This window comes from Lygodium microphyllum, chromosome 24 (genome assembly GCF_053477565.2).
Source record: "Lygodium microphyllum isolate KBCC chromosome 24, Lygodium_microphyllum_v1.1.10, whole genome shotgun sequence".
NCBI classification, from domain to species: Eukaryota; Viridiplantae; Streptophyta; class Polypodiopsida; order Schizaeales; family Lygodiaceae; genus Lygodium; species Lygodium microphyllum.
In genome coordinates this window covers 58,487,105-58,631,283 of record NC_141158.1, presented here as the reverse complement: position 1 = coordinate 58,631,283, position 144,179 = coordinate 58,487,105, and the positions used below count along the sequence as shown (strand labels likewise).

General features: G+C 41.9%; 1 protein-coding gene across 4 annotated transcripts; it reads right to left on the bottom strand.

Annotated features, from left to right (window-relative positions):
- Nucleotides 1–27,462: 27,462 nt before the first annotated feature.
- Nucleotides 27,463–139,989, bottom strand: LOC148015134 (Protein kinase superfamily protein). Of its 4 annotated transcripts, none has more exons than XM_087665570.1 (14): nt 139,480–139,989; nt 116,329–116,392; nt 115,656–115,884; nt 115,528–115,569; nt 115,318–115,389; nt 115,002–115,137; nt 114,733–114,890; nt 114,514–114,616; nt 96,965–97,182; nt 96,700–96,861; nt 68,181–68,333; nt 58,799–59,059; nt 28,581–28,925; nt 27,463–28,192 (listed from the first exon to the last, which is right to left on the bottom strand). In XM_087665570.1, exons 1-14 carry the CDS (start codon nt 139,556–139,558, stop codon nt 27,953–27,955), a joined length of 2,262 nt encoding a protein of 753 aa, XP_087521696.1. In that variant the 5' UTR covers nt 139,559–139,989; the 3' UTR covers nt 27,463–27,952. The 4 variants fall into 4 exon arrangements, with proteins under 4 accessions (XP_087521696.1, XP_087521695.1, XP_087521697.1 ...); XM_087665569.1 differs by having other exon boundaries at nt 27,464–28,192; nt 28,557–28,925; XM_087665571.1 differs by lacking the exon at nt 116,329–116,392 and having other exon boundaries at nt 27,464–28,192; nt 28,557–28,925.
- Nucleotides 139,990–144,179: the final 4,190 nt, after the last annotated feature.

The window sequence follows — 144,179 nt, the reverse complement described above, 5'->3', positions numbered from 1 at the left end:
TGTAAGAAAGCCGTCTTGACATCCATCTGGTATAAATCCAAGTCAAGCTGAGCAACCAAAGCCAAGACTAAGCGCAGGGTGGTCATCTTAACCACAGGAGAAAAGATCTCATCAAAGTCCACACCGTGCTCCTGCTTAAAACCCTTTGCTACCAATCTAGCCTTGTATGCTGGCTTGGAGTGTCCAAGGGTACTTTTCAGCTTGTACACCTACTTGCATGGCAAAGCCTTCTTGCTCGTAGGCAAAGAAACCAAATCCCAAGTGTCATTCTTATGCAGGGAGTCTATCTTAGACTGCCATAGCCCTCTACCAAGAGTGACTGTCACCCCTATGCATAGCATAATCATAAGTGAAAGGCACTCCTACATCTATAACCAAGACATAATGCATCGAGGGCTGAAATCTATCAGGTGGATGTTTGTCTCTAGTAGACCATCTCACGGCAGGCTCTACTGCCTGCTCAGCTGCCTGTCCAATGCCCTGACCATGAGCATCTGCTACAGCTATGGGCTGTCCAACTGGCTGTGCAGGAGCTCTCGGCTCCTCTTGAAATATGACCTTGCGAATCTCAACAACTCTCTCAGGCTGCCTATGCATCTTGTCTTCATGGAAGACTACATCATGAATGCGGATGACTTTCCGCGCCTGCGGATCCTAGAGATGGTAACCCATCTCGCCTGCAACCCCATAACCAAGGAAAATGCATTTGACACTCTTAGGATCCAGCTTACTTCTCTTGTCCCTGGGTACATGGCAAAATGCCTCACATCCAAAGACACGGAGATGTGCATAAGAGGGAGGTTTTCCAATCCATACCTCCTCTGCAACCTGGAAATCCAAACCACTAGAGGGTGATCTATTTATGACATGCACAGTTGTACTCACTGCCTCAGCCCAAAAGCTCTGCGGTAGGCGTGGCATACTACGGACACGCTCCCGGATGGTTCTATTCATCCGCTCAGCCAAACCATTTTGGGGAGGGGGTGTAGGGGGCAGTCAACTGACGCTTAATACCCCTCTCATCACATAACTGCTCAAAAGCACGTGAGACGTACTCAACCCCATTATCTATCCTTAGGCATTTTAGCCTACACCCAGACTAGTTCTCAACCAATGCAAGCCATCTCTGAAACACAGCCAAGACATCGGATTTCAACTTAATGGGATAAACCCAAACTTTCCATGAAAAATCATATATGAATGTAACAAAATACTTTGCACCACCCATAGACAAGGCATGGGTCCACAGACATCCGAATGTACCAATGCCAAGGACTCACTCATGCTTGGCCTACCAGACTTCTTATGCGTAGACCTAGTTTACCTACCATAAAGACAATGCTCACATGAATCAAAACATGCATAATCAAGGGGCGGTAAGTACTGCAAACCAGAAAGCATTTTCATTCCCTTCAAAGACATATGGCCCAAACGAGCATGCCAAAGAGATACATGTGGGATAAAACCCATAGACAAAACTTGATCAAGGGAAGAAGCGGATATAATCAAGGGATAGAGGCTGACAGCCTTGGCACCTCTCGTAATCACAAGTCTGCCACGAGTGATCTTCCATGCAGAGTCTCCATAACATACATGATATCCTGCATCATCAAGCTGTCCAACTGACATGAGACTGCGTGTCAAAGAAGGTACATGACGTACATCCTGCATAACAAAACTATTGCTAGAAGGAAACTACAGCCTAACATCACCAATGCCCACAATATCAAGAGAGTTGTCATCACCCAAGCGCACAAAACCCGAAACAGTACGGTATGAATGAAACCACTCTCGGCAAGGTGTCACATGAAAGGACGCACCTGAGTCCAAGAGCCAACATTGTGCATACATAGAGTGTATCTCTGTCATCTGCGAAGCACTAGAAGAAGCTGCTAGGATATAATCATCATCATCAATATCCTTAGGCTGCATAACATTGATCTCTTCAATTTTAACATTGGACTTTGCAGGCACTATGCTGCGATCAGAAGACTTATCCTACACTTTGTCTTTCCCCTTATCTTTGCGCCTTTCATTGCGTAGTTCATGGCATTGTGGCCTAATATGGCCCTTTTTCCCACAATGGTGACAAGTAACATCTGCATTCCTGCCATGGGATTTGCTATGTGACTTTCCACGAGACTTGGACCGAGATTTCTGAGAATCCCCTCCATGGCCACTACCACTAACATGCTTTCCATATCCATCATTCCTGCCTCTAACTGTCATAGCATGCAACACACGAGAAGCATCCAAATTCTTACGGTTAACCTCTTCGTGTAGAAGAGCACTCTCAATATCAGATAATTTCAAGGTAGCAGTAGAGGCACATAATGCAGTGCGGAATACATCCCATGACTCATTAAGAGTACCAAGCAAGAAAAGAGAAGTGACATCCTCTGCAAAAGTGATGTCCTGCGAAGTCAAGTTCTTGAGTATAGCATGGAACTAGCTCAAGTGAGCAGACATAGTCACATTCTCCTTCATGCACAGATCCATAAGCTGCTTCAGCCAATACATCTGACTCGCTGGACTTTTCTTGTCATAGAGATTCTTGATCTTATCCCACAACTACCATGCACTCTGTTCTTCCTCAAAGACATTGTAATGAACCTGTTCTGTGAGAGACAATACAATAGTGGACTTGCATAGCTCATCAAGCTACAAATTGAGGATCAGGCATATTGGTTAGAGTGGTTGATACATTATCATAGGCAGGAGGCAGACTTTTTAACAAGACACCAATACAAACATCTTCATCCATTTTTAGCTTTATCCCTACAAGTTGGGTTAGGAGACTTTCCATGTAATTTAGATGGGATGCCAGGGATGTATGAGGCTTCATATCAAGTCAGAAAAATTCAATCAATAGACCATACTTAGACTACTTTGACTGTGCACCAAATAAAGTATCCAATTTGTCCCAAGTGTCATGGGACGTGTCACATGCATCCACATGATGGATGTAGCTGTCATCCAATTCCAGCTTAATGATGGCTTGTGCCTTGTCATCATTTGTCTGCCAAGTAATTGCAAGGTCTGCATCTCGAGGTTTCTTTTCTTTACCATTTGTGATGGCCCAGAGACCCTTCTTCATCAGGATGAGCTTGATGCGGGTTTGCCAGGTGTGAAACCCGACTCCCTTGAACCGAGCATTTGGAGAGTCTTTTCCCATGTTGGATGGTTGGAGCAGCAGCAAATCAGCTCCAAGATTCTCAGATTTTACAAGTGAAAGAGCAGATTACAATGTGTCAAGAGACACAAGTAATGGTAGTGTGAAAACACACTATGTAGAGACTTGATGTTGAGCTTGAATCTTCCTTGCCCGGGGTCATCGATCCTTCTTCAATCTTCTCAGGTCCTTCCCCTCCTTGATTTGGTGCTAGGACAGTAGATCAGAGTGGCGGTGGGTTATTCCAGGTGGCATGAGAGAGAAAATGATGAGATTTTTGAGCTTTGATGAAACTGGCTATGGCTGACAATTTAGGGTTTCAGACAGGGGCCTGGTTTTTTGCAGATTGCAGGAGCTATAGTTCATCATTTTGAAAACTTTTTTTATAGAAATGAAGCTTACTTTAAGCTCTTCCAAAGCCCTATCCTGCTCGTCAAGATCGCAGCATGTACAGCGCGCGCAGAGCGGACGAACTGATCAGGTGCAGATTTTATCAGCAGCCACGAATTTTGACAATGCCATGTTGGTTGATCAACAATGTGGACGATTTTTGTGCCAGGAGGGAGCGCCCTAAGTAGAGGAAGATATGTCTAGAAGAGAATTCATGAAGATATGCTCTACAGAGAGAGATATGAAGGCTCCATGGAGGGTATATCCTGCAAGTCACAGTTGAAGACTATGGCAATGACTGAGAATTTTCACAATGCTGAGGGAAGCTTTGTGAGTGGGGAAACACTTTTCCAAAAGGAAGCTCCAAGAGATTTGACCTGTGGAGTGAGATATAAGTGACTCAATCTGATAGGGTGCTGCTGGCTATGGCTGCCATGGAAGCTCAAGTTAAGGTAGAGTTGGGAGATGAAGTCATGGGATGAAACTGAGCTGACCAGAGATTAATATGAGCTGAGAGAGAGCAAAGGAGAGCTAAGCCAAAGTGAGCCATGCCCGACTGGGCTCTGATACCATGTTGAGAAACACGGATCTAGAGCATGGCTATGGTGGTTCAAAGACAAGAAGAAGACTCATGTAGACATAGACTCAAACACTGTCTGTCACACAAGTGAATTAGGTTTTAAGATTGAGACTTGAACTCATAAACACAATCTTGTGTGTGGACAATGACACTGACACTTTACTGGAAAGAAAAGAGTATTGTCATTGCATTAAGAAAAGGAAGCAAGTACAATGCTTTATAGGAAAGTAGGGAACTGCAGGCACCACTGTGCATATGGGATAGGTAAGCCTACATGTCCCTGGCCCTGAAGCTCCATACAAAGAGGCTGTTCGTGAGTATGATTGCTGAATCTCAACATTCATGAGCCTAACCAATGAAAAATATCCTTAATTTTTTTAATTTAGAAACTATAAAACCTTTTGGGGATACATGAAGAAGGAAGAATATTGGGCTGAGACCAGCAATCCTAAAAGATGCCTTGATGCAAGAAAATCCCATTGCCAAAGAAATTACTCAAAATGGTCAAACCACCTTGTGAATAGCACCCTCAGCGAAGTTATTATATGTATATCCTCTACATCACATGCATTCAATGCCTATTTATAAATATCCTTATGTGTGAAATTTTCTTGACTAAAACATAACCCTTTTCTATTCATTTGTAAATAACTCCTTTATATTACACCCTTATATATGTAATATATATATATATGGTATTTTAAAATTACCTTTTTTTGAACCCATGTGATGCACACATGTGTTCATGAGTAACTCCACCAAGATAGCACCTATGGAAGGAACTATCCAAACCATGGAGCTAATATGGACAATGCCAAAGAAAATGATTGAGCTAATGTCATTATTCAAGGAATGAATGGATTAGGAAATAGAAAATGCTAGCATTGTGGAAGGATTGGACATCTAAAAGCTCGTTCTTTGAATCATCCTCAAAACCCTAATTTGAGAGTTGAAAGAGCCAATGGAAATGGCAACAACAACAATGGCCATGGATATTGGAAGAGTGGCTAGATATCAAGTAAAACACAACAATAGATCAACTCAAAGAATGTACCCTAGGTGAAGAAATTGAAAGATGAACCATATATGCTATTGTTGAGAATAAAAGAATGGAGAGTTAATCCTTTGTTATTAAAATTCTAGCAACTTATAAGGATAAGTCATATGAGCTCCTCCACTATAACCTACGTTCAACTCAAAATAATAATAAAAAGATAAGTCATTCAAAATTTTGATTAATTGGGAAAAGAATCATTCTTTTCTTACACTAAATATGGTTAGAATATTGTACCTAGAATCCATGGAAAAACAAAGAAGTTGGTAGCATTGTTGGCTAGTAGGAAAGACATTACCTCTACTGAAACTATAGGGAAAATATAATTCACACTAGACAGCCAAGTAACTAAAGCCAAACTTTGAATTCTACCTTTGAGATGCTATGATTGTATTTTGGGAATGGATTGGCTTAAGAAGAAAAAAGCTCAAATTCTATGGGTTGAAGAGGAGGTAACCTTCTAAGACTTGGAAGGAAACAATGTGAAGACACATGGAAAAGTTGGGAGACCAACTAGTAAGGCAAGCAAACTCTACAAAGGATTGAGAAAAGGGAAACAAATATATATTATCCAATTAAATAAGGTCAAAAACTAAATGATGCACATTATCTTCTACATCACATGCGTTCAATGCCTATTTATAAATATCCTTATGTGTGAAATTTTCCTAACTAAAACATAATCCTTTTCTATTCATCTGTAAATAACTCCTTTATATTACACCCTTATATATATATATATATATATATAATGTATAAAAATGGTATTTTTAAATTACCTTTTTTTGAACTCATGTGATGCACACATATATTCATGAGTAACTTCCCCAAGATAGCACCTATGGAAGGAACTATCCGAACCATGGAGCTAATATGGACAATGCCAAAGAAAATGATTGAGCTATTGTCATTATTCAAGGAATAAATGGGATAGGCAATAGAAAATGCTACCATTGTGGAAGGATTGAACATCTAAAAGCTAGTTCTTTGAATCATCCTCAAAACCCTAATTTGAGAGTTGAAAGAGCCAATGGAAATGGCAACAACAACAATGGCCATGGATATGGAAGAGTGGCTAGAGATCATGTAAAACACAACAATAGATCAACTCAGAGAATGTACCCTAGGTGAAGAAATTGAAAGATGATCCATATATGCTATCATTGAGAATAAAAGAACGGAGAGTTAATCCTTTGTTATTAAAATTCTAGCAACTTATAAGGTTAAGTCATATGAGCTCCTCCACTATAACCTATGTTCAACTCGAAAAAAATTTAAAAATTTTCCTTTCTTACACTAAATATGGTAAGATATTGTACCTAGAATCCATGGAAAAACAAAGAAGTTGGTAGCATTGTTGGCTAGTAGGAAAGACATTACCTCTACTGAAACTATAGGGAAAATATAATTCACACTAGACAGCCAAGTAACTAAAGCCAAACTTTGAATTCTACCTTTGGGATGTTATGATTGTATTTTGGGAATGGATTAGCTTAAGAAGAAAAAAGCTCAAATTCTATGGGTTGAAGAGGAGGTAACCTTCTAAGACTTGGAAGAAAACATTGTGAAGACACATGGAAAAGCTGGGAGACCATAAATAAGGTCAAAAACTAAATAATGCACATTATCTTCCTAGATCAATAACTTTTAAGAAATCTTTCTAGAAGAGCTAACTCAACTATCCTTGAACCAAGAATTTGATCAAAAATAGAGCTTATTTTCTGGAGTTAATCCAATGTCCAAAAGACCATACATAATATCCATATTTAAAGCCATTAAGCTTAAGTAATAGGTGTGGCAATTGATTGAGCAAGATTCATCCTCCCAAGCAATTCGTATTGGGGTGTATATATTCTTTTCTAAATCAAGAAAGATAGATCTCTGAGACTCTACATTGACTTTGGAGAGCAAAATCAAATAATAGTTAAGAACAAGTATCCTATACCTAGGATAATTGAACTACTAGGCCAACTAAATGGACCAATGGTCCTCTCAAAGATAGATTTGTAATCCGATATTACCAAATCTGAATCAAGAAAGATATCCGAAGGGCTACCTTTAGCACTAGATATGGTCATTACAACTTCTTAGTCATGCCATTTGGATTGACAAATGCCCTGATAACATTCAACCAATTGATGCAAAATATATTTCAACCAATACTTAGATGATTTTGTGCTAGTATTCTTCGATGATATAGTGATATACTCCAAAGCATTGAAGAATTATGAAAATCATCTAAAGCTTGTATTACAAACTCTTCATGAAAATCATCTCTATATCAAGAAAAAAAATGTATATTCTTCACCAATAACATTGGATATGTAGGATATGTATCTCTATCAATGACATCACAATAAACCTTGTAAATGTAAAGGACGTTCTAGTTTTGCTAATACCTAAATCAGTCCCCAAGAAAATTTGAGGATTCTTGAGACTAACAAGATGGTATCAAATCTTCATCAAGGATTATTTCCTCATAGCAATACCCCTACCTAATCTCTTGAAGAAAAAAACTTTGACCATAATATGGATAATTGAATACCAAGAGAGCATTGATAATCTCAAGGAAGCTCTAACTATTGCCATGTACTAAAACTCCCCAACTTTACAAACCATTCAAAGCAATTACTGATGCAAGTGGGCTGGCAATCGGCGGAGCACTTGTAAAAAAAAGGAAGACCAATAGCCTTAAAACTATGGAGACACTATCTATTGGAAAGAATTATGTAGTCATGATCTTGAGTTATTCATAGTAATCTATGCGTTAAAACTATGGAGACACTATCTATTGGGAAGAAGGTTCACTTTGGTGAGACTTCATAAGAGTCTTAAGTTGATCTTCACCCAAGCTAACCTAAACATGAGGTAGAAAAGATTAATAGAAACATTGTAAGAGTTTGATTTTTTAGATCAAATATCATCCAAGCAAGGATAATGCCATGGTAGATGCCTTCAGCTAAAAAGACTTCCTCAATAATATTGTTGAGATACAATTCCTAAGAATCATTGTATCATGAGCAGTGGTCGGGAATAAACCCCTCACACAACCGAGGACACATGAGGGGACAAGGAGCGCTAGTACACATTGTGGCTTGGTGGTAAACCTAAAATTTTTCCACTTTAAACAGCATTATCATTTCTAGCAACCTTCAAGGAAGACAAAATCTATCCCAACACCTCCACTCAAACACCCACATCTTCGATACATATGTCGCAATAAACAAGTTTGTCATACTATAAAGTCTCCAAAAAAAAACACTTGGAGATCATCATCTGTTTTACGTCATTCAATTCTGAAAAAATAAAACTCCAAAATTGGTACTTTGATGAATTAAATAATCTACTTCTAAATAAATCTCATAGCGGAAATGACATAATGTTGTCTCGGCTACAAATATTTTATAATTAAATTTAAAATTTTTAAAAAAAATAGTACCATCCTGCTGCTTATATATATATATATATATATATATATATATATATATATATAAACCTACATCATGGGATTAGACTCAATAGGAGCAGTGTGTTACGATATTTAATTTCCATAAACATGAGATGTTGTTAGCTTACTTTGTGGATTCTCATTATTCTTTTACATCCCCTACATAATAATGACTTGTTGCACATATATGTGTGTAGCATTGATCACATTACATTAGAAAAATATATCAGAATTAGTGTTTTTTGTGTTTTTCGTGAGTTGAGTATTAGTATCTAAAGTAATGAAAATGCAATGACTTTTATACTTACCATTGGAGTCTTTGGAAGAAGCCTTTGCACTTTACTTTGATAAAGCATGCAAGAGAAAACAGGGGAAGGAAAAACTAGCTATGGTGGTTTTCAACCCAATTGGACATAAGGTAATGGAAAGAGGAGTTTCCATAGAAGGGGTGAGATGAAACAATAAGGCAAAGTATCCAACTCTATGTAAGGGATAAGATACCATATGGAACTCACCAATTTACCTCCTATTATAGGCTCTATCTAAGGCTAATGCACACTCTCATGTATACCATATCAAACTCGCCATTTTACCTCCTTATTGTATTCCATCAGTTAAGGCTCCTTGACGGCTCCACAACTTGAGCAATGCTTCTCAAGCACACTCCATATCCATGGTTGTGATCACTCCAAGCTTGCGCATGAAGGAGAAGAAATGGGGAAAAGAATAAGAAAGTAGAAAATCTCCACACAATAGTGCCTCACTCTCTCTCTCTCTCTCTCTCTCTCTCTCTCTCTCTCTCTCTCTCTCTCTCTCTCTCTCTCTCTCTCTCTCTCTCTCTCTCTCTCTCTCTCTCCCTCTCGCTCTCCCTCTCTTTCACACTCTCCATACAAGCAAGAAGGTGGAGGCAAGCAAGAAGAAAACTCTCTTAAGATTGCATACCACAACAATAAGCTTATGTATTCAATTTTCTATTGTTATATAAGGATAAATTGGGCATCCTACCCCTCTTTTTGGTCCAATACTGGACCTCATTTTATTTATGCATGCTTTCTTGGTTTTATTGGTCTATTCTAGTCTTAAGAGAATCGAAGCTCCATGCCTGTAGCACCTTATATCCATCACACTTGCATAAATGCTCATAGCACACCGAGTGGGTCCTCAAGTGTGGGACACTACAAAATGTGAGGAGAAGTTGTGCAAGTAGTTGCATGTAGTGAAAATCATTGGATCGGGGCAATTTGAAAAATCTAAAGCAAAAGTTCTCTTAAAAGAAGAATAGTTCTCCTATTGCCATTAATCTAGGATCTTGGTCCTTATGCTCTTTCCACCAGTTTCATTGTTTTCCTTGTCATGTACCTGCTCTAATTATTTCTTGCATGGCATCAAAAGTGATACCTTCCTGAGTCCCTACGAAAAATAGAAGATAAATTTCACAAGTGAATATTGGGACTCTTGTTGTTCTAGTGCAAAGATCTCATTATTCTAACTGATAGGGTTGGGTTCCCACTTTTGTGGAAAATGCACATCAAGAAATCCTTGTGGTGAGGCAACAAATTTCATATTAATTCTTTTCACATTTTCCTTTCTTCTTTTCTTGGCATTTGTCATCACTTCAAAGGGAGTACGTTTAGCTTTAACACTTGCACCTTGAACGCTTGCAATGTGTTTTTGCTTGTGTGGCATTATCTCTACAGTACCCACTAGACCCCTTTCTTCCACTATAAACAATGGAAGTGAGGACATCGGATCTCTAATTATTGTTGGAATCATTCAACTACTAGGATGCCAACCACTGTGAGCTCACTGTGAGTCTTCCATTGAGATCCCATTTTTTATTAGCAATGGAACATAACCCTCCTTTGCAATATTGTATTCTAATTTAGGTATAATCAATTCCAAGCTCCCTTCGAGTGCTCTCCTAGTGAGATGTAGCTTGCTTTTAAGATTATGAATCAAATCCAATTCATTTTTTTTAATACTTTAACAAGAGTGCTAATAAAGGTATGCCACTTAATTTGCACCATCCCTTCTACTATCTTAGCCGTCCTTTCCTTTCATAAGTTCCATCATTTATATTCTAAGCTAAGTTCCTAGCCAAGTAAAGCATGGTGTTTGAATTCATGCCTTCCAATGTTCATACAACTCCTTCAAGGCTCAACTCAACTCTATATTTTATATTGTATTTCATAACCTAGTTTCTTTTGAAGTAGCTCATATTTGTGTGATACCCTAGCTACTTCATTAGCTAGCTCTATAACTTTTTGATTTTTGTGCTTAGTATCTTCTTTGAATTTTCTTAATTCTTCAAGATTTATCTCTAGTTTTTCTTTTAGTTGTGTTACTGTGTTCATCTCTCCTTTTAGTCAAGCTTTATCCCTAATTGCACTTGCATATTTTCTCTCCATCTGTGCTCTATTTTTCCATTCTACTTCACATTGTTCTTGCAACTTTTTACACTTCCTTCCTATGTCTTCTCTGGTCTTAAGCACTACACCATGGAATTCCTATGCATGACTCTATGTGAATAGAGATATAATGGTTGATAATCCTTCAATCCTAGGTGTCTTAGGCACTTTTTTCTCAAAATTTGCATCTGTGATTATTGGTCTTTTAGTACACATGGCCTCCTTTGATCTTACTTGGGAGAGAGCTCATTTGGGGAGATTGAGGCCACTTTTTGGCCCTATAAGAAATTGAGGAGAGAGAAAGTGTGATGCAATTTATTAAAAACATTATTGAAAAAAAATTGCAATCTCGAGGAATGTTTTCCCTTTTGTACATTGGTACTTTCATTGTCTATCATTCATTGACAATGAACTTCGAAGGCCTCGCATGCACTTGTCACCTTCAATGCCTCAATGTTGCTTAGAAACTTTTGTTCAGGCTTAAATGACTCTCTCAAAATATTCCCTCTTCATTTTTTGCTTTTCATTTTGGGGAATTATGAACCACATCCAACTGCAAGCTTGAATCACTTCTCGGTAACTTGATTGCAATCATGGATAATAATAAATGTCCATACTACCTCCATATTGATCTAGATGATGAGTATGTACCTATTCACAAAAGAAACAAGAATACCATATTAGAAAATTTGGAAATTTTTCAAGTTCCAATTTTAAGTAAGTGATAAATATTTAACCACATGGCTAAATCTTGATCCATATTTGAAAGTTGGATTTGGGAAGGTAGCTTATATAGCATTTAGGGTAGACTCCACGTTCAAGTAAGACAACAAGATTTGACCATGTGATTAAATAATATAGTGTATTGAAATTTTAGTGCATGGAAATTTTAGAATTCCCTAATATACTGTTCACGGTGTTTAGTAACACACCAAGTGCATTGAAAGCAATAAGAGTAGAGGATAAACATAATATTGATTTATAGATTGATGGCAAGTTGTATCCTATGGATCCTACAACAAGAAGCACCTCTCCATTCTCTATGTTCCTCATTGCTAAGGTTTGTTGGAGATGGTCATCAACAAGGGATTCTAACCTATAATCACAATTTAGTAGGCTATTCAAACATTTTGAAGCTGGAGAACCAATGGTTATGCCAAGCAATAGATACAATGAGGAAACAATTAGAGGACGGCCAAGGAAAAATAAGAAGTCTCAAAACCCAACTACGTGTAGGTAGATAGAAGGAAATGATGCTCAATTTGCATGAAAGGCAAAGAAGTATGAAGAGTATTGAGACACTTGAGCTTGGAAGTGGAGGTCATATGAGAATAATAACATTAATACAATAAGAGTTTATCACTCACCCTAAACTAATTGTACTCTTCTACTTCAAGAGCATCAAGTTCAAAGCAAGCGCTCATTGTGTAAATGCATTATGAATCCATGCTCATATGTGTGTAGTCATTGTTGTTGTAACCAACAAGGCCATTGTCCATCCAAAAAAAGCAACGAGAAATGTGGAGAACATTGCAAGCCTATGACAATATCATTCCTCCCAAAGTTGTACAAAACATGTTGGCCAAGAAGAGGTTTAGGAAGGCCAAGAAACAATGTATTGAAAAGTTCCTATAAAGGTCTTGCCTAGAGAAATATGACATCCAAAGCACCCTAGACAAAGTGGAAATTAGTAGACAAGGCTACACTCAACTCTTCAAAGTTATGCAAGAGACCATGAAGAAGAAAAGGGTCAAGGGATCTTTGCTTTCAAAGCTATCTTGAATTCAGCAAACAAGATGCAATATCAACCAAACAGTCTTGGAAGTCCTTGGTGAGAATAGCTATCCTAGAAAGAAGAGAGTGCTAAATTACGAGAGTTGTAACATCATATTCTTTGGCATGAAGGCTTTTCAAAGAGCTATAATTAGATTTTATAGGCTAGAGCATACAATAGGAATTGGGATTGCCATTTTTTCTATCAAATTGGATGAAACTAAGATTCTGAAGGGTAAGAAAATGAAGAGATTTTATATCACCCTAATTAATAGGGCTCTTAACCTACAGGTAATGAGGGTGATGAAGGCATGGAGGGCTTATTGCACTTTAGCATGCAAGCATAGCAAGACATTTGGTGACTAAAGTGTATGTATAATGTATCAAGAGGTGCTACTTCTAAGAGTCATTGCATTTACAAAGGAGTACAATGCTTTCAATTGAAATAAGGTGCCTAATAAACATACCAAATATCTAAACTTTCAAACCATTCTAGATATCCCTTTAACAAACATCCATGTGTGAACATTACATGTCTTATATAGAATAGTAGAGAAATTTATGTATCTCTACATTGCATTTGCATGGAAATTGCAACCCCAAAAGGCCAAAGATGATGCTTTTAGGGCTATTGAGAAGGTTCTATTAGACATTCGTCTCCACAAGGCAATGTTGTGATCAAGGGAAATCCTCAGAGAAAAATGAAAATAGTGTTTCTAGAAAACCCTCAATAGGTGGAGTGAATGCCATAAGATTTTTGGCCTTTCATGTTAAGCCCAAAAAAAAGAAACTAAACAAATGGTTCTTCTCACATTCCCTACAATCAATGGAAAGCACTACACAATGAAATCAAATACCACAAGGATGATGGAAGGACAAACATCAGGAAGGCTACTGAAGTCTGGGAGGCATTAGACACATTGTTCATATATTATGATAAAGCACCTTGGTCTAAGGAGAATCCACCAGCATTTAAGAAGGTCCTCGACAAATTCAAAACCTCCATGAGGGATACCTTGGAAGTAGATAATCTCATGCTTATGCAGTACACAACTTTATATTTGGTTTCTATGCCTTGAACTTAATGTTTAGCCCTTAACTAACCCCATCATTTTTTCTTATGAACATCATATTATTTATAGTCACAGTTCATGGTTTGTGCAAAAATATGGGAGTTTATTGATTTGGTCCACCCAAGGAATGGAAAACTCTCATTACCAAGCAAGGATCAAGTACTTAAGACATACAAGACATCGTGATAGTGAACAAAAGGAAAACAACCTATTGAAATTTTTCCAATGGTTTTACAATGTAATTTTGGCGCAAAATGAGGACAAAAGAAACACAAAGGATGTGTAAAAACTTGAACGTAACTTTTGTATTACAAATATTGAAAAAAAAGGATAATAAGTATACAATAACTCATGTGTGTATGAATAGTTTTCATAATGAATAGCCTTCATGGAGACACAAGGCCAAAGATGGGGCTCAAAGATTGGATAATCAAAGCTTTTTATTCTTGGTTACATGGGCTCAAAGAGGATGGTTTAATCTTCTTTGCCAACATTTCATTGTCTTCATCATCCTCATCCTCTGAGGTTGGCAAATGTATAACTTGTGTTGGCAGTGTTGGAGGCAATGACTCCACAAGAGTCCTGCCTTTCATTTGCTACAAAATTCTCTTTTTGAGTAAGGATCAAATTGCACATGTCCTTGACCCCTATTGCAATGGCAAGAGTATCATATGATATGTAGTAAGGGCCCTTAAAGATTTATCTCCATGCTTGATACCAAATACCCACAATGCAAATTGTTTCTTGATCAAATTATTGACTTTGCATCATTAGAAGGGTACAGTCTCCACAAAACCTAGTAGTACCTTCAATACAAAAAGGGGGAGCCTTGCATTGTTTGGAGATTACTCATTGTGAAAAATTATAATCTATACTGATGAACATAATGTTCATCATTTACTCAAATCAAAGCAATCTTTCTCTACAATACATTGCAAGACATATTATTTGCATATATGTATGTACCTTTGTATAATTCAATTTTCCAATGTATTATGACGGAGCCACGTCTTTTTTGTGCCTTGTTGACTTGGAGTTCTTGGCAGCCAATGTCCTTGACCACATCTTTTTTGTGCCCTATTGACTTGGAGTCGCTAGTAGCCATTGTCCTTGAGCCCCCTACTCAAGTAAGGAAGTCATCACTATATAGCAAGACCTAGTTGCAAAAATGTGTTATTAGAAAAGAAAACCAAGAACTATCATTGACTAAGAACAACGAGATCATAACTAAATATTGATTGATTTTCATTCCTTTTTAAAAAAATGTGGCGTCCATAATAGGATTGTGCTACTCCCATCCTCATACATTGTTGATGCCCTATACTTTTTCATGTTGGATATGCTAAGTATTTCAATTATTGCAACTCTTTCTTCTTGAATATGCAATTGTTGTCGCTCATAAGCCTTGGCCTCCACTTCAATGGTTTTGAGGATCTATTCACCCATAACAAACTTTGCATCTTTGACTGCAAAATCAACCAAGAGATGCAAATCTATCTTGTACACTATCCACCCTAAGTCTGTCTCATTAAATTGCAGAGGGTCACCACCAAGCAATATGGGGGCTCTTCACAACTAGGACGTGCCTCCCTCACTTAGTGGTAACCTATGTGGGCTTCACCACACATGAGGTTTACTATCAGGTGATAGTGGTGTCTACACAAGTGGGAGGGGCCTTTGTCACTTAATGGTGATGGGAGGGGCCTCACTTGCTTGATGGTGCCCCATGCGGGCTTCACCACACATGAGGGTCACCATCAAGAAATATGAAGACCCTCCACAAGTAGGGGGGGTCTCCTTCGCCTAGTGGTGTCCCATGTGGGCTTCATCACACATGAGGATCACGACCAAGTGATATAGTTACCCTCCATAACTAGGAGGGGCCTCCCTCACTTGGTGGTGACCTTCCCTTGCTTCTTGTGACCCATGCAAGATTCACAGCACATGAGGCTCACCACCAAGCAATATGGGATATCTCTATAACTGGGAGGGGCCTCTCTCGCTTTGTGGTGACTCATGGAGGCCTCACTACACACAAGGGTCACCACGAAATGATATGGGGCTCTCTACAAGGTGAAAAAGGAGCCTCCCTCCCTATGAAGAGGATGCAATGGCAGTGGAGAAGGAGAAGAGGAAGATGCGTGAGAGAAGAGCACACACAATGTAGGTGCTGTCCAACTGAATTGACAGCCTTATTGCACTATCATATTATATATGAATAAATAATGGGTGGTCATAGTATACACGGGTAGGCCCAGAGGCCTTTTACCCCAACAATCTCCCACTAAAAGGCCAATGTGTCTGGGGAGTGAAAACAAAGAAAAAAAAAGGTGAGGAATCATAACATCTCATCCAATGCCCAATCAGAAAGCGAGCTGTGCAAGAAGTATCGAAAACCTCTGTAGAAGAAGAGTCAAGCATCCTTGAGTCCATGACATCCAAGAGATAAGTGATCCTGCAGCTCCATACAACAAAGCAATCCAAGAATGCTTCTCATGAAGCAAGCACAACTCATCAGTGCACGGCTCTAAAGCATAAGAGTCGCGCATAGCATCGACGTGGCGCATATAAGACAACGGAGAGCATTCAAACTCTCCAGAGTCAATCACTGAAAGAGGGCCAACATCCCGGATACTCGTCCAACGGGGTCTCAAGACTACATGTGGCCTTAGCGAAGCTGAAGACTAACATATGGCTGGCTGTCTAGCCTGCAAAACTACAAGAAAACGGCTCTCTCATGAGACTGCAACAAGGGGTCTAGCAACTGACCACCAACATCCTGACCCTGACTACTATGCATAGCTATGTCATCTGGGCCAATAAGTGCCTCATTTTTAGCATAAACAACTTGCTATAATGGCACTGTAGCTACTGTAAAATCAGTCTCATAAAGCGTACTGAATGCTCATCAAGAGGGCTAAGAGGTGTCTGGGTCTCATAGAAGACAGCATGACGGCTGCGTATGACCTGCTGGGTATCCAAATCCCATAATCTTTAGGCCTTAAAGTCACCATCTCCATAACCAAGGAGGATACATCTACGTGACATAGGCTCATGTGGCATACGTACAGATGCTTGGCAACCAAACATCCTCAAGTAATCATAGGAGGGCTACATGCCACTCCATGCCTCGTGGGGTGTAATACCATCCAAGGTCAAGCACGGCGTCCTGTTAACCAAATAGACTGTTGTCATAAGGGCCTCAGTCCAAAATCCATAAGACAACCCAGCTGTGGTAAGCATAGAAGCAACCTTTGCTTGTAAGGTCAAACACATGCCATACTACTGACAAGAGGTCTGAAAGCTAGGAGAGAGAGCATGACTCTCATAATCCATTTGCAAGCACCTAGACCTACTACCAGCAGAACCTATAAACCTGTCAAGCATAACTGCAACATCCTCAATCTGCACCAAGGAAAAAGCCCAAACACGATGGGTAGCATGATCAACAAAGGTCACAAAGTACGATGCTCCACCAAGTGACCGGGAAGGCATAGGTCCCATATACTGCACAATCGACAAGATCTAGAGGAGCATGCCTCATACAATCGCCATAAGCCAAGGGGGCTCTACAAAGACCAAGAGTACAATCAGGGCAAGCATCAAGATCTGTAAGTGACATAGGAGGCAACAATGAGTCTGAACGAGACAAGATCTCCATCTCTCTGTGGTGCATATGGCCTAGGCGATAATGCCATAGCAATGCATGTGGTATCCGAATAACTGCAACCATAGAATCTCCCACATGAGAGACATGCACTAGGTAATGAGAACCAACTCGAGAACATCTGGCCAAAACCAAGCAACCATGACAGATCTTCCATGACCTATCCTGAAGAGAAATAGAGTAACCTGCATCATGCAACTGACTGACAGAAATCAGGCTCTTACTGAGCATGGGAACACGTAGAACATCCCTGAGCATAAGAGAAGTCCCATTAGGCAAATCTAGGTATATGTTCCCTGTACCAACAATAGCATAAGTCTGCTAAAGGCCCAGATCAATACATCCATCAACCTCCCTATAAGAAGAGAACCATGCTCTATGAGGGGTAACATGACAAGATGCCATAGAGTCGAAAAGCCAATCAAAGACATGGGCCTGATCATTGAGCAAGTAAGCTGTAGGGAAACTAGATGACAGGAGGACATGCTCAACTGCATCATCATGGGTAACTGCATGTACCTCACCACTAGAAAGAGTGGTAATACCTGCTGCATCGCTGACTCTCTGCTCATGTCGAGTTCGTCTCTGTCTCTGCTGCTCTCTAATCCGTCTAAAGCATTTTCTTTGAACATGCCCAAGCTTCCCATAATGGAAGCAAACAACATCTGAAGTAGAAGAACTCGTAGAAGATGACAAGGAATCCAAGTCATAATGAATAGGGCTATCCATAGCATCCACGGAGCTTAAGCAGTCAAGGGTTGTCCCAACATAGGGAAGCTGCTCATAAAGACAATCATCTGCTAGTACATCAATGGTAGAAGCATGTTGTAAATGCTCATGAAACCTCAATGGATGGGAGGACATAAAGGCATCAATCAAGGATGCAAAAGCTCCCACATGAAGAAGAGTCGTAGCCAACTGCATGACATAACCAACCACAGTACAGTAAAGCATAAGACATCTATCATAAGAGCATATGATATTTAGCCATGAAATCAACCCATAACCATATGGATACGCATAGCTCTACAGTACATCATGCCACCAAGGAACATCCAAGTCAAGTAAAGACCAACAAGTGGCAAAGCATCCTGCAAGAGTCAAGCTCTAGGTGAAGCCCAAACATCTATACAACAACATCCAAATAAGTGGCTCTGTAAGGTATACAACAGTAGACCATGCGCATAGACGGGTAAGCATACATAGCATCTGCTCTCTAACATGGACGGGCAACAGGGACCCAACTAGCATAGAAGCTAGACAACAGAGGAGCAAGAAAGCCATAACTGTAAATCCCAAGCACTATCCAAGTCCACTGATTAGTAAGTATCCCACATATCAAATGCAAACTAGCAATCACAGCTCAATAGGCAACTGCCAAAACAATGGAGCAGTTCACTGCTCAATACCTGTAAGTGCATCCAAGTAATAGCCAAGATCCATAATCAGAGCATCAAATCCCATATAGCATCCAAGGTCGTAACAGAAAAAGACAATTCAATGTCCAACTACTCAAGGGAATACTCAAATGAGTGTCGAGACAAGCTCAAACAACTGCCATCCACAGCCAAAGCATAAAGCATTCACCAAGACATCATAACCCGTACTGGGTAGCCTAGGCATAAACCATGTCATAGATGAAATGCCAGCTGCAAAGAAGTGACAGTCAAACGCAAACCAAGCTCTAATCTCAGCTTAAAAGCATTCCGATGCATAAACAGACATGTGGCATAGTCCAAATACATCATGACATCATTCTGAGTAGCCGAGAGCACCCCGTGACCAATAGGCATAACCCAACTGTAGCATAAATAGCTTCAACCCTGAAGTTTCTAGCAACATATAACCTCTATAAACTAAGCAAATTAGTGCTCAATCCAAGCTCAAATCCATAGGCAAACCATAGGCATACATTCCCTTATGTATAGGCACCAACCGGGCATAATCGGGCATCAAATGCCAAGACCTGTAAGCATAGTCTACTGTCCCACGTGTCAACAATGGGGCCCAAAGGGGGCACAAATGGGGGCCAAAGAAGGCCTACACCAAGCCTCAGCAAGCCTTGATAGGCTGGAAGCAAGATCCAGGTGAAGGAAGCTCCAAGAGGTATAAGCTATGGCTGCCCACAACCTATGAAAACCCTGGTGAGCTAAAAACTGAGTGAGAATGAAGACCTCATACCTCGTGTGGAAGGCCGGGATGAGCTCTTGAAGACCCGCTCTGATATCAGTTGAAGGGGATGCAATGGCAGTGGAGAAGGAGAAGAGGAAGATGCGGGAGAGAAGAGCACACACAATGTAGGTGATGTCCAACTAAACTGACAGCCTTATTGCACTATCATATTATATATGAATAAAGAATGGGCGGTCATAGTACACACAGGTAGGCTTAGAGGCCTTTTACCCCAACACCCTAGTGGTGACCTATGTAGACTTCACCACACATGAGAGTCACCATCAAGTGATGCGAGGACCCTCCATAAGTGGGCGAGACTTCCCTTGCTTAGTCGTGACCCATGTGGGCTTCAATGCATGGGTCAAGTACGAGAGTCACAACCAAGTGATGTGAGCACCCTTTGTAACTAGGAGGCCCTCTCAACTAGATATAGCCTTGCACAAGTAGGAGGGCCTTCATCACTTGGTTGTGAGGCATGTAGGCTTCATTGCATATGAGAGTCATTTCCAAACTATTAAGAGGGATTGCCACTTGTGGGAGGGGCCTCCCTAGCTTTGTAATGGCCAACCTACATTAGGGTCCCCAAAGAGCGATATGATGACTCTCCACTAGAGACATGTCTTACATGGTGATGACCCATCAAGGATTTACATTTGAGGGTCACAAACAAGCCTACCCTAAACTACAGTCGAGGACATTCCCTTTGTAGAAATCTACACATCCCTTTAATGAGCATCTAGATGTATGAAGTTGCTATTCAATTTGGTTAGCTACATTGTCACATGGCATCTTGCACAAAGAGTTGCTTGATCTACTATGCATCTATCATAACAGCAAGAATGCAAGGGTGAAACAAGAGCCAAATGAGAGCCTATGCAAGAGAGAGCAAGAGAGCTGACGTGATTGAAGGAGATCGAGAGAGCATGAGTGTAATACGAGAGGGTGTCCTATTGAAGTTTTGAACCTTTAACCCATCGTGTGAATTATAACTTCAAATGGAGTGATATGACTATTTCTATTGCTTCAGGCCATCAACCCCAAATCCAACAAACTAGTCTCGAGAATACTAGTATTAGTGCAAGTAATGTGCCCCCCTATGGAAGATGATTAGATGGATGCATGGTAGAATAATAATTTTAGAATAACATAAGTCATTAAGGGTCTGGTATTATAAGTAGCTAGATATGTATTTGTTTAAAATCCTTCCAAAGATGTCCCCAATCCACATATCATCCCATCTCGTGCTATGTATCAAGAGACTAAAACATATCCAAAACAAGAGAATTTTGTATTGTATCACTCCAAATATCTATGAGGCAATATATAATAGTATACCTTTGACCTTCTAACTCAATTTTTCTCATTTTTGGACCTTATTCTTATTGGCATAAATCTAGTTAATGGATAACCCTATTCTATATGGAACTAAATCGATAAGTCCACATTTATTTTTCTATGATTGTATTTCATGTTTCATATGAGAAAAGTAATATTCTCATCACTCAAGTATTTGAGCCTTCAAAAAAAAAAAACTAGAAAACTTCACGTACATCACTAGCAAACACCCTCTTTTCCTAAAGATGCCAAGACCTTTAACACACACTTCAAGAATTGTCAAATCAATGTAGTAGATAGATTGTTCCTTTTAGTACATCGGTGACTAGTGTATAGTTGAGTGTTAAGTAACATATATGCAATTGTTCACTAGCATGCTAGCATGCATTTGACTATTTATATATAGGTATATTGATTAGAATGATAACCTACAAGTGATTGTTAACTAATATACAAGTGTCAATTATCATATAACTAGGTTTTTAGGATCGTAGTCTATGATGGTGTTTGTATGGATCTTGATAACCATGCTAAGATTCATTTTTACATAATCCTATAAGGGAGTGCAAATTCTCTACAAGTGTGTGTAATATGTCTAGTGGAAGAAGTTGCTACCACCATTGGATGGATTAAGCCTTAAAGTGTTCTAGATGGTGACAAAGAAGTAATTGCTTGTACTGAAAACATTTGTAATCAAAATCATTCTGTGAATGTTTGGCTAGGGCTCATGTACCAACTTGTACATATATATAAGCTTATGTATTTGATTTTGATTCTTACATTTCCTTAAAAAGTCGTTTGCTGAAAATGTAGTGTCTTAAAAATGAGGTGTTTTATTTAAAAGGTGTAGTTTATTAAAATAGTTTATTTTGGTGCAATGTACTTTCTATTTGAATAAGAATTTAGGTTATCTAAGACTTAACGTGCTTATCTCAAAATAGGATTTGTTTGGTGATCAAAATGTATTCAATGATAAGGAGCCCCGCCTAGGCTCTAGAGGAGCGCTAGACCCGTTGCCCAACATTGCCATCCAAACACCTCAACACAACACGGGACACCCCAACGCGACACGGAACACGACACGGATCATAACATGCTCACGGGTTTGCACAAGGGCCCATCTTGAGGGCGGCACGTCATATTCATAGCCAAAAAATATGTACAAGGTAGCCGGGGCACAGCAAGGGACTTTGTCACGGGTGGTGGGTGGAGCTATCAACGTGCTACGACACGACACCAACCACGTGGGTGAGGGAGCTACAAGAGGTCAAGTACTTGCAAATCATTAGAATCTTTGCCTTGAGAGATTTGGAATTATAGAAATGCTATGGTTTTTAGTAGATGTAGAGTCATTTTGGGGGTTTTGCCATCTACCACCCAAAAGGGTCCTCTACGAAGCGATGGTAGTGATGAAAAGCCAAAAGGCCAATACATTTAGTTTATTAGCTAAATTTCTTAGAAAAGCAATGTAATTTTTTCTATATGAGAATATAGAGCCCTTTTCACCTAGGGCTTTAAGTGGCTATAGAGAAATGACAGAGTGCAAAGGAACCTTCGTGGTGTGACAACATTTTCAGTTCAATCTCATAGATGGAAAATCAGATGTGTAGAACACAACCATATTTGGACCCACCATAATTTTAGGTAAGATTGGCCTACCACCCAAAGTAATGAGGCACAAAAGTGACCAATCACAAGTCATGATTTTTCCATGTGTGTTCAATTTCATATCCTTAAATAGACTCCACTATTACCACTTTACCCATCAAGACATTTGAGAAGGGTTTGAAGAAAAATAATGTTTTAGTCAAAAGAATGGGGATCCCTAAGTGTCCTCCCCCCCCCCCCCCCGTCACGAGTGGCCCTGCAGGTACTTCCTCAAATATAGTTGATTTGATCATCTCGAATTATGAGTGGTTTTGTCATGCTCCTCTTAGAGATAGTGGAGGTACAATCATCTTTTAAAAATACCTTTTTAAAGTTTAAACTTCTTGCTCTTAATGGTTCAAGGGAGTTTCTAGGTATCACTATTCAATTTAATAACCAAGAGTTTCATGTCATTAGTATATATACACCTAAATCTTACTGTGAGAGGACTAATTTGTGGCCTGGATTAGTGGATTCCCTTGATATTGAAGATACCCCTTTTTTTCATGGACTAGAACATAATTATTGATAAGGAGGAGAATCACTCTCATAAAGGAGAGATTTTGCATGGGACCCTCCACCCTTGAAGATAAGTTTTTTTATTTCTCCCCCTGGGCCATGGAACCTTCAAAGGAATAGTTGAAGCTTGGTTTGCCTTACTGGTGTCAAGGATCCAATCCAAACATGGGGATAGAAAGATCGTTGCAACCATATATGGAAGGGATCAAGATAAGAGAGGGGAGATGGTTCCTACTATTGTCTACATTTGATATGATCTCATTGTTGATGTTCTTCACTTGCCTCATGATACAAACCTATCAAGCTCCTAAAAGAGGTGCTTCTTTTACAAATGCAAGATGAGCTTCGAGTGTATGGCACATGATTCAGTCTAGAATTCCTTGGCTTTAAGTTGGTGACTATCTATCCCCTACCTTCTTCAAGGCTTTGAAGAGGAATTGCTTATTAGATATCATTGTAGAGGTCACATATGATATGGACAAGATTCCTTAGGAAGAGTACAATGTGATGAAAGTCTTCCATCAACTTCAGTCTTCTATTGTAGGCTAGAAACATAATGATATTTAGGGGTACTCCGTAGGTAATGGTCTATCTAGCAAATTGATTTGACAAGTTTTTGAAGTGGGTATTAAAAAAACTACAAATTTAATTGGTACTTATATGAACTATAAAGTGCCACACTATAAAAACAAGTAGAGTTGTACCAAAAATGCATCAAGAATCAAATATAATGCTAATAAAAATCACTATGCTAGTTAACAATCACATATATGTTACCATGCTAGTCAATACACCTATATGTTAGTTAACAATTAGAGATATGCTAGCATGCTAGTGAACAACCACATATATGCTAGTTAACAATTGTCTATATGGTAAAGGGTAATGGTCTATCTAAAAGACTAGTTTAATAAATTTTTGCAGCATTAACGAAGATTTGGACTCACCTTTGCGCCTTTTAAGCTCTTTGAGATTCTAGTAGTTACATGAGGAAAAATGAGGGTCAAGCTTCCATTATGAAACTTTTGAGGTTACTTTTGGGAATCCATAACTTGAGCATATAAATTCCAAATTTGTTCGAGGCTGGTGCATTAGAATCCTCTCATCAAAACCTCCCTATGATATGTTATATGATATAGTTTGAGATACGATGGATATAGCTATCCGTAGGCCCCTTTTTTTAATAGGACAATGATATGGCAATTCTTACAATGCCCAAAAGTGAGTCCAAATTTGACATAGTGTAGGTATTAAAGGCATTAGCACCTTTAAAAAAGAAAGACTTTGCTAAAGTGATGTATGTGGAGCTTGCTAGTTTGTAAGTTTCAAAGAGACTACTAATGTAACTCATTACAAACAAAAAAGGAATCAGTTACATCAAAATTGTATGTTAGCTTCAAATTTATCTAGTTAATAGTTTCCTATATGCTAGCTAACAATTATATATGTGCTAGCTAATTAACACCACTATGCTAGTTAACAATCACATGCACCTTACCATGCTAGTCAACATACATGTGTTAATAGTTAACAAAATGAGATGTATGCTAGCATGATGATGAAAGAGCATGGTACAATTGCTTGTAAAGGGTAATAATCTATCTAGGAGACTAGTTTGATCGATTACCAAAATGCGTCTTAGAGATGTCATCTTTTAAAAAGGGGAATTTTGCTAAAGTGATGTATCTGAAGCTTGCTAGCTTTGTTTGCAGCTTGAAACATAATGATTACTTTCCTTATATGAAATACGAAGTGCTACATTGTTTAAAAAAAGAATTTACATTAAAAAATATTGTTAGCTTGAAATATGTTCTAGTTAATAGTTTCATATATGCTAGCTAGCAATTCCTTGTATGCTAGCTAACAATCATATATGTGCTAGCTAATGAACTCTTCTAGTAATAGCATTGTCACATGGAGAAACATCTCACCCCCCCCCCCCCCCCAAAAAAAAAAACCTCACAAGTACATACCAAAATGGTGATATCAATTACATCAAATGAGAAATGGAATGATAGACTCAAATGTTGGAAACAAGGCAACAATAAAAGTAAACATTTGAACCATGTCTTTAACGTGTCCTTTCTACGAGAGGGATGGTGAAACGATTTTTCATGTGCTTTCGTTTTGTGTAGTAGTAGAGAACTCTCTTAATAAATCACAAGGGGTTAATACATCATATCTAGACAAGTTCACATCACTTGCAAATAAATTACTAACTTGAGACTTCCAGAGCAAGATAAAGAGAGTACTACTTTTTCATGGAATAAGAACAATCATAATTATGAGCAAAATTTGAAAATATGAGGGCATCAAAGTGCTTAAACATAAGGAAGTGCATTTAGTCCATTCACACAATTTAAGATATATGAGATCAACATATTCAATGCTCCCTTGCAAGCAAGCCCTAAATATTAGCACTAATCGAGAGTACTATTGAGATAGCTCTCATGGTGGAAATCTTATACATATTGCTAGAATACTTCTAACACTTCAACAATGGTCCCTAATCTACAAGACACAATCCATGCCTTTATATTAACACGTATTAAGAGTTCCTTAATCGACTCAATTTCAATTACCTCTTGAAACATCAAAACTATTCTCCAAGAAACCCAAACCCCAATTTTCCGTACACATTGTAACAAGTGAACAAGATGAAAAATCAACACCCATACACTCGATTTAACCATGTGTGCCTCTATTGTCGATCCAATTGAGCAAGCACATTGGGAAAGTTGAACATCTTTCTTTCAACTATAATAATGTATAGCACAAACAAAATCTTTCGCTAGCTCCTTACAAGATATGTGTACTAAGCCATACATTATAGAGTTGATTAACCCCTCACATCTACATTGGCATTTTAAGAAATTCATTCTCGTGTTATTGACAAAATTGCTTCATTCGTCTTCCATTCTATTCCATTTACAACCTAGGAGGGAGGCAATATTGAGCTTCAAGGATAGTATGATCTTGCTTAAGCTCACCATTAATAGACCTACTCATCCCTCCAAGCAACTAGGTTTCCAAAAAAGGCAATCAACCTTTACGACATAGATATAAGGGACCCTCCTTCAAATGCCAAATGCTAAACCATCACCACCGCAAATTCAAATCTCTCTCCATTGTAAAATTGTGCCTAATTATTGTGATAGCATTGTCTTTGTTTAAAGCATATCCATCATTGTTAAACATTCTAAATTATGATGATTGGACTAACTTTGCCTCCAAATTACTTAAAATGGTTTGAAGGCTTTGATTTAACGAACCTAAGCACACCAAACAAGGATGGAGTTTACTGATACCACATTCCTTGGGATCCTACACATGCATAAAACCTTAAATGGCTATTGAAAGTGCAAGTCTCTGATCTAAAATTTTGCACTTAGATTTAAGCCCTATGCAATCCCTCGCTACTAGCTTGACCTTGAGGTGCAAGTCATCCGTTTTAGTTAAGCATTATTCATTTAACAATCAATAGCGATCTTGCCTTGAGACAACAATACCCACTCTCATGCGAAACTCTATGCAACTATTTCCTTGTCCACATCTTACCAAGAGCTAACAATCTCTTTTCAAAATATGGGGGACCTCATCCTTGATGACATCCATAGCATGATGATAGCATACAAGGCCCATTGATTCACTTGAGATGTGGTCAACTTCGTAGAATCATAAATGACAATTAGTTGTCTTGCCCTTGGGCAATGGAATGATGCCTTAAAAGGACATCATGTGCAACCACTCCCTCATCCATAACGCTACTATCGACCAAGAGCCTTCGCAAAATGTGGGTTGCTTATCCTTGCATATGGATATCATGGCATCAAAATTAGATGTCAAAGTATCTTAACCCTACCAAATGTCCAATGAGTATCCAACCCTAATGGGAATTGTTTCGTGTTTGGGTTTCTTGTTTTTCTCAGCTACCAAACAAGCACACAACAAGATCACTTATTGACGTTCACCTTTAAACTACTAGAATTCCTATCAAAAAACAAAGTGTGATGCGCATGCATTCATGTCAAAAGATGAACATTTCCTATTGTCGGGGGTTGTCCATGGCCATGTGGATCTAGTCCGTCCACTTCTAGAAATCCTAAAGAGATTTCAAAGAGCAAGGGCCTGCACAGGGATGGTTAAACGGTGCATCACAAGTGCATGTACTCTCTCGTGAAGTACTGGTAATGTATGAAAGATGAAGCTTCTCATTTTGGAGGATCAAACAGGTCATCAATGTGGGAAAGGGAGTCAAATCCACTACGTATCTTATGAAGAGCGGAAGAATCCATGAATAACGGTAACACAATATGCCAAGGGCGAGACAAAGTCACTCCAAGCATGTGCATGTCATGGACATGAAAAGCACAAGAAGGTCAAAAAAGTAAAGTCCATTGGTGGTTTCCTCTTCTCTTTTGCAAGCAATCCTTTTCTTCCCCTGCTGCTGCTATTTCTCACAATTCTTAATGGGATCTGATCCGCTGTTCCATCCAAGAATCTCGTTAGGGTGACTGGTGTAAGTGGGAGGCGTGCACCATCTCTCCACTCACCGAGCATTCCAGAAAGTTTAGCCCTTGTTTCCCTGTATTAGAAAGCTTCAATAGAGATTGCTGGAATATTGGTAAACTGAGGTATTTTCAATGTCTTTTTTTAACACTGCCATTCATGTGGAGATTTTATTGAAAAAACTGCCCACCAAAAGCATCAATTATTGCCAATTGGTATCATACAACTTATGAAGAAGCACTGATATCGAATACCAGAAATACTCTGAATTAGTTTGGAAAAAACACTCTGCCAATGAGGCAGCTATCTGCGATACAAGAGCCTGGGCTTCAGTCTTGGTAGAAAACCTAGCAAATAACGTCAGCCACAACTCTGGAGCTGATTCAACTGCTACAAAGAAGGCTTTCATTGCTAGCAACACTCTGGAACCAAAATAAGCATCCTGCAGTCACAAAAAAGTCATCAACATCAGGAAGATCATCTCAATGTCTGTGGCAAGTTGCACAGGGTGTGCATTTCATCAGTTTCTGTCGGGAAACAACGATGCTATTTCCACAAAGGCACAGAACAATGGAAAGCCAACGTAAATAGAAACACACAGTTGTCACTGGAGTTCCAGGAAAAAAGTCAACCAGTTTTCCAAGTGTTCCAAAGTGAAAGTACTGAACAAGAAGTAAAAGCTGTAGCACAATAAAGAAAAAGCAAGCAAAATACTAAGTGCAGAGCAACTTTACTTCTATAATCCAAAACCTGTGTATCTTAAGTATGCTCCAAAGTAGCAAATAAGAACAGTTTACATTAGTCACCTGTCCAGGTATATCCTGACTTACTGTGGAATGACCGTGAGCACTTGAGCGTGTGCCTCTAGTACCCAAATATCCTCCAAACCCCTTCACCCTTTGACTAGAGAGTATGTACCTTTCAGAAATTTCATCAAGATATCCACGGAATGCATTTACAATGTCACGAACTAGCAAAACTCTCACTCGATAGCCTTGATCTGAGAGTATGAACTCAAGTAAATCTGATGTAGCTGAGACAACTGTTCTAGTGTCAAAAGAACCCCATGTCCGTGCTGTTACTTTACCCAATCCATCTTGGCTTCCCTGAGCTCTGCTTCCATCTGCATTCTTAACAGAAGGCGGTGTTGCACTCTGCTCTGCAATGGCCATAACCTTCACAAAAAGCCAGATTCAGAGCAAAGGAATAAACAGATACAATGTCATGTCAAGTGAATTGACTACATACATCAATGTTAACTAAAATGAAAAGGCCCTCCCGCCCAACCAAAAAATGGCAAATCATACTCAAAATTATTGCATTTAACATAGCAAAGAAAGTCAGTTGAAAAATTATTCTGCATTACTTCAGAAGAAACCAGAGCGCAATCTCCTAACCAAAACCACAGTGCAATCTCCTGCACTTGGTATCAGAAGACAGTTCCAAAACTATAACACTCAATAGAGGAGAGTGAGTTTGTGCAAGACCATGAGTAGGTGGAAGTTAGAGGCGGACTCCCTCTTATGTGGTATCAGCAAAGCTTGCTCGTGTGTGAAGGTATGTTGATGCTACTAGTTTGTGAGCCTTAGGCTGACAGTTTTTTCTTTGAAGATGAAGATTTTGAGTACTTGGGAGCCATTGTGTCTAGCAAGGAGAGCATTTTTGTATTCGTTTTACCCAATATCCTATCTATCCCCTCAAATAGCCTCGGGATGTTATGACCATGAAGTTCAAATAGTAGACACAGCCCCATATACAAGTGCCTATGTGTCTTGCTCATTAAATTTGTGGTGCTCTCATTGTGTTTTAGAGCTACAAGAGTTGTCTTTTATATGGTTTGATGTATATATGACTATTCCCATCATTCTCCCTATCCTTGGTGTTGTGGGATCTATTCTATTGGGAGTTTGTTTGGGTCTTCTGTTATTCTAGCATCACAAGGAGTACTCATCAATACCTCAACTCCTGCCATTCTAGTCCGAATGGTAAGGCTGTAAGGTTCAATGGTCTCCCGTTTATGCAGTTCATACTCCATAGCTCTTCTTGGCCTATCTCCTTTGATCCACTCCCAAACATGCAAACAAGCAAGAGAAGAAAAAGAACAGAAAATAACACTCCAGAGAGTAGGAGGGGAGAAGCTATCACACCCTCAAGCTGGAGAAGCTCTCAGAAGCTCACTTTTTCACCCTCAAGCTCAAGCTATGGTGGAAGGAGAAGAAAGAAGAAGATAAACAAGCTCACTATTTCACCCTCAAGCTCAAGCTATGGTGGAAGGAGAAGAAAGAAGAAGATAGAGAGACAAAGCCTTGCACTAGTTTCTGCCACAAGATCGCACTTTCATCAGTTGAGCTTGAACTTTACAAGGGTGATAAGGCATTCCATCCTTGCAATTAGCCTTTGGACACATTCCCTCCATTTTCCCATGCAATTTTACAAGTTGCATAGGAGAGAGCAAGGCACTCGCATTTGCAATGTGTTCATCGCAGTTCCAACATCAAAAAAATAGAAGGTGATAACCTGAAGAAACTGGTAAGAATTATCCCCCATGCTTCATGGCTTGATGCTCATACCTTCTCTTATCTTCCACATCTAGATTCTCTTCATGTTTTTCCCGACATTGTTTCTGCTTCCAGCTCCACGAGATTGTCGATGAATCCAATCAGCTCCGGCAGCTTCCACTCCTCTATCTTGTTGCTTCCTGTGTCTTTGTGTTTTCTCTAGGTACTACTAGTAGGGCGCTCAGGCACCTGTCTAAGCCTTGGGGTCTCCTCCTACTAGTGGGTTCCTTAATGATATTAGGTATCCAGATGTGTTCCTTGTTATTTGAAACCAGTGGCGATGTCAAGAATCGCGTGGTGGGGGGAGTTGCTCAAGATGCTGCGCCGAACACACATAGAATGCACAAGGAGAAGCTCACTCAAGAGACAAGAAGAGAGATGGAGGCCAAAACGTTTTTTTGCTGGTTTCTTCTTCTTCTTTCACACACTTTTACCCCTTTTTGCTTAGCTAAGTGTTGATATTTAAATAAAAGCAAAGAGTGTTGCTATATTTAGCCCACTCCTCTATGGCTTGGAGCTCCGTTCAAACACATATGATGGAGGAGAACGGGGGTGGGCACGAGGGGAAGGCAGGGGCTGGCGCGAGGGAGCAATCGGGGTGGGGCAGCAGCGCGAAGTGACGGGATTGGAGCTCCCCTCTCCTCCATGGGCACGAGGGAGCAATCAGGGCGGGGCTCCATGGGCGCGAGGGAGCAATCGGGGTGGGGCAGCAGCTCCAAGCCCGTCACGTCGCGCTGCTGCCCCGCCCCGATTGCTCTCTCGCACCAGCCCCCGCCTTCCCCTCGCGCCCGCCCCCATTTGCACCTGCCCCTCACCATCGTGACCCCCTCGTTCTGGGGCACGTTGTCCCCCCACCAGCTCCCTCCCCCGTGGCGCAACTGCCCTGCCTAGCTCCCCTCCCTGTGGGGCTCTGCCCCCCTACCTAGTCCCCCTCGCACTGCCCCTACCATACCCACCCCCACAGGCCAGGCTAGCCCCTACGCTAGATCTCCCCCGCCTAACCTCCCCCGCAATGCCTCCACCTCCTCCCCCCTGTGTTCCCGGCTCCGTCCGGCAGACCTACCACACCTGCACAGTGCCCGTCATAAGCCGGCCATCCGTGGCATCCAACACCTCCTCCTCCTCACCATCGCCCCCCCACCCCCCCGCGCCCTCCAATTGCAGCAACTTTCCCCACCTCCGGGGGCACTACGACATGATTGGTAGGTTCTCAAAAGGGACGCGGAATGGAAACCTGCACAGTGCCCGTCATAAGCCGGCCATCCGTGGCATCCAACACCTCCTCCTCCTCGCCATCGCCCTCCCACCCCCCCGCGCCCTCCAGTTTGCAGCAACTTTCCCCCCCTCCGGGAGCACTACGACATGATTGGTAGGTTCTCAAAAGGGACGCGCAATGGAAACCTCTAGTCAGAAACAACGATCTTTGGTCAGGTATTTGGTCAGGTAGTAGGCATTCCCCAAGCTTCGAGACTAGCTTCACTCCACGCTGTGCATTGGCACAGCACAAATCGTGGAGGCGGTTCTAATGGACCAAGAGATCTTCATGGTATGGCTCACCTCGACAAACGCAGCCTATGAGTTACTCACCAATTCACCCTATGCGTCCACGAAGGGAGTCATTTACATGGTCCCTTGGTACAGTGGCTTCACAGCGGAGGCATTTGCACTCCACAATAGGTTTCTTCGGCACCCGGTCACCCTTCTCTTCCCCGGCCTGGTAATAGAGTATCACTAGTTGGTGGAAGACTTTGGACGGTTCTTCGGCGCTGTCCTTCCCGCCTCTTTCGCGGACGCTGTGACAATCGCAGGAGTCCCAAAGGTACGGGTGGCAATGAAAGAGGTAAAGAATATCCCACAATTCCTAGAAATTGAGATAGGCAGACACTCCTTCAGGCAACAGGTCATTGTGACTGGGCAGCCAAGGTAGTGCCTGCGCTGCCATGACTTTGGGCACCAGGCAACAGAGTTCATGCGCTTCAGTGCTAGGGCAGCTTCGCCGACAGGCCCACATGTGGATGCGGACGGTTTCACACGAGTATAGAGACGACAAAGAGGGAGATGGCAGGGGGGCCCACAGGGAGCTCCTCAAACACAGCCACGGTAGGGAGCAGGAGGGCGAGAGTCCCCCCCCCCCCCCCCGAACAAAGCACCACGCCGCCCCCTCCTTGCCCTGCCCGACAGGTCCACAAGTCTACACATCCACCCCCCACAGAGGAGTCACAAGCTGCCTCACCCAAGGACCCACAACCCCCACCCGCACCCCCTCCCCCCCCTCTTCCCCCAGAGAAACCGGCACCCCCCCCCCCACGTATAGCACCCAGCCTTGGATATATCTCATGGGAAGCTTTCTGTTGGCAGGCAATCAGCCAGGGCCGGCACCTTCTATATGAGGCCGGGATATAGGACATGGTATTCATCATCGAGGCAAGGTCATGCGCAGTGGTCGGCTTGGAGATGCTACCCATCTGTCAGGTACTGGAGCCCATAGCAGACCGCTCCGAGATATGGGAGATCATAGGGAGTTTTACATGATGGCATATCTGGAAGGCGCAACGTTAGGAGACTTTTGGCGGAGAGAGACTTTCAATACATGTGACCTTAGCAGAGCTCTGGACTTGCATCATCCACTCCCTCCGCAACCGTTAGGATCAGGTGCAGGGCGAGTCCAGGGCTCGTCAGGAACTCCGTAGTCATTTCATGCATACCTGGGGTGGCCAGGACCTGTTTTTTGTGATACAAGCAAGCAGCCCCAAATGGCGATACACCCCCCCTCCCTACATGGCTTCTTGCTCCCATCCCTCCCAGACCGCCTTGAGAGGCTTGTATTCATGATGTATTTGTGACTTTGCATCAGCTCCAACTAGTCTGTTGAGCATGAGCACTCCGTTGTAATCAGTTTTTTTGAGTAATATAATCAGCCACATTTTATTTGCAAAAAAAAAAAGACTATACATAGATGAAGTGTCTAATTACATAGACCGAGGAGAAGGAGCTGGAGCAAGCCTAGCAGGGATGTTGATACCGATATTACTATATGCAGATGATATTGTTCTCATTTTAGATTCACCAGAGGGATTGCAGTGCTATCTAGATGCTTTGCACACCTTCTGTAGAGATAAAGACCTCACAGTGAACCTTGGGAAAACCAAAACCATGGTTTTCAATACTTCAGCAGCATGGGTGACTAGATCTATATACCAGTTCACATTTGGGGGAGACATACTAGAGCATGTGAGGGAATATGTCTATTTGGGAGTCACCTTCTCTGGCCCACACATTACTATATGGAGCAGAGGTATGGGGTTGTAGCTTGTACCACAAGCGTCTTAGCCTACTCACTAATCAGATTGGAGTAGAGAGGGATTATTATGATGGTTGGGATAGCATGGAAAGGCCATTGATCATGATGATAGCACACATGATTAGGATTAAGCCCTCCATCCCACATCCCATTGTCAAAGCAGAGCTAGAGGCAACACCTATAGTTACCGAGGCACTCTTCAAGGCACTGACCTTTTGGCACAGACTATGGAAACTTCCACGCCATAGCTACTCTAGATTGGCAATAACCTCATCTAGACAACTAGCAACAGGTGAGAAGAACTGTTGGTTTTCACATATGGCTATTTGGACGAGCCTACATGGTTTGGATATCGACCATCTTCCATCTTTGGATTATAGCTTTGACTGCCCTACACTTTCTCTCAGCCGATCAAAGTTGAACCAGGTGATCAGAGTTGATATCTTGAGGATTGAGATAGCAAGGACATGGATCCATCCACCACTCTCTCTAGGATCGAGGATGGAGTTCTACAAGAATCACTTCTTGTCTCTCTTTGATGATGGTTTCACTATTCGGCCAGCATATATGGGCACCCATCTCTCCCATAGCATACGGGTCGCTATCGCACAGATTCACACCTCCTCACATAGGCTTCAGATGGAGACAGTCAAATGGACAAACACCCTAGCAGAGCATAGGACTTGCCAGCTTTGTGGTCGAGAGCCTGAGACAGAGAAGCACTACATATGCAGATGCACAATATACTATGACATGCGAGGACGGTACCACTGCCTCTTCGGTGATGGATTTGAACCCCTTTGTCGCGTCATGGAGTACGAGGACCAGAGATGCCTAGGTCTTTTCTTCCTGGAGCTCGAGAGGCGCCGAAGTGCACTACTGCGAGACAGCAGGCTAGCTCACCCAGAGGGACACACACACAGAGCAATGACAGACTTTTTCTACAGAGCCGACCCTACTAGCACTACCAACCTAGCAGAAACAAAGCCACCCCACCAGACACCTTATAGGCCACACCGTGGAGTCACATTGGATATAGCCATTTCCCTTCGTCGAGCATGACGAGCCCATCTAATAGGACCACGTGCGAGGAGGCCACACCACAGTCGAATTAGAGCCATTATCACGAAACACCGAAGACTCACCACCATGCATATCAATGAAGCAGCAAGGGACCGCATCATACCTGAGATCAAGTGCAGATCTTGAGATCAGCTACAGCCCATGGTCTCCACCACACTTTTGTACATGGTTCTATCAGATCTGATTCTCCTTTCCTTTCCTTTTTCTTTTCTATTGATGGAACAACACTACACATGGTTCAATCCTAGTATAGTCCCATCGTATATTTATTTTCAGTATTGTTTCATAGGCCATCCACTTATTTGTAATGTTATCTTTACCTTACTAATGAGATGCCATTAGACATGGATGTACTCTGGATTTTGTCTCATAAGCCACATTGGCTTTATGTAGACGTTAATCTCTCTCTCTCTCTCTCTCTCTCTCTCTCTCTCTCTCTCTCTCTCTCACCACTGTCATCTCTATCTGCCAAGCACCAACCTCCACTATCATTACTTCCCTTCCATCATTGGCAACAGCTCCTATATGCTCCTACACCTTGTGTTTGGAGTCTACACCTACTTGGCATCAACTTCCATCTGCCTAGCTTCATCTTCCACCTATCAAGCACCATCCCTCACCTTGCGTTTGGCAGCTTGGAGGTGCCTTTTGCATTTGGCGTCATCATCAAAGGCAAGTGGAGTTTGCATTGTATATCCTCGCTACTCCCCTTCCACCAAACATCACACCTCCAACTAGCATCATCATCATCAAAGGTTGTCTTCGTTTGTGTTTCCAACTTCTAGCTCATCCTCACCACCCGGCATCACATCAACTACTAGCGTCAACCCATTAGGCCTATCTTTGCAAACTCGAAGGCTTCTTCGGTTGTCTCCTTGCTTCAGACACCAATCTTCATCCCTGAATTGTAGATTCAAAGGCTCCTCTTCTTCAGCAATCTCCCTACTCCAAGCAACATCTCATCATCCCTCCATTTCAGACTCAAAGGCTTCTTCGACAATCTTCCTGCTCCAAGGTATCATTCCTACTATGGCACCTCTATATCAGATTCACTTCATTATTTCAATCCTTCATCATCTTATTCATCTGAGTTTCTCTTCTCTTCTTAGTGTTAGTCATACACATCCTACGTTTCTCCCTACAAACCCTACTATCTCTATGGTTGCTCCTTCATTTCTTGATAGCATACTTATCCCGTCTCAATATATAATGTACCCGGACAGCCCCTCTGTCTCAACCATCTGAGTAAAGGCCCACATCATCCACCTTCTTCAATACAGGAGGGTTCATGATGCTATCGACAAACTCCAAAATGGCCATGCCCAAGATCATGATGGACTACTAGTAGAGGACCGATCACATACCAAAGACACGTCCATCCATTTTGCAACCATGCATGAATAATTCTGAAATTTCACCAAGTAATGCATGGAAATTTTAACTTTACCCTTTTTTTGCTCATGTGCCAACATCTACTCTAGTACCAAAGTCTCAACCCTTATCCAATTTCTCTACCTCAAGCTGAATTTCAGCAAATACATCCTCTAGCATATCCCCATGGAAAGGTATCAACTGTTGAGGAGTCTAATCAGCATGGACCCTCCCAAATTAGGGTTTGCACACAAACTCTCTCAAACCGCTCCCCGTTTAAGGGTTTTTCATTAATTAGCATGTTTTTGTTTTAGCTCAACATATCTTCCAATGCTGGTTAAGGTGGAACTGCAACAAATGCACCATTTTTGCAGCCATTGTTTATGATAATGTTACACCAAAGGGCAAGGCAAAGGACTCTACAAAAACTGAAACCTCTTTCTCCCCCAAATAAGCAGCAGAATTAATCCTCAATTGGCCCCTTTTCCTATGCACTTGGGAAGCCAAATTGAGTCTTCAGCATTTGTATACCAGTCACCTTGCTGTAGATGACTAAATGTCTTCAGATCTACTGCAAATTCACAATTTTACAGTAGCAAAACTTGATGCATGCTTGGATTCCTTCCACACACATCCCAAGAGCAACAAAGCTTCAAGCATGCTTGAATTCCTTACACATGCATCCCAAGAGAGCCGTGCAAACCCTAATTTCTGCATGTGTAAAACAGCAATTTTCAGAGCTGAGATTCTTCAATTGATAGGATAAGCAATGAGCAGTACATAGGAGAGAGATCTTCAATTTCTTTCTGGGAGAGGACAAAAACCACCACCACCTGCTGAGAAATGGCTCAAAATCAAGCTGCCTCCTGCTGGCAATGCTCAATTGCTTGCTGCCAGAGATGGTTTTGCTGCTGTCAAGAACCGAAGATAAGTTGTCACCTGCTTAAAACTGGGCCAGAGTGGCTGTCACCTGCTGTGAATACTCTCCCCTGCCGGCCAACAGCCCAGATGACCCAGAATAAGCCTTCCATGGCATGTTCTACCACTGTATGCAAAGTGGCAAACCTCCCCATGCACAATCAGCCTCTAGAAATGAATTTCAAGGCAATATAGATTGTGGAAAATGCAAAATGATTGGCCCTAGCCAAGAATTGGGCATTGCCCAGCCTCAATTTTGAATTAGTAAACCCTATGGACGTGAAAGTGTTGAAGCTTTCATAGAGCTTAGTCCAAGACATTAAATGTTTTAATTTTCTAACCCTCCTGACACCAAAGTCATTCCCAAGGAAATTTTGATGCCTTTGACTAGGTTTTGACACCAAACACCCACTGGCACCTGTCCACCATAACTTCTACTAATGTCTCCCACTACATAAGCTAGGGATTGCCTATCATTGTAACCCACAATTCAACTTGTCACACGCACAACTTTGCTAACTCTTCACAAACACGTCTCTTAATAGCTCATATATTAGGAGACTAATAAAATATGTCATTGGTTCTTCAATCACTAGTAACTTCTCACATGACACGTGTCAGGTCATATCATTTCAATTCAATTACCACACTGCTCTTTTACTTGCTCTGATCAAGTGAGTCATCAATATGCTTTGCCAGCATAGATTTTAAAAAGCAAAGCAATTTGTGTCCAACAATATCATTCAAAGCAAGTAACATATAGTGCAACGTTATTTCCTTCCTACACGATCATAAAGTTGCATGAGCGTACCTACAAAGTCCAAATTTCTGAAAGGCTTTTTTTTGGGCGATTCAATTTGGGGGGGGGGGGGGGGGGGGGGGGGGGGGGGGCGCGGGTGTCAGTGGTGGCCTTCAAGATAGACCTAGAAGTACAAATTCTGACCCTCAAGATAGCTACAATCTTCTAAAGTACTATTTGTGAGCTTATCCATCTAAAGCAATAATGGATGAAATAGTAGTTGCATAAAACTAGTACATTGAAGAGGACCTTGGTTGACTAACCTGTCCAATGTCCAAGAATAAATAGCTCAATAGCCCATTAGCTCATCATCTTGAAGGGACTGTATATAATGTTCATAATGTGAGGCCAAAACTCATGTTTCCATGTTTAAGTAGCCACACATTTACAACAACTTCAGCTCTATTGTGGGGTGAAAACTGTCAAGAAATGATTGAGCAACCAGAGAGACAGTAGGGATTGCAAGGATAAAGACAGTGTGTGTATGGCAAACGCTAAGAGCAGAAAAGAAGAGTAACTCAAATGAATGAATGAAATTATGACATGAATCAGATACAAGGGTGCCGTAGCACGAAGGATGCCCTGGAGCAAGAAGACTACCGAAGAAGCCTCTGAGTTTGCAAATGTAGGGATGATGAGGTGTCACCCACAGCACGGAGACTGCCGAAGAAGAGGAGCCTATAAATCTGCAATGCAAGGATGATGATTGGTGATGTGTGGAGCAAGGAGACTGCTATCAGAGGATGAGGAGCCTTTAAGTCTCCAAATGCAAGCCTAAAGACTGACGCCATCTGTTGGAGAGTGATGCCGGGGGTGAATGAGTCAGAAGCTGAAAATGCAAATGTAGCATCCTCTAATGCTGGCACTTGGTGGAGGAGAAGGTCCCCTACAGTGAAGGAGATCCTAGATGCAACAAACGCAAATGCATGAAGCCTCCTAACGGCCAAACGCAGGGTGTAGGAGCTGACAATCTGTTGCCAGAAGATGAATGGGAGCGCTAGACTATGCTCGAGAGACTAGACTAGAAGCAAGATTTGTTACAAGAATTCTAATTACAAGATAATCCCATATAGGGACACAAGGTACAATGATAACTTAACAAGAAATGGAATATCCCACAACCCGCGACTATAGGTATAGACAATAGGACTCGATAGAATATGAAGAATCCCACAACCCGCGACCATAGCTATGGATACAAGATATCAGAACTACAACATCTCCCTCAACACGGATGAACAAGACAAGATACAAGACAGTACTAGACAAGATCTCGTACTACAAGATTACAAGGTGACAAGATAACAGAAGTATAATGGAAAAATGGACAAGACTAGATACCATGACTAGACAAGAACTAGAACTAGAACTCAAAGTTACTTACTTGGAGGTCTCGACTCCTTGAGCTCCCAAGACTAGCATTGGCAAGACTGAGGAGCTCTATGGCGAGCCCCTCCTTTTTTAGGCATTGGAAGGCCACTAAAGATCTTCTAGAATGTTCCATGATGGCATCATCGATGATGCAAGCAATCATGTGGCATATCTTCTAGAAGGTTCTATGATGACATGGCAAGGGTGGGTTGCATGATTGGCTCGAGGATGTCCTATTAAGTGTGTGTTCGCATGGGACATGGATTCATATGGCATGAGAAAGAATTAATCCGTACACTTGATCATGGCATATCCGTGACATCACCCTCTCCTCTAGCAACGAGTTCCATGAGGAGCGGCTTGGTGGCTTCATCCAAGTTTTATTGGATTCCTCTCATGAAATTCAACTTTGAGAGATCCTCTTTGGAGATATTCTACACATTCCCAAGTGCGATCATTGATGTCATATCCTTTCCAATGAACAAGGTATTTCAATTGACCTCGGGAGATTGTCGAGTCTAAGACATGCTCAACCTCAAATTCTTCATGATCTTCAATTTGGATAGGTGGTGGGGGATTAGATCTCTCCCCCCCTCAGTGGTGAGCTATGGTATGGCTCGAGCAAGGGAACATGGAAGATTGGGTGGATCTTTATGGTACTTGGAAGTTGGAGTCGATAAGCAACTAGGTTGATCTGGGCTACGATAGTGAAGGGTCCAAATCTCTGATGGTCTAGCTTGGTGGAGGACCTTGGTATCTGCAGGTTATGCCTGAGCAACCATACTTTATCACCGACTTTGTATGCTGGATATTGGAGATGATGTTGGTCTGCATAGTGCTTGTACTGATTTTGAGCCTTTTGGATTTGTTGCTTGAGTTCTTGGTGTATATCTGCTAGGTATTGAGCTTTATCTAGAGTAGCAAGGTTCTTTACTTGATTGGAGAGATGTATATCCATCCTTGGATGTTGACCATAGTTTGCAAAGAAACGAGTCTGCATGGTAGATGCATGGATACTATTATTATAAGCAAACTCTGCAAAGGGCAAGAGCTCAAATCAATCATTCTGACAGTACTTGATGGTGCAGCAAATATATTGTTCCAAGACTTGATTTACCTATTTTGTTTGACCATCAATATATGAATGATTAGCTATGGATAACTTAACTTCGACTCCAAGGAGGTTGCAAAGGCTCTTCCAAACACTAGATATGAATTGGGAACCCCGATCGTCGATGATGTCATCTAGGAGTCCATGTAATCTAAAAATATATCTAAGTAAGAGTCTAGCAATAGCTGCACCTGTGATGGTCTTGGTGGTAGAAATGAAATATACCATTTTTATGAGCCTATCTACCACAACAAGAATAGAGTCATCTTTGTTTGATTTGGGAAGATCGGTTATAAAAACCATGGACAAAGAAGACAAGGGTCACGCTAGAATGGGCAAGGGTTGCAAAAGGCCATGTAGTTTGTGACGAGGTACCTTGGCCCTGTTGCAAGTATCACATGATTTTATATATTTCTTAACTTCTTTTCACATTTGGGACCACTAAAAATCTCTTGAAATAAGCTCTAAGATCTTATTAACTCCAAAGTGTCCTGTTGTTGGGGTGTCATAGCGTTGTTGGAGTACCTAGAGTCTTGGCTTTCCTAGAGAGATGTAAAGTAGAGTCTTATAGTACAACAATCCATTAGTTTCTTGAAACTTACAAACTTCATTTCCTTTTCCCTCTTCATTTTTCCTCTTGACATTGTTGGCCAAATCATCATGTGACAAGGCATCATGGATTAACTGGATCGAGGTAGGGTCATCTTGGTGACAACTGAAAATGGTTGCTAGAGCTGGAGGTGCTCTCGCTTGAGTAGTATTGCTCGTTGTTGATCAAAAGCTTCTTCTCCCTTCTTAAGTGCCAAGTAGGATCTTCTTGATAAAGCTTATGATTGGCATTCATGGCATCCTGGGTGATAGGTGATGACAAAGTCAAAACCTAGATAAGAAGTTACTCCAGCGGGATTGTCTTCAATTGAGGATGCGGGTTCTCATAAAGTATTCCAAATTTTTGTGATCTGTATAAAAGATAACTTTATGGGTTCCACCCTCTAGGTGATGATCCTAACTATCAAAGGTATCTACAATAGCAAGGAGTTCTTTGTCATGGATCTCATAGTTTCTCATGAAAAGAGAACTTCTTTGAGTGGAATGCCATTGGATGCATATAACCATCATCTCCATGTTAGGACAAGATGGCTCCCAAGGCATAGTTTGATGCATCGGTCTCCAAGAAAAAGAGCTTGGTAGGATATGGATGGACTAGGATTGGGGCAGTGGTGAAAGTAGTCTTCAGGGTTTGCAAGGCCTTCTCGGCTTCTTGGGTCCATGAGAACTTTTAAGTTTCCTGTGAGTTTTGTGAGTAGTGTGACTCTCTTTGAGTAATCCTTGGTAAATATTCTGTAGAAGTTGGCAAAGCCAAGGAAACATTGCATATCGTGGACACATGTGGGTATTTGCCAATCAAGAATAGTCTCGATCTTCTTAGATTTCATAAAGATTCCTCTCTAGGAGATATTGTACCCCAAGAATTCCACTTCTGTCTAATGAAAAAAACACTTCTCAAGTTTTGCATATAATCCTTTTTCTCTGAGCTTTTCCAAAACTAATTTTAGATGGTGCTCATGCTCCTTTAGATCCTTTGAGAATATCAAGATATCATCCAAGTATATAACTATAAAATCATCTAGACACTCTTAGAAGATATCATTCATCATATGTTGAAACACTGCAAGAGCATTGGTGAGACCAAATGGCATAAGAACATACTTGAAGTGACCATACCTTGTGTGGGAGATTGTCTTCCATTCGTCTCCTTCTTTGATCCGCACAAGATTGTAAGTCCCTCATATATCAATCTCTGTGAAGATCTTGGCTTTTCCAAGGCGTTCCAAGAGCTCTAGTATCAATAACAAAAGGTATTGATTCTTGACTGCTATCTTGTTGAGTCCTCCATAATCCACACACATTCAAAGAGACCCATCTTTCTTCTTCATGAATAGAATTGGGGCTCCAGCATGAGACTTCGAGTGCCTAATGAACCCCTTAGCGAAGTTCTCATCAATGTTCTTTTGTAGTTCAGTTAATTCATCAAAGGATAGCCTGTAGATGGGTCCAAACGGTGGTTGAGCCCCCTCATGGATTTTTGTAGCACAATCATATGGTCTATACTCGAGTAAGAGATCTGCATTCTCTTTTTCAAAGACATCTTGAAAGTCTTGATACTAGCTTGGTAGCTTCACTGACTCATTCTTACTAGATTCTTAAGTTGGTATATGATATATCATGTAGATCGGTTCCTGCATTGCTGTGTGCATAAAGCTTTGGCTCCTAAATATACCGACTTCCCTTGATTTTCATGACGTGTAATCTTTTTCTTAACCCAATCAGATTCCGGGTTGTGTTTCTTTAGCCAAGGCATCCCAAGGATGATTGGATTTGTGGGATTGGATATGACATTAACGCATACACGAGATTTGTGATTGCCAAGAGTTATCATGAGTGGTCGGGTTTCCTTGGAAATATCTCCAGATGCTAGAGGTCTTTCATCCACGACTTCAGTTGTTGCAGGATTGGTCTTTTGGAGTATTGAAATCTAGTATCTATTCACAAAACCATCAACAATGAAACATGTGGAGGCCTCAGAGTCGACTAGGGCCTTAAGGGAAAGAGTCTTTCTCAGCAGAATCTTCTCAACTATGACAAGGAAAGTTTCCATGGGTGTGGCTGTGATCAAGAGACCCTTTCTTACATCAAAGTCCAATTGTACGGTCTCATTTATAACCGGACATCCTTGTTTTCCTATTCGAGGATGGATGCAGCAACTCTTGGGGTTTTTGCCCTCTTGTTTGGGCAATTTAGGGTGATCTGTCCAAGGTTTCTACAATATAGGCATAAATGATTCTCTTTTCGTCTTTACTTTTCTTGTGGGGTCAAGGGCTAGAATTTGGTATTATCTATTTGCATTGGTTCAGACTTGATCTCTTCTCTGATTGGATCTCTGAATGGGGCTGGGTCCCATTGGCGAGGCTTTAATTCTTCTCGCTTTTCTTGCTTCCTCTTGAACAATCTATTATCACATTGGATGGCTTGCATGATATAATCGTTGAGTGTTTCTGCGTCAGGCATAGTGAGCATGAGGTCATTGATATCATCTTGAAGACTCCATCTAAATTGGTTGATAAAATACGCCTCATGCCAAGTGAGGTCATAGATTAATTGTCTAAATTTAAGAAATGGCGGTTAGCTTGTCATAGCTTCCGAAGTTTTGTTTCTACTACTCGATCAGCATCTGCATCTCCAAATGTGGAAGTGAGCTCGCAAAGAAATGCCTCATAGTTATAAAGTACGAGCATATTCTTGTTCAAGATTAAGGCGAACCATGATAAACCTTGACCACAAAGCAATGTCCCGATGAATCCCACCTTGGACGCATCATGTGGATACCTATCCGGTTGCATGCGGATATAGAGCTTTACTTGTTGCAGGAATCCCCTGGACTTCGAACGGTCACCATTGAACTTCTCTGGCATACTGATCTTGGGTTCTCTTGTTGGGGGTTGATAAACACACAAAATCATTTGATCACTTCATTGTTCTACAAGTCTCGAATCTGGTCTTGTATGTCTTGAAGCAGCGCAAGGCCTAAATGCATAGGGTATTCTATTTAAAGTTACGCTTGTCATTCATTCAAGTCTTAAATTTGTTGTTAGAGGTTTTGAAGGGAGGCCACAATTCTTTCAAGGGTCGCCTCCATGGTGCTTAGTAGGGCTAGAAAGTAGTCTTGCCAAACTATTATGGGAGCACTAGACTATGCTCCAGAGATTAGACTAGATGCAAGAGTTGTTACAAGAATTCTAATTATAAGATAATCCCACGTAGGGGCACAAAGTACAATGATAACTTAACAAGATATGAAAAACCCCACAACACACGACTGTAGGTATAGACAACAAGACTCGATAGGATATGAAGGATCCCACAACCCAAGACCATAGCTATGGATACAAGATATCAGAATTACAAGATCTTCCTCAACAGGGATGAACAAGATACAAGACAGTACTAGACAAGATCTCGTACTACAAGATTACAAGGTAACAAGACAACAAAAGTATAATGGAAAACAAGACAAGACTAGATACTATGACTAGACAAGAATTAGAATTGGAACTCGAAGTTACTTACTTGGTGTTCTGGACTCCTTGAGCTCCCAAGACTGGCATTGGCAAGACTGAGAAGCTCTATGGCGAGCCCCTCCTTTTATAGGTGTTGGATAGCCACTAAAGATCTAGAATATTCCATGATGGCATCATCGATGATGCAAGCAATCATGTGGCATATCTTCTAGAAGGTTCTATGATGACATGGCAAGGGTGGATTTGCATGTTGGCTCGAGGATGTCCTATTAAGTGTGCATTCGCATGGGGCGTGGATTCATATGGCATGAGCAAGAATTAATACGTACACTTGATCATGGCATATCCGCGACAACTGTCGCCCACTATGTAGGGATGTCACCACCAGCTAAGGATGTGTTGTCGCCAAGGTGGAGAAGTTGATGCCAAGCTAGAAACGGACTCGAAACACAAACTTGATGCAAAGTAGATGAAAGAATCTGAAAATGGGGGATATGTCGTATACATATAGGCATGACTTGTCTCAATTCTCGCCCATTGAAGTCTCTCAAGCGGCACTTCAAGTCTCTCGAAAGGCCCTAAAAAGCCTTTCTGGTACTAGAAATTGAAACCAAAAATGAAAATGAAGAAGGAAAACTATATGGAATGATGCAGTTTCTCAACACCCCTCTCATGCCCAAAAAGAAGCACAAAAAAGAGAAGTGAGGTTAAGAGAAGAAGATCCACCCTATAATCCGAGAATGCCACCTGAAAGGAGACCTGGAAGATAGTCAGGAGACCAAATGAGCGGCAGAACTTGAAATACAACCTCAAGTGAGAAGCCACGAGATCAGTTACACCATGCTCGAAGGAATACGAAGGCCTAGTCACAAAGTCACGGCTGAAAATCCAATGGCCCCAATCGCAGATAAAGCCTTTAAAGATTAGGTAGGAGTAGAGGAAAGGACTGCTCAAAAGTAAATAATGGTGCGGGAGGAACTTTGAGAGTAGTAGAGTCCCCCTCTGAAACTGGAGGAGTAGGAGTCACCTCTAAAGCCGAAGAAAAAGGAGATGCCTCCTCTAAGGGCAAATAAAAAAGGTCCCCCAATAGAGCCTCCATTGAGAGAGAAAGAACTCCAACTCATGGATCACAAACTCCAAGGTATCTGATGATGAAGGAGTATTGCCGGTGGTGCCAAATAAGGTATTTGGGGATAGGAAGGAGCAAAAGCTAGAGAGTACCCACAAGTGTCTTCTTGAACCTAAGAACAAGAGGATGGAGTAGAAGGAGACTCAAGAGGAGCCAAGGATGGGGAACAATCGCGAGCTCTCAATGGAGTGGACTATGGAGGAGATGTGGACCGTGGCAGCCACTGAACCCGAAAATGGGTGGGGGAAACCTCCGCATAGTGTGGTGGTCTCCAAGACTTATCACCTCGGGAGGTCTTAAAGCATCCGTCTGCTCATGAGGACTTAGTGCACATCGAATGCGGCTTATTGCCTTGAGTATAGTAAGCTCAGAGCCGATGCAAAACAATCTCTGTGGCCCAGAAAGCATAGGTAGCACAAGGAATGCCTGGTGGAAGTCGCATATACTCCGTTGGGGTAGGGAGCAAAGGTCAATGTCAACAATCTTCAAGGGTGTGACCCTTCTTGCTGCAATAGGGGCACCCAGTAGTCAAGCAATCTGGCAATGGAGTTGTCATGATACTGTAGTGCCAACCTGTAAAAGGAAGGGTGGAAGCGAGAAGAAGGATATCTCCCAGTAACATAATGGAAATGGTCAAGAAATCTGTTGTGGATACCGAACCTACAACCTGTCTTTGCCTTCACTAATACAAAGAAACTTCATAGCTCACTGAGCACCTTTGGCTCTAATACCATGTCAAGAAATGACTGAGCAATTGGAGATAGTAGGGATTGCATGGAGAAACATAGTATGTGTACGGAAAACACTGAGAGGAGAAAAGAAGAGTAACTCAAATGAATGAGTGAAATAATGAAGTGAATCTAATACAAGGGTGCCGTAGCACGAAGGAGCCCTAGAGTAAGGAGACTGTCCAACAAGCCCTGGAGCAAGGAGATTGCCGAAGAAGCCTCTGAGTCTAAAAACACCGGTAGGATGAGGTGTCGCCTGCAACAAGGAGATTGCCGAAGAAGAGCAGCCTTTAAATCTGCAATGCATGGATGATGATTGGTGATGCCTGGAGCAAGGAGACTGCAATTGGAGGATGAGGAGCCTCTGAGTCTACAAACACAAGCCTAAAGATTGACATCAACAGGTGGAGAGTGACACCAGTTAGTAGAGAGTGACACCTAAGGTGAAGGAGTTAGAAGCTGAAAACGCAAATGTAGCAACCTCTAATGCTGACACCTAGTGGAGGAGAGAGTCGCCTACAGTGAGGGAGATCCCAGATGCAACAAACGCAAATGGGTGAAGCCTCCTGACTACAAACACAAGGTGCAAGGGCTAGTAATCTGTCGCCGAGTGATGAAGGAGCCAACGAAACAGCCAAATGCAAACTGATGAAGCCACCTAGAGGAGGAGCCATAACCAGCTGCCAAAAGCCAACGCCAGGAGTAGAAGAGCTGTCACCCATTATGTAGGGATGTCCTTCTCCTTGTTGCAGCATAGACAAGGCGTCTAAAGAACATGATGGAAGGAGAGAGAGAGAGAGAGAGAGAGAGAGAGAGAGAGATTACGAAAGAGAGAGAGAGAGAGAGACAAAAGTCTCAAAACGAAGTAAGGGTGATGAGAGAAAATGGGGGATGTGCCGTATATATATAGGCATGACCTGTCTCAAGTCTTGCCCATTGAAGTCTCTCGAGCGGCACTCCAACTCTCTTGGAAGGCCCTAGAAAGCCTTTTTAGGGCTGGAAACTGAAACCAAAAATGGGAATGAAGAAGGGAAACTATACGAAATGATGTGGTTTCTCAACAAAAACATATTGAAGTCAACATGTGCAAAAACAAGTATTGAGTCTCTTCTGTCTCACATTTGTGAGTATTCATCTTTAACACTCTTCCTTGGAGGAGTCATTCCCTTCATTGGATTAAGAGGAGACCCATACACAATTGCAAGATTTCTCTTAGCTGTTCTTCCTCCCTCGGATCCTTATGAGGTGGGATGATAGACTATTACAAAGACAGCACAATAGAGATAGAATAGCTTGCTTAACACAATCCATGCTTTTGCAACCTTTTATTGGGCTATATCAAGTAAGATAGCAATACAATTATCTCTTACTTGACTCCAGTACTAAGCCAATATCATTATGGAGAGTTTTGACCACTTTTGGGTTACTTACATTTTTGGAGTACCTATTGGGCAGCCAACTCAGGTTGTACCCTCTTACTGGCATCTCATATTTGTATTAATTGAATATGAGCATCCCTAGCACCTATTTCTCTTCTTCAATCTTTTGAACCCTAACACCATAGTCTCGGCCAATCCATTCCTTCCAACATCCTTATGCTCACACTCAATAAACCAAGCTCAAGAGTCATCATGTTGTATCTCAAGCTTCCAATGTTCTTGCAAAGACCCTCAAGTTACTAAATATCAAACAACAAGCAACAATAGAGACCAATGTCAGGTCTGGAAGAGTTCCAATAAGCTTTACACAGATAAGGAAAAAAATTGTTTGGGCATGATTGAACTTGGTGAGTTTTAAGTATAGAAAGCAGATTGTTCTCCCTACACCAATCCCAATGAAACCTATTTGTGTGACTATGCTCAGCAAATTTCACCTTGCACGCCTTTTCGCACACTAAGCTTGTCCAGCAAGAAATATTCAAACAGCCAACTAGTTGGTGTGTCAACTATGCTAACAATAGTATGGACTTTGGATAATTTGAAGCCTTGAACCTTGTTTTCCGGGCTGTTGATGTCCCATACAAAGTCTTGATACACATGATTGTCTTGCATAAGGGACATCTTTCTTCTAATTGTCCCTGACATTGTTAGGATTTAGAAAAGTACAAAGCTTTTGCATTTCAAATGCCCTTTACCACAACACAGAAGTCTGTTAGATACTTTTATAGATTCACAAGGAAAGCGGCTCTCATTTCGGGTATTGTAGCATGATCAATTACCTCTAGTCCAGCTTTGAGTTATCAAGCTATCCTTGCAACAGTTTTTCAAAATTAACACAATGTTAAAGCATATTTCACACAAGTATATTGGACAAATGGGATGGAGTCGAAGACAACATATCATCAACAACATATTGGATTGGCATGTCAAAAAGTCATTGATTTGGACAAGCAATGAAATAAAAGATTCCACCAAATCAAACTATGACATCCATATGATTGGATAGCAAGAGGAGTTATTTGGAGAAATTACAAGGTGATTTTCCAAGAATGGCAAAAGCGAGTAAAACTACTCGCAGATTCAAGAGCCAAGATTTGCTCTCCCCTATAATAGAAGGGGAGATCAAAAGGGAACAAAAACATGGCTTTTCCCTTAGCTTTTGTGATAAGTCAACCATAGGTAAGTTGTAGCAATTTAATTCCAGCCATAGTTGTCTCCGTATGTCGTACGGTATTGAATGTACTATACTATCCATACAGTACGGTACCGTACGCATCCATACAAAAAAATTGGCAGATCTTGGCCACCGTGTCTGCGCGTCCTCCTACATTCCACCTGCACTTTAATGCGGCACATTCCGCATGTGTGGCGCTTTTGGTGGGGCAGGAAGCCTTGGATACCTCATCTCACCCACTTTTCCAACTATGCAATCCCCCCCCTCCCCCCCCTCTAAAGCCCTCCTTGGATTCCATTGAGCTAGCAGCCCTCTTTGACTGTTGACCCCTCTTTGACCATTTGACCCTTCCCTCACCTACAAAAGGTGATCCTCTCCTCCATGCTTCCATACCAATTCAGCAAGCATTTGTCATTCTCAGCTTCCTCTCTTGGATCTTGAATTGACTTGTGATTTTTCATTCTCATCTCTCATCCCCTCCTTCCTGCACCCTATCAAAGCACTTGCCATTCTCGAATCTCATCTCCCATCCCCTCTACCCCGCACCCTATCAAAGCATTTGCCATTCTCATCTCCCATTCCCTCTCTCTCACTCTTACTCTTTCAACTTTACCCCAACCCTCAAGCCTCTCCCTCCCTTTCAACTTTCAACTTTCAAGAGTCAAGACTCAAGCATCTCTCTCTCTCTCTCTCTCTCTCTCTCTCTCTCTCTCTCTCTCTCTCTCTCTGAGCCTCTTCATCTATCATCGGCAGCATGATTCGAAAGAAGTATGAGGCTTTCAATTTGCACGTGATCCATGTGTGTGTTCACACCCGAGCACATTTAAAGACACAAGGCCTTTATTCCCAACAACCTCCCACCTAAAGGCAATGTGCCTTAAGAGGAGAAAAGAATCAGATAAGTCTAGGTATATACAAAGCTGAAATACATATATCTATCCAGCTCCCATCATCTGTCGGCAATGAGCAAACCGCTCTGCTAAAAGACCCTTCGTGAGAAGGTCTACAGGATTATCATCTGTATGCACTTTGACAAGCTCAATGCTCTTGCTGTCAAGTACATCTCTAATGACGTGGTACTTCACATGTATGTGCTTTGTCTTTGCATGAAAGACAGGATTACATGCTAGCATGATAGCACTCTGACTATCACAATGGAGAACAGGTAACTCTATGATGCCAAGCTCTCCCATCAGACGTGAAAGCCATAAAGCCTCCTTGCATGCCTCAGTGGCAGCCACATACTCTCTGCCTTTGTGGTAGACAATGCAATACACTTTTTTAGCCTAAAGATCCAAGAGACTGCTCCTCCTGTGAAAGTAAACATATATCCATAAGTGAACTTTTTGCAATCCGCATGACCAGCATAGTCTGCATCCGTCAAGCCAACAACAGTTGCCTTCTGCTTTCCAAAGCAGATGCACAACTCCTTTGTGCCTTTGAGATATCTCATAATACCTTTCACTGCATCCCAATGCTTCTTGCCAGGGGTTGCCATGTATCTGCTAACCACTCCCACTGCAAAGGCAATGTCAGGACGTATAGTAACCATAGCATACATCAAACTGCCAACAGCTAAAGCATATGGTATCTTGGTCATTTCCGCCTTATCATCATCACATGTAGGGCTGTCCTCTGCACTGAGTTTCACATATGGAGACAATGGAACCCCAACTGTTTTCCTCCCCTCCATATTGAAACGCTACAAAACCTTGGCGATATACTCCTGTTGAGATAGATAGAGTAAGCCTTTTGATCTATCTTTGAGTATTCGCATGCCAAGAATGTGAATTGCATCACCAAGATCCTTCATGTCAAAGCTGCCATGAAGACTTTGCTTCAATGAGTCCAACGCATGAGTATCCATGCCAGCAATCAGCATGTCATCAACATACAAAACCAAGATAATCAAGCTACCATCTGCTACCTTTTTTATGTACAAGCAATGATCCACTTGACTTCTATGAAAGCCTTGAGACTGCATGAATGTATCAAAATTATGATACCATTCTCTTGGTGCTTGTTTCAGCCCATACAAACTCCTTTTGAGTTCACATACCATCTTCTCTTTCCCTTTTTCCACAAACCCTTCAAGCTACTATATATATATGTCTTCGTGCAGATCACCATGTAAAAATGCAGTCTTGACATCCATCTGTACGAGTTCCATATCTTTAACTGCGACCCAGCCCAAAATGGTTCTCAATGTAGTCATCTTGACTACAGGAGGAAAAATCTCATCAAAGTCAATTCCTTGCTCTTGCTTGTACCCCTTTGCAACCAATCTTGCTTTGTACTTTGGTGAGGAACTAGAAGTGACCTTCATCTTGTAAACCCATTTGCATGGAAGTATTTTTTGCCCCTTTAGGCAACTGCACCAAGTCCCAAGTGCCATTTTTCTCAAGAGATTCCATCTCTGACAACATGGCTTTATACCATTTCTTGTTGTCTTGTCTGTCCATTGCTTCCTTGAAGCAAGACAATTCACCACAGTCGATCAACATGACATCATCAGCCACATAATTTGCCCCAGGAACAAATCTATCAGGTTGTCTAGTAGCCCTAGGCAATCTCCTAACCCAATGGTCATTGTTTGCTGGCTGTTCCTGCAAATTTCCATTTTCAGCATACTGTCCTGGCATTTCAGTCTGCAAATCAGCATTAACAGCTTGTTGTCTTGGCTGTTCCTGCACATATGGTGGCTCATTATCATGGGCAATAGCTGGCTGATCATTTCCAGCATTATTTTTTGCATTTACAAGTTCATTTACAGCAGGTATTTGCTGCTGTAAAGCGGGCACATCTTGCTGTCCAAAAGGTATTTCTTCCCGGAATACAACCTTACGGACCTTCTCAGTCTTTTCGGGCTATTTATGCATACGATCTTCCCAGAACATAACATCATTGCTACGCACTACTTTCCTTTTCTCCGGATCCCACAATCTATTCCCCATTTCACCCTTATCACCATATCCTAGAAAAATGCATTTACAGGACTTTGGCTCAAGTTTGCTGCGTTTTTCTTTACGAATGTGCACAAAAGCCTCGCAGCCAAAAACTTTCAGATGAGCATATAAAGGTGGCTTGCCCGACCACGCTTCTTGGGGAACTTTCCCCCCCCCCCCCCCCTTCCCCCCAAAAGACCTATTTGGTGACCGACTAATTAAGTGAACGGCTATCATAACAGCCTCTGCCCAAAAACCATGGGATAATGCAGCATGAGATAGCATCGTACGGACCTTATCATGTATGGTCCGATTCATATACTCTGCAACTCCATTTTGGGGTGGATGATGAGGGCAATGAGCTCCCTCTTTATCCTTTTGCTGTCACAATATGCGTGAAAGGCCTTGGACACATATTCCCCACCATTGTCAGAGCGAAGACACTTAAGTGTTTTATCAGTCTGATTTTCAACCAATGCTATGAATTTTTTGAACTTGTCAAGCACTTTATCCTTGCTACGAATAGAATAAACCCATACATTTCGTGACCAAATATTTTTTTCCCCCTAAAGATAATTGTAGCATCTACCATACATTTGAATGTACTACCTCTAGAAGAGAAGATTTCAAAGAAAGAGACTTTTTATGAGATGTCAGTGCATGTTTACCATAAATACAATGATCACAATGCTCAAAATCAGCAAAACGAAGACAAGGCAAGTAACCGAATCGAGAAAGAACTTTCATTCATATTTAACTCATGTGTCCTAACCGGCCATGCCACAAAGAAACGCTTGCCTACTCAGTCACGGCAACAACATGGTCACGCATACTAGATACATAAAGTGGATACAAAGTATCACTCTTGCAACCTCTGGCAATAACCCTAGATCCCTTACAAATCTTCCATTTTCCATCACCAAAGATGGTATGAAAACCATCATCATCTAGCTACCCTGTGCTAATCAAGCTCTTCTTGAGCTTAGATACATGCCGTACATACTGAAGTATAAAGACACAGCCATGCTGAAACTACAACTACACACTGCCAATACCTGCAATGTCACATGCATAATTGTCCCCAAGATGGACAACACCATGTTGACCCCCTGTATAGACAGAGAACCACTCACAATGAGGGGTGACATGAAAGGAAGCACCTGAATCGAGAATCCAAAGTATGCATGTCATCATCTGTATTTGCAAGTAAAGCATATGCACCAAAGTGTGAAGAGACAAAGAGTACGTCACTCCCACTATCACTGCCATGAGTGACAATATTCACCTCTTCAATTTTTACATTGCTCTTCTTAGGCTGACTGTTCTTCTTCTCTTCCTTGCTATCATCTGTCTTCTTGCCTTTTCCTTTCTCTTTCTTCCATTTGTAGCAGTCACGTTTAAAGTGGCCCTTCTTGCCACAATGATGGCATTCAGCATCTTTGCCACATGATTTACTGTGTCCCTTGCTATCAAATTTGCCTTTCTACTATGATCTGCCCCTAGTATGCAAAGCACTAGAAGACTTACCGGATGCATTGTTCTGCTGATTCATTTCTTCCATGAGTAGAGCACTCTCTACATCAGCATACAAAAGAATCGCATTGGAATTGCTCATAGCAGTCCTGAATGTATCCCAACTCTCTGGAGGAGTGCAAAGCAAAAACATAGCCTTAAATTCTTCATCAATCAAGAACTTCAAGGCAACCAACTGGCTGAAAATGGAGTTAAACTCACTCAAGTGAGTAGACATTGCTATACCCTCTGTCATACGCAGATCCATAAGCTTTTTCAGCCAATACACTTTGCTTGCAGCACTCTTTTGTGCATATAGTTCTCCTAGTCGAGCCCATATAGCATATGCAGAATCCAAACCTTCAATGTTGAACAACAAGGCATCAAAAATCGATAGCTCGATGGTTGAGCATGCAAGCTCATTTAACTCATCCCAATCTTCCTATTCCATGTCTGCAGGCTTTGCCCCTTTTGGTTTTAATCGGCTTTGCCTGCTTCTTTTGCAACAGGATATTGTAGCACTATTTTTGCCAAACTGCAAAGTTATGTGCTCCTTCAAGCTTCTCTATGTGCATGAGATTACTGCTGTCATTGCTGCCAGCCATGATTTTCAGCCCAAATGTGACCAAAAAATTCAGCAAATGCAAGCCTAAACTGTCACACAAGTGACCAAGGTACAAACAAGTACCAACCAGCAATAAATGACCACGTAGAAGCAGAGATTTCAGATCTGTAATTAAATTTTCAGAAGCACCAAACCATGTGCTACAGCATTCCACAACTGATTACAGCTATTCCAAGGGCATATACATCACATTACATGAGAAATCCCAAATTTTAGCTGCAATTTCTGTTGTACATGTACCCATGGGCATAAAATTTGACAGGAACGGTCAAAAGCCCCAAAATTTTATGCTCAAAGAATCAACCACACATCTGTATTTTCTCTGTCATGCATAGAACAGGCCAATTTTGCCAAAATAGAGCAATTTCAGTAAAACCCCCAAATTTTACCAAGTGTTGATGTCCAAATTGTGTGGAATTCAACTTGGGTGTACATAAACAGACCAAATACTGCACAGATTTTGCCCAAACTGCAAAAGCCCCAAATTGCACGGGATCCAATGTGCATCAATGTCGAGAAATTGGGTAAATTTAAGCCCAATTTGTGCAAATTTTCCAAGTCCTGCATACACTTCAGTGAAATTGAAAGAATTTTACTAAAATGTGAAAAAGCCCCAAAATTCCCGGGTAAATGTGCACCGACTTTGCAATTTCTGAGTCACATTGTCCAATTCTGCGTTAAGATCCCCAAAATCAGGAAAAGCCCCAAATTTCTAGGCCTAAATCTAGCCCAAAAACCTTACTATGCCTACACACATAAACGCCCGTCAGTGGGCAAAGGACTTGTTTGCAAGAAACCTTTGAAAAGATTAAAATTTTGCAAAGGGACGTGTCGTCTGCAATCGCGTTGCAAAAAAGGCGCCACCTGATGCCACACCTACAGCTCCCGCCAGTCCACGCAGGTCCAGCGCGTAGGGGGGTCACTTGCCAGTTTCTTGCTGTTGGAAGCTGCCGCCAGTCAATCGCTGATCTATCACGCACTTGAAAGCTGTCACATGGTTCACGTCTGCTTGCCAGGTCGTCAGGAAACGATCTGTCGTCTGTCTGGAGATGACGTTTTTAACCTCCACTTGCACCTTGGAACTGTCAGCTAACAAAAAAACATGATCTATTGATCTGCACGAACTCCGAGAAGTACGAATGCCTCAGCTGCAACTCTGATACCAATTTGTAGTGACGGGAGAGACACGAAGATCAAGACAGTAGGTGTTCGTTGCGCGCGGAGAGACAGAGAGTGTAAGAGAGAGCGAAGTAGAGAGTGTACACGTTTTTAGGTACAATGACGAGAGTGTACCTTTAGGTTTTTAGATAGATATATATGTGTAAGTACAAGTGCTAAGGGTGTGTTCACACCCGAGCACATTTAAAGGCATGAGGCCTTTATTCCCAATAGTGGAGAGGGACACAAAGAAGTCCAACTCCTACAATTGGACATCCAAGTATTGCAAGAAGCGCTATACAAGTGGTGGAGCTCAACTTCTCCAAGATCTTTCCAAGATGGAAGGGCCAGTTGCTCCATGCAAGGAGATCCCTCAAAATATCGTAGAGAAGATTCTCTCCAAGATAAGAGGGGGATCCACAAGAGGAGGAGGAAGTGGCTTATCGCCACCAACTCCTATGCCTACTAATGAGAAAGCATCGAATGTGGGCATATATTCAACTTATGAGGGAGAGGCCTCTACCATTGGTGGTGGGGGACTCTACATCTGCATCCGACTCCAGTAAAAGACAAAGAGTGGAGGCTCATGCAGCGCCAGAGAGACAATCCTCTCTCTCTCAAGCTCCCAGTCATGTGCATGGATCGATTGTCTTTCTTAGAGAAAGGCAACGACTCACAAACATTGAAATTGCACACACGGTGATTGAGTGCAATCTTGCATTTAATGTCCTAAAGCAAGGGCAATGGAAGAAGATGATAAAAGCCATTGCCAATGTGGGTCCATGTAAAGAATAGATTGGTGTCACATACAACGACATGAGGACGAAAAATATTAATAAAGAGAAGGAGAGGATTGATAGAGCCCTTTATCTTATTCGAGCCGCATGGATATACTTGTCTCATGTCCACTCGGCACTTACTTTTTGCGGGCCGTAGATACCAGTAAGAGAGGGAGGAAAACAATGGGTGCATTCATCTACTGCCACATTCGGCAAGCTATCATTAAGGTATACATTTGTGATTTGTCATTGTCTTTTTTCTTTCATTATTATAATTGATTTATGCATAAATATCTATCTCCCTATCCTGAGCATAGCACACTGGAGTTGAAGAAGCCTTCTTCAACTTGCTTTGCTTACATGTGGTTATTGCTGGAGTCTATTTATGAGGTGCAGTCCACCTTGCATCAAACAGTGGTGTCCACTCTATGCTTATTGCTGGAGTGTCTTTAAGAGGTGCGGTCCACCTTGCGTCAGACAGTGGTGTCCACTCTATGGAACGAGTGGGATAAGAATGAGACAGAGGAGACCAAAGCTATACAACGCTTGTGCCTTAATGAGCAGTTTTGGCAAAAAGTGCATGCCATTGTCATTGTCGTGACTCCCTTTTATAGGGTGTTACAGATGAGTGATTGCAAGGGATCCACCATGGGCCTTCCCATTCGCTTCTTTAGAGCGGTATTGGTGGAGACACGTGCTTGTATAGTGATCACAAAGACACAACGTGCACATGTTTTAGAGATAGCAGAGACGAGATGAGCATGGATAGATAAGCCCATCCATGGTTTTGCCACATTGGTACATCCGACCTACAAGTCACCAATGATCATGGATGATAGAGAGTTCCATTCAGACCAGCTTGCTTATTTCACTCGTGTGGTCCTTATGGATGACCACAATGCAGTGTTGGAGGAGCTAGGATGTTATGCAAATCAGAGAGGGCGTGGCTTTTGCTTCTCCCACTTGTTGGAGGAGAGAGTCACTTGTAAAGCCTTTATTTTAGTGGCAAAACTTTGGATACGCACTGGAGACCCTTCAACCCTTAGCCATGAGGGTCCTTTGCAAGATTGCTCTTCAGGTGGAAGAGAAAGAAACTGGAGTGTCTATTCTCTCATTCACACAAAGATTTACAATCGGCTTAGCACACGACAGTTAGAGGCTAGTCTATTTGTGCACTAACTTATACATGATGAGGACTATAATAAGCATGGGTAGTCCGAAGCAAGTAAGCTTAAACATTTGACATAAAATTTAAAATTTGTTATTTTAAACTTTAAACTTTGAAGTTTATACCTTACAATTTAGACTTTAGCATTTACAATCTTATGTGCATTGTGTAGGTAAATGTTGATGCATTCAAGTTGACGGACAACACTCTTCCAAGTGTACATTAGGAGGTGGACAAGGAGGAGGAGATGATTTTTGCATAGCTCTATAAAGAGCTTATAGCAGTAAATACTCATGACATTCCCAATCAGCGTGCTCGTGGGCGGGGAGTTCGAGTACGTGGTAGCAAGGACATGGTTATTCTACGCCCTCCAACATCAAGGAGGGGTGGTTCAAGTGGCTTGCAGACATATGTAAGGCGGGGCTCTAGTAGCTCACATCTTGTACCTCATGATGATATCCCCCCCTTGCTTACACAACCACCACCTAGGGAGCCATCATTTGATGATGATGGTAACCTCATTAGTGAGGATGAGTATAAGTGTGTCTCATCATCCAATGCCGAGGAGTCATCTTCAAACTCTCTTGATGAGCACTCTGATGATTCTGATGATGATGATGATGATGATGATAGTGATGCCTCATCATAGATTCATAGGTCTCTCTCTTTTTTGTCTCCACTATCATTGAATCCACATGCAAGATGCCACTATGATACACTGGACTATAGTTGTAACTTGTATCACATGTTTTGCGCAACCTATGCGATCGCAATGGTCACCCTCATATATTCATCTTATTTTGTAATGAAATGGCTATTTCCACTTTAAACATGTATCCTATCATTTAATGATTTATGGTTTTTTTTTTTTTAACCATGTTAAATTTTTTTTCGTACTAATATTGTACCATACCTTATAAAATAATAAGGTACAATTTAGTACTGTATTTTATCGTACCGTACCGTATCGTACCTTTCGTACCTGACAACTATGATTCCATCATGAAGATCCCCTATTCTGTTTCTCTAGGCAGAGAAGGATTAATGCCAAGCAGGGAGTGAGAATATCACTAGAAAAGACAAAACTGTTGTCATGTACTGCAAATCCCCTAATTCAAAAAAGAATTCACTGCTTCATTTATGAATTTTAAAGTTTTCTAGATAATGTGAAACATTGAGTTCAACTACAACTAGATTCTTGAGCATTGCTCTTGCAGAACATTCAGACAGTACAGAAAAATGGCTGAATGTGAACACTTCCTCGCTTGGACACACTGGTGGACCCTCTACACTATGATTACCTTGCTCTTCAAAAAGCCATTCATACAACATAAACTTCTGTCAATGGCAGAATTTGGGCTGGGTGGATCATATGGAAAGGACTATACATGTCACAGTTTGTATCGGCACTATTTATAATATTCTGTTATAGATACCTCACCTTCTTCCTTTCTTTCTTCCAGGGAAAAAGAAATGCTATTGATAAGACCTCAGAGAAATCCCTAACTCTATAAGACAAGTATCTCTGTGTGCATGACAAATAGCACTTCAAATGGCCCCCTGACACATCTAAGCTGTAGAATCGGAGAGGATAGCGTACTGCTGCCTAAAAAAATTTCTTCTCACATATGAAATCAATTTCTTAAGTGAGTTGTACTGTGTCTTGACTTATCCATCAGGAAACATTGTCAGGAGCTTTCAGTATATGCAGCAATGTGCTGGTGTGAATCTGTATGCACATGGATGGTGCAACTGTAAAAAGGACAAAATGAAATAGAAAAAGAAGAAAGGTCGTCTTACCAAGCGCTCAAGTCGATGCCATCGGATAGAGCCATTATTTCGAATAAGGAGTTCTCGTAAAATTTGTCTCATGTCAGGATCTGGATCTGCAAGAAGCCTGCCAATAACAAATGGGTATGCACTAGCTACCACTTTGAACTCCGGATCTAACAGTGTTGCAGTTCCTTCCAAAGACCCCAAAGCCCTGATCACTAGAGCATACTCTGGAGGAAGACTGAAGTTGTACTTATACATAACATTCGACAATTGGTTCATGATCCCCTGTTACAAAGATCACATGCAACAAACAACCAAAGACACTTTTCACTAAAGTTGTATGTTGGGTCCAAAGCTTTCATAGTTAATACAAATTATTACAACAAACACCACAGGAAATATCCATGCTCCCAATGGCAGCTAATAACAGGCCCCCTTATTTCCTTCCTCACTGAAAATAAACAACTTTCAGTTTTAAGAACAACAATTAAAATTTGGTCATCCAGTGCTTCCATTGTTAGCCTAGCTCAAAGTTTCTCTCCCTTTTGAACAAACATCTAGTTTGAGTTTTTATCAATATTGGCCATATACCACTCATCTTTGAAAATCTCCCTAGCCATAAACTGTTCCCAAGTTTAAGCTTTCATTAGATTTGTATAATGTTCTTTTTCATACTTCTTTGGACTTGATGTTTGCCATTGTAGCATCTATGAATCTTGAACTTGATCAGATGGAATGGTGAATTGGAAGAAGAGTTGTACATGAAATAGCTCAAAGGCTTTGTTATACATGGAAAGGAGCATTTGGTATGTAAGCTTAAGAGAAGCTTGTATGGTTTGAAATAGGCTCCTAAGCAATGGTATAAAAAGTTTGATGCCTTCATGCTCTCACATGGTTTTAAAAGGAGTAGTGCAGATCACTGCTTATATATTAAGAAGGCTGATGATGGAAGCCTTATTATACTTGTGCTTTATGTGGATGATATGCTTATTGCCGGTAAGCATAAAAGCCAAATTAATGCATTGAAAAGGTAGCTGAATTCAGCCTTTTCTATGAAGGATTTGGGTGCAGCTTTTGGCATGCATGTAACACGAGATAGGGAGCAACAATTCTTATTTCTCTCACAAGAAAAGTACATTAGGAAAGTACTTGATCGTTTTTCTATGGCTGATGCTAAGCCTCTTGGTGTACTTTTTCGACCCTATCTTCAGCTTAGCAAAGCAGATTTTCCAAAAGATGATAAGGCAGCCAATACTATGAAGGGTGTTCCTTATGCTTCAGCTTGTGGTTCACTGATGTATGCTATGGTTGCTACTAGACTTGACATTGCTTATGCAGTGGGAGTTAGGTCTAGTAGCAACCATAGCATACATCAGTCATTGAACTGGGTCATTGAACTCCTCGATCACCGTGTTTGCTCTTAGCTCACAACTCTCTTTCTCTATCTGCTTCTGCTTCGCCTATGCACATACTAGTGTTGACTCCAACCCTTGTAGATGAGCATCTTCTTGGGTTCCCAAGCTGCCATGAAGTGGAGGCTGCTGACATTACGAGATGCCAGGTGGAGTCTGGAGATTGATGATGATTGTGTAGGGTGGCCAACCAAGATCCTGCTCATTGTAGTCAAAGACGAAGAAATGGTGGAACTCAGAGAATTGGCCTCTCCTATGCCATAGAACTAGCTATGTGGAGTGGGTGCCAGTGGCCATTATGAAGTCAACCATGCTTTTAGAAGAGTGCAAGGCCCTCCTTAACTAGCCAGTGCAACATATGCTCTCCTACCTTGTTTTGAATGCTCTCTTCTACCAACTTCTTGGACCATGTGAGTAGAGGTGGGCAAGTGGCAGCGAGCAGGTAGGAGGGACAGGTGCAACAAGCAAGTGGCTAGGCAAATGGCAAACTATAGCAGGAGGGTTAGCAAATGGTTGGTAAGTGGGAGGGCTGCTGCACTAGATTGCGCAGGGAGATGGTGCGAGGAATGGTGTGATTGAGCAAGTACAGTTGGCACTCAGATGGTGAACAAGCTTGTCACTCGCTCAGTTGTGTGCATTAGCATCTAACTTGCATCCTTTGATTAGGTTTTTACCTTTCTCCTTGGACAATTACCAATACAAAAAGGTCCTTTAGGATCTAGGGAAGACCCTTTGATTACTAACGGGCACTAAGACAAGTGTCAAGGTTGCTTATGGAGGCTTATGGCCACACATATTTGGCCCATTATCTTGCTTAGCTGAGCTAATGTGTTTTATAAATTCTTGTGAAACAAGGGAAGTCTTATGCCAGATCCAGATCTAGGGTGCTATTTTAGCTTTACAAGTAAATTGTGAGTTGTTATTGACCATCCTAGGAAGATTAAGCATCTCAAGTTAAGTAAAAACATTACTTGGCTAGCTAGATGTAAAGTACTTTCTTTTCGTCTTTTGCAGAATTCCAGTCAAAATTCAGAAGTTGTGAAATTAGTCAGACAAGTCCTATTGGCTGCTTTTCAAAAGTGTATGGAGAAAAGCATGACAGTCACCAAGGTCACGGGGGGATGGTGGTATAACACTCGAAGAGTGGTCATTTTGACAACAGGAGAAAACACTTCCTAAAAATCAATGCCCTCCTTTTGTGTATAGCCCTTAGCCACAAGTCTAGCTTTGTATTTGGCTTTTCCATCCACATATTTCATTTTATCCTTGGGCAATGTAGCCAAATCCCAAGTATCATTCTGATACAATGACTTCATTTCTTCCTGCATAGCTAGCTCCAACTTTTTCGTTAACTCACGTGATAAGGCCTCTTTATACGTAAGAGGCTCACCTTCATCTGTGAGCAAAATGCAGTCCAAAGAATTATAGACCCACTTCACACCAATAACCTTCCACTTCTTCGTACGAGGAACCAAACCCCGAGTCTAGTTTCGCTTGATAGAATCGAGCTCAACCTACATAGCACTACGCCAAACATCCTATGCAAGAGTCTCATCAACTATAGTAGACTCATGCTTCTAAAGAATCTAGGACATAAGGGCATAGTTCACATAGAGTGAACTATCCTAGCAAGCCTGAAGCCTAGACCCTGGCTGACCTATGTGGATCAAGAGGTGTCTCGTGAGAGTGGAAAAATCCTTGAAACTTGGATGAGCCATTTGTTGAGAAACCCTTCACCCATAGTTTTGTTGACTACGTTTTGCGTTTAGGGTTTTACGTTTTGCTTTTAGGGTTTCAAAGTGGACAGCCCCAAAAAGGGGGCTAGGCACCCACAGTGGGGCACAACCCTAGCTAGCCAACACCCTCCTCCAGGCACCACCCTAGATAGTCTCTTGCCTATTTATAGGCTGCCTCTGTCACTCATTCTTTACGGCTGATTCATTCAGTCCGGGACCTTTTCTCTCCATCCTCTCCACTGCCCTCACACCCCTCAGGAGGACATTGTGGTTCGTGCCTCGTGGTTCGTGGTTGTCTTCATCATCTTCCTTGTGCTACGGCACCCTTGTTCCCTTGTAACACATTTACTCCATGATCCAGAACTTCATCATTCCATTCATCAGAGTTTCTTCTGTCTTCTATTCTCTTCTCCGTGTTTGCCAAGTTCACTCCGTGTTCCTCCTTGCAAACCCTACTATCTCGCTAGTACATCATCTTTTCACATGGTATCAGATCTTGATCTACTCAAACAATGACAAAGATTCTCCACTCCAGTGACAGCAAAGCCCGGTGGTGGGTGGTTTTGGCATCCACTTCTCTTCTTTTTCTGTTGCATCAAAATCTCATTTTTGTAGGTTTCAGGTGACCCTGCTATCTTGCTGGTATGTTATCTTTTGACACCGTTGATACTACCGAGGAATGGTGATAGGCTCATCCTGCTCTGCGAAGGAGGCCAAGAGACATCTGGAACCTGTAAGGCACCCATCTATGGAAGGGACTCTCCCTCACTAAGGGGAGGTAGATCCTCCTCATCCGATAAAGAAGACTCCCCCTCTTATGGCTCGATCCCCCCCGAGGAAACCTAAGGAGATGGGGAAGAGGTAGAAATACTCGATGAAAAAATAGTAGATGAAGGTGAGGGAGAAGGGGAAGGAAGGGAAGGAGTCACAAACAAAGAAGGGATACCAAGGGATATCTTGGAAGAAAGGGGAGGGACCGATGGTTGAGGGGATGGAGAGGGCGCACCAATCAAAGACGAAGAACTACCTATAACAAAAGAACCATCAATCAAATCTTTGGAGGCCGTAGCCTCATCAACGATCGCATCCCTGCTCACCTCGATCTTTCGAGTCTTCGGGTCATAGAGCCAATAGACCTTTGTGGTCGTAGTGTAACCAATGAAGATAAGCTTATTCGACTTGGGGTCGAGTTTGCTCCATCTTTTCTTCTTCTCCACATGGACATATGCCTCACATCCAAAGATACGAAAGTGGAAAACTAAAGGCATCTTTCCAAAGAAAGCCTAGTAGGGAGTCATATCCTTCAATGCCAACATAGGTAACTTGTTGCAGAAATGTATCGCAATAGCCACAACCTCACCCCATAAGAAATGGGAAAAACTCTTGTGCTCCAATATCAATCAAGTCATTTCAAGCATGGTCGAATTGGCATGCTCCACCACACCATTTTTGAATGGTGTATTCAAAAGGAAAGACTCTACCCGAACACCATGATCCTTGCAAAACTTAGAAAATAGATTAGAACAAAACTCGTCACCGTGATCTGCTCGAATACCTTGAACTTTGAAGGAGGTTTGCTTTTCTCCAAACAACTTCCACTTGCAAAAGTGGGAGTACGCCTCGCTCTTCTACTCCAAGAAATAGGGTCACACATAACAACTAAAGTCATCAACAATCAACATAAGGTACTTGTCCTTTCCAACAGAGGCCATGCCCATAGGTCCGCAAAGGTCAGTGTGAACCAACTCCAGAGGGGTACATGCCCTCCGAGTAGCAACCTATGAATGAGGCTACCTATGTTACTTGCCCTCAAGCAACAAGGGCATAGGGTGTGAACGGGAGGAAAATCAAAAAGTCCCTCCACCATCTTCTTCCAAGAAGCCCATCGTACAGCATCAAGGTTCCAATGCCCATAACGAGCATGCCAAAGCAATCCAAGCTCATGTGAAGCATAGCAAGGATTGTGAGTGTGTAAAGTCCACCCTCTTCATCCATAGAGTAGCTCCAGAAGGTGCATCCTTCATTGTGACTACACCCTAGGTAAATATGATTTGGGTATCTAGCTGTGTAAGACTGTAAACAAACAAGAGGTTAAAACCCAAATCTGGTACATAGAGAAATTTGGCCGAAGAAGAGTGTTGATCGAGCAACAAGGGAATGCTTCCCACTCCATGCATGGGGATTGAAGAGTTATCACCAATGGTGACGGAACCCCCTCTAGATCTCATGTCATGAAGCCAATCCGGGTGGTAAGTCATGTGGAAAGAGACCCCAGTATCCACGAGCCAAGGCTTATCCTCCGAAGAAGAAACAAGTGTTGTCTTCTCCACCTCAAACAAGTGTTTAAAGATAAACTTTGTGGTAGCGGGTGTGACCTTCAAATTCTTGGGCCCTTCCTTGGGCTTCAAATGGGGTTACTTCTACCAGCACTTCTCCTCAAGATAAGTACCCTTCCCGCAGTGTGGGCACTTCGGCTCCTTCTTCTCATCCTTGGAATCATCCTTCTTGTCCTCCTATTTCTTAGCCTAGGGCTTTCCCTTCTTCCGTTCCACTGAACCTACAATAAAAGGCTCCAAGGAGCTGGATTCACTAGTCCCCACCTCTCTGAGACATTCATCATACTCCAAGATAAGTGATGAAAGATCCTCCCAAAGAAGCTTACCTCAAGTTCTCCATGTTAAAAAGCCAATGTAGAAAACATCATACCTAGGAGATGGCAGCTAAGCCGATAGAATCATGGCCATATCCTCTCAAGATATCATCCTCCCAAGGGACGCAAGCTCATCCCACATATCCTCCGATTTGTTCATGTGATCCTTCATAGAAGGAGAGTCATCAACACTGAGCATTCGAAGCTTCTTCTCCAAGGAGATGCTATGGGCAAACATATTCTGATGGTAAAGAGACGCAAGCTTCTTCCACACCTCCACCACAGTCTTCAATCTACAAACATGAACCCAGATAGAATCTTATAACCTTATAAAAAGAAAGGATCATGCTCAAGAGTTGAGCCAATCCCAGAGGCCTGCACAATCCATCGATGTCCCATGTGCAGGATCTTCCACAAGCTGAGAGAGAGATAAACTCCCAAAGGTCGAAAGTGTCGAGAATGCACTCCACCTTACATGACCATAGAGAATAGTTGGAGCCATCCAACTTGTCCTCTTAGTGCAATGAGGGAAGCACAGGCACCTGTACAACGGATGCCATGTTAGGCATCTTCAAGACAATAGACCAAGCCTCGAAAAACTGTGTTTGACTATCAACGCCACCAAAACAGGAGGAGGTTAGCTACAATTGAGGTGTAGATGTGCCACCTGCACAATAAATGATGCCGCATGTACCCAGATGATGTTGTCTATAGTCAAGGACTATCGCTTGACACAAATGGTCGCCTAGAAGCAGAAAAACTTGGGTTTTGGCAGCTAGATTCAGTCGCCTGGCCCAAGGAAGGCTGCATTTCAAGGTAAGTGCAGATTTTGATGGCTATGTTTTGGGGCAGGGTGGTCTCCTCAGTTGGTAGACTGCACACTGTCCTCACTTAGGCGATGATACCATGTAAGTGTGCCCAATGGAAGAAGGAACACAAACGCAGTGGAGGACGGAGAGAGACGGCAAGAAGAAGGAAAAAAATTTGCACTAACTGAGAATGAATGCTGAATACAAAGGGAGGATTGATCAATCCCTACACACAGCCCACAACATCAATGAGGGCACCAAATCAGGTTGACAAAGATGGCAGCACCAAAGACGGAGAGTGTCAGAGTCAAAAAGTGTATGACCTATAGAAGAGAATGATCTGCCAAGTGAGAAGAGGATGCTATAAATAGCCAGCTCCCACCAAAACTGGCCAACTGCCAACCTAGGCAACTGGCTGAAAATGCCCTGTCACCATCTAAAATTACTGGCCAACTGCACAAAAAAATGCCAAAATATGGATGAGGCATCCTGGGGCAGCCAAGGGGAATTTGGCCAGCAAACAGGCTGACGAATCTATAGAATGCATGCTAATATGTGTGGAAACCAAGAAAATGCAAGAAATGGACACAAAACTGCCTGAGCTCCCATGTCTCCATCGGACTCGTTACTGTTGACAGAAGCTCACAACCAGGAGTTGACAAACTGACATGACTAAAATAGGCAGGCTAAGAGCTCCTTGGGGCCTACCCTTTTTTTTTCAAGAAAAGAAAATTCTATTAATAACACCTCGGGGAAAAGCCGGAGGTAAAGTACAAAGTAAGGAACTCTGCAAAGAGTATTTAAGTACATCACAAATACAATAGTTGTGTGAACAACCAATCCGATGGGCTGTAATGGCAAACCATGTGAGGGGCAGTATGGAAGAAAGCAGTTCAGTCCCATGTCTGCAGGAAAGCCTCCCTTCTCTTCCTCATCCTGTCACAGCTGTGCTGCATCCTCTCCCATATCCCAGAGTGTGAATAATCTCTATCCCGATATGGCAAACCATGTGAGGGGCAGTATGGAAGAAAGCAGTTCAGTCCCATGTCTGCAGGAAAGCCTCCCTTCTCTTCCTCATCCTGTCACAGCTGTGCTGCATCCTCTCCCATATCCCAGAGTGTGAATAATCTCTATCCCGATTCTTGATAGAGTCTCCACTCTGTGAATACATCCCGAAGGTCAATAACACGATTGCATCTCACACTCAAAATGTACCATGTACCAGGTATAACAGTAGCAATCAACTTCCATCTATGGTAGTGTCCCTGGGTCCACTGCGCATGCTAGTAATCTGGAGTAAGGTTTGTGCTTAGATGCTGTCCAATGATGAGAAACCTCAGGGCCTGTCTTCTCTGCCCATGTCAAGGAAACATGCAATTTTTTAGGCCCATGTCCTGGCCCCATCCTGCATCCCCTATTTTTCCCATCCCCCCATCCCATTTTTGCTTATGGCACATTGCTTGGCAAGATGTCCAAGCATGGAGTACAAATCTACTAGGGACACGCATTGAATGAGTTGGGTTGGGCCATGGAGAAGTCTTGGCCTGCTTTCTTTAGTTTCATAAGTGTCAATGGATTTCTGCTTTTACTCGGTTTAGGTGGGCAATACATCTTGATGCCGACAAAGATGAATTTGGCACCCACTTGCTACCAGGATTGGGCTGAGCAGACAATCACTAAACTTTTCAAAAAGAAATCAAAGCACCTTTAGAATGGGTGGTGGCCAAGGAGAGTCTTTGGTCAGTGCTCATAGTGGACTAGTAATGGGCAACTAGTTAGCACAGATACAACAAGAGGGGACCTGTCTATGTTGCCGACAGCTAGGCTTGGAGACCCCCAAGCATTGTCTCTAGTCACGCACATAGGCCCAATTAGTGTGGAGAGGCACTTGCAGGATCCTAATGCCAACAGGCACAATCCTAAATGCTACCTGGCATGTTTTCTGCTAGCAGCCAATTAGCTGGGACAATCACCTACTGTATGAAGCAAAGATGCAGGACACTATCTCCATCATCAAGGCTCGATCATGTGCTGTGATAGGCCTTGAGCTCCTCTCTCTCCATCACATAGTAGAGCCTTCAGCATCAAGGCCAACAGTTGAGGAGCTCATCAGGGGGGCTTATAGGATAGCATATCTGAAAGGCGCGCTGTGCACTAGTCTTCAGAAAAGCGAACCCTACACCCTATGATACCCTAGAGGACCTCTGGCCTTCTATCATCCACCCAATACATAGGTGCAAGAAGCAGCTCCCAGAGGACCCCCACCACTGACAAGAGATTCAGCAGTAGTTTTTCACACTTGGGCCTGTTCTATATATTACATTATGACCACACCCTATGGTGCTATAGTGCGCCCCCCCCCCCCCCCCCAAAAATGCACCACTTCGGCTCCCGCCCAGAAAAAGATTGAAGGAACCTTGAGTCCTCCCTTGTCTTCATGGTGATGAGTGATAACAGTAAGAACTAAAAACATCGGCAGGACAAGTTTACTGCAAGTCAACTAGAGATTGAGCATCCTCAACCTAAATACATGTGATCAATTATCTTTAAAGCTTGTTTCATTATGGAGGCTTCTCATCTTTGCTAGATTCTCTACCTCGTGAAGTTCCTCTCTGTTCCAGCATTTGGTTTGCTAGCAGCAGTTATGTATACTTGACTACTTGACAGTGATTAATAACTGTAGAAAAGAACAGCATAATACTGATGCACAAATTTCTGTGCTCCTCATTTCCAAGCTGATCAAAGTAATGCGCGATTTTAGTCCAAAAAAATTTTACTAAATCACAGTTATAGTCTTGCCTGAAAATCCAGTTGTGCCTTGGCAGACTCGTCACCAAAAGACACATGTAATGCATGGCTTATCTCCTCAAGGTTGGATCCTTCTGGAACAAAGCCAAGCCCAGCAAAATCATTTGCAAGGCCCACAGAATCCCTGTTTACGAAGTGAACAAGCTGCATAACATGCACATAACTAATAAGGCAATCTTTTATTTCCTTTGCAAGCTTATCCAGTATTCTGAAATGAACTGGAAAAAAACCAAAGCAGAGAAGAATGCAAGCTCACATTTGCAGTGATCTTTTTATTACAGATCAGCTGATATATCAAGACCAACACAGTAATTGCAAGGTTTACATGAACACCCTAGATATCCCATGTACACCACACATATTAGATGATATCTGAAATCTAATATAGATATAAAACAGCGATTAGATGGCAGGCACACATGGAACATTATTTCAGCTGCATCATTTCTAATAGTCAAGAGGCAATTCTTCCACAACCATGATTAGCTTCTCTCCTACTGGCATCCCCTTTGCTTGGATAAATCTTATGCACCAACATACAAAATCCAGGATTTATGTGCATTACAAAATCGTTATTTTGTGTACCTATAGAGTAGATGATCTGTATCCCATCACATTCAAAGGTCAAACACTGAGGATTATCAAGCCTAATGATATAGCAGCTTACAACCTGTTACTATTTTTGTCAACTTGAATTACAGAAATGGACTTTTAATTTTGCCATTATACAATACTTTGGAAACAATGTTATGGAGGAACTGTACTGGACCTTCCCAAGTGAAATGTGATGGGAAAATTTGTGGCAGGAGGCCAGACCATATGCATGTTCCAGGACATGAGAGTCTGAGACAGACAATACTCTAACATGCTTGGGAGTCTTCCCCCATAAAAGAAAGTTGACAAATGACCACCTGAATCCTCTGCCAGGAGCATCCTGCAAACTCAATCTGATACATTTTGTTCAGAGTTTGTCAAGCCCCTTTTATGGCCCAGCACCTCTTATCATAGGCCTTTTTGTGTCCATCCAATTATGTTGGCATAATGTGTGTCCTATTTATCGAAGTGCCATTAGTCTCTCCTTTACTCCAACGTACAATCACTCATTGTACATTGTGCTTCACCATCATACATAGACCTGTACATCATTGTCAATCAAAACCTGTCCAACCTCATCTGGGCTCTGAGCTATAGAGCCATCCATTAACCTAAGCCTCATAATCCTTGCCAAAATGACTAGGCTCTGCAGTGCAGCAGAACTGCATGTTAACCTACTTGCTCCATCTTCCTTCATGGCCTCTACCTCTGGAGTCTACCTTGGCAATCTCCAGCCTCTGAGGCAACCCTTTGCACCCTGGACTGTTAGCAGTCAAGTCTCACCATATCTTTCTCCGTGTCCATCACCTGGTTGTGAACCTTAATCTGAGTCAGACAAGGATGTTTGGAGCTTTGGTACTAGTCATATCTATCAGTCTTTTCCATGCTTGCTCAGCAGCTTTCATCCCCAGCATTTGAGGTAGCAGCAGCAGATTGTGCATCCTATTTTGGCTATTTTCTGTCCACCCAGACCTGCCCAGTCTGCTCACACATTGCATTTTCTACAGCAGATCTGCCACTTTTTGGGTCAGTTGGCCTTATTTTGCAGGTCAGCCAGTTTTGTTACGAGAACATATTCATGACAGCCACTTCCTCGGTCATGATAACTCCCATCATTCTTCTGCCCAGCCGGTCCTCGATTTCTCTCTCATCTCCTCATCATCAGCATCCTCCTCTGTTATTCCTGTCCAGCATCCTCACTCACCTGCCCTTTGACATCAACAACAAAAGGAAAAAATTGTGGCATTGAAAAGCATTGAATGGGAAGAAGGGGAGATCTAAGAAGACACAATCACCGCCATAAAGGAAGAAATCTCCAAGCCAATAGACATCAGGCTCGAGGCTATGCACAAGGGTGGATAGAGGTACCAAAAAAACACATTAAGGAAGAGCTCAAAAAAGAAAATCATAAAGAGGAGGTGCACATCATCAACACAAGGGTTGAAGAAGAGAGGATGAGGCAAGTGAGACGATTGAATATGAGGGTGAATGGCATACCCAACAAGGAGAGCTCGTCACTCAAAGAGGATGGCAAGGATCAGCACATATGCCTTGGATACAATGAGGAAGACCCTGTTCCCTTTATCAAGGCTTAGACAGTCAAAAAAGAGCTGCACAAGCACACACTGATATTGAGGTTCCAGGATGAGATGGAGAGGATGGCCCTCGCGAGGAAGAAGGAATCCCGTCTACATAAGTGATGATCTCACCAGGATGCAAGTGGAACTGCCCAAAATAATAAAGGCCAAGAAGAAGGGCAAGAAGGCAATGTAAAGAGATGGCGGAGTCATCAATTGATGGCATGGCAGTCAAATAGGGGCATGCAGCCTATTAGACAAACACCCCAAAGATAGGAATGATAGTGTGAACTACAATGGTTCACTCTAGACCACCTAGGGAGGATGGAGGAGGTGATAGAGAACCAAGATTGGACCTTTACGTGCAGTAGATGTGGATCAAAGTGGAGGTCTGCCAAGACCGGATGCTATGCGTTGCCCTCTACTACTTTCCCTCCAAGGCATTGAGATATGCTATTGGGAAGCCTCAACAACAAGAGTGAGAGGATGATGTGTGGGACCAAAGGAGGAGTCCCTTTTCACGAACCTTTCAGACGAGATTGTAGACTATTCCCAACTAGGAGAGATCCTCTTAGTAGGAGATTGTAATGCTAGTATGCAGAGAAGAGAGTGTGACACACATGATTTTGACGATTCAGGGAAACTATAAGTGATGGATGCAAAGGATGCAGGTATAGGCAAGGTATTAGTAGCTGGTATTGGAGGAGATACCACTTGATATGGCCAGTACCTACTAGAGCTAGGGTCACAACAACATCTTATCTACAACAAGATGAAGAAGTGCCCTGAATTCGGAGCATTGACATGTGTCTAGATCACTAGTTCCAGCACAATGGATTATATACTACTCTCCATTGAGACTATGGAGCTAGTAAGATCCTTCACCATCCCCCTACACGATTGGGGTGAATCATACCTACTTGCCCCTCGCCATATCCACTTCCCCATCCCCACAATTTCCAGCCAATGCCCAACCCCAACCCAACACCACCTATTTCACACGAGCTAGCTGACATATACAGCCATCACATCTATAATGTACTCATACAGTTTGAGCACACTACACCCCTAGGGACACTGATCTCCTAGCTCACCTCTCCATCCTACACTCAACTGCCCTCCAAAGCTTCCAACACTCCACACACACTAGTGGACTTCCTAGTAGAAGACTTCACAAACAAGTGGACCATGTATACCATCATGCCTATCCACAAGTCCACATCCCCTAGATCCCGGTACCTACAAGACCATCATGGTGGGCCACACATTGGCCAAGATCTACAGAACAATGATGGAGGCAGAGCTCAACACCTCTACAAAGAGAGGGAGATTGAATGTAGCAAGACACCCTAGATTTAGACATGGGCTCTCTATACTTCACCACAACTTCACCCTGACAAGCATGATTGAGCTAGTGAAAGTCGGGAAGAAGAGACTCTATTGTTGCTTTGTGGATTTCGACAAGGCCTTTCATACCATCCCATGACAAAGACTACCGCAAAGGCTGCAAACACCAAGGATCCCATCCATGGGGCAGCTATGCACTATAAAAGAGGATGATAGGCCGAGCGAGATGCTTAAGAGGACTTTCAAATGTGGTCCTTAGCACCATTGTAATAAAATAGGCATGCCCTCTCTCCCCCACACTCTTTGGACTCTACATCGATGAGATAGAAGACCACATCAAATAAGAAGGAGATGAGGTGGACATCGCACATACATTGGTCTTTATTATGCTTTATGCTAATGATATCATTCTAGTCTCTAAGTCACAAAAGGGTCTACAGCGGCCTTAGAGTCTTCATGACCTGTACACACAACATGGATTGACATTTAGATCTTCGGAAAACCAATATCTGATCTTCCACATATCAGCGCCAAGGAGGGGAGATCAATCTTTACTCTAGGAGCCCAACAGATGGAGGTTGTGGACTCATACATCTACTTAGGGGTCACAGTCTCTACATCCGTTGGGAGATTCACCGTGGCACACATAGCCAGAGATCGACTTCCACAAGGATATGTGGCATTGGCCATGCTAGAGAGAGAGTGCCACCAAGTGCACTTCCATAAGCCCCGCACACAAAGGTGGCTATTTGACACATTGGTCATACCAATTATGATGTATGGTGCACCTCCTTGGACCCTTAAGCTGGCTATACACTATGGACACAGATTGAGAGACCACAAATCATCATGCTCTCATGTATGATCCACAACAAACCATGAATACAACACAATCATTAGAGTACAGTTTCATGCACCCCCTATGATGTTGGAGGGCGTTTTTCAAACCATCAGCTTCATACACAAAGTACGCGACGGACACCCTAACTACTTAGCATTTGAGGCCTCCAAGCAACTAGCTCAAGTAGGACATGAGACCTCGTGGCATGTGCCAATCAGCAGTGGCTCACGTGATATGGGATTAACATGGACCAAAACCAACCCCCCCCCCTTTCAATATGACCCTAACTCCCCTTGCGTACATCTCTCTCACATTGAGAGGAACCTCATCAAATGACAAAATCTTTACCAACTACATGTAGAGCATTTAACCCAAATTGCCCCTTCTCCTAAAGATTTCATACTACACATACCACTTTAAGAAGACTACAATAGATGGCCTCATTGAGAGACCTAGATAACTAGACATATATATGCTACATAAGATGAGAGTAACCATTTGTCCAACTCAAGATTTCCTCTCATCAACTTGAGATTGAGATTGGAAGAGCAGCTCGCATCCCCAAAGCCAAGCAAATCAATAGACTATATCAAGAGGAGGTAGGGAGCAAGAAGTACATATGCAGATGTAGAGCCTGCACTACAATCCAAGATAAGTATCCCACACTATCAAGAGAGGACACCTCCCTCAAACTAGTCATGAAGGCCCCAAATTAGCGTTGCTTGGGCCCATTCCTAGTTGAGATTCAAAAGCTCCACACAACATTGCTATAGGCTATCACTCTACAGTAGAGGGGAGAGACAATCACAGCTCCCCAATTTCTTCCACACATTGACCACACACACAACACCTGCACAAAAAGGTGGTGACAGTCCAAAGAACTAAGGAGATTAGAGCAGCACATTGACCATGGGTACAGGGGTACCAAACACAAGCTGCACCTTAGAGAAAGACGAGGGGGATTTGCTAGCGACACGAGCAGAATATCAAATAGAGTTGAGGGATCAATCCACATGCTACCCCCATACTACCTCATCAGGGATGTACAACATACTCTACCCACCAACGCCACCAGGTGGAGCTAATTATCAATTTATCATATTCAGCCATACAACTGCACACATACTATTGCATAGATATGCCTCGTTAGCTTCTTATTGAATCCCTACATGGGTATTGTTTTGTACATCACTTTATCTTCTTTGCACCATATATTACTAATTACCTTCTGGTACATCACACTTTGATGTCTAGCGACAATCATTATGGTACATGATTTTATCCCATAGACCCATTTCGGCCTCAAAAGGCATTAATCTCTCTCTCTCTCTCTCTCTCTCTCTCTCTCTCTTGCACATGCAAAGAGGTTTACTATGCTTGATCATATATTGATCCTCAACACTCTTATTGAAAAAGGTAGAGCACGAGGAGGTTTTATTGCCACTGTGTGGATTTTGCAAAGCATTTGACGTATGTCCCCTAGCCAAGCTCATGCAGCAACCACAAGATATTGGCATTCCAAAGGATCTATATTGGGAGATTTATACCTCGTATCATGAGTCTGTGACATAGTGGGTACATGCTCCAAGAGGGCTTTCCAACATCATGCCGACTTTCACCTACTCTCTTTGATGATTATGTTGATGAGCTCTCAAATTATGTGGATAGATTAGGAGGACAGGTGCAAGCTTGGCTGGCATATAGATACTCATCTTGTTGTATGCGGGTGATTTGGTATTGATCCTGGACTCCACCAAGGGCTTACATGACACATGGATGCATTGCAAGTACTTTGCATGAATAGAGGATCAATCGTTAACCTTCAAAAAACCAAGGTGATGGTGTTTAATACCACACAAGTTTGGGTGACGCAAACACGATATTCATTTATTCTTGGAGGGATATGATTAAGTATGCTAGATCCTATGTATATCGGGGGTTACATTTACAGGACCTACATTTTTATTGCAAGATGGTGTTACATTTATCGTGTTCCTTCTAAGTTTCGGTGGGAACACTGCCTTATCTCGCAGGACTTTTTACCTTCTAGTTGGAGAAGGATTTTTAGCCCATGTGAACACCCGTTAGTGGGTATGGTACTTAGTACCTTAGGGATTGTACTTTCATTCGTTCTCACATAGTGGATAAGACCTTCCAGCACTCTCTTCTCTCTTGTTGCTCACTTGTTCACTGTGAGTGTGTGTGCATGTGTGTTGCTGAACCCTAACCTAACAATGGTATCAGAGCCATACCTCTCAGTTGCCACCCTGCTCGCGCGACGCCATTGCCGACATTGAGCCTCGAGATCGGCTCCACTCTTTTCCTCTCAGTCTACCTGCAGCTTTCAGTCAACTATGTACTGCATATCTTCATTGACAGCCTACACATAGTCTACATCCTATTGCAACATCACATCACCCCTGCAGCCCTTTTGCTGACCTCGCAGCCCAATGCCTTGCCACATCACCTCCTTGACCCACAACACCTAATGTGTTCCTGTGCTTGCCTCCCTATCCCTGACACGCTACATTGAGTCAGCATTTGTCACATTAAGCCCCATACATGATTCCGTTGACAATTCGTTGACCAAATTCACTAGCCTTCGCCAAGCATCAAACACGTAGCTGGCAGCTGTAGCTCATCACCAACAAACCGACAGCTCCAATTTGCACCGTCAAATTTTCCGCCCTATCCCGTCAAACTTGCCATGTCACGCTGCCTATCAAGCGCCATTTTAGCATGCTCGATCAATCAAGGGAATAAAATATTTAGATATTTATGCTCTCCAAGCCTTAATCAGCATTCAGCCCTTTAAATTGCTCATGTTTGTGTGCAATATCCCTGCGAAGCACAAAATTTGGGCATTTTACAACCAATCCAAATTTCCCCCAATTTTCTTCTAGAATTTTGGGACTTTTGCCTAAAAACCTCGAATCTCACCAAAATTTTGGGGATTTTGCAATCCATGCTCAAAAATTGCTCGGTCTACATCAAAATTTGGGGCTTTTCACATTCGAGCTCCAATTTCACCAAATTTCACTAATTAAATTTAGGGATTTTGCGAAATTTTCCCAAATTCATCAACATTGAGGCCAATTATACCTTCTATATCAACATTCACTCACATTGGAGCCCTTTCAACTGAAAATTCTTCATCCATGCCATCAACTTTTTGAAAGATTGTGATTTTTTTGTCTTTTCTTTGCTATATTATTGTGCTACAATTGCATTTGTACTTTGAACAGCAACATGTTATAAAAAAACCAAAAATTTCAACAAGCAATGGCCGAGCATAATGATTTGCTCAATATGTTTGGGGACTCGAACAAATTAGATGGCTCTAATTATCCCATGTGGCCACACATGATGAAGCATATACTTGTTCCCAAGCAACTTTGGGATTATATATGTGGTTGAGAAGCTAGGCCTGCACACCTTGCTACACAATATGTCATAGTTTCTTTTGGCTCATCCACAATCACTAGTGGATCTTCAGCTCCAACTCCTCCTGCACCTCCCACAGCTAATCAATTGAAATGGAATAGGCGTGATGTTGAAGCTCATCCTTTGATTGCACTTTCATGTAAGAGACAAGTTATCCCGCATACTTGTCAAGGACATTACATAGCAGCTTGCTAATACTAATAAAATCATTGCCGATGTATCCCTTATATCTATCGTCTTGGCTGGTCTACCTAATACTTATCAGATTTTTGTCACTACACTCTGTTTACTTGCAAAGGGAAATGCTAATGCTTACACATTTGATGCATTAGTATCACTATTGTTGCAACAAGAGCAATCAAGTCTTAATCACTCTAATATAAGTATGGATAATCAAGCATTTGCAGCCAAACAAGGTAACAAAGGGAAGTCATGGAAGTGCTCAAACTCCAAAGGAAAAGGCAAAAGAGCTTCTTCTATGGACTCCTCAATCACCAAGGGTGATGATGCTAAGAAAAAGAGGTGCAATTAATGCTAAAAGAAGGGGCATGTAATTGAAGAATGCAAAAAGAGGATGGCAAGTAAAAAGAAGAAACAATTGGGCATGAGTGTTGCTGAAAATTCAGCAAATGCAAAGGATGCAACCGCACATTTGGCAAGCTTGGACATTGGTCAAACTTATGCCTTTGTTGTACATTGTTCGTATGATCCTTCTTCACATAAGCATGGTCTTTCAATTGCTGAAATTTGCAGCAGTTGGTATTTTGACAATGGTACTTCTAAGCATATAATGCCTTTTCGTGGCTTGTTTGTATCATATGAAAATGTACAAAAGGGGGGATCAATTGTATATGCAAACAATGCTTCATATGCCATTCAAGGCATTGGTCAGATTCCCATTATTGCAATGGATAGGAAAACTATTAGGCTTGAAAATGTCTTGTATGTACCAGGCATAAAGAAAAACTTGCTTTCCGTTTCAGCCATTGCATGTGCTAATCTTGTGGTTAAATTCCACATGGATCGTTACAATGTCTATGACAATAGTTATGGGGATACCCTCATTGTCACCGGTACTTTGTATAATGGACTCTATCAGCTTGATTTATATGAGACAAGAGCATCAAAGTATGCATAACATATTGATGCCACCATTTTGGATAACACTCAGTTATGGCATGCTCAGTTCGTTCATCTTAATTATAACAATTTGCTATGCCTAAGAAGCAAAATTAAGGTGCTCGATCTCTCTCTGCAGGTACTATCATCTACTGAAAACACCTAATCACAATGTATGTGAAGGTTGTGTACTTGGCAAAATGCATCGTGCTTCATTTGCCAAGGGTGGTACTATGCGTGCTGTCATGAGGACATGTATTTTTGAAACCTCACTTAACATGTGGATTAATTTTTAATCACATGATTAAGTAAATGTTGCACACGTGAGGTGCAACTCGGGTTAGAGTAAATTTACAAGCCTGGGACCCAAGAAAATCACGAGATGTCAAAGGCCAAAGTTGCTATAAGTTCTGTTGCACAAGTACTTGGTGGTATCTGGTGTCAATTGTTGGCCTAGGTCATTCATTTGGCCATAAGTGTCAGTTGGTGACACTAGAGATGTGGCGTTTAATGGTACATGACGCCGATCTAAAGGTAAAAGATGGCATAGAGAGACTCGGGAGTGGAAGATGTCTAGTCAATTTAATTATTGGCCAATCAAATTATTATTCTGGGCACCCAAATAATTATTAGATTAATTTTCAGTAATTAAAGGATGAAAATTAATATTTAATTATGGATAATGTTGGAAATACCATTTGGGAAGGCTGCCACTTGGCAAACTTGTCCATACAAGTTGATAAAAGATTGAAGAAGAGGTCATTCTTGCTGTAGCAAAAGTGGGAGAGCTGTGAGCACCCATAACAACCTATTTTCAGCCATTGCAACCAACCACGAGTGAGTTTTGAGGAGGCGATTGCAGATTCAGACCCTTCATAGCTGGGCAATTGCATCCAAGTACAAGGTGACAACTAATTTGGATGTCTCAACTGTAGGCAACAGCATTTAATACTGTTGTGGTAGGGCAACAACTGCATTTGACTGATTTTTAATCATTCTTCAAGACAAAACTCTGAATTTTCTCTCTTTACACATTTCTCTCTCATCTCCCAACCATTTCACAACCTTGCTTCGAAGATCTCAACATTTGGACCCTTGGAGGCTGAGAAATTGCTAATTTCTCTACTATAAACCCTAATTTACAGCTGAAATTAGGGTTTAGCAGCAGCCTTGGGAAGCGTGCCAAAAATTGGAAGCCCCAAGACTTGAATTTTTCAGGGCTGAAGGTGAATTTCAGTTAAATTGAGGTGGAGGAGTAGCCAACCATTGAATTTGGGGCATTTCCATCGTTTATGAAGTGGGAAGGGGAAATCAGATTGAAGACTTGCTGATCACTTTGAACAGCAAGGGAAGTTTGGATTGCGAAGCAGATCGGGAGAATCCCATTGTAAATCAACTTCTTCTTTAATAAAGCTAAAGAAATATCGAAAGGGACGCCAATTTTGAGGCCAACTAGGTGTGCATTGTGCAAGGTCAGTAGGTAAATTTGTATTTTCATATTTGCATTTATTGTTTGCTATTGTAATTAAGTTGTAATCAAGGATTTACCACCCATCCACCACTGAAGGAAGGCTCGTTTCACATGCTGATGAAAAATTACAGCTTGTGCATAGTGATGTTTGTGGGCCCATGCATATCAAATCCATTGAAGGACACTTGTACTTTGTTGCCTTCATTGATGACATGACTCATCATTGTTGGGCTTATGCTTTGAAGCATAAATCCAAAGTGTTTGCATGCGTTAAAACTATATTGGCCTTCACTGAAAATGGCAGTGGATGCAAGTTGATTACACTACGTACCGATCAAGGGGGGAATCTATGTCACGGGAGTTCAACTCCTTTTTGGCTGAAAGGGGCATTATCCATCAATGTACTATGCCTTACACATCCCAACAAAACAATGTGGCTAAAAGAAAAAATCGCATGTTGATGGAAATGGCACATTGTATGCAGTCACACAATAAGCTACCTCCAAAGTTTTGGCTTGATGCTATCATGTGTACAGTGTATGTGTTGAATCGTAGCCCAACTAAAGCATTGGCTGATTATATGCCTTATGAGGCTTGGAATAGCAAGAAACCAATGGTGTACCATGTCACATACCCATGTCTCTCGTTGCTTGGCATATGCTTAGTGCCACAATCATGAAGACATAAATTGGAAGACAATAGTGTCAAATGCATCTTCATTGGTTATAGTGCACAAAGTAAAGGGTACCGCTTGTGCCAACACTCCACCAACAAAATTTTTGCTAGTAGAGATGTGATATTCACTGAACATGCTGGTCAGCCCTTCATGGACTACAAAAGTCAGCCTACAGCTACATTGGAATGTGTATGGCTCAAACACCCTTTGGTCGATCTTAGTATGGGATAGCAGCCACACACTCCTATCTACACTGACAGTCAGAGTGCCATGGCAATTGCAAGGAATCCAATTTTTCATGCTCACACTAACCACATTGAGGTGCATTATCATTATGTCAAAGAGAGGCTCCATGCAGGGGAGATTGACTTGGTTTATGTCTCTGCATAGGACAACTTAGCAAATGTGTTTACGAAAGCTCCCTCTAGAGAGAAGTTTGAAGCCTTTCGCAAGGCTCTCAGCTTGATACCATTAGGGGATTGATCTGCCTATTCCCCGTATATGTTCGTATCATTCACACGAAGAGGGTTTGCTACACTTATCATGTTTCTCCTACAAGGATGCTCTTCAGATGCCTTGTGTGGAAGAAGCAAGACTACCTAACAAAAATCGAGACAAAGATATACCAACTATTTTTGGGACGAGATAGCAAAAGAGCATGGAGAATGTTTTACGAGAGATAACCCTTTTTGTACTAAGAATTGCTCTTAGCCACTTAAACAGCCCCAAAACATGCTTATTTTAGGCTTATTTTAGCCAAAACCCTAAAACGGGGAGCGGATCGAGAGAGTTAAGTGGGAGAGGATCTAGAACCCTAATTTTCTATAAATTGGCAACCAGCCCTCCACTCTTCCCTGAATCTCGTTTTTGCAGGTTTCAGGTGTTATCAGCTTGCTGCCCACACCCCGTTCGCGGAGGACATGTCAGCCCTTGCTGTCCATCACTATTCCCTACAATATGGTGCCTGTTTCCAGCCCTCCACGCACTGATTGCTGCTGTTTCTGCCTGGCGATTGACTGCTGATCATCTGCACTGCTGTCGTACAGCCTGCCATGTCAGCAAACTGCTGCGTTTGCAGGCCCCAGCTGCCGCTCTAACAGATTTCTCTCTCCTGCTGCAGTCGCTGCAGTTTTTCTCTCTTCTGCAGGCTGTCCTGCCTGCGTTTTTAGTCTTTCTCTCTCTTGCAGGCTGTCCTGCTTGCGTTTTTAGTATTTCTCACCTGCTGCCTGCGTTTTTAGTCTTTCTCTCTCCTCACTGCTGTCTGCATCAGATCCAGCTTCTCACTGCTGCGTTTGCTGGTGTTTGACATCCGGAGGCTGCCTTGTTGCGATTCGGAATCCATTCGGAGTACGACACACTCTCCTACTCATTACCCCTACCTTGATCCTTCAGATACACGAGTTCAAGGTTCAGTATTCATTCACTGCATAGTGTGTTTGCTGCATGAGCATTGTATTATTAGTAGTCATATCATTTCATTTATTAACTGTGTTCATTGTCTCTGAGTTACCCTAACCCTAACCCTAACTGTGTTCTTTTATCAATCTGTGCTTTGTTATACGGTTTCTGTTTATGCTTCTGTGTTAGGGTATTTTCTTTACAAACCCCCCCATACAAATTACATCACCCGATACTTAGCTCCATCATGGGGGGACAATTTTATTATGTACCATGACAGACACCCATGTAGCCCCCACAAGCCCATAGGCCAATATGGTAGTCCTTAACCAATAAGATGGTTAGAGAGGCGATCTATAGACTACAAAATGGGAGGGCACAAGATGAGGATGGTCTAGTGGTAGAGCACTTTGAATTTGCATGTGACACACTAGCATCAATATTGGCATCTATGTTCAACAAAGCAATATGTGAAGGATTCCTTCAAATACTGTCAAACCATACTATAATCACACTCATCGCGACCCTTTGACCACTGGTAACTACAGGACCATCATGATTGGCCACACATTGGCAAAAAAATATGGATCAATATTGGAGCATGAGCTTAATGTATGGACTCAAATGCACAACACGAGAACAAAAGAGCACATTGGTTTTACTTGTGGATACACCACATTGGATCATATCCTCACACTCACTCTAATCACTAAGAAGGACCAAGCTTTAAACAAGAGTATTTATTGTTGCTTTGTAGATTTTTGAAAAGCATTTGACACACTACCTTGAGCACATTTCATGCAAAGATTGCAAGAGATTGGAGTACCAAATATAGCAATATGGAATGGGCAGAATGAGGCCTTCTAAGATTGAAACGTTGTTTCTTAATGCTCAAGGTAGACTGGAATGTTCCATGCCAGCTATTCCACAACGTTTCATGCTTCGAACATTCCAACCCTCCTATTCCACATTAAGAACGGCCGTTCTAGCCTCCCGTTCCATGTTGCAAATGGCCATTTCAATATTTTCTTTTTTTGGGACTTTTTTCTTGGATCTTTGGTTTCTCTTTTTTATTTTTGTGTTTTTGGGCCCGAGGAAGGGGGATTGGTGGGTGCATTATAATGTATGATGTACCAAAGTCTAGTATGATGTATCTTATTGGTAGTTTATTAAGTACTCATTGCTCAATACGTTGGTCTTAACTCCCTATTTAGTCTGAGTGATGACTCATAAGTCTTGAGTCTTTACTATAGACTCTAATTTTTTTGTGTACTATTGGTCTTGCCACTTGGGCATTCGCTCTTTCAGTATGCTTTGATATGTTACTCAGTGTTCAAACATTTATAAATTATGGCTCTTCAGTCTTTGAAGCTTTAATTATTAGAGTTTTAACATTTTTTGGCTATGTCCACTATGTACCCAAGTCTTATTTGCAACATCACAACTCGTCATAATATATATGGTACCATTGATGCAATATGGTGTTTAAAGTGTACTTTTAGAGTGTCTTTGAATACTTATGAAGTTGTTTAATGCAGAATTATTTTAAAATTCTTAATTTGTATCTATTTTTTAATTTCTTGTTCCTTCTAATCCAAGAATAGGGCCTTGTACTTTTCAAACTCTTGCTATGGAGAGAGGGAGCTTCTGGAGCTTATGAGATGGTACTCCACATTGTACTTTTCGATTCCTATAGTGGACTTGTGTTCTCATTTAAAGTTTGCATTGTCCCTTTTATTATTTTGTTGTGTTGTATTGCTCTTCTAACATGGTACCAGAAGTTTATGTTGATTGAAGGGATTCTCTTAGTTTATGTTAATGGTAGTTTGATGCATTGTTGTGTTAACTTTGCGTTTTCGTTCGACTTGATGTATTCTTTACAACTTGTGTGATGAGTTGCATTCCTTGGCTTGATCATATTGGTTTATTACTTGTTTGCACCTAATGTGTTTATGCAACACATGTGGTGACCTATGGCATGTGTTATCACACATTCCTTAACTATTTATGCTTCAGTTCATTTCTATATGCTTGCCTTGATCTACACACGACATCCGCATGCTTGCATCACTTATTTTGACATCACTTTCTATACCGACTATCTATCTAGCTTTAATGTGGTGCGTGTTTGACTATATGCTTGACATGTCAATGCTTGCATTCATAGATGTATCTTATTGATAGTTTTTTGAGTACTCATTACTCGATACATTAGTGTAAACTCCCTATTTAGTCTCGATTATGACTCATAAGTCTTGAGTCTTGACCCTAGACTCTAATTTTTTTTCGTACTATTGGTCTTGCTACTTGGGCATTCACTCTTTCATTATGCTGTGATATATTACTCAGCATTCAAACATTTATAAATTATGGCTCTCAAGTCTTTGAAGCTTTAATCGTTAGAACTTTAACATTTTTTGGTTATGTCCACTACTATGTACCCAAGTCTTATTTGCGACATCAACTAGTTGTAATATAATGGCACCACTTATGCAGTATGATGTTTAATGTGTACTTTTAGAGTGTCTTTGAATACTTATGAAGTTGTTTAATGCAAAATTACTTTAAAAATCTTAAATATTATCTATTTTTCATTTCTTGTTCCTCCCATTCCAAGAATGGAGCCTTGTACCAAATTCTTGCTATGGAAAGGAGCTTGTGAAGCTTATGAGATGGCACTCAACATCGTACTCTTTGATTCCTATAGTGGACTTGTGTTCTCATTTAAATTTTGCATTGTCCCTTTTATTATTTTGTTGTGTCGTATTGCTCTTATAACATGGTATCAAAAGTTTAGGTTGATTCAAGGGATTCTCTTAGTTCATGATTAATGGTAGTTTGATGCATTGTTGTGCTAACTTTACGTTTTCGTTCAACTTGATGTATTCTTTACAACTCATGTGGTGAGTTGCATTCTTTGGCTTGATCATATCGGTTTATTACTTGTTTGCACCTAATGTGTTTATGCAACACATGTGGTGACCTATGGCATGTGTTGTCACACATTCCTTGACTATTTATACTTTAATTCATTTATTTATGCTTGCCTTGATCTACACACAGCATCTGTGAGATGGAAGGATCGAGATGCAGCTGAGATTCAGTAGACAGTGTGAGAGTGAGAGACAGAGTGAAGCACGACACCCAAGAGAATAGACTGAAAGAGTGTAACCAGAAAGTACAAAGTACAACCCTTAAACCTTAGGGTTGTAGGGGGTGTTCACACCCGACACACACTAAGTGCCCATAAGTGTGTAACATAAGCACATAAGCACATACGACAATAAGACTATAAGTCTGGGGGAAAAAACCTCTCCTACCGAGAGTAAAAAGTGCCCCAATGTCCTACTGATCACCGACACTCCCATATGAGAGTAGGCGTAAGTGAGGCGTGAGTCAAATACCCAACAAACCCCCCTGGAGTGAAGAGTGATCAAGAGTACAAGGATCATCCGCCACCAAAGGATATCAAATTTAAAGCATCGCGAAATGCTTCAAATTTGTCACGAGGAAGAGCTTTGGTGAAGATGTCTGCCACATTACTGGTGGTAGGACAATAGACAAGGCTGATATCACCTGCATGTAGCCTCTCTCTGACAAAGTGATAATGGATCTCTATGTGTTTCGTGCGAGCATGAAACACTGGGTTCTGTGCCACTGCAATGGCACTCTGACTGTCAGTGAACAAAGGAGTAGGCTCCGTAACAGATACATCCAAATCAGCTAGCAAGCGTCTAAGCCATACGCATTCAACTGTGGTAGTAAAAGCTGCCTTGTATTCAGCTTCACATGACAATGTGGCAACAGTGGATTGTTTCTTGCTAAGCCAAGAAATGCAAGAAGAGCCAAGAAAGAAACAATTGCCACTAGTGGAGTGACGTGTATCATAATCACCAGCCCAATCAGAATCACTGTAAGCATGTAACTGCAGTGGTCCCCCCTTGGCATAAAGCAACCCAAGAGATCGAGTACCCTGCAAGTAACGAAAAACACGCTTGACAGCTTGCCAATGTGACATACGTGGCTGATGCATATACCTGCTCAAAGCTGAAACTGCAAACTGTATGTCCGGCCTAGTGTTGCATAGATAGATAAGACATCCAACTGCAGGAGCATATGTATGTATATTAAACAAATCACTGTCATCATGTAATGACAGTTTTAGTCCAGGTTCCATGGAAGTACAAACTGGCTTGCAATCCTGTAAGCCAAACTTTTCAAGAAGCTGCCCAATATACCTTGACTGTGATAGCCCAATACCTCGAGCATCATGTATGAACTGGATACCCAAGTAGTAATGCAAAACTCCCAAGTCAGACATGTCAAAAGTTTGCTGCAAATTTTGTTTGAATGCTGAAATCTGATCAGCATGTGTTCCAGTGAGCAAAAGGTCATCAACATAAAGACATATAATCAGCATAGATCCCCCTTCTTTACTTACGTAAAGGGTAGACTCAGATGAGCTGTTTAGAAACCCCTGACCAAGCAAGAAAGCATCCATTTTTTGCATACCAAGCTCCTAGGCATACCAAGCTCTAGGAGCTTGTTTCAAACCATATAGTGCCTTTTTGAGCTTGCATACCAAATGTTCTGAGCCTTCAACTGCAAAACCAATGGGCTGCTGTACATAAACTTCCTCCTGAAGTTCCCCATGTAAACATGCAAACTTGATATCTAGCTGATGCACTGTCCAACCATAATGTGCAGCCAAAGCAATCATAGACCTGATGGTCGTCATACGGGAAGTAGGAGCAAATGTCTCCTCATAATCAATGCCCTTTTTCTGTGCGTAGCCTTTAGCTACAAGCCGTGCCTTGTATCTATCAATGGATCCATCTGCTTTCCTTTTCAATTTGTAGATCCATTTCGTTCCAATGGCTTTCTTCCCAAATGGCAAGGACACCAAATCCCAAGTTTGATTCTTAGTAATAGAATCTAATTCAGCTTGCATTGCTGCCATCCAATGCACACTGTGTTGTGCATCCTCATAACATTCAGGCTCTTCATTATCAAAAGTATTTGCTGCCATAACTCACTCCATGGTATGTGCTGAATCATGCAAACGAGTCTGTCGTCTAGTACGACCAGCCATGGGTGCATCCAAAGGACTATCTTGCATAGTCTGCAAATACCATCTAGGTAACTGTCTAGCTTCCTGACTATGTGCAAGCTCTTGCTGAATTTCAGTTTCAGCATTATGCTGAATATTCCGATCAGCCAATGGCTGAATTTCTACACTTTCCATAGGAGCAGTTGGCTGAACATTAGGTTCATTTTCTGAAGCTCCAGCTGAATCACCAAAAGTAATGGGCAGCAGCCCTTCAAAAACATCACGGGCAGCCTGATATGTGTCGAAACCAGCCAAGGATAATTCTGATTTTTCATCAAAAACAACATCCCTGCTGACAAAAACCTTCTTTGTAACGAGATCATAGAGTCTGTAGCCTTTGCTCTCATTGCTATATCCCATAAAAATGCACTTAACAGCCTTGTTGTCCAACCTTTTTCTAAGTACCTGTGGAATATGGGCATAGGCAAGACACCCAAAGGTACGAAAGTGACAAGCAGAAGGTTTACGGCTGTTCCAAGCCTCAAAAGGTGTGATGGTCTTCAAGGCTTTGGTAGGGCATCTGTTCAAAATATGGCAAGCACACATGACTGCTTCCATCCAAAAACTATGAGGCAAGCTCTTTGCCTTCAGCATACATCTGGCCATCTCCATGAGTGACCGATTCTTCCTCTCTGCTACCCCATTCTGCTGTGGAGTATAGGCAGTAGTATACTGATGGACTATGCCTTTCTGCTTCAAAAAAGAATTCAGCATAGAGGACATGTATTCCCCCCCTCGGTCCGAACGGAGAGTCTTAATTTTGCATCCAGATTGATTTTCAACAAGTGCACTGAAAGCCAAAAATGCATCATACACTTCTGACTTCTTTTTCAAACAGTAGACCCAGCAAAAACGTGTAAAGTCATCAATGAATGTCACAAAATAATAACAACCGCCCAATGACATGGTTTACATAGGCCCACAAACATCTGAATGCACCAACTGCAATCTGGTTGTTGCTCTGAAAGCAACATCACGAGGAAATGAGAAACGATGCATTTTCCCTAAAATGCATCCCTCGCATAAGTGCTCAGGAGGTCTCTCCAAGAGAGGTAAGCCATCCAGCATCTGAGTGCACTGCAAAAGCATCAAGCTGCCAAAGTTTACATGCCCCAAATGAGCATGCCATAACTCCGCCTGTATCATAGCAGGAGTAAGAGTGGATGTCAAGTATGCTGTCTGATCGACTGAAAGAGCATCTAACTCATATAAACCATGACACAAAGATCCTGTCAAGACCAAAGTCATGCATTCTTTATCTCTAACCATGCAACGGTCATCATCAAATGTGACCTGCAAACCACAACGTGCCAAAGAAGAAATAGAAAGCAAATTCTGTCAAAGAACCAAGTGTCAGCATCCTCTGTAGAGCTAAGTGCTCTATCGGCCCAAGAGATGTCATAACTGCAAGTGTAAAAACAATAGTCCCTGTCCACAACAAAGGACGTGGACTCACTAGCAATGGAAGGAGTAGTAGAAACAGACATTCATGACTCCTTCTTCTCTTTGGCAATGCGCTTCCTGCACTCAATGATATAGTGGCCGGGCTTCTTACAATAATGACATTTTCCTTTTTTAGCTTGTGTCCCCCCTTGTGTCTGATTCTGCGATGTGCCCGAAGTGCCAGAACTCTGTGGAGCATTTTTCACCTTGCTATTTTTGCATTTCTGTCTTGCCACAAAAGCCTGCTCAGAGACTATAGCATCCACACCACTATTTTTCCTTGTTTGCTCCTCCTCTAGAAGCAAACTAACCAACTGAATAAAAGTGAGTGGGTGCTCAGCAATCCTCATGGTGAGGTTCAATGCAGTATAAAAAGACAAGTACGAAGGAGGTAAGGAATTCAAGGTGGTGGATATCAACTCTGCATCCGAAAAATACTCATCTACATTCATGACCTGCTCCCTCAAGTCCTGAATCTTATTTAAGTGATCCTGCATAGAATCACCCTCATTCATCTTCAAAGTCTCCAACTCTTTCTTCAAGAAAGAGATCCGAGTCTCATTCTTTCCTGCAAATATATGCTCCAAAGTCAACCATGCATCTCGTGAAGAAGATGCTAAACGAATGTGAGGGATGATGGACCGCTGAACTGCCAGAGCAATCAGCGACAAGGCCTGTGCATCACGTGTTTCCCAAGCTTTTTGAGCTGCAGTTTTTGGAGGAAGTGGCTAAGGTGGAGCGGGCTGAGGTCCCCGTTGTCCACGTGCGCCATGGGGAGGAGGAGTAACGGGAGCTACAACTCCCGGTCGAATTTCCTCTCCACTGACATAATCCCATAAATTCTTGGCCACTAATACATTCTTTATCATGAATGACCATAGCGAGTAATTGTTTCCGTCCAATCTGTCTTCCTTGGATACATACGTAAAGACATCACCTCCCTGATTTGCCATGATGACAAATTTCCAAAGACAAATGAGCAATGTCAAAGCAGTAAGGACTGGAAATCTGCAAATTTCCAGAAATTGCAGCAAACACACTTCTGCAATTAATGTGCAAGGGCGTACTCTGTCAAAAACTGTCTTTTAATGCACGCTTCCCAAGATGCAAACAGTGCTCAGCAACACTGTTATATCAAAATCCCCAAAATTTTTGCCAAAATGTCTATCAAAACAATCTTTCTGTGACTGTATCCTGTGCTCTGTCTGCCACATATGAACCTCCTCTTCCAGAACTTTGTTCTGGACTAAAAATAAAAATTTTTGTTAAAAAAAATACCTGACGTGGACTGTAGGATGACGTGCTGGACAGGAGTAATTGAGCTGGCGTCACTTCAAACAGACGAATGGGCTTCAAGTAGGTGGCACAGGAAACGGGTGGCCTTGGAGACAGGTCGCGCTGGTGACAGGCGGCGCAACAATGGCATGTCGTGGCGTCTGACGGCTGACGGCTGACGGCTGACGGCTGACGTGGCGTCTGACGGCGAGCAGGAGGCTGGCGACTGACGAGCGGGAGGCTGGCGACCGGGAGGCTGAAGACGAGCAGGCACGCTAGCTGCGCGCTGGCGACTGGAGGTTAAAGACGAGCAAGCCTGCTGGAGACTAGTGAGCGCCCTGTGCACGCTGAGCAGACGCAAGGCTGAGGACACGCTTGGCTGAGATGGCGGCTCCTGCAGGTGCAATGGAAGCACGCAGGTACAGGGCGAAACTGACGGGGGCTGCAGACAATGGGAGCTTCAGTCTGCAGACTGCAGACTGCTCTGATACCAAATGTGAGATGGAAGGATCAAGGTGCAGCTGAGATTCAGTAGACAGTGTGAGAGTGAGAGACAGAGTGAAGCACGACACCCAAGAGAATAGACTGAAAGAGTGTAACCAGAAAGTACAAAGTACAACCCTTAAACCTTAGGGTTGTAGGGGGTGTTCACACCCGACACACACTAAGTGCCCATAAGTGTGTAACATAAGCACATAAGCACATATGACAATAAGACTATCAGTCTGGGGGAAAAAACCTCTCCTACCGAGAGTAAAAAGTGCCCCAGTGTCCTACTCATCACCGACACTCCCATATGAGCATAGGCGTAAGTGAGGCGTGAGTCAAATACCCAATAGCATCCGCATGCTTGCATCACTTTCTATATCGACTATCTATCTAGATTTAATGTGGTGCATATTTGCCTATATGCTCGACAAGATGCACCAGAATATCAGTCTAACAGACATCAAAGACATTCTTATAAGGATGAAAGACATGGTCATAGACACTCCAAACATTCCAAAACCTCCAATAAATGTTCTTCGCAGCAGCAGAAACACTCTTCTCAAGAGAAGAAAAAAGACCTTAAATGTTTTCTCTGCGGTAGTTCCTTACATTTAGCAAATAATTGTCCTACTAAAAAGAAACGGGCTCTTTAGAAAATACTTCTTCCAACAATTCTATTCATTCTGACACATTTGTTCCTCTTAATGCACACTCTCTACATTTTTCAGGTCAAAAAGACAAAGTATTTCTAGGTGCAACTACTTCCACAGGATTTGGTGGCTCTTCCCGCAAGTACAAAGGCAAACAAACACAATCCAATTTTGATGATGACAATGATGATTCCACTGAGACAGGATCTTCAGACAAAAAAGCAAAGGATAAACTAAGGCAAAAATTCTTCAATAATCCCTATGATTTGCCAAAACCAGGTACTCTCAGTGCTGATACTAAATCTAAGGCCAACATGTTTATCCCTCATAATTTGGAACAAATGCACCATCCCAAAACTGCAACCCAATTACTTCAATCCCTTTCTGCTACTTCCCAAACAACACAAAATGAAGGAAATGAGATTATACAATCATTCACAAAAATGCAATACGAATTACATTCTCTCTGCAAGGTGTTCAAAAGAATGCTTAAAAGTCAAAAACAATTGGCTCAAGGTACGATAGAAATCTTGACAGAATTACAAAGTCAAATGACTGCCATAGATTTTTCTGTTGAGTCTGTCAACCTCATTAGAATAGCTCACCCCAAACAGGTACATAAAGTTAATGCACTTACCACAAATGGACCAATTTCTATGATTTGTGTTCAATTAAGAAATATGCCACAATTCTCTTTCTATTTAGATGCTCTACTAGATACACACTCTAGTCTCACTATTGCCCCATATGAATTGTTTCCTCCTAATTGTATCAAAGTAACAAGCCCAATCATTGTAGAACTTTCCAATAACAAAAAAGTCACATTGATCCATGTAATTCAAGCATATTTACAGTTGAGCTTGATTAAGGTACCTATTGAGATTCAACTTATAAAGCAGATGAGCTGTGATATGTTGATTGGTACAGATATCCTTCAACATCTTGTCCCCTATACTCTTTGGGCCGAACCCTTTACAGCATCATATCTAGGAAAAAAGGCTGACATTCCTCTCCTTCCAGAAATTAATCGCAACATTTATTCTATTACCGAACTTCCTACTCAACAAAAGGCTACTGCTCAAGAACAATGGATAGAAACAAAAAAATAGAAGTATACTCCAAAAATCCGAAAGATTTCCGCTCATCTGAGGTCTTTCATGCATGAGGATCCACTCATGTACAAAGAAAAAAGAGTTTCTTTTGCTATTTCACTACCTTTGAAGCCCAACGTTGTGCCTACTAAAGATGTTCATTATGGAATGAAAGAAGAAGATTTACTCCTTTGTAAGCAAGAAATTCAGACATTGCTGGATAAAGGCTTGATAGAACCAACAATCTCTCCTTGGGCGTGTTTAGCCTTTTATGTGAACAAACATGAAGAGCACAAACAATGAAGAAAAAGAATGGTGATCAATTATAAGCCATTAAATGCTTATTTAATTGGTTATGGTCATTCTATCCCTCTAAAAGTTATCGTGATTAAAAAGTTAAAGAAAGCTAATATTTTCAATAAATCTAATCTGAAATCAGGATTTTGGCAACTGCTACTCAAGCAAGAAGATAGATACAAAACTAGGTTTTGTGTCCCACAAGGCAATTACCAATGGACTATGCTACCATTCGGGATCAAAACAACACCTACATACATGGATGTGCATCTAGCCTATGGCTCACCAACTCTATCCATCTTCACACCAGCTTCATTTTGAGATGGCCAAATTACTTCGGAGGGGGCTTTACATTACATGTCAACTTTGCTAAGACTAGAGAAAATTAGAAGATCATTACATGTTCCGCTGCCCACATATTAGGAGATTAGAGATTGCTATAGTAACCTCTTTATCGAAGGGGCCTCCTTTTCTAGTTGATGAGAGTACTAGATCAATGCCACCTTGACTTGAGATGTGAGAATCCTAGCTCCAACAACAACTAAGCCAGCATGAGAAGCCCATGTAGAGAGCTCTCACAAATTGTAACCAGCCTTCCTTCTCAAAGAGGGTGATAAAAACCTAATTTTATAATAATTACAGCAAATAAATAAATCACAAAAATTGAAATGCACACTTTAAGGTTTAATGCTTAAACCTTAGACAATGGATAGCCTATTGGCCCCAAAACCGGTGCCCCTCATAGTATCTATTTATCTTCAATTGAAAAGGGATGGAGTACAATCTCTAATCTCCTCCGTTAATCCAAAAGCTACTTGCTACTAAGCAATTATTGACCCTTAGGTTAGCATTAATTAATTAATTAGTGCCTAGTCTCTAATGTCACCACTGACATTAGTGGTGGTGGCATTAGTGGCTAATAAATTGGTGTTGCTCCAAATCTGACATCGAGTACTACCTAGTACCTATTAAGTATAACTAATTGCAACTTTTGCCTTTGGCACCAACTGATATCTCAAGGTCTTAGGTCTCACATTATGAAATAATTAACTTACATCTCACATGTACAGATCACATTTGCACATTTGATTAAATTTTAATCAAATGCACAAAGCATCAAAATTTCAAATCCTAGTGACAAACCTCCCCCTTGAAATCCTTGTAATCATCCTCGATTGCACAAAAATATGCCAAAGCAAAACATACTGCACTTGCAATTTTCCAAAAGGCATCATAGTAAAAACAGCATCGGCCTTAGCTGCTTAACCATGCTACTACCAAACACATGCTGAAAATTTCCAGCCAGTATAAAGAGAACAAAAGATTCATAAAGAATCCAAAACTATTGCCAAAAATCCATAGAATGCGTTTCTCATAAGCATATCTCAACTCTTTTGGCCAAACAACCACAACAAAGCATAACATGAGCAAAAACCATGGCTGAACTATCAATGGCTTTCATAAAACATGATGTTGTCCACAAACCAGATGAATACCTCTGAAAACTGATGATCATCCGCTCAAAACCACCAACTTGTAATCGATCTCTGATGATCATACATTGATGCATACCAATGCGTGCTAATGTAAACTCATGCACATTGATACAAGTGTAGTTTCAGAGTTTCAAGTGTAAAACATATGCCATATGCATACAAACTACAAGGATTAGTACACTAAATAGTGATTTCATGGGAGGCATACTATCAACACAGTACCTTGGATGCATACTGAATACATCCGAGATCCACCATATACAAGAGATGTCCATCACTAGAGGAGTAGAAGTACTACCTCCCCCTTGAGCATCAAGCAATGCCCTGGGCCCTTGCTCTACTGAACCTAAATCCAAAGTGGACTCTAACTAAAAAGAGCCTCGAGGTAAAGCTACAACAATTGAGGATTGTCTTCCAAGCCATTTTTTTCCATTTTACTAAGGCACCAAAATCTCATCCAACTCGCCTTTGGCTGAATTTCAAAAAATACATCCTCAAGCACATCATCATGAAGAGGCCTCAATAAGCTCGCATAAAAGGCATTGTGTATCTGCTAGTGTGGAGGCAATTTCAACCAATAAGCAACATTGTCGATCCTCTCCAATACTTGAAAGGGCCCATAGTATCTCATACTCATCTTTGGATACAACCTATCTCTACCTTTCATCTTTTCAGCCTTGCCTTTTCCAAATGCAGCAACACATACTTACCCTTTGCAAAAAAAGCATGTCTATGGCGATCAGCTGCCTTCTTTTGCTTCTCTTACGACCTTTGAAGAGCATACTTAACCTTTGCATAGGCTGCATCCAAGTATTGTATGTACGGATCAGCCTCAAAGATCTTACCCTTTGTATGCAAAATATGGGGCACTTTCTTTCCACCTTCCACAACCTCAAATGGAGCTTTGTCAATGGAACTATACATGGTATTACTATATACAAACTCTACCAAAGGCAAATACTACTTCCATTGTGACTTATGCTCATATGCATAGCATCTAAAGAGAACAACCCATAGTAATAGGGAACGGCCATCCCGAGGCCCCGAAACGCGGGAATGCCGTCCCGAACGGATGGGCCGAATGAGGATGCCAAAATGGGACGGAGATGTCCCCTGTCCCATCCCCAACACTCGTCCCCCCGTCCCGGCCATCCCCTGCCCCGTCCCCTTGTCACATCTCCTGTTAGGGGACGTTTTTGATATTTTTTTTTTGGGTGTGGAAGTGCATGTCATTTAGGGGGTAGTTTTTTATATATTCTTTAGTAGTATGCATTCACCCACACACACAGTAACATGGGACCGGTTTTGGGGATAGGGATGGGAATAGGGACGGGCCCACGGGGATAAGAATAATAAATCGCCATCCCCTGTTACCATAAGAGGGGGCTCTAACATGGACATGGGACTGGGACGGCGGGGGAAGCTACAAAATGGGCATCCCCTATTACTATGCCCACACATCCATCCACCACATCACATGCATACATTTTCAAATGCTATTTATATATATCGTCCCCTCCCGCGTCCCACCCCCTGTCCTCGTTCCTTGCTTTTAGCCGTCCCCCCTCCCCGACCCCGTCCCCGTCTCCATTCCCGTTCCCGTTCCCCATTCCATGTTACTATGGAACAAGCATTATGGAATTTGTCTCTTTTGATTGACCATTTGTTTGCAAATGAAAGGACGAAGAAAATTTCAACATGGTACCTATATTTTCAAACAACTCCTTACAAAACAAACTTATTGACTTTTGTATCCCATGATACTTAACATATACTACAAAAATAAGTGTGTCTTATGATCAACCTTTATCTTCTTCCTCACTAAAATAAAATGGACCTGCTTACTAAACCTACAAATAATGCTCCATATCCCATCATTCCTCATAGGTGTCTTAGGAAGATCAAAGGCAACTCCTTACAAAACAAACTTATTGACTTTGGTATCCCATGATACTTAAACATATACTACAAAAATAAGTGTGTCATATGATCAACCTTTATCTTCTTCCTCACTAAAATAAAATGGGCCTGCTTACTAAACCTACGAATAATGGTCCATATTCCATCATTCCTCGTAGGTGTCTTAGGAAGATCAAAGACAAAGTCCATAGCAATGCTCTGCCAAGGCCTATCTGGAATATGGAAGCGTTGCGATAAACACAACATCTTTTACCTAACATACTTACACTTTTTAACATATGATGCATATCCTGACAAATTGCTCATTCTTTGAATAGACAATTATGTCATAAATAAAGTGCCCACAAATCATCTATGTTACCCAAAGATGCTATCCATCATTCGATTAAATGTGATAGGAGCATTCGTAAGTCCAAAAGGCATGACAAGTGATGGATGTATGAAATTCACAAGGAACGTGATAGAGCATTAGCATGTCCCCTCTTCCAACCTTGCACTTGCTCTCTCTCACTAGGAGTAGGTGAGGGTGTGCAACAAGTCAAGTTGAGGACCATTCACTCGAGCCATTGATACGCACAAAAGAGCCAAGATGATATAGATCACCTTGTGGTCTGATGTTCCAATAAGTACCACCGCCCTATACAAAGCAGCATAGTGTCTCCCACATCTTTAGTCTCTTTTACACTGTGACACCATTTCACCTTATCACCTTTATGTGCATGATTGCCACTCCATCGCACAATGTTGGGAGGAGGAGACTCCTCCAAAGATTGGAATGATCCAACGGCCTCTCAAACACCCCCTCTCCAAAACACTAGTGAGCACCATAGCATTTGACCACAACTCCATGTGATATGTCAAGTAAATTAATTTCTCATTGGCAAGAGCATCAATGGGATCGTAATGAAGTGAAATGTGAAAAAGAAAATACCTTGCACGTTACCTCAATGAAAAACAAGACATCAGCTTATCTATACCAATACTCAAAGTCCTCATCTCTTGCTAGTTGCCACAAGGGCTCAAAGGCTAGCCTAGAGTACCTATCCTTAGAGGTGTCTCATAGTCAGTGTCAAAAGCACACTATCACAAACAAGGCCTCACACAATAAGTGCAGCTCTTAGCTCTAAGCATGCAATGGTATGTGGGGCCAAGGCCTTGCTCCAGGTCATACAAATATCATCACCACCAAAGACTACTCCAAGGGCTGCTATCTATCATAATAGGTGCAGCTCTTAGCTCTATATACTAGTGTGTGTGAACCAAGAGTTGCTCGAAATAAGACTAGAGATCCTCACCACCATAGGTCACTCCCATGGCTGCCATTCATCATAATGCTCCTCCTTAATCCCCTATATAGAATCTACCATGGCCTCCACCACACCATGCCCATAGTCCTCCCATGCAACATAAGGTGTGTCATCCTCCTCATGTGCTCTGTTTGCAGACCACCTTTGTCTGTGTATCAAGTTGGACCCTCGTGTAGGAGCATCATATGTAAGCGTGGTGGTCATCAAGTTGTCAAATCACCAGAACCTTGTACCTTGACTCTCAGAACTATATATGAGAAAATCTAGACTCAAAGGTACTCAAGACTATATGCCCTCATGTCAACCAGTCCTTTATTGCCCTCCTCATGTGAAATTGTGGTCCAACAAAAGCAACCTAGGTTTTACCACCACATTTATATTCACAGGTATTCTGCAACAAAACATGTTTAGGGCCATGTTTAACAAAGCATATATACTTGTGGCTAGTCTACATAATAAACATAGATTCATAGATTTATCATGAGGTCCCAGTTTGCACAAAGCACTTGCAATGCATCAAGGTGATGTTATAGGCCCTCAAGTTAACCTAGTATGAACACAATGTCATCTGCATATAGGAGGATCAAGATCAAAGTACTATGTAGGGGTGTGTCAACCCCTCGCCTATCAAAAGAAAGCTTTTGCCCTATAGTTTTGCCTACTTTCAGCTTTTTCCCTATAGTTTTGCTTACTTTCAATTTTCAATTCATGTATTTACCTAGTACAGTATCTGCAAACAGCAGACCATGTAACTACAATAAGCAACTGCAATGATCACAATCAACTCATATTCCTGCTGGCCTGGATAGCTTGACCATGCAAGTTTGGGAGCCTGCTCAGAACTTGCAGATCTGCAACCCTACCAGCAGACAGAGCTAGTGGCAACATGCTAGATAATTCATTCAAGGATAATTTTGAGAGCTTCTACACATTAGAAACATTGGGAAAACCCAGTAATGTCTCACCGTTCGAATAAGACCAATTCGATAGTTCCTTGGGAAATCACCCATCATCCCAAAGTCAAAATAGGCAAGCGTGCCTTCTTTTGTTACCACAAGGTTACCAGGATGAGGATCAGCATGAAAAAATCCCTCTTCTAAAAGTTGCCGCAATGAACAAAAAACTCCCTGCAAGATATTCATTAGAACATTAACTGGAAGGAGATACCATTAAACAGCACCATTGTGTTTGTTCCAGTGCAAAAACTGAGGATGCTGTTAGAGTAAAAACCTGATCAACAAGGCATTGAATGTCAAAACCTAGTTTCCTCAGTGTTTCTAAGTCAGTCAATTTAATTCCATCTATCCATTCCATTGTTAGGACACTTCTGCTGGTTAATTTCCAATATATTTTTGGAACCTTCACTATGTCTGCAGTTTCTGCTGTTTTAAAAAGACTCTGTTTCCTCCTGCTCCGGATATCCTTATCACTATGAAAGCTTCCATTGTCTGAGAGCAAAGTAAAATGAATAGGCTGAGAACCAGTCCTTGCTGTTTTAAGAAAATAAAACCAAGGTACATAATCTGAGAAGTCAAAAGACAGTGTTCTGAAAATCCAAACATCACACATCTTCTGTATCATATGTTCTCAAAAGGCAATCTTCCAAACTGGTACATGATCCAAAAAATCACAAGACAATGTTCTGAAAATGCAAATATGATCATTCTGAGGATGCAAACAGGCATGATCTGCAATGTCAAAAGACAATATTCTAAAGATACAAATATGATACTTCTTTTGTAACACTCAGTGACACAAAAGAGAGTCAGATTTGATTGAAATTTCCAGCATCACAAACAATGCTGTGTCGGGTCTGATGTGCTTGTCATGTGACAACGGCATATGATCAGTGATACAAATCCAACAGGCAGTAAAGATGTATTTTGATACTAACCCTCCTTTCCATCCTCTCCACTCCCTGGACCTTCTCCTCATTCCCATACTCCCCTGGTTCTATCGTCCGCCCCTTAGTTTTTTCATACCATTTTGATATGCATATGCACTGGGGTATGAAAGCATGAAAAAAAGTACATTTCACTGGTACTGTCTGAACCATATGTAACCTGACAATTGAACATATGTTTCTACTAGTACACATTTAATTAACCACATTTTCCCATGATGCATATACATTTTAAAACACACATCACAAACTACAGCTAAAACATCAAAATTGTACACACCAGGAGAAAAGCATTCAATTTTGGGCACCTGAAACTTTTTATTTTTTAAAAATCAACAGGACAAGTATGTTATTAATTGTACAATAAATAGTATACTTCAATTTTTTCAAATGTTTTCAGATGTTTGTTTGCTCAAGCGTACGTGTATGAAAGAAACTATACTTCAATTTCAGGTGTGCGTGCTGGACACATGGACAACAGCTGTTGCTGCCATCATCTATTGCTGGTTGTCATCACATCAGGCCGCCCTGCTGGTCAACATCATCCACACCTGCATTTGCAGTCCTGCCTGGCATTTTACCTCCGCAATCCCAAAGACACCCTATACAAGCATCTTGCTGTCACACTACTGGTACAACGTCATTCGCTGCTGTGTTCCAGACTTAGCATCCTCCGTCAGTCAGAAAGCTGCTGTGTTTTCAGCCTGCACTGCTTTCTTCCACCTTGGCAACCTCCTCTACTATAAAGGCTACTGCATTTGACTGTGTTTTGCTGCCATGTAGCTGTGCAGATTGTTGTCTTCACCACATTCAAGTTTTGGCCCGGCAGGTTGCTCTCCGGATCTGTCAAAGAGTGACGCATTCCTTCACAATCCCTCATCCCGCTCCATCAAAAGAGAGAATGCTGTTCAGCAGCCCTCCAATCCTTGAGCACCCATTGTACCACACCTCATACACTCGGCTTGTTCATTCAATTTGTGTTGTTTCTTCAGCAGGGTAATGCAACTCGCATAAGCAAAGAAACTCGGCTTCAAAATTTGGATATCCTAAGGAAGGGCTATAAGCAGCCCACAATGATATAAATCACTTGTTCTTTAAGAAGAGCAGAATGGTAAGAATCACAAGATGTAATGTGGTGGGTGTCAAAATAGTGTGACGAAACAGTATGCACTCATACCATATCAAAGAGAGAGTAGGGTTTCGGGGAGAAACATACAGTGTATGGCAAACGCTAAAAGAAGAAAAAACTCAAAGAAAACATAGAAGAAGTGGCACAACAAGTCCCAAGGGGTAGATGCATATACCCTAGTGGGGTAGGAAGCAAAGATCGATGTCGACGATCTTCGGTGGTATGCACGTTGTTGCCACAAGAGTTGCAACCAGTGGTTGGTCTTCCTATTTGTGTAGAGGCCATAGCACCAGTGTGGCAAACCTGTATAGGAAGGGTGGGAGGGAGAAGAAGATAAGAGTATCTCCCGATGATGCAATGAAACTAGGGGTAATCTGAAGGAGATGTTGAGTCCACAACCTTTGTTTGCCTTCCGCAACCTACTTTCTCTGATGAAGAGGATCTTTAGCTCTCTGAGTACCTCTACTCTAATACCAAGTCAAAACAGTGTGACGGAACAGTATGCACTCATACCATATCAAAGACTCAATGCAATTTATGGGGAGAAACACAGAGTGTATGGCAAACATTGAGAGAAGAAGAAACTCAGAGAAAACATAGAAGAAGATGATGATGAATGATGAATCACTAAACCATGCTAGATGAAAGCAAATACAACAAAGCCAAAGCTCTGAAGATAGTTGCGTTGTCAATCAAGTGGCAACACCTAAGGGGAATCTGCTACTGCGTCTTTGGATCCGTCAAATTACAACACTCTTTGCCCCAATCTTCAATACATGGGACTTCAGGGGTTAATTTTCACCTTGCATAGTGTGTTTGCTACACTAAGCATTGTACTTATTCGTTCATAATTCAATTTCATTATCTTCCGTGTTTATTGTCTCTATGTTAAGCCTAACCTTATTTGTGCTTCTTTATCAATATATTCATTTGTCGTACGACTGTGTTTGTATTCTATAGATGATCATTTCTATACAACATCATCACATCCTCTCCCCTTGCACCTTAACATCAAATATCATCACCAACATGATATCATCTTGCTGCATCAACCATCTCAGAAGAACCCCCACCCCCCCTCCACAATGACATCCTCTCTATCCTAGCAAAAGCACATACTAGTAGTGACACCTCCTCCAACTTGACACTCATCCCCCTCTTGTTCATGGCCTGCTGTCGCTGCATTTTCAGTCTAGGATGAACTACTACAGCTGACACCTCTCTACAGCCCCTAACAGCTGCCTTTCGCTTCCACACATCCACAGCCAATGGCTTGCATCTAGGTGGTCGTTGTTATTTCAGACATCCATCCAACAGACATTTTGCTGATTTCTATTCTCTCTCAACTTCAAAGAGGGTTATTGGGCATCCTTCTTTTTACATCCTTGGACATCCAGACGCACTAAGGGCACTTCATGACCACTGTGACCAATGCTACTAGGGCCCATCCAAATGTCCAAGGATGTAGCACTTCTGCTCTTTCAACTCTTCAATTTTATTGCATATCTCTATAGCATCCATTTGTTCACGAAATTCTCCTCGTCTCCATTCAATCCCTACTCTATTCTCTCAATCCATTTTTTTAGTCATGCTTGTGGTACACACTATTATCTATGCAAACCCTAGTGTTTCCTCACAGGTGGGAGCCAAGACTGATTTGGAGGGAAATACATAGAAAATTCAGAGCATAAATGAGGACTAATTTGCTACTACAAATCAGGGTTTTCTAGCAATGTTTTGCCCCTAAATCGATCAAGGATTACAAGGCTTTGTCAGATGTAACAATCATACTTGGTTATTGACATATACCTACTAAGCCAATTGTGAAGCTCTCCAAAGAAAGTAAAGAAATACCGTAAGTGGCACCAGCATTTGGGGCCAATCAATGTTCCCTCTTCTGTGTGGGAGCACTCTAGCTCACTTCTTGTGAGCACTCAATTTGCTCGATTATTGTTTTAAGTTGATTGCAATTGAAAAGTTTATGTTCACTAACCTTTGGGCTTTAACGAAGGCTGTTACACTATGCAGTATATCCATTGGCAAGATGGTGTTGGCCTACCTATTTTAGTCATGTCAATCTGTCATCTCTCGGTTGTGAGCTCTATGGGAGCTTTGGCATTTTAGTATGCATTTCTCATGTTTTAGGCCCTTTTCTTATATTTGTCAATCGGTTTACACATCTTGCCAGTGCCTATCTACTTCTAGACTATCCAAGATGCCATGACATTATTTGTCACATTTTCCTATGCAGTTGGACTGCATTTATTGCAACTCTATGTTCTTTTCCAGCAGGTCGGTCAGTTTTTTGGCCATTTATGGCAGGTTGGACAGATTTGGTGGACTTCAGCTATTTATGGCTGGTCTCTCCCCGCTTTGGCCATTATCTCCTACAAGTTGCTCCTCTGACTCTAGGTATTCTTCAATGTTGCTACTGCCATCATCATTTCCAGCCTGATCCGGTGCCCTCACTAACGCCTAGGGCTGTGTGCAGGGACTGATCAGTCCTTCCAATTGTATTCGGCATTTATTTCAGTCAATGCAGATTTCTTTCCTCCTCAGCAAATGCACTAGTATTTGTGAAGGCAACAGGATATTTCCCCCAAGCAAACCCTCTACATTGATTCCATTGTGATCCTATAGCAAATTCATCCTGTTTCGAGATTGTCTACAGCCAAAACACAAGTTTTGGTGGGTGTTTGCAAGTTATTGAACATGTTTCATCACCAATTTTTTGGCTTTGATGATTCAGAGGATGAGGTCTCTCGTTTTTCCTTTGAGAGATGGAGAGATTATCATGCTAGTCCACATGAAGCTTGAGAAGAATGGAGGTCACAAAGCCCATTTGCGCAAGAGCCTTCTTCTATTCCCTCCCTCCATGTTTCTCACAAGATCTGACATCATGGTCTTAAGATGCCCCCGAAGGCACCCTCTGTACAAGTGCCCTTGCTTCCTTCCTTGCCCAAGAAGGATTGCTTGGATGGTTCCAACTATTCTTTGTGGTCATGCAAGGTGGAGTGTATCCTTAACAACCTTTGGGACTTTGTTTCTCATCCCGTAACCCATCCTATGGAGGATCCCAATGTTGGCTTGACGATGGATTGTGCTACCTTGTGGGATCGGCTCAACTCTTGAGCTAGATCTTTTCTGTTTATGAGCTTATAGGATTTTGTCCTTGTGCATGTTCGCAGATTAAAGACTGCTTCAAAGGTTTGGAAGAATCTTGCATCTCTCTAGCATTAGAAGACATTTGGTCACCCCATATCCCTTGAGGAAAAACTTCATATGCCCGGCGTCGTTGAGTTTCCTTCCATGAAGGACCACATCGACATATTGGAGCACATGAGAGATGAGCTTGCATCTTGGACTGACGATATCTTCCAAGGACATGGCCATGATCATACTGACTCAGTTGCCATCTCCAAAGTTTGATGTATTCTACACCAATCTTCTAACTTCAAGAATTGAGAATACACTTCTTTGGAGGATCTTGCCCCACTAGTCTTGAACGATGACAAGCAGCTCAAAGATATAAGTACCCATGGATCCACCTCCACCAAGGCTTTTACTGGAGGTTCAAGGGAGAGGGAAGAAGAGAAAGCCCCAGGCTAAGAAACAGAAGGACAAGAAGGATAATTACAAGGATGAGAGGAAGAAGCAACCCAAGTACCCACACTGTGGGAAGGGCGCTCATCTTAGGAGAAGTGCTAGCAGTAGTACCCCATTTGAAGCCCAAAGAGGGGTCCAAGGATTCGAAGGCCACACCCACTACCACAGAGTCTGTCTTCGTACACTTGTTTGAGGTGGAGGATACGGCACTTGCTTCTTCGAAGGAGGAGAAGCCTTGGCTCGTGGAAAGCGGGACCTCTTTCCACATGACTTACCACAAGGATTGGCTTCACGACATGCAATCCAAAGGGGGATCCGTCACCATTGCTGTCAACTCTTTCGTCCTCGTGTGTGGAGTAGGGACCATTCCCTTATTGCCTAATCAGCATTCTTCTTTGGCCAAAGTCCTCTATGTACCAAATTTGGGCTTCAACCTTTTCTCTATTTACAATCTTACACAACTAGGTATCCAAGTCATCTTTACCCAGAATGCAGTCACAGTGGAGGATGCATCTTCAAGAGCTGCTCTATGGATAGATACACAAAAGAGTAGACTTTACACACTCATAGCCCTTGTTGCGTGGTCTTTCCATGAGCTTGTACTGCTTTGGCATGTTCATCATGAGCATTTGAACCTTAATGCTATTCGACGAGCTTCTCAGAACATGGAGGAACTTCTAGATATTCCCTTCCATTCACAACCTATGCCCTAGCTGCTTGAGAGGCAAGCAATATAGGCAACCTCGTCCCTAGGTTGCTACTTGAAGGGCATCTACCCCACTACGATTGGTTCACACTGACCTTTGTAGACCTATGGGCACACCCTCCCTTGGGAAGGCCAAGTACCTTTTGCTAAATGTTGACGACTTTAGTTGTTAAGTATGGCCCTAATTCTTGGAGTACAAGAGTGAGGTATGCTCCCGTTTCTATGAGTGGAAGGTATTTGTGGAAAAGTAAATCTTCTTCAAAGTTCGAGGCATCCGAGCATATCATGGCAGTGAGTTTTATTCTAACCTATTTTTTGCATTTTGCACGAACCAAGGTATTCGGGTGGAGTATTCCCATCCGAACACACCATCAAAAAATGATGTGGTGGAGCGTGCCAATTGGACCACACTTGAAATGGCCCGATTGATGTTGAAGCACAAGAGTCTTCCCCGTTCCTTATGGGGTGAGACAGTGGCTACTATGGTACATATCCGCAATAGGTCACCTACTTTGGCATCTATGACCCGAAAACTTGAAAGATCCAGGTGAGCAAGGATGTGATCTTCAATGAGGTTGTGGTGTCATGGGATGTTTAGCATAGAGTGTGAAAGCGGGAGATGTACTATCATGTCGATGAATTCATGCTTTGGCTACAGACTAGTAAGTGACAGCTTCTTACTTAACACACTTCGCAAACTTGCTCATTGTCATGGTTAAATGTGACACTTGGTGATAGTCAAGAAAGTCTTGGAAGTTCATGAGCATGTGGCTTGGTATAGTGGCTTTATGGTCACTTAAGTGAATTGTTCAAGACACTAGTGATGAGGATGGAGCATGGGGGTGATGAACAGGCCTTCAGCGCAATTGTCAGGTGCAACAGGTTGAGAGGGTGCTGCTGTCCAATATAGCCACAAAGGTGGAGGAGAAGGCATGCTAACTGGGAGAAGATACAAGGGAAAGGTGGGGGAAGAGCCAAAGAAGGTAAGTGGTCTTGTTGCTCATGCATTGGGGAGAAGAGAGGAGAGTATTGAGACTGTTTTGAACGGGGAAGAACAAGGAAAAAGAGGGCAGCAAGCTGTCCTTGCTAGGCATCATCTTCCATTAAGCTTTTCTCTTGAACTATCCATTGTTTCTTGTTCTCTATCATTGGGAGAACACTTGAAGAACATACAAGGAGTGTTTTGTGTGGATTATGGGGTGATTTTGACAGAATTCAGCAGTGAGAAACAGGGCAACAAGCTGTCCTTTGACATCTTCCTCTCTTACAAGGTCTTTGGTGTGATCCATCATTTGATTCTTGGTCCCGAACAGCAGGAACACCTTCTTTGATCATCAAAGAGGAGTTTTGATAGGTTTATGCTCTTTATGTGGACTGTTTTGGGCTGTGAATAATAGTCAGAAACAGGGCAGCATACTGGAAATAGAGTTTTGAAGCTCCAACAGGGCTTCTTTGGTGGACTACAGCCTGTTTCATGCTCTCTCTGCCCTTGGTAGACATAGTCTAGACATGATAGATTAGAATTTTCTTGGATTTGGGGCAGCCTCTATACCATGTTTTGCTGCTGTAATAAAATAATTACAAGGCTGAAGTGCTTCTAAAGGCCCATACAGGGTATTGACAGAGATTATTGCATTATCAACCATGCGCCTTGTCTATGGTGGAAGTTAGCTAGCGTCTACCACTAATAGATCGATGTATGTATGAGATTATGAGGTGATCCCTACACATTATGGATTATGTTCAGCAAAGATTTGTCATATATCAGTATGTGCTCAAAGCCAGTCTCAATTGTGTTGGGCTATCATCCCAAGTGTATGTTTTTGTCTTTTTCTTGGCAATTCTATGAGAGGCATGAGATGTATTATAGGATGATTGCTCTTCTGGGCTTATGAAATAAAATCATTGGGATTCACCTCTCTCTATCTCACTTGATTCTAACCATCTTCTAAAATCTCTTTTTTTTCTTATTGCATCTCTGAATCTTTCTACACCCTTCTATCTCTTACCCCTTTGGTAGACCTTCAACACTACATGCTCCAACACTGGCCTACGAAGATCTGAATGATGGTTCTTTTGTTACAAGTGGTTCTTCATCATTGATTGACCTCCCCCCCCAAATCAGCCCCTCCCCTTCCTTCCAAGTTACCTCTTGGTACCCCTTTCATCTGCGACTCCTTCCCCTCCATCGCCTTCTCCCTCACCTTCTCCCCTTCCACCCTTGATGATGACTCCATCTTTTACTTCATCATCAAGTATTTCTACCCCTTCACCATCTCCTCAGGTTTCTTCTGGGGGGATTAAGCAGTCAAAGGGGGAATCTTCATCAAATGAGGATCTACCTAATACCTTCCCTTAGTGAGGGGGAGTGAGTCCCTTTCACAAACAGGTACTTTGCAAGTACCGGAGGCCTCTCATTCTCCTTCGCAGCCAGCAAATCCTGTCATCATTTTCCACTGGTATCAGCGGCTCACGTAGGATTCAGGGATTACTCAGTTCCCTAAGACACCTCTTGGCCCATGCAAGTCAGCTAGGCTTCAAACCCGGCAGGACAGTTCACTCTACGTGAGCTATACCCTCATGTCCCAGATTCATAAGGACCATGAGCCTACTACAGTTGATGAGACTCTTGCACAAGATGTTTGGCATGGTGGTATGTAGGCTAAGCTCCATTCTATCGAGCAAAACCAAACTTGGAAGTTGGTTCCTCATTCGAAGAAGCAGGTGATTGGTGTGAAGTCGATCTATAAGACCAAGTATCTTGCAAATGGGACTTTGAATAAGCATAAGGCACAGCTTGTTGCCAAGGGATTCTCTCAACATGTAGATTTGGATTACTTTGAGACTTTCACACCGACAGCTCAAATGTCCACCATTTGAGCTATATTGGCTTTAGCCGCAAATCACCATTGGCTAGTTTATCAAATGTGGACATGAAGCCGGCCTTTCTAAATGGCAACTTGGAGGAGATTCATGTCTCATAGCCTCCTAGTTTTCTTGTGCAAGGGAAGGAGGACCATGTTCACATGGCCTGAAGCAAGCTCCTCGTGCTTGATATCAACGGATTGATCGACTCTTCTTGGACAGTGGCTTCCATCGATCAAATCCTGACCCCAACCTTTGTTAGAAGCTTGAGAAGGACATATGTGTTTTAGTCATCTTCTATGTTGATGACCTCATTATCACAAGGAGCGACACACAACACGTTGATTGAACTCAGATGATATTGGGCCAGGAGTTCCACAATACGGATCTTGGAATCCTACATTTCTTCCTCAAGTTGGTGATCCATCAAATGGCACAATGCATTTTTACTTCCCAGCACAAGTACATCTCCAAGCTTCTTTTGAAGTTTGGCATGGCCGCATATTGGCCTATTTCTTGCCCCATGGACCCAGAGTCTAGATTATTGGCAACAAGTCATCCCCTTCCCCATCCTACCTATGAATAAAAACTCTAAATGCAAAAAGCATAAAACCAATCATACAACAAGGCACAGATTAATAAACACAGAACACAGTTAGGGTTAGGACTAGGGTTAGTGTAACTCAAAGATAGTGAACATAATGAATAATGAATAATGAGTATGTAGTGCTCATGTAGCAAACACACTATGCAGTGAATACTGAACCTCGAACTCTCATATCCATGGGCTTAAGGTAGAGATTATGAGTTGTAGAGTGTGTCTTACTCGAACAAATCCCGAATCGCAACAAAGGCAGCCTCAAAGTGTCGAACACCAGTAAACGCAGCCAAGAAAGACTGGTCTAATGCAAAAGACAATGCAAGAGAGAGAAATACTAAAAACACAAGTACTTGAGGAGAAAGAAAACCTAGCAATTGTGCAGAATAGGTAAATGCAAGTTGACTAAGTTGGGTGACAAGTGGAAACTAATGGCAACAATGCAGATGTTGATGGCGATAGTAGCTGAAGCAAAGAGACTAACTGTTTTCCTTCGTTGATCCCAAGGCATCCCACCCCAAAGCAGTCAAGGCATCAAGCAAAGGATGCATGTTGGTTGCCTAGTAACCTACCAAGACTACAAGGACAATGGTTATCTTACCAAGGGAGCCCAAGTGATCACCCAAAAGAGGCCAGGGCATCGGACCAAGAGTACGTATCGGCTGCCCAGAGGCCTATCAAGTCCTGCAAAGGCAAATGAAATCAACAATGGACTTTGTATTTTTTGTTTTTAAAGCACATTTGGTGTAATTTATGCAAAAGATTTAGCATAAAGTAATGGTTTCAAATCAATTTTTGTCCCATTGAGTTACTCTCTCTCAAAGTACAAGAAAAGATGGATGCAGAGCCCCACTACCTTTATAAAACAAGCAAAACAATCCCACACACTACTAGGGTAACTCCCTAGGGATTCCTGAGAGAGAGAGAGAGAGAGAGAGTGTGTGTGTGTGTGTGTGTGCGCGCGCGCGTGCAAACCATACAGAGAATATGTAGAGAAAAAAAGCAAAACGGGTAAGCAAACAAGGCAAGCAAACCTAGTATGCAAGCATAGGAAAAAAATTGCCTTTGGAGACTGCCATGTGCAATGCCATGAATATGGAGTCGACCATTCCAAGGGTGACCGAAAAGGGATAAATGCGCGCAGATGCATGTTTACATTAGCAAAATGACAATGCATGGGGTGATGCAAAGGAAGATGCAAGCATTCATACTCATGCAAAATGTGATGCAACGGTACCACTTGGGCTGTACTATATCCCTCTCATCAAAGACAATATCCCTCCTAACAATCACTTGTTTATCCGAGGACCAAATGAACGGTAGACTTTTTCTTCGGAAAAATAGTCCACAAAGATCAAGAGATCTTCTCGAGAGAGATACTTTCCTATCTTGTCACCAAGTGTATGAGTACAAGCATGACTATCGAAGACTCTGAAGTGAGAAACATCAAGCCAAGAGCCAAAAATGCCTTGTATGGAGTCGTTTTAAGCATTGTCTCAGTCGGACATTCATTAAGGATGTACATTGAAGTGTTAACAACCTCAACCCAAAGGCGCTCAAGGAGCTTTGCTGAGAACAACATAGAGTGTGCCATGTTTACGACTATTTGGTTCCTACGCTCTATGACTCCATTCCGTGAAGGGGAGTTTGTAGAGCTAAGCTAGTATGCAATGCCTTGCTCCTATAGAAACTCCAAAAACTCATGGGAGATAAACTCACAACCAGAATCATTTATCATAGTACCCACAAGATAACCAGTCTGGTTATGAACTAGCAGCATCCAAGCATTGAAATAAGTGAAGACATCGGACTTTTACTTAAGGAAATACACCCACACGTACCTAGAGTAATCATCCACTATCAAATAGAAGTACAGTGCGCCATTCAAGGCAACAATGGATGTGGAACTACAAAGATCTATACGAATGAGCCTAAGAGGTTTCTCAATGCGTGAGGTAGATTGTTGAGGGAAGGGTGCACGGTGCTGCTTACCTAGCTGACATGCTTTACATACCTCACGAGACAACTTTAGGAGTGGAAAACCCTACACCATCCCCTAATGCAACAGCTCATAAAGAGAGTCATAGCCAAGATATCCTAAGCAAAAATGCCAAATACGCTCAGAGATCCATGGGCTCCCATGTGGTGGCCAAGGCCTGGAAGAGATACAACTCCGAATCATCAGCAATCGGCTCAATAAGAACATGGGTCATGTGGTAAAGGCCATTAGGCTATGCCTTGCCTTAGCAATCACTAAACCAGTCTGAGAGTCTAGGACCTCGACTGTGGTTGTTGTGAAGAAAACTGCTCGCCCCAACTCCCAAACTTGCTGAACGAACAAGTTCACCCCAAGCTAAGGGACATAATAGACATCATCCATCGAAGCTAGATCCGGACCCTGATCAATGGGAAAACTAACACAACTCTCGACCTAAATCTTAACCGAGGAGTTGTTTCCTATACGAACTCTCCCAGCTGCAAGGGCTCGAGAAATGAAAATGTCCACTCTAAGAGCCATGTAATGGATAGCTCCACTATCCACAAGCCAAATAGGTGTTGACGTATTTGGCTGTGACAAGACAAGTCAGCCTTTGCAAGCACCTCATCGGGATGCGACTCGCAAATGTGAAAATGACTCATATCCAATGTCTCTAAGGAGACGATCTACACCTCTGCAAACCAATCAGACAAACCCTGTCGAGTTAAGTAGTTCACCAACTATGATAACTGATCGGTGGCAGTGTGGATTTGGCCTCACCACTGCCCTTGCGATAGATTGCCACCATCCTACTTTCCTTAGTAGTGGTTACTTGATTGGGGTACGCAAGTCTAATTCTTGGATTTTGGCTGTGTGTCTCTTGCCTTAGATTGACACTCGTCGTCATAATGACCGACCTTTTAACAATATTGCCAATACCTATTCTTTTCAGACACATTCTGCCATCCAAATTTAAGAGAAGATTGAGTGGTTCCCTGAGATTCACTAGCCGTGTTTTGATTTTGATTTTGATTTTGATTTAAGTCATGTTTGCCCTTGTCTTGTTGCCCACTCTGAAAGGTTTCAACTACAACCCCCTCTATCAAGGACGTGTTATGAAATTGATTGAATAACCATGAGTAATGCAACAACTGACACTCAAAACTCATAAAATGTGGGCATCTGAGGTTGTGAAATCACTTACTGCACAAAATGGAAATATTTGCTTGTCAGCTTGTTAAGAAATAGAGCAACCTGATCGTCAAAGAACTTAGGAGCCCCAGTGGTTGAGAACTCAATAAGGAGATGCCGATACTCAGCCAACTTGACTTTCAAGGCATCCTTGCCTGTGATTTTGAAATGTTGGTGCTCATGATCCAAATTAATGCAACAGGTCCTATCTCGAGCTACATAGCAATCAATCAAGTGTGCCCAATGCTTGGATGCTAGATAGAAATGTTGAAGCTAAGTGTGAAACTCAAGCAATAAGCCATGCATAAGCTCAATAATAGCAAAGGCATTACGAGCCTTTCATGAGTGGATGACCTCGTAAGGAACAAGTACGGGATTACGCTGAAGTTCCAACCCATAGGTTCTAAGAGTCTAAGACATGTCTCATCAAATTTAACCAAGCGATGTAGTTTGACCCATTGAAACAAGTCTTGTCATTAAAAAAAGTGTAGTTTGACGATGTAGTTTGACCCATTGAAACGAGTCTTGTCATTAATAGCATGCTTGGCAGATGAAGAGCTAGAACCATGAGGTGTCTAGAAAGATAGATAGATGGGATGAGATGGAGAATAAGATGGTGGTGGTGGTGGTGGTGGTGGTGGTGGTGAATGAGGAAGAGAGAATAAAGATGGATAGGTAGAAATAGGCTGTTGATGTCCAATGAGTGTCCGTTGCTGCGAAGGTACCAAAACGGATATAGGTCTATATGATATCGTAGGTATTGGTGGAGGCACTAGGACACGACAACCTTGTCCAAATGTCAACAAGGACACAACATAATGATCGGATGGTCCACTAGGTAATGCCATAGAGGCAAACTGATATACCAAACGATCCACACTCAAGTATGTCCAGGATGCACTCCTAGAGGGATAACCTGAAAATATATGTGTGGGAGGTCAAGCATCCACCACAAATACACCACCCGAAAATGGATAGATAGAGATCCTAAAGACTGTGCCTAAATATCCAAAACCCCCCAATGTAGTGTATGGCCTGATACGTGTCTAAACCAGCAAGGGATATTCTGATTTTTCATCAAAGAGTACATCTCTACTGACAAACACCTTTTCAGAGACTAGATCATAGAGTCTACAACCTTTGAAACATGGCAAGCACACATTACGGCTTCCATCCAAAAACTGTGTGGCAAGCTCTTTGCTTTCAGCAATACATCTGGCCATCTCCATGAGTGACCAATTCTTCCTTTCTGCACCCATTCTACTATGGAATATAAGCAGTAGTGAACCGATGAACAATACTCTTTTACTTCAAAAAGGAATTCAACATAAAGGACATATATTTCCCCTCCCCTCGGCCCGAATGGAGAGTATTTATTTTACAGCCAAATTGGTTTTCAACAAGTGCTACAAAAGCCAAGAATACATCATACACTTCTGACTTTTTTACTAAAGAATAGACCCAACAGAAGTGTGTAAAGTCATCAATAAAAGTCACAAAATAGTAACATCCACCCAATGACTTTGTCTGTATAGGCCCACATATATCTGAATGCACTAGCTATAACCTGGCTGTGGCTCTAAAATCAACATTACAGGGAAACAAAAACCGATGCCTTTTTCCCAAAATACATCCTTCGCACAAATGCTCAAGAGGTCTCTCCATAATAGGTAATCCATCTAGCATTTGTGTACACTATAATAGCATCAAGCTACTATAGTTCACATGCCCCATTCGAGCATGCCATAACTCCACCTATAACATAGCAAGAGTAAGAGTGGATGCTAAACACGCTGACTGATCAACTAAACGAGCATTTAACTCATATAACCCATGATATAAAGTGCCAATCAAGACCAAAATCATGTGTTCCTTATCTCTCACCATGCATCTGTCATCATTAAAAGTGACTTGCAATCCACAACATGCCAAAGAAAAAATAGAGAGTAGATTCTTCTTTATTCCTATCACAAACAAAGCATCTTGTAGACAGAGAATAAAGCCATCAATGGTTGAGCGCACAATCTCCCCAATATCTCGAACAGGATATAATGCATTATTGGCACACTATATAGACTTGCCAACTGGAGCTGCACCAACGAGAGCAAATAAATCTCTGCAAGATGTGATGTACCTAGAAACACCACTGTCAAAAAACCAAGTGTTTGCATCCTCAATAGAACTAAATGCTCTATCAGCCCAAGAAGAGTCATAACTGCATGTGTAAAAGCAATAGTCCCTGTCTGCAATAAAGGACACTAACTCAGTAGCAATGGAAGGAGCATCAAAAACAAACATCCTTGGCTCCTTTTTCTTCTCCTTGGCGATGCGCTTTTTACACTCAATGATGTAGTGGCCTAGCTTCTTGCAATAATGGCATTTTCCTTCTTGGCTTGCGTACCCCCTTGTTTTTTATTACCTTGTGAAGTGCCTGAAGTCCTACAACTCTACGTAGCATTCTTTACTTGGTTGCCTTTGCCCTTCTATCTTGCCATAAAAGCCTACTTAGAGAATATGACATCCACACCACTATTTCTTTTTGTTTACTCCTCCTCTAGAAGCAAACTGGCAAACTAAAGAAAAAAAATAGGCTGTGGAGCAATCCTCATGGTGAGATTTAGGGCCGTATGAAAAGCCAAGTACGAAGGAGGTAATGAGTTCAATGTAGTAGATATTAGTTGTGCATCTTAATAGTACCCATCGACATTCATAAGTTGCTCACGCAAGTCTTGAATTTTATTCAAGTAATCTTACATAGAATCACCCTTATCCATTTTCAATGTCTCAAGCTCTTTCTTTAAGGAAGAGATGCGAGTCTCATTCTTACTAGCAAACATTTGCTCCAAAGTTAGCCAAGCTTCTCGTGAAGAAGCTGTAGAACGAATGTGAGGGATGATGGACCACTGAACTGCCAATGCAATCAATGACAAAGCCTATGCATCCCGTGTATCCCATGCTTTTTGAGTTATTGATCTTTGGGAAAGTGACTGAAGTGAAGCAGGTTGAACAGGATGAGGTGCCCGTTGTCCACGTCCTCTTGGAGAAGGAGTAGCAGGAGCGACAACTCCGGGCCTAACTTCTTCTCCACTGACATAGTCCCAAAGATTTTTCACAACAAGCACATTCTTCATCATGAAGGACCAAAGTGAGTAGGTGTTACCATCCAATCTGTCCTCCTTGGAGACATAGGTAAATACATCTCCTCCTTGATTTGCCATGATAATCAATACCAAGAGAAGGCAAAAGAGCAATGTCCAAGCTGAAGCAACCTGGAAATCTCCAAAATTTCCAAAAATTACAGCAAATAGCTTGCTACAATTAGTACATTGAGGTACACTCTGTCAAAATTGTCCGTAATGCACGCAATACAAGGTGCATTCAATGTTCAGCAACACTGTATGAGCAAAAACCCCAAAATTTATTGCCCCAAAATTGTCCAAAACAATCTAATTCTGACTAAGACTACAATACATACGCCAATGTCTTCAAAATTTCAAAAAGCCCCAAAATTCTTGACTTATTTGCCAAGAAATTTGCATCAATCGTGTTTCGAACACATATTCCAATTTTTGTGTCTGCCCTTATAGAATCTCCTTTTCCAGAGATGAATCTAGAATAGAAAAAATAAAATTTAAAAAATTTGTTGTACCTCCAGCTCTAAGGCAGGATGGAGACACAGGTGGTGGACTAAGCAGCTGCTGGACGAGCTAGGCCAAGCGGTTGGCGGACTAGGGCCAGAGTGCAGAAGAGAAGCTGCAGGCAGGGCAGCAGGTGCACGTTGGTGGCTGCTTGGAGAAGGCAGGTGTTGGTATGCATGGGCGTGGCACAGGGCAGGAAGCTGCAAGGGCGACGATGGCGAGCTGGAGGCAGGCGTGGCTAGCGCTGCTACAGGCGGGTGGCAGAGTCCAAGCGGGAGGGCGCAGTCTGGAGGTGGTTCCAGACAGACTGGCAGGCTGTTGGACGTTGGCACAGGGCACGGGCAGCTGTTGACTGATGGACGCTAGGCAACAGGCAGCACTGGGGCTGTGGGCTAGCTGGCGGCTGACGAACCTGGCGCTGCTGTGCTGGGCAGTGGCAGCTGCTGCAGGAGACGGACAACACTAGCGGTCTTCCACCAGACAGAGCTGACTGACCGTGAAATCCCGGAGGCTGAGGAGAGCTGAACCCTGCTCTGATACCAAATGTGAGAGGGTGAGAGGATCGAAGCTCAGCTGAGAGTTGCAGTAGACAGTGTAGAGAGTGAAGCACGACACCCAATGCAATAGACTGAAAGAGTGTAAACTGAAAGTACAAAGTACAACCCTTCAACCTTAGGGTTGTAGGGGGCGTTCACACCCGAACACGATAAGTGCCCGTAAGTGTGTAACATAAACACATACAAAAGAAGATAATAAGTCTGGGGGGAAAAACCTCTCGTACCAAGAGTAAAATGTGCCCTAGTGTCCTACTGATCACCGACACTCCTCTGTGAGCGTAGGTGTGACTGAAACCCAACAAGGATATGGTGTATGAACTGTAGAAGGCAGCTATACAGGTCTACCAGCTTATCACAAAAATGTCTACCATAGCAAGCCATAACACACTTATCATTAATAATTACTGTGCCAGGTTATTAAGGAAAAGGGAATGCCATCACTAGAAATCAATGGAGTTTTCCTCTTAGGACTACAGGCACCAGAATCCAGAAAGTACCTAGGACAACATGCACCATAATCCAATCTATACATCATCCTGTTGTTTCAGCCAAACAGAAAAAATCATCTAAGGAAACACAAATAATAAGAACTATATACACAGAATTACCATCTGCCTTTTCATTGATTGATTGACCCCCATATAGGATCCCAAATCGTTCGGCATTCTTTCCTTCTTTCACATAGTCAATCTCCTCAAACATATGTTCCACCTACATAGTAAGATGCATTATTAAATGAACTGGATTACTGACACTTGTCCCAATACATAAATTGGTTGGTACCCTGGTTCAGATATCATTAATTGTGATCTGTTAAAGTAACCAACCATTTCATTGACAGCAGCAAGGATGTCGCGACGTGCTCCTAAGAAGCGCTGAAGAGGCCCTCCAACAATGCGTAATAGATATGAATCAAGAGCTAACCTTGAGTGTACTCCTGGCCTTTGCACTTTGACTGCAACAAGTTCTCCAGAGCTTAAACAGGCTGCAGCAGCAAATGTAAACCTTTAGAAATTTCAGATCTTCCTTGTAACAAGACATAGATTATGCAACCCCTATTGAGATTCCACAGTAACAATTAAAGACATCATCCTACCTTTATAAACCTGCCCCAATGAAGCAGCAGCTACTGGTTCTTCACTAATTTCTGCAAACAGCTTCCTTGCAGGAGACCCTAGCTCAGACTCAATGAATTGAAGCGCAATTGAAGTCGGAAATGGAGGAATTTGATCCTTGAAGAATCCACAGTATTTGTATGTCATGATATTTTCAAATCAAGAGTCCGATATCCTAGCAAACACAAAAGTCCACAAGCATTCATGAAGTAAACACAAGACTTTTTCCAGGCCCCAACACGCTTTTGGACACCAAATCAGTAAACTGTAGAAGATCAAGTTGGAAAGGAGAGATACCTGTAGCTTTGCCAATTCTTGGCAGTAAGCATTAGGCAATATATCTGGCCGTGTACTCAATGCTTGTCCAAGCTAGACAATATGCATAGATTTGATATTTCAGCAGTCAAAGAATGTGCCATAGAAAGCATATTATGCTATCTAACTTTGCAAAGCCAATATTTAATCAGTAACATTGAAAAGAAGTGGACCGTGTATAAAACAGTTTACCTTGATATAAAAAGGCCCAAGGCGAATAAGACAACGACGCAACTGGGAAGACAAGCCACCAGTCAAACTTCCAATTTGTGTGAGTTACAAACAAAAGATCCCTTTGTTGCAACATAACTAGCCTATACCTTGTCCGCCCTCTTTTGTATATCTTTTAATGAGTAATGCCACACGCTTAGCATAGTGACCTCTGCCATGATGTATGATGCTCTATAAAGCACCAGTAAAGGGCGAAAATTGTAAGATCTCAAGAATCCCTGCTTTTTCTCTCTCTCAAAGAAGGCAAAGTTTCTGCCCAATTCCTTTCCAGCCCCACCAGACACACCAGTGTGCACTTTCTTTCTATATATAGAAAACCTGCACATAATGAATAGGATCTTGATCTGTACAATTGAGCTCCTTGTTTTAAAATCCAGTATTAACTTATCTAACAAGCCTTCCACATTTAGCACTTGATAGTACTATACTTCAACTGCAAACTGGAAGTGAAAGCAGGGACTTTCATGCAAAATGGCAAGTATTTGACCATCGTTTACATCTGAAGGAACAAAAAACTCCAGGAACTAATTAGTGTGCACTTTCTTGATGCAAGTAGGATTGTTAATGGTCTGACGGCCAGTATATACAACACTTAGCTGTCTTGTTTGCTCAAAACTACAGGCCATATCAAAAGAAACATAAATTTTCTAGCATGCATGCCAAAATAGATACTGTAAACTGAGGGCTTTGTCACATGTCATTAAACTCAACATGCATGTGCTCAAGCAAAACAAATGTTTAGTTCTAAGTCTTTCCACTCACATATAAGGCCATAAGCCATAACCATTGTCGTTCTTCCTTCTATTTGACCACATTTCTGAAATATCTGCAACCCACCACATAATCCCCACCAACATTATGAACTTAGCATGCAGCACTGTAAGTTTTTCCTGAGATTTGCTACACTCAAAACATAAGCCCCCAAAAAGCCTATGCTGATAATGTTAGCAAAGTTTAAGATAGATACCCACATACAAATACAAAAAAAAGAGAGGATAGAACCATCAGCTTGAACCACAACTATTTGCCATTAAATAAATGAAAAGGCGTACTGGTAATTATCACTGATTCCAATACTTGTTTCTATATTTTTACCATCATTCATTTTGCCAACGAATTGAGAGGCTATAATTTTACATGTATGTGTTCATACTATTCAATGATGTACGTGTTTATTCAATGATGTACGTGTTGTCTTTCTACAATGCTACTTATTTAGCACTACTTAATTTTCATATGAGCACATGTACACATATGCCATGGCAGTCAGTGGCACTTGAGTAGGTTATGGGATTGTACATTTTATCCTAAATCATGTGCAAAGTTATGCCAACTGCTTTTTGAGAATGATAATCTAGAATTTAGGTGGGATCCTCCATTCAAATTAAGTTGACTCACACAGCTATGTCAACGGGATTCCCACTATGGAAATCCATGCCTAGCCCAACATTTCTGAATGTTCATGAATGTGCATAAACTAAAAGTATGCTTTCAGTGCTTGTGGAAGTCCAGGGGTGTGTGTGACATGGGCTGCTTCTTGCATTTTGGGCCTCACTGGAACCAAGTTGAGGATGCATAGCCACCTTGGAAGAAGATGATCTCTTTGATAATTGTGTGCTTTTTGATACCACTATTTGGGCCTTTTGACATGATATTGAGACTTAAAAGATCTTCCTATGACTTGGGGTGAAGCCTTCCCAACCTAGTGATATGTCTTTGGTATACAATGCATCCAAAAAGCCTAGGCTAGAAGAAAGTCTTCACCCCTAAAGAGCCAACTCATCATGGACAACAACATTTGTAGACACCTTGAAAAGAATCCAATGTAAGAGGCATTTGAACAAATTCCCTAGTAATTTGAGAAGATCCGTGTGCAGAGATGCCAAAATGAAGCAATGCGGAAGCGTATGACTAAAACAAATAGTGAACATAGAGAGGAGAGAGAGAGAAAGAGAGAGTAAAACGCAGAAAATCTGCAGTGAAGAATGCTGTGTAAGGATGCAGATATATACATGGGTACAAAAAGAATGTCTATGTATGTCTCCACCTCAAATATCTCACTCTCCAAGAACCCCGAGGGCAGTCTCCATGGTACTGCAGCCTGAAAACTGAGAGCACGACTGTGTAAAAGTGTGAAGGCTGGGACCAATAAATAGGCCACTAATGATGCACCAAAACCATGCAGGTTGGCTGCATTAAATGCAGCTGACTGGACAGAAAACTGTCTGACTGCAGCCCCACTGTCCCGACCTGACACGTATCTCCAGCCTGTCGTTTGCTGATGTCAGCTGCCACGTGGACTATTTGCTGCACTTACTGCACCTGCTTGTCTAGGGAATGTCAATCTCTAACACCCCCCCTCAAATCCTGGACACAGCAAAAGGCTAAAGGATCTGGAGTGCTGTTGAAGTAAAGCCTTAGGAAGCATCTTCGTAAACTAAGTCTGCAAGATTGTCCTCTGTCTTGCAATAGATCAAGGAAATAGTCTCATCCAGAATCTTCTCCCAAATGAAATGGTACTAGATCTCAATATGCTTTGTCCGAGCATAAAACACACGGTTCTTGGCCAAGGCAATGCGACTCTCATTGTCACACTAAAGAACAGCAGGATCTCTCTGCAGGCAGCCAAGCTCCTCCAAGAGCCTACGAAGCCACACTGTCTCACATGTAGTAGAAGACGCCGCCCAATACTCTGCGTCAATCAAAGATAGGGAAACTGTGGGTTGCTTCTTGTTGCTCCATGAAACAACACCAGCACCCAAGGTAAAGCAATAACTTGATATGGACCTCCGATGATCCACATCGCTAGCCAAATCGGAATCACTACATCCTGTAAGGACCAAGTCTATAGCACATGTACTCCTGAGATAATAGATCCCAAGATCAAGAGTCCCCCATAACCGCAAAATCCGTTGAGCAACCTGCCAATGCACCATCTTAGGTTCGCTCATTAACCTGGCCAGCACATCTACAACATAACATAAGTCAACACGAGTATTGAGAAGCTAGATCAAAGAGCCAACCAACTGCCTATAACAAGTAGCATCCATCAAAGGAGAATCGGAATGAGTTGTAACCTTGCATCTAAAGCTACCTCAGCTTGTTAATATGCTCCCGCATAGAAGATGACTTGTTGACATTCTTGGTCCTCATCTACACTTCCAAAGAAACTCGTTTCATGACGGTCATACAATTGTACATCTAATCAAGCTCCAACCATATCTCCCGAGCCACCGTCAAATGGTCAATATAAGAGATAACAATTGTAGTGCATGAGAGAAATAAAAGGAAGCGAATGCAAGTATTGAGTTTGTCCAAATGTGCCTGAGCCAATACCAACTCCATCTTATCACTGGAAAAGAGTCTGGACTCATCTCGCGAAGAAGGATGATAAATAGCCTCCGTAACAAGCTCTGCAAATCATAGGACTCCAAAATGGCAAGCAATATAACCCGCCAAATGCGGTAGTTTTTGCCATCAAGCTTTTGATCTAATGGAAGAGCCAGTAAGACGAGTATCTTCCGGTCCATGATCGCCTAAAACTCTGACTCGGCCTCAGAAGACATCTTCACTACAATGCCTGCACAAAACACAAAAAATTGCCCTCTCTAACTATGTGAATGCAGCCTGCTTGGGGTCATCACTGCTCGTCCCATGCCTTCTTCACCTACCAAAGGTGATGAAGAGGTAAAATCTGCACTTGAAGGCCCAAAATGCAGCCTTTTTCCTTCTCTAACAAGAAAAACCAGTAGCAACTTCAGCAAATCTTCTCCTTTCTCGCATGCCCATACTCCCCTCACCCTTATTCTGATGAGTAGCCCTCTTGCTCAACCTTGAACACTGAAAACGCAGCCTTGCTCACCAAAACAAAGAGTGAACAGAGAGAGAAGAGAAAGAGAGAAAGAGATAGTGAAATGTAGAAAATCTGCAATGAAGAATGATGTATAAGGATGCAGATATATACACAGGTGCAGAAAGAATGTCTATGTATGTCTCTACCTCGAAGATCTCACTCTCCTAGAACTCCAAGGGCAGTCTCCACAGTCTACAAACTAAAAACTGAGAGCACGATTGTGTAAAAGTGTAAAGATTGGAGCCAATAAATAGACCACTAATGATGCAACAAAATAATGCATGTTAGCTAAATTAAATGTAGCCGACTAGACAGAAAGCTATCCGACTACACAATCTGCGATTGCAACCCCATATTCAACCTAGCACATGTCTCCAACCTATCGCCTGCTAATGTCAGTTGCCACATGGACCACTTGCTATACCTGCTACACCTGCCTATCTAGAGAATGTCAATCTCTAACAAGAGATGGCTTGGATCAAGTGACAAGATAACTCATAGGATTTGGTTGGGAGGAGATGTGAGAGATGGCAGCGGAAGAGTAATACTCAAGCAACAAGAAACAATGAAGGCACTCAACTGAATACTAGATGAAATCCCAATATATTGATCGGCCCCTCCACATACTACAATGTGTAACTATAGTGAGGGCACTAGAAGTGACAAAGCAAGAAGTAATCAACTAACAAGTGCACCTATAAATATGCAAGAAACCTACAAAATACTCTCAAGTGGCATAATCTTAAAGAAACCCTAAAAATACTCTCGCGTGGCACCTTGTGCCAGAAAGATGGACAATGCCCAAAAATAGAAACAAAGGACAAAAAGATCAAAAGTGACCAAAATGAGTGGACCTAGACAAAGCTCCTAATGTCCATCATTGACTCAATGTAGGGGGCACAACCAAGAGATAAGCATGACCACTAACACCCCTCTTAGTGTAAAGAAATGCTCGATTATAGAATACAAGCACAATCATACAATAAATGCACAAATTAATAAATAAGCACAATCAAGGTTAGGGTAACATGGAGACCGTGAACACAGTAGATAAAAGAAATATAATTAATGAATAAATACAATGCTCAATGCAACAAACACACTATTCAAGGTGCGATACTAGCCCCCAAACTCCCATGTCTCTAGGACCGGAGCAAAGAGTATGAACAAAGAATATCTTACTCTAAAGGATCCCAAAGCATAGCAAGCAATCTGCAAAGATGTAGCAGCAGCAAACACAACCCTGAGAAAGCTAGATTAGTGATAGACAGACAGTCGCAGTAGGATCTCACCCGGATCAGTGATAGATGAATAATCAAAGTAGGAAAGCAAAACCCTGCATATCTAGTGGCATGGTAACAGGGTGACTGGAGCATACTGCAGAACGCAGCCAGCAAGAAGCACACAGCAGTCTGTGCAGCTGGAGCAGGAAAATGCAGTAGCGTGTGCCATGTGGCAGCTGGGTGACAGGCTGAAGAGGCTGTACATCAGTAACAAATGATCAACAGGCTGCAAACGTAGGCTGGTCAGCTCAAAACAGCAGTAGCCATCTATTCAGCAGTGGAAGACAGGCTGAAAACAGTCACAAACAGCAATAGGGGGCTAGACAGCAAGTGCCTAACGAGATGAAGCAATGGGCAGCAGCTCAAAGTGGGATATCCTGCAACAAGCGGGTGTGGATAGCACAGAGAAGGCTGCAAAAATGAGATTGAGGTTGAGTGGTGGTAGGTGGCATGTCTATCTATAGATGGATGGGTCCTCCCAAATTTGGGTTTGGTTTATGAGACACAATCACTCTCTAGAAACGCATTTCTTTTAATGAAAGTTTGGTAACTTAATTAATTAAGCTTCATTTGGGTTTGTTTGATATAGCTAATCAGTATATAACATATTTTTAGCTCGACACTCCCTCTCAGGCCCAAAACTAGAACTAGAAAGGGACTGTACTAACACAAGTACACTTTATCTTTTCTTTTACCCCAAGGCGTCCGATCCCAAAGCAGCCAAGGCATTAGGGAAGGGGTGCACACTGACTGCCCAATAACCTACCAAACACTATAGAGACAATTGTAATCTTACCAAGGGAGCCCAAATGATCACCCTAGAGAGGCCAATGCATTGGACAAAGCATGCTTGCTAAGTGGCCTACCAAGATCTACAAAGGCAAATGGAACTACAGTGGACTTCTCTTTTTTTTTTTTTTTTAAGAGAGCTTTTAACCTTCGATTTGATTTAGCATCAAGTGTATATTTTTAATCAGTGTTTGTCCTATTGAGTAATCTGTAACCCTAAACAAAATTAAAGGGATGATCAAACCCAATACATCCCAAAACGGACAAGCTATCCCAACTACCACTAAATATCGGTGCCAAAGGAAACTATGGGGAGTATGTGGAGAAGCAAAAAGGATAGATGGAAGCAAGGGAGACTACCATGTGAATGGCCGCATATATGGTGGATCTAAAGTTGACTGCTCCAAAAGACTGAAAATGAATAAATGTGTACGAATACGTGTTTACAAGAATAGAATGGCAATGTATGGGGTTATGTAAGAGGCAATGCAGATCATCATGCTCATGCAAAATGCTATTCAACAATGCCACTTGGACAGAGCCCTGGCAAAGTAATTGTTCACTTGCCCAAGGGCCTTGGCCCCTTTTACAATCATAGTCATCTAGAGGATGCGGATAATGATATAATGCACAATAAATAATTGTCATGGGGTGACCTATGTGCCTTTGAGAAAACACCTAAAGACGTAAAAGATGTGACCCCAAGAACTTTGAGCAGGTCCATGTGAGCAAAGGGACATAAGGGTGGTGAGTTATGGGCAAGCATATGGCCTAAGATTGAACTTTGATGGGTAATTAAGATGCCCAAGGTTTGGTGTGCAGGGGTTAAAGTTGAGGCCAAGACCTATTGGAGCAATTGTGATGGTTGTGCACTCTTTGATAATTATAAGTATTTATGCACCAATGCACACCATCTTTGTATCGCTTTGATGGGTAATTAAGGTGCCCAGGGCTTGGTATGCATGGGATTAGAGTTGAGGCCAAGACTTATTGAAGCAATTGTGATGGTTGTGCACTCTTTGGATCACTATAAGTGTTTATGTGTGATGTAAACCATCTTTGTGCGAGGTACGATATACGCCTTGTTGCAACTCCAAGACAAGTTCTTTTGTGACCTATATCACCATCTTATGTGGATGCCTAGTCATAAGCCATCATGCTTTAAAGATGCAATCCACGTTCTTGCAAAACGCCCTTAGGCTTTATAGAAAATCCTGTTAACCTTAAGAGAAGCAAGCCGCCCTCTCTCAATGTGGAAGACAAAGCCAGAGCGAGTCACCCTCTCCCCATCAATCTAAAGTAATAGGAAAGGGTAAACCCACACCTATCCTAGGCAAAAGGTACTAAAGAATTAGTGCCTTGGTCAAAATGTTTGATGAAGGCACAAATTCTAGGCGGATGGTGCCTATCTCAACCAATTCTCTAGTGAAGTAGCAATAGACACCAACATGTCACATCCATTGCTAATGAGGGGGTTGCTAACTAGTGCAATAACATTGTGGCTATTGCAGTAGAGAACAGTCGATGAAGCATATGGAAATGAAGCACCGCCAGCAAGCCCCTCAGGTAGACAATCTCTATGATACAGTCAAAGAGAGCTCTATAGTCTACCTCAACTGTGACAGCAGTTGCTATCTCCTACTTATGGCTTGACCAAGAAATAGGAGTCATATCCAAGAAGAAGATATAGCCACCATGAGAATGCTAGATATCAGGAACTCTAGCCCCCCCAGATATCCTTACAAAGGCAAACCATGACCATATATCAAACCATAAGAATAAACAAGAATAAATACATCAAACATATCTCAACATATGCATGCAAGCAATCCAATGGGATATTTTAGGTACACTGAAATACTAAGTAAAGAAACATAGTATGCAAAGCCTGGCCTAGTATAAATCAACCACAGTAATTTTCCCACAACTAACCTATAAGTATGCTCATCGAAGGGCTAACCTAGGAAATCCTTAGAAAGCTTCACAATAGAATCAAGAGACATGGCCACAAGACATGTCTAATCAGTGCAATACTACTCAACTAACAAAAAGAGTGTATTTCTACTATGAGACAAAAATACTATCCCCAAATAAACCTACCTCCATCCCCACGAAAAAGGAAAACTCACCAAGATCAATCATCTTGAAGATGGAACAAAGCTTGGCCTTTATATCCACAATGATAGAAAAATCTGAGCCCATGATAAGTAGATCATCAATGTATAGAAGGATATAGCTAAAACCCTCTGAACTGGTTTTTACATATAAGTTTGGGTCATAAGGGATAGAATGTTAACCATGAGTTCTAAGAAACTTGTCCATCCTATGGAACTAAGAACACACTAAGAGCTTTCCGCAAACGAAAGACCTTATCTTTACAGCTTGCATAACGAAACCCAAGTGACTACTCCACATAGACTTTCTCCTCCAAACAACCATTCAAGAAGGCACTTTTGACATCCGTCTAATAGAATGGCCAACCATGGTGAGCAGCTAGGACAACCAACAGATGCAATGATGTCAACCCCGCAGTGGGTACAAAGGTCTCCTCACAATCAACACCATGTTTTTATCAGAAACCTTGCACTACAAGGCGAGCATTGTATTTATCTAAAGTTTCATCAACCTTCAATTTAGTCCTAAAGATCCACTTGGTCCTGATAACTTTCTTGTGGCTTGGACGATCCATCAAGGTCTAAGTCCCATTTCAATCAATACTCTCAAGCTCCTTTTCTATGGCCAACTCTCCGATTCAAAATGCCCTATATAATCTACCATAAAGATAGGCGTAAATGAAGGTGCAAGCCAAGTAGATCTTGTAGGGCGTGCCAGAGCAAAATCTAGTGAAAGGACCTCGAATCCTACCTAGACTACTAGTACTAGCAAGGTAATGGGTCTCGCGGAGAAGACCTAGGTGCTAAAGACACTGCAAGTGGGTCAAGGGCGGGTAACAAACCCGGCTTAGACAACACTATCTCTAGTATAGTAGGTAGAGGAATTGACATAGAGGGGTTAGTGCAATAGGCTACATACTATCCCCTTCATAAAAAAATGACATCTCTTTGGACAATCAACTTGTTTGTTCAAGGATCAAGCAAACACACTTGAAAACTTGGAAGTAAAAAATAACAAGTGGAGTGCCAAAAAATGCCTCAAAGTGAGTCACCTGAGGGACTAGTGCAGTCGAGCATCAGTTACGGATGTATATTGAAGTGTTAATAACTCCGACCCAAAAGCACTCAGGAAGCTCTACTATGAACATCATAGAGCATGTCATGTTCATTCAATCCGATTCCTTTGTTCTAAGACTCCATTCTAAGAGGGAAATTTGGTAGAGCTAAGTTGGCAAGAAATGCCATGCTCCAATAGAAACTTGGTGAAATTATGGGAGATAAGCTCAGCACCACTATCATTCCTCATACAACCTACACAACGATCTATCTAATTATGCACCAAAATCGCCCATGATGAGAAGTAGGTGAATGCATCAAATTTATGTTTTAGAAAACACACCTATATGCATAGAGAAAAATCTTCCACTATCAAAAAGAAGTATAGCATACCACTAAGGGCAGTAGTGGATATCAACCCACAAAGATCAACATGAATCAATCTTAGGGGCACCTAAGCTCTACGTATAGTCTACCAAGGAAATGGAGTGTGGTATTGTTTTCCTAGCTAACAAGATAGGCAGACATCCTTCGATAGTTTTAGGCATGGAAGATTCTTAACTATCTAACAGCGTGACAACTCATAAAGCAAGTCATACACAAGGTGTCCAAAATAATAATGCCAATGCCGCTCATTTTTTATAGACTCTGAGTTGATGGCTAAAGCCTAGAAGTAGTGGAACTCTTAAGTCCTCAACTATTGGCTAGGAAAGAAACTGAGTCATCATGTAGAGGCCACTAGGCTATGCCTCACCACAAGCAATCACTAAGTTAGTTTAAGAGTCTATGACCTCCACTTGGTTGTTGTAATGAAAACTCCTAGTCCCAATCAGCAAAGCTACAATATGGAAAAAAGTTTCACGCTAGGCTGGGAGACATAGTATATATCATCCAACAAGGTGAGATCCCAACCCTCCTCAGTATCAAACTTGATGCGACCTAGACCATGGATCTTAACAAAGGAGTTGCTCCCACATTGGACATCCCCAGCTGTAGGGACTCGAGAAAGAAAAATATCCTAGATGGGTGGTTATATGATACGTGGCTCTGCTATCCACGATCCAAACAAGAAAAGATGTGCTCAATCGGGTAAAGTGGGCCTCTGTGACGGTCACCTCGTTAGGAGGCAACTGGCGCATATAGACTAAGCTCGCAGCCTCTAATGCCTCCAGGAAGAGGAGATGGGCCTCACATCGAGCAAACCAATCAAACATGCTCTCTCAAGCTGAGAATGATATTGGCTCTAATGGCCTACCGATGGAAATGTGGGCTTGGTCTCTGCAGCAATTGCCTCATTAGGAGGTAACTAGCAAATATAGACTAAGCTCACAACCTCTAATGTCTCTATGAAGAGGATGTAGGCCTCATGTCCAACAAACCAATCAAACATACTCTCTTGAATTGAGAATGAAATGGCTGTGATGGTTGACAGATGGTAATGTGGGTTTAGCCTCACCGCTGCCCCTAATTTTGGTTGCCACCACCTTGCCTCCCTACTAGGAGTTACCCAACTGAGAGATGAGGATCTTGAGTCTTTTGTTTGGGTTGTGTGCCTCTTACCTTTGATCAACACTCCACTAATCTTTTGATTGTGTTGACAGTACTAGTTTTCCATTGGTACATACTACCCCCTGAATTTTAAGGATGACTCAAAATTCCCTTATGTCTCACTATCTTGGTTTTGATTCTAATTTTGATTTTGATTTTGGTTTTGAGCTTTTTTGCCTTTCCCTTGTTGCCTCTTCTGAGAAGGGACAATGAGAGCCCTTTCTATGGAGGTTGTACTATGAAATTGGTCAAACATTTGAGCGTAACGTAATAGGTGACACTTAAATTCATAGAGCATAGGCATAGTAGACTGCAAAATCACTTGTTGAACAAAATGAAAGTACTTTCAAGGCAACTTGTTCAAGAATAAAGTAACAATCATCAAGGGACTTCACAGACCTTGTAGTGGAGAATTTAGTGAGAAATGCCAATACTCAGCCAACTTGACCTTAAGATCATCCCAATCAATGATGTTTACGTTTTAAAGCTTATGATCGAGGTTTTTACGACAAATCCTATCCCCAACCACATAGCAATCAATCAAGTGTTCCCACCACTCTAATGCTAGGTCAAAGTGTTTATAGCTGTGAGTGAAATTCAAGGAGTAAACCATTTCTAGCCTTCCATGAGTGGACAAATTTTGGTGGAGCAAGGCACAGTTCTAATTGGGGTTTCCAGCCCTAGATAAGGTCCCACAAGTTCTGAGAATCAAGAACATGTCTCATCAAATTTGACTATGTGGTATAGTTATATGAGAGTGTGCAACAGAAGAGGAACAAGAATACAAAAAGAAAAAGGAGAAGAGAAAAGACGGCAAGAATGCAAGAGAAATATCCACTAAATCTGAAAAGAAAACTGAATACAATGATGGACTGAACAATCCCTACATGCAACCCAAAGCTCATGGAGGGCATCAGATCAAGCTAAAGATGATGGCAGCACTAGAGACATAGATGAAGTGTGTAACCTGCAAAAGACAAAAGAAGATGATCTGCCCTAAAGCTGGAGACAAGTATGTGTAGCCCAAAATGGCTGAAACTGACCGACCAGCTGCAAGGGAGTGCAATAAATGCAATCAACCAGCTAAATCTAGGCAACCAGCCAAGTCTAGAGGTAAAAATACTGATGTGGCGTATGCTGGGCAGATCACTGATGTCTAGGCATACATTATCTCTGACAAAGCAACAAAAAATGGCTAACACTGACTAAGAAAGAAACACGCAAAATTGGGTAGAAAAGAAAATCCCCTCAAATCTCCAATGTCTTTGTCAAATTCTGATGGAGCTCACAAACAAGAGATGCTAGAATGACAAAATGAAATGGCAAGCTAACACCCCCTCTCAAATCTTAAAGAGTGCTTGAATACCCAACAATCTCATATGATGAAGGATAGCAGCTAGTGGAAGAGGCTTCGAGAAGAGATTCATTGCATTGTCCTCCATGGGACAATAGGCCACCGCTAACTCAAAATCTAAGATTTGCTTCCAAATAAATGGTATTGAATCTCTATGTGCTTCATACAAGCATGAATACACGATTCTTCGCCAAAGCTAAGGGTTGTGTCTTCTACCACATGTCAGACTGTGTGGCTTCAGCGTTTGTTGGAGGAGCTTGGTTGCCCCCAGACTCATCCTACTATCCTGCAGTGCGACAATGAGAGTTGCATTGCCTTGGCACGGAATCCCGTATTCCATGCTCGGACAAAGCACATAGAGATCTAGTATCACTTCATCAAGGAGAAGCTTTTGGATGTGACGATTGATGTGGAGTACTGTAAGATTGAAGGCAATCATGCAGATTTGTTTACGAAGGCACTTCCTCAGGCTTTACTTCATCAACATTCCGGATTTCTCAGTTTGCTGCCTTGTCCAGGATTTGGGAGGGGGTGTTAAGAGTCATTTCCTGCCACATCATCAATGCCACATTTCAGTTTTGCCACGTGGCTGCAATCGGACTGTCCGACTGCGCGCTATTTTGGGATTTTCTCAGGCATTCTTTTCAGCCTTTTAAGGCTGAGTTTCGAGCAGATTTCTACACTAGTATTTGACAGATTACAGCCTGCTGGTGGCGGAGATAGCACTCGGGGCTGATGGAGATTGAAGTCCTCAAGGTAGAGACATATGCAGATATTCTCTTTGCACCCGTGTATAATTTTGCATCCTTATAAGTGTTCTTCAATGCAGATTTTTTGCGTTTCATTGTCTCTTTCTCTCTCTCTCTTCTCTCTTTGTTCACTCTTTGTCATGGTCATTCTCTTCCAAATTGCTTCACTCTGACACTGTTGCCATCATCTAGACATTGTCACCATCATCAATTGTTTGCGTTTGATGAGTTTCTTTTTTCTTAGGTACCTACATTTTTTTTATTTCTCTCTCATCATTGCCTGTCTGTATCAGATCTAACCTTCCTATTGTGTTTGCTGTTGTTCGACACACGGAGGTTGCCTTGCTGCGTTTGCGGATTTGTTCGGAGTATGACGCACTCTCTAGCTCGTAACCTCATCCTTGATCCTTGAGATACAAGAGTTTGAGGTTCAGTATTCATTGCATAGCGTGTTTGCTCCATGAGCACTGTGTATTCAGTAGTCATTCACTTCATTATTCATTGTGTTCATTGTCTTTGAGCTGCCCTAACCTAATTTTGTTCTGTGTTTATTAGTTTGTGCTTTGTCATATGATTGGTTTTGTTTTTTGTGTGTTTAGAGCATTTCTTCACAAAGTGATGTGGAGTTAAGATGCTCTACATGTTTTAACCCGATACTCTGCCTCAATCGAAAGATAGGGCTACTGTGGGCTGCTTCTCGCTACTCCAAGATATAGCACCAACACCGAAGGTAAAACAATAACCTGTAGTATACCACTGTTGATTCACATTGCCAGCCCAATCTGAATCACTCCAACCTACAAGAACAAGATCTGAAGCACCTGTACCTGCTGGATAATGATTCCCCGAGTCGCAAGTCCCCCTCAGAAACCAAAGTATCCTCTAAGCAGCCAGCCAATGCACCTATTGAGGTGCACTCATGAACCTAGCCAAGAGACCTACAACAAAACATAGATCAACCCATGTGTTGAGAAGCCAAATCAATGGTCCAATCAGCTGACGGTAGCGAGTAGCATCCACCAAAGGAGAATCTGCGTGTGAAGTGGCCTTCCAGTTCGGATCCATAGGAGTAGAAATGGACCGACAATCCTCCATCTCAAAAGCCACCAAGAGCTCATGTACATATCTCTGCTCTGAGAGATGAAAATCCCCCTCTAAGACTAACAAATCTCATGGCCCAAAAAGAAATGGAGAAGCCCTAAATCCATCATCTTGAACTTCTAGTGTAGGGCTGCCTTCGTCTCTTCGACCTTCTAGGTATAAGCACCTACAATAATCAAGTCATCAACATACAAAACAAACACGTGATTAGTGTAGGGAAATGTATAATTCTCTCTTTATAGTAGTATTCACTTTCTTGAAATTTATGAGAAATTTACACATGCTTTGATCTTTCCATTCCTTTTGAGTAACACAATGATGGGTGAGGCCTAGTATGTATCATTGATCTCGTAGACAAGTCCTACTTTGAGAAGTTTGTATATCTCTTCTCGTACACGATACATATAGTAGGGACTTGTAAGATAGGGCTAGTGTTTTAGTGGCTTAGCATTAGGGTTTGTTGGAATAGTATGCATTAGCACATGGGGTAGAATATCCCTAAGATCTTTGTAATTCCAAGGGAATGCATCTTGGACATCCTTGAGAAAGTTACCCTTGGAAGTGTGCACATAAAGTTGTGGATCGACCCTAGAGCGCCAATAACCCAACTTGGCCTGGAGAAATGAATCAATCTTCTCGTTCCGAGCACGGGGCTCCTACTTTAGGCCATACAAGGCCTTCTTTAACCTGTAAACCTTCCCATCTGAGGAACCAAAGCGAAGAGGCTGCTCTACATAGATCTCCTCCTTCAAATCACCATTCAAGCACGCCAACTTCACATCCAACTAAAAACATCTCCTATGACCAGCCAAGGCAAGAACAGCATGAATAGTCGCCATGCACGCTGAAGGGGCAAAAGTATCATGGAAGTCAACACTTGGGTGCTATGCAAAACCTTTAGCAACAAGGCGAGCCTTATGCTTGTCCAAAGAGCCATCACTATGTTACTTGGTCTTGAAGACCCATTTGACACCAATTACCTTCTTATGAAAGGGACGAGGCACAAGGAACCAAGTGCCATTCAGCTCAATAGCCTCCAACTCGGCTTCCATCACCTTCTACCAATGATCAGATTGTAAAGCCTCCTTCACTGATGTAGGCTCTCGATCCTGCATAACATGGGATATCAAACAGTAGTTAGAGCAAACATGGTCCATCTTGCGGTTCCCACTCCTTAGGAACCCCCTCGATCCCTAAATCTCAAAGTGTGTCACGGGCCCAACGAGGAGGAGGCTGGATCTCTCCTCCGCGCTCCCCACCTACTGAAGACTTGGGTACATCCACCAACAGAAACTCCACAAGGGTAGCCGGTGGAAGAGAGGACTCGGAATCTAAAGAAGAATCTCCATCAAGAGGCTCTAGCTCCAAAGGAACTATCTCGAGAGCCCAACTCTCCCCTGGATCTCCAGTACGGGGTGCTCATCACCCCCCTCTGTGGCCGGAACTTCCAAGAAGCGCACATCTCGGCTCGTGTAGACATCTCGCTTCACAGGATCATACAAGCGACAAACTTGGGACTAAGAGCTTTAGCCAACAAATACCTGTCGTCGGAAAGTCGCCTCAAATTTGTCACACTGCGTCTTCAGGATGTACACATAGGTGTCACACCCAAAGATCTTGAAATAAGAGACATCAAGCTTAGTCCCAAAGTAAGCCTCAAAAGGTGTCAACCTGTCAACAACGAAAGTGGGGGATGAATTTAGAATGTGGACTGTCATAGCCATTGCCTCGACCCACAGAAACTGAGGTGTTTGTCAATGCTCCATTGTGGTGCGTGCCATCTCAATCACACTTCAGTTCTTCCGTTCCAAAATGCCATTCTCCTGAGGAGGGTTGGTATTAGCAAACTCCTGGTGAATACCTCTATCTACACAAAAACAAGCAAACTCATTAAAAACAAATTCACCACCCTTGTCTGATCACAAGGTCTTCAATCTCTGGCCCGATCGGTTCTCCTCGAAGAGAAGCCAATCCTTGAAGTGGGAGAAATCCTCTGACTTTAGTGTCAAGAAGTAGGCCCATATCATCCTACCATAGTCATCTACGATCAACATGAAGTACAAGCTCCCCTTCAAGGACTCATTTCTCATCAAGCCACAAAGATCCGTAGATACAAACTCTAAGTAGATCGCCTCAAAGCTTTGTTGGGAATCGCATCCCTATGCTGCTTCCCACGAATGCAGGAGACACATGGCTGCTAGCTCACCACTATGTCCGACAAACCTCAAACAAGCAAGCCTTGCGACGCCTTCCGAAGATACTCATAGTTCAGGTGGCCAAATCAAGCATGCCATAGCTCGAACTATGTCTGAGAGGTAAGAGCAGAAGAAGAGTTTAATTTGTAGATCCCATTCTCCTCATACCCTGAAGAGAGAACCTTCCTCGATCCACGATCAAGAACTCGAGCAGCATCACTATCAAACTCTACCAAGAGACCAAGAGAACAAATCTTATGTATCGAAAGCAAATGATACCCTAAACCTGGCACATACAACACCTCGAAAGTGTGGGTACCACCACGTCCATCTGAATCAACTACATCTCATCCTGTGCAGCAATAGACACAAAGAGTTGTCTCCTATGAGAATCTGCCCACGCGAGGGTCACAAATAGGCAACACCAACTGTCGAAGGAGTCGTGCCGTGAGGCACCACTATCCATGATCCACTCTCAAGCCTAGGGAGCTGTCATCGCAGCATCAGAGATCCTCGTGTAGAGTCCTCAATGACTGCTAAGTGAATAAAAGAAGCTGATGAGGGTGCAGCCACCGCTCCAAAATCCTTCACGTCCTTCTTCTTGGTGTCCTTCTTGTCCTTGTCAAGGCAATCCTTCTTCCGATGGCCGGTCTTACCACAAATATGGCATGTTGATTCTTTCTCTTTCTCCTTCTTGGATTGTTGTCCTCCTTCTTCTTCTTTTAGTCCTTCCCATGCTTCTAAGAGGCTTCACCAATCAATGGCTCCAACTTGGAAGCATTTTGTTCCTCTTGGTCCAAGACCATAGGAACTAACTCTTCCCAACGAAGAGTCGACTCCCGCCCTCAAGCAATAAGAGCGAAATAAAAAGTACTGAATCGTAGCGGCAACTGGGACAATAAAGTGATCACCATGTCTTTGAAGGAAATGGGCTTCCCTACAATTTGAACCTATATCTAAAGCTACCGAAGCTTGTTGATGTGTTCCCGAAGCGAAGAAGGCTTATTCAAGGACAAGGTCCCCATCTGCACCTCCAAAGAAACCCTCTTCATAAGGGTCATCCGGTGGTACATCTGATCAAGCTCCATCCGGTTGTACATCTGATCAAGCTCCAGCCATATTTCTTGAGCCACCATCAAGTGCTCTATATGGGCTATCACGGCTATTGTACAAGACAAAAAAAGAAAAGAGCGGATCCTGGCATTTAGCTTGTCCCAATGAGACTAGGCTTGGGTCAACTCCGCACGAGCACTTGAAGAGAGTTTGGACTCATCTCTCACCGAGGGCCGATTGATCTCCTCCATCACAAGCTCCGCCAAATCATAAGACTCCAATATGGTCAACATCATCACACGCCATATGCAGTAATTGTCACCGTGGAGCTTTTGATCGGATGGAAGAGCCGGTAAGACAAGCACCTTTCGGTCCATGATTGCCTGGAACTCCACGTCAGTCTCTATAGACATCTTCACCTGCAATGCCTACACAAACGCAAAAGAAACCCCCTCTGACTGTGAAAACGTAGCCTGCTAATGTCTTGCCTCCGCATCCCGAACATTCTTCAGCCGTCAGAGCCAATGAAAAGGTAAAATTTGCACTTGAAGGCCAAAAACACAGCCTTCTTCCTTCTCTAACAGCAGAAAAACAGCAACAATTTCAGCAAATCTTCTCTTTTCTCGCACGCCCACGCTCACCTCAATCTTGTTCCGATGCGCAGCCCACCTACTCGCACTTAAACGCTGAAAACACAGCCGTATGTCGTGCTGAAAACTCCTCTTCATATAGGTCCACAGTCCTTCAATGCTCTGATACCATGTCAAAGTGAAGCAATGCGGAAGCCAATGACCGTGACAAAGAGTGAAAAGAGAGAGAAGAGAGAGAGAAAGAGACAGTGAAACACAGAAAATCTGTAGTGAAGAATGCTGTATAAGGATGCAGAATTATACACGGGTGCAAAGAGAATATTTGTGTATGTCTCCACCTTGAGGACTTCGATCTCCATCAGCTCCCAGTGCTGTCCCTATCACCAGCATGTTGTAATCTGTCAAATACAAGTGTAGAAGTTTGTTGGAAACTCAACCTTAAAAAGGTTGAAAAGAATGCTTGAGAAGATGCCTGAAATAGCCAGGTCGGCTGCATTTAATGCAGCTGACTACAATCGGACAGTCCAATTGCAGCCACGTGGCACTGCTGATGTGGCAAGAGATGATGTCACCAAGTGGTGATACTTTTTGCAATTGTTTTCCTTATAAACTCATATAAATATTTTTCTTTTCTTTTCTTTAGTTGCTGTTGTTTTTTACCCCCAAAGTTCTCTTGGATTAAGCCGGGATCTTTGCATGGCCAAAAGAGGCAACCATTGGAACAAATTGGACTAATGGTTTGTCTGAGCCTTGGGACCGAATTGAATGGGCACTAAAGAATAGAATGCCAATGGTTTGGGACTGTGTGCTTAGCCATTGGAGATGGTGCAGGACAATGAGCATGGCCAAGACAGAAGATGCACATGTGAGAATGCCCACGAAATAAAAGTCACCATAACTGAGGCACATTACACTTTTTGATGTGGTTGCAATGATAGAAGTTGCTAGGAACAACTTGAGGAATGCAAGGGTCACCATCCCTAAAATTTAGGGAGTTGCTACTTTTGGACACCAATATCTATTCGCATCATTATCTTCATTTTTGCACAAGGATTAATTCTCTGGTCTATGCCGAGGTCAAATTTTGCACCGATTATGGAGAACTTTAGACCGGAAGGTTTAAACAAGAAAATTGTTACGTGTATGCCATGTGTCACAATTTGGGCACAAATTCCCACAAGATGGCTGCATGGCATAAGTTGGACGCTGCAAATTGTGTGGATTTAGAAGAGTACAATAAGAAATTTTGGGAAGCACTTATGCCCGTGAGTTCTTATAGGACAATGCCCCAATCAGAACAAATTGAAAAGTACAGTTGCGGTTTGCCCGAAGCCATCAAGGATTAAGACCAAGGTTACAAATATGGTACAGTTAAATGAAAATGCTGGTGTGGCAAATGCATTGTTAAAAGGAAAAGCTAACAGCTTTAAAGGCATTGAAAAGAAGCATTTTCAGTTTAAGCAGGATCCTGGCAATAAGAAGAAGCAATTTCCAAAAAAGACCAGCTTTACAAATAAGTTTTTTTGGAAGAAAAGTTTTCAATAGCAGCCTCAGACTTCTTTTAAACAAGGCAAAGGACAAAAGAGGCCACTTTTTGGTAAATCATTTGAAGAAAGAAAAGCTTTAGTGATGGCTGGAAATGCTTTATATGTGAACAGGAAGGCCATGTTGCTTCTAAGTGTCCACAGCAATCTTCTAAAGATGCAAAGGATAAAGATGCGCCGAGTAAAAAGAAGCCTAGCATTAACTTAGTGCCTGATATGGTGGGAGATCTATCACTTGATGATGCTACAGAATTGTGCAAAGCTTTGGGAACATATTTTTGAGTACTTGGTTTTTGCAAAGCAAGTTAATAAAGTTAACAGTAATGTGTCTGTACTAGATGAAAGTAGAAGGGCTTTCTTGGATAAATTCAATGACCATACAGGGTGAGTGCAACGCAACAAGAGATTATGACACAGGTTGATGAGCTTTTAGAGAAGGGACTAATTCAACCTAGTAGTTCTCCATTTTATTTCACCTGTGTTGCTAGTTCAAAAAAAGGACGGCTCTTGGCGAATGTGTATTGACTATAGAGCCTTGAATACGAACACGATCAAGAATAGGTTTTTGATTCCAAGGATAGATGATATTCTTGATCGATTACAGGGAGCAGGAATGTTTAGCAGGATAGATTTGAAAAGTGGGTACCATCATATGAGAATCAGGCCAAAGGATATCCATAAGACTGCTTTTAGAACGACATTTGGTCTCTATGAATTTTTAGTCATGCCGTTTGGATTGACCAATGCTCCTGCCACGTTTAGCAAGATGATCGATAGGATTTTCCGCCCTTATTGAAGTTTTGTTGGCACATTCTTTGATGATATGATTTTCTTTTCAAAGAATGAAGAGAAGCATAGAAAACACTTCGTTACAATCTTTAATGAGCTTAAGCGTAACAGATTGCTCATTAATGGCAAGAAGAGTGAATTCTTTTTGGAAGAGATTCACTTCCTTGGGCACATAGTTTCTAAAGATGGTGTGAAGATGGATCCTGCAAAGATAGAAGCAATTGTCTCTCGGCCAGACTTGAAAGCATTCATGATGTCCACAGTTTCCTTGGCCTATGCTCTTACTACAAGAGATTTGTAAGACACTTTGCAGAGATTGCTTCTTCTTTACATGCACTTGAAAAGAAGGATGTCAAATGGCAATGGACTGACAAAGAGAAATCAGCATTTAAATGTTTGAAGGGGAAAATGACTACAAATCCATTACTTATTTTGCCAGATCTATCTAAACCATTCGTACTGCAGTGTGATGCATGTGGAAACAGCATTGGTGCTGTATTCATGGAGAATGGCCGAGTTGTGGCATACGAGAGTAGAGTACTCTCTGTCGTTGAAAGGACTTACCATATTTATCAGAAAGAGTTATTAGCTGTGATCCATGCACTTTCTAGTTGGAAGCACTATTTGCTTGGTGCTGATTTGGTAGTGCAAACAAATCATCAAACACTTAGATACTTTCTCACACGGGCTAAATTGTCAGAGAAACACATGCATTGGGCAAATTTCCTATCTATGTTTCATTTTCAGATAGTGCATGTGGAAGGCAAGAATAATGTAGTTGCAGATGCTTTATCTCGCAAACCACAGGTGTCAGCTGTTTCAACTTCTTATCACTATGAATTGGATGATATGAAAGAGCAATATGCTGATGACAAAGATTTCTTTGAAATCTATGAACAGTTGATCAATGGCCAACATCATGATCATTATGTGTTCAAAGAAGGCTTTATCATGATGCATGGAAGACTGCGTTACAAAACAGCTAAGGCCAAAAGTTTTATTAGAAAGTCATGCTCCACCGTATGCAGGACATCGTGGTATAGATGCTACAGTCAAAGCGATAGAGACTTTCTTCTATTGGCCAACCTTGAGATCTAATGTTGATGCATATGTCAGATTTTTCCTTGTGTCCCAAAAGGTCAAATTTGATAGACAGAAGGCACCAGGGTTATTGCAATCACTGTCTATTCCAAAAAGGCCATGGGAAAGTATTGCCATGGATTCCATTTTTTATCTTCCAAGAACTTCTTCAGGGAATGATGAAATCTGGACTATCATTTGCAGATTCAGCAAACAGGCACATTTCATTCCTGTAAGGAAAAAGGTTAAGTCAGAACACAAGGTAAAGATAGTTATGCATAATATTTTCAAGTACCATGGAATGCCACGGTCAATTGTCAGTGATACAGACCCAAGAATGACTAGCTTGTTTTGAAAAGCATTGTTTGAAAACATGGACACTACGCTGAAATTTTCTTCTTCTTTCCATTCACACACTGATGGATAGTCTGAAAAAGCAAATTTGACTGTTTTAGATCTACTAAAGTGTTATGTTTCAGACCATAAGACTTCTTCAGAACATTACTTGCCATTGGCTGAGTATGCATACAATAATACAGTGCACTCATTTACTGGCAAAGCACCTTATGAGATTGTGGAAGGTGGAAAGAAATTGTCTCCCATTTTGTAGACAAAAGATAATATTTTTGAAGTAGCTCGTTATGTGAAAGATTGGAAAGAAGCATATAAAAAGGTCAAGTATGCCTTAGAAAAGTCACAAGCTAAACAAAAAAGAGCTGTTGATAGTCATCGTCGATAACTCTTATTCAAAAAGGATGATTGTGTCTCATTGTGTTTTGAAAAGGCACGTTTGAGAAAACAGGAGAGCAAGGAATGTTTGTTTCCAAAGCTGAGTATGTGTTACTATGGCCAATACAAATACAATCCAAGAGTGCATCATTGTTGCTTCTCTTAAGCTGACAATGGCTTAAACTGAGCTAAATCAATCTACATAGGCTCAACATTTATTTCTTGTTTTCCTTGGGAGGTCGTTATTGTCGTGGTATCTACACTTAAAGCTCCATGGCACTTCTCTTGGCATCTCTCAAATAGGAAATTGTCACATTCTATGGCCCCCTTTCCCTTGTATGCTATATTGCACATCCGATCACATCCATTGGACGGAATTTGTAATACACAATTCATTACTCATTATACATATGATGTATTTGGCTACAATTACTTTCTTTTCAGTTTTTTCATAATACTTTTGAATTATTGTATACTAATTCATCTCATAGACCAATTTGGTTTTTAGCAAAGAGCTCTCTCTCTCTCTCTCTCTCTCTCTCTCTCTCTCTCTCTCTCTCTCTCTCTCTCTCTCTCTCTCTCTCTCTCTCTCTCTCAATATGCAGCAAGACGCTTCCTTAACTCAAGCTACAACATATCATGGCATCACACCACTTCTTTGAACGAGAATGGTGCAACCAATGCTCATCAACACACGGAGGATGTTGCATGGACACTATCAACTACACGCATGTGCATGGATACCATCTAGAAGGCTCTTCTTCCCACACCTCTCAAGACATACAATCTCTTGTGATGCAATACAAGCACATATAAAGGAGATGCAATGGCAACTCACAAAGCTTCAAACCTCCTAATTTAGCTCCACTATACAAATAGAACCATTTCACACAACCCATGTTATTTAACAAAACCATGTAAACTGGCATTGCACATGCGCTTTAAACAAGTGTACAATCATGCGCTTGAATAGGAGATGTTGTGTCTAAAGCCTTTTTTGAGCATCCATTTTGTTATTGGCATTGAGGGCATCCATTTTGTTAATGACATCCTCCATACCAATCCTTGAAATAGAATACTCCCCTCCTCCTCCCCACCAAAAAAAACCTCATTTATATGGACTTCAATTCTATTTCCACAAATAGCTTCAACTTTTGATCTTGATTAGATGCCTCTTCAGAATCTCTATCTCAATTTATGCCAAATCACACCTTGATTTTTCAATTCTCGAAGCTTCTTCTCAACTATTTATATGGGATGTGATCTAAGCACGTATCTTAACATTCATAAGCAAATCTATCCTCCAGAAGTCAGCACATGTCACAAAAAAAAAGCATAAGCTCCAATACACCAAAGATGTCTGTGAATCGTACCAGGCAAAGATAGGCTGACCTAATCACATGGAGCCCAACAACATCAAGAACATCATACGATTGCTAGTAGAGGATATAAAACCAGGTGAAATGTGTTTGTAATAGCAGTCTGCAAGACTCAAGTTTCAAGAATATGCCTTAAACCATTACCACCGTCATTGGTCTCCCAACCAAACATACAGCCAGAGCTGATATCAAACCTTGTGCCAAACAAAGATACTCTGTTGACATAAAGCTCTATCAACAGAAGACATTTAAATAGAAACCGTTTCAAGGATCAATAGTATGGAAAGAAAGAGTCTCGCATGAGGCACTAGCACAGACAATACTCAGAAAACAAATATCAAAAGCCAAGTAAGAGATGGCTTGATTATCAAAGGCCATATATGTCCAATTTGGACCAGTCCAACGATCGCATACGCTGAGTGCGTCAAGTGAAGCAGGTAACAAATCAGCAAGGGCACCGTTTTACAATGAACGCCAAAGACAGTCATCTGATCTGTCCAAATATAACCGCTATGACTGTACAAAGATGGCCACATGCAAGCCATTTTCAGACTCTAATCCATCAAAGCAGTCTTCCTGCAGATTTTAGCCCCACTAACAATCGTTCTTGGCAAATTATTTCGACAGGCATGCGAACTAATCCATGGTAGAAACAAGTGCCGCGTCAACAGCATGCAAGCTTCTCGCAAGCTTGAGATATTACGAACCTTCATAGACGGAGGACTGCGCAAGGAGACGCCTACGACGCAATGCAGCAAGAACGCAAGGGTTGGCGATGGACGGCATCTGCAGCTTCAATTCAATCAAGAGCTGATAGGAATCGCCTCTTCTCGACTGTGTGTGTCTGGCATGCGTCTTTCTTCTGCAACGTTTGTTGTTTGTTCCGACCTTGCTTCTGTCTCGCGCCAGGCCTACTTCTATCACCGCGGCATGGACACGACATTGTGAGTTGCCACGTCAACCTCTTGCCACTATTCCAAATTTCCAAGTCGATATCGAGTAGGGTAGGCACGCCAGGAGAACTGGCACGTAACGTTTTGGGGGGTTTCGAGAGGCAGAGCCACATACATACACGTGTGTGTGTGTGTGTGCACGCGCGCATAGCATGCACGGCAGATGCACAACGAAGCATAGCACAGAGGTACAAAGAGTATAGAGAGACCAATACGAAAGCGCCAAACCAAATAGCAAGATTGCAACCGAGAGTATATTAAGATTGTATCTCATTCATATCTTGTTTTACAATGGCTGCTGAGGAGGCCTTATATAGAAGTCTTGGAGAGACAAAAGATTGAAGCTAAGTGCCATGTGAGGCATACACCACTACAGTTGTGGAGTGGTAAGTGGAGAATATAATACACTTTTCTGAGTGGGAAATAAAGTATAAGGCTAAGTGGGTGCAGTGTCAGGTTTGCGGGAAAGTAAATCAGTGAGTACATTGTTTTTTCCAAGGATGTGTGCAAAAGTCACATCCAACTCATTAGAAAAGAGAGACCACCTAAGTAATCTTTTGTTGTCGATTTTTGGCTGCCTTTTTTTATGAGATATCCATGCACATGTTGTAAATCTGTGCGTACAGTAAAAGAAACAAATTCCACAGAAATTCTAAAGGTTTTGATGGCTTTGATGATGCCTAATATTTCTCAATGGTACGAGGGGACAATTTTTCAATGTTTGGGAAAAGATGTCAGAAGCATGCAGAATATTTGTAGTAGGATGTCATTTTTTTCTTTTTTGGATTTGTTTTTTCTTGTTGAAAGTCCTCTTGAAGGGTCTTCACAAAGCACTGCTCCCCATCCAATATCAAAAGCATATGTATATACACAATTAAGGGATAACTTGTTGGTAACTAAAGAGGATGTAATTTCTGGATAAGAGATTTTATTTGTTGGAGAGCTACTGTGTGGAGTGGTTTCCACTCAAAATTATTTTCCCTGAGAAAAGGACAAAGATCTTGGATATATAATGCTAGATTGGGTATAGAGGGGTTAATCCAATTTAAGCAGTCTAAGAGTTGTTTGGAGGCTTTTTACATTTGGAATAGTATTAGAAAACTCTAAAATCTTTTAAGAACATGGTCGTGAAGCTCAATCATACCATGATGAATTTGTGAACCTGAGAAATCTACCTTGGTTACAAACATGATAGATTTAGTAGGGAATAGTACCATCCTTGCCTCTTCTACAACCTTCATGAAAAGTTTAAGATGATTCAAGTGTTTGGGAATGGCCTCATAAAAAACTAAGATATCATCTAAGAGAAGAGAAGGAGAGAAGAAGAAGAGTCCAGTTTGCCATACACCAAAGAATGGGCTCTCATTCCTCTTTTGAACTTTATATACAAAGCCCTAAATCCCATTTAAGTGGTCATCCCCTTTTTATATGGCCGGCCATAGCCTAGGCCCTTTTTTTCATTGTTCTCATATCTTCCTAGCCTCCTTCCTACTGCCCCCATCTATATTTACAATTTGCACAGGTCAGAGCCCAGTGCTCTTAAAATAAATCATGGCGCGCCTTGCGCTCTTTTACAAAAGTACTGACTTGTGCTTTTTCTTGAGCGCCTCTCCTTGATTTAGGACTTTTTCACACTTCTTGTGTTTCTCGATTTTTCTTGGCGTGCCTTCGTTCTCCATTCTGCTTTTGCCTTGGCTCTGTCTTCTACTTTAGATTTTTCCAATTTTCCACCTTGTTTGTTTGAGGGTTAACATTACCCCCCTCCTAGTTGAGTGCCAGTCCCATGGCACTTATTGGGGGATGAGTTAAACTCTGTTGCTGGAGTAGCCAAGTAGCTCTTTGAGTTTGTGTGTACATCGAGTTGGAAGGTGTTGTGGAGGGATTTATGGAACTGTGAGGCCCTTGAGTTGGAGATGATTCCTTGTCCTGGAGGGATTTATGGACCTGAAAGGCCCTTGAGTTTGGACTAAGCCCTGGTCGTGGAGAGAGGCTAGTGGGCGGATCTGGCATTGAAATTGAATATTGTGCTGGATGGATCCATCGCATGGCCCTCTGCGATGTTCTTCTTATACACTGTTCAAAATGAGCTTCTTCATTCACTTTTCGATTCAGGTTGTGGCGTTCACCCCTTGGTTTGTTGGGTCGACATGGTAGAATGTTTCATAAGATGGGGAGCACATTGCATGGATGATGGGATCGCTAAAGTTGGTGGGGGGGCCTTCAGTTGTGCATTACATGTGGGTGTGTGCCATTGTCATGTGGTGCATTGTGCGTATGCTAGTGGGATGGAGCTTAGGGTGGAATGTCTAACCACAGGGGAGTGCTACCTTCCTGGGTGTGTCCTACCCTTGATGTGCCCTAAGCGTGACGTGGGGGTCAAAATGAGGCTAGGGGGTTAGGGACTGAGGTGGCCGACCAAAGCCATCGGCCGTACCTAACTTGAGGACCTCTAGGTGCAGTGGCTGTGGTGGATACGCAACTTGTAGTGGTGACGAGTGATATTTTTTTATTTTTTATATATTCTTTTTTCTTTTTAAAATATATTTTTTCTTAATAATAATAATAAAGTTACATAGTTGTGACAGAAGTTTAATCTTCGTCATCGAAGTGAGGTGGAGAATAGGGCTTAATAGATTTACTAAGGAATCGACGGCTTTGGAGATACCCCTCGAGGTTTAGACGAACTTGAAGGGTGGTGGTGGAGAGGAATGGACGATTGCAGTGGGTGAAGTGGGTATCATTCATGTCCTCTAGTAGAGTTAAGCAAAATGAAGGCAATAGAGTGGCTCAAATCATTAACCGAGTCATCACACAACTATCTATACCATTAGGATCAAAATGGAGCACTGGGAGGCCGTGCTCCTGCAGAATGGGATCTTGCCTAAGGAATATCCTAAGCAATCTAAGGTAATTACAAGTGGTAATAAAGGCAGGGTCATGGCATGAAGAGAATTGGTTAGTGAATTGGATTAGAGTATCATGCAAGTTTTCTAAGTGAAGACGAGGGCATCTTCATATGTAGTATAGTGAGGATTATAGATTATAGGGAAGTCATAACAGCCGTGGAAACTAGAGTCAAAATCCACTCCCACCCTTTGAGGGTAAGGCATAAAGATTGGGTCGTTTCACTCGAAGGTTGAGTGTTGCAAAAGGCCATCCAAGTGTCCATATTGGTGTTGTAGACCCTTCTTCTCCATGTAGGTTGGCATTCGTAGCCAGGCACAGACCATGGTACTTCAAAAACTTTATTTTGCCAAAATTCGACACCTTCTATGGCCCATAATGTGGGGTTCTGCTCTCTCTCCCCCAACCAACTTTGTCCAAGCCTGCTTTCGATGTTAATCACCTTCTCCACCACCTTCATAGGTAACACTCTACGTAGGGTGGTGGGGAATTGGAAGTTGTGGTCAAAGGGGCTCCTAGCCATTTCTTGCCTCTTCCAGATTATGAGATCACCATGAAAGCTTGTTGGGGTGTCGTCAGCACATGGTGGGATAGATGCCTGGGGTGCCCTCACTCCCCTCACATTCCATTTTCTCATTGTCTCCTCCACCATTTGCTTTCTTCTTTCTCTTAGTGCCGCCTTTCTTTCTATGGAGGTGTCTGCGTGTTATTGCTCTTTAGGCCCCGAGGAAGAAGGCGATGGGACAAGCTTGTCTTCATGTGGTCCCATTTCAAAGTTCACATCCACCTCCCTTCCCTCGCTTGGCTCTTGCTGCTCCCCTTGGAGGAACCTGAGTGTGTCCACTTCCCATGAGGTTAGTCTTGCCAATAGGAGATAATGGCTTTGTTCTTCTAGGCTTGGGCCAACTCCACTAGGTTGTGGTGGCATCTGTAGTTAGCCTTCAGTGCCCTACGAGCCATTCCCTGTTTCTTTTTCATTGACTCCATGGACTCTCCCTCCTTTTCCTGGGTGACATTCAATAGGGTTTCTAGGAAGGCGCATTTTTGGGTGTGGAAGCTCACTTTGGCGGCCTTCGCTCTGTTTTCGGCAAGTATCTTTTCTTTTTCAGCTTGAGCGAGGCAATGCACCAAAGCTTTGTAATGAAAACCAGGAACTTGAAGATAAGAGGATAATGTGCACAATAAGAGATAGAGATAGAGATAATATAGAGAATTGGCATAATTGGTTGTTGTCCATGCATAAATTCAGCTGGCATATAGCCAGTCATTGAACTGTGAGTAGTCCGGTTAGCCCATAATGCAAAAGGTAGCATTTTAGGCCATTCTTTGATCTTTTCTCTACAAGACTTTGCTAGAGCTTTGAGAATAGGTTGATGACCTCTCTCACTCTTTCCATTGCCTTCAGGTTTGTAGGCTGATGTCAAAGCCAACTTGATATCCAATTGAGCAAAGAAGTCGCATGCCTCATCAGCATCCAATTCTCCTCTATCTACCGTTACTTTACCCACACAACCATATCTGCAAAAACACATCTTCAAGCAAAAAATGAC

Coding starts and splice junctions, on each gene's coding strand:
- LOC148015134 (XM_087665569.1), bottom strand. CDS start 139,558: ATGCCGTCCATCGCCAACCCTTGCGTTCTTGCTGCATTGCGTCGTAGG. Junction 116,393..139,479: donor GCAGTCCTCCGTCTATGAAG/GTTCGTAATATC, acceptor GGTGGGTTGCAG/ATATTTCAGAAATGTGGTCA. Junction 28,926..58,798: donor GGCATCGACTTGAGCGCTTG/GTAAGACGACCT, acceptor CTTTTTGTGAAG/GTTATGGCCATTGCAGAGCA.